Genomic DNA, 140,240 nt, shown 5'->3' with positions numbered 1-140,240 from the left:
AAAAAAAGAGCGACAAGGTCAATTTTGTTAAATGTCCTTGAGCGCTCGGGGTACCGATAATTTTTGCGCAGTTCATCTTTTTGGCTGCATGTCAGGATCTTGGCATCCATTTACATCACCTTCCAGTAATTTGTGTGATAGGTTTAGTCCACACATGTCATTAAAATATACTTAAATGCCACTAAAGCAGTGAATTACATCATGCATACAAAAGCAAGTGATGGCAGTTGAATTTACATGCAAGCAACTGATGGCCACTTCTGGGCTTCTGGCTGATTTTTGCAGTTTGGTTTCTCTTTATTACGTCACTAGTGACAGTTTTTCATTCATGTGCACGTTTTTCTAAATCATAACGCTGAAAGTACCTTAACACCAACCACCTTTAATAAGCCATCATAATATGTCTGTCATGATGCAATAAAGCTCAAACTTTTTTGAGATTCTGTCTTCGTTACTGGGCAAGTTGTTGGTTATTTTATGTTGCACTTGCATGGTATTGCAGGACTCAGATTTGACAGAACGTTTAAATTTGATACAGCAGAGGTTTAGCTATTCTAAGGTTGCTGACAAAACTTTAGAGAGACCCGAGACACACTGCCAACAGATTCCTTTGGTCTCGTTAAGCACTGAAGATGTGAAAGAGCTGGTAGTGAACGCATCAGGCTACAACTAAAAAGGCATTGTTCATATGGGAAAAGGCCTTCTGAGTAAACTTTCAGTGGCTTTTTTGATGTATGCGGTCCTCAGACAACACGGATAAACTGCTTATGGTGCTTATGTGTTGTTATTCACAGTGATGTTGTGTTTGGGCACTTTTCTTGGCTGGGATTGTCTGATGGTTTCTCCTTGTTGACCCTGCAAAGAAAAGCAGGACAGTCGATATACTGTGGGTCATAACAGATGTGGTAAAACATTGTTAAAAGCCACCAAAGTTCAGCAGTTGGCGCCATAAGCCTCCAACAGACACATAGAATAAATGAATCAGTAGGCATCAGTCAACGTATTCATGCTGTAAATGTTATCTTCCATATCACGTTCAGCATTACCATACCACAAACGATGAAAATATTGAAGTTGCTGAAAGCAATTAGCAGTGATACTGTCTGGTGTGTGTGTGTGTGTGTCCTTTGTTAGCTGGAGGCATATTTGTGTTTGCGTATCTCCATTGTGACGCGTGTAATCCGAATGCTCTCAAATCCAGAGCAGGTGGCCAGGCGTTTGGCGGCCGTGGGGGCACGCAGGGGGCACGCTCCTCCTGCTCTCTCTCACACACACAAACACACACACACACGAACGATCCACAAACGTAACACATATACAGTCGCTCTGTACTGTGTGCTTTTTATATCACCTCAGGGTAGAGGAAACCTATAGAAACACACCTGCATCGGTCACCTTATACCTAGTGCCCACAAATACATCCACACACACACACACACACACACACCCCATTGGATGTTTTTTAAGGGGTGAGAGACCTCTGTGGGAAAGCACGTGCCAGCATTTCCTGTCGAGCCCTCCCTGGCCACCTCCTGCTTGTGTAGGGAGAACAGACACGCTCATCTCCAGGAGCTCTCTTGACGCCCTGAACAGGTGAGCCGAGTCAGGGCGGGGCAGGGAGTGAGGCATCTGTCAGCAAACTGTGCATCCTTCCTCCTTTACTGTCATAGTGTGCCACTTTGTTGAGATGACTTTTACTGATATCAGCAGGACCTTTTTTTTTTTATTTGTCAAATGAAGTTTGTCTTAAACGGTTTGTTTAAATAAGTTGGTTCATTCATCACCTCATGTTTAACTGTTGTATTTTTAACTGGTAACATGAAATCTCTTTGAGGTGTATTTCAGTCACAAGTTTGCTTTAAACTAATTTATTCGAGTTAACTGATATAATCAAAATGATGTGCATTCATAAATGGAATACTGCAAAGGACTGGTAAACATATCATGGTATACCAGTATATGACAGCCTCCCCACAACCCCAAATTGGGAATGCAGTTAGGAAGATGGATGGATGGATGGATGGATGGATGGATGGATGGATGGATGGATGCCAGTTTCCATCGAACTTTTTGCGTATGCACTCACCTGGCCTCCTCTTCACTGGCATTTCCGTGTGCTCTACAGTAACTTCCTTGACGGAGCTTCATTCATTCATCTGTTTGCATCAAACGCTTTTAGCTGCAGCTCATGGATGTAAATTTGTCCATTAAATGCATATAATCTGTCATTAAAACATCTCTTTTTTCCTCTTATAAGGAGATTTATGTTTTTTTCCAGCTAATGGTCTGTGTCCATGAGCGCAGAAGTGCTTTGTTGGCTGGATGTCCACGGTGGACATAATCCATGGTGGTGTGTGCTAAAGCCACATGGATGCTTTGAAAACAAACAAACAAAAAAAAGAAAGAAAGAACGAAACATTAGCTCGGCATTACTTTAATGTATAGCACTAAATCTCTAATGGCAATTCATTCCTTTACATATGCTGGATTTTCTTTAAACCTGTAATCAGCTTTGTGTTTTATGTGTGTTTTTATGGTGCTGTGTTTCATGGAATGACATGTCGCAGCGTTATGAATGTTTCTGGCTCACATGTGTAACACTGGCCATATGGTGGAGACTCCCAGCTCAGGCCAAATGCCAACACTACATATTTTGCTAACATTTTTTTGCATTTTGTATCAGACTCAGGTCTCGAAAATCAGTTAATTCTGCATAAATTGAGTTATCATAGGGTCAGATTGATGTACAGATGTATCTGATAGATTTCTGTTTTTTATTTATTTATTTTACAGGATTCCTTTAAAATGAGTTTCTTACTCTGGATGGTTTGAAAAGATGAAAAAAATCATCAAAAAAAAAAGCCTGTTTGCATGCAGAAATACATAGATTTCAGTATGACAGTGGACAACACCGCTGCTCACAAAGCAGTGAAAATAAATGCTTGTTTGTAAAAGTAATTCAAGGAGATGGCGTCAAATTAGAAACCTGCACAGAGAGGGCCCCGATTAAAATACCAAAACAGCATCAACAGAAGGTGAAAGCAGCTATTAATATTAGAACGACACTCAGGAGGTCCGGTAGGCGTGCATTTTATCCAGCAAATTTTGTCATAAACTGGAAAAAAGCCAAATAAGCATACTGATTATGAGGGAGGGCACTTATGCGTAGGTGGGCAGCAGTGTGTTATTGGCAGCATCTGCTCATGTCCCTGTTAACTGTGAGGAACATGAATGGCATCTTCAGAAAACGTATAGAAAAATGTGTTAAGTAAACTAAAATGAGGGCAAAAACAAGGATGTTACACCAATGTGAAATCCACTGAATGTATTTAAATAAAGTTGCTTGATGTGAAGTTGCTGACGAATTCCATTTAAGGCTGCTTTGTGCTTCTACTTCAGCCTTTTTTAAGGGGGAGCTGTCAAACCGTATTATATTTATTTAACAGCTATGGTTACAAGTTACTTTTAAGATTAAGATTTTAAACTAAAAAAAATACAGTGAGTGCATTAAACACCTTTTTGGCTTTCAGCTGACAACCATTGTCAAACTTATGATACCTTTAAGAGCAGCCTTTCTCCTTTTTCTTCTTCTGTGGTTTTATAGGCAGCTTAAAGAGTTAAAAACTGTCCAGTTTTATTTTTCTCTGACCTCTAAATCGCTTCTTGGATTTATTCTAGATTAAATCTAAACTGTATATATATAGTGTGCTGTAACCTATCTCTACTTTAGCCCTCTATAGTGTTAAACAGCAGTATTAACTGTCTAATCATGGTAAATTAACAATCATAGAGGTCACATTCTGCAGAACAAGCTCACATTTTGCTCAAAACACTTATAATGTTCTTTAACGCTCTTCTGGTAAAGTCTTTTTATTGTTGTGGCAGTATGATGGCTGAAGTGCAGAGTCAAAGCACCACTGCTGAGCTTTTTTCTAGCAGGAACAACAGCGGCATTTACAGTTAAAGCAGCTCATGAGACAGTAGCAGCGAGCATTTACACCAGAATGACACGAGGTGCAAATGAAAGCAAATTTAAAACGAGGTCTGCTTTAAAGTGAGCTCCTAGTTGAGTGTTCTGCCACGCTTTAAGTCCCATTAAAGCAACACATGGCGACATTTAGCGTGTGTGCATCCGATAGAATTTAGTCTAATCTTATCAAATTGTGTAATCCATGAGATGAAATCACTCTAAACGTTACATGGATTAACGTGGATAGAAAAGGTCATGAAGTGTTAACACTCTTTTAGTACTTTTTGAACCATTTAGCATATTTCTCAACCGCCAGTCTGACGACAGCACAGAAACACTATTGTTTCATTCATTTAAATGAGATTCCATGAGTGCTGTTGTTGCGGATGAATTATGTATGTGTTGCTGTGCTGATATGTGATAGACATTGCCTCCCTGGGAATGTAGGACACATACTTATGCATAACAATAGTTTTCGGTTATGTTCTCACCGACTGGCCGTTCATCTCGAAAAATATTCTTTTCTTTTTACGAGAAAGTCTGTTCAGTTCATCGTGTGCTTACATTATTTGTCGTAGAAGGAAGCAGGTCCATATCTCAAAACAGACGGTTACTGTATTCAAATGTAGAGGAGGGTCGCCCAAATATCTTTACTGGCTACTTTATTGTTGTATGTCATACGTCTGCCAGGAACACCCTGCAGCTGCACTGGAGGTTTAAAATCAATCAGACAGGCCACTTTTGATAAACTGAACATCGTTTTTTAATATTTAGTGTTATGATATTTCTCTTTACAGTCTGCAAGGGGCATTTAGGTCTGTTACCAAGAGGGGTCAATCAAAATAGCACATCTTTTTTATGCATGTGCTAATGAACTGATACAGACTCTGTCATGACCAGATGGATACATAGATAGACCACCTTTATATCATCATCATCATCATCATCATCATCATCATCATCATCATCATCATCGGTGTCTTCTTTCTTTTTTTTACAGTGTGTGTAATTACACTGTTATAATAAAATAATATCCACTCTGCTCTTTACTTAACCTAAAGTAAACTGATATAGTACCAAATAGGCTACGTTATTGGTCAATTAAAAAAAGAAATAAAAGTCTGTAATGACGTCAGTGTCTCAGAAAGCTAATGAAATTGGAACTTTTTTCCTCCCATGTGAAATTTATGTGATATCCTGTTAAATAAGCCCGTATTCCTAAAAGTGTGTTGTGGCACTTCAGGCTACTTTTGTGTCCTTCTCTCGTTACGTTTTGTCACCATCAACAGGAGTTAATTGTTGTTTGTGTGCCCGCTCCGTCGCCGCTGTGAAGTAGGATCGAGACGCACGTCCACTCGGATCTTCTCTTCGCCGGCGGGGAAACCCGGAAATCCCTGGCCGAGAGGAAGTGGTGCCGCTTGGGGAAAGCCCTGCCTCGGGGCGAGGGTCGACAAAATGTGCGGGCTTCTCAGCCAAGAAGAGGCTCTTTTTATTATTATTATTCTTGAACATCCTCAAATGCGATGAGAGGATTAATGAAGCGCGTCTGCCTGGCCCATACGTCCTCTTTAGTGCCGTTTGTGCGTAATTAAAACCGAATGGATACTCTGCCCCCCCTCCCGGTTGCCCCCCTCGCTGCAGGAAGACCGACTTACTGCTTTTTTGCTAACATTTATTATAAAACCTGTTGGAGTTTTGACACTGTTGTGACCGATAAAAATAAAAATCCAGACTGCAATTTATTAGGAACAGGTTTTTGCACTGATTTGTATTGTTTGTTTGTTTTTATCCGAGAACTGATCAGGAGCTCAACTCTTTATAGATACGTGGATTGAATTATATTGAGACCTCAGTTTCGGGTTTTTTCTCCATCAATTATAGTCAACATTTCTCATATTATGATTTGTCCCTATTCATATAAATAATTTTATTCTTCCTCAACTCATCATTTCCCAGCTGTTCTACATTTTTAATAATATCTATTATTTATCTTACGAATGTCGTCTGCATTTAGGTTTTAGAGCCTGTGCTAATTTCAAGCCTTTTCTCTTTACAAACGATCTGATTAAAACACAGAAGCTTTAAAGTGTTACAGGTATTTAAAATAAATAGATAAGAGCGCTCAAAAGGCTGCAGTCACATTTGTTCCTCTGCGGAAGCATAATTGCGCATCAATTAGTGCTAATTGGGGGTCAACTGAATAATACAAAACCCTTCAGTGGCAGCAAAAAGCCACAGATTTCAATGAACGTTCTGACATCTCATGTCACATCCTAATTAGAGGAGTGACATCAGCCTTCCTATGATTTAATCCACGCACGGGCTCTCTCTTCCTTAAACCCCAAAGCGGCTGGCCATAGGTTTAAGACCACTATACACAAACCCATATGTCAGCAACTGCACATGATGCTGGCTGTGATAACACCGTACTGAGAGTGAATACTTCATCAGGGACCAAGGAAAGCACAAAAGCGTTTGTGGGTAAATATGATTTTCGAAATGAGTCATGTGTGCTCTCTAAATAGTCTTTAAAGAAAAGCCTCCAGAGTTTGGGCCTACAACATATTCAATTAGAGAAAACTACTTTTCCCCTTTTTCTTCATTTCTAAGGAAGGGGAGCGTTTTATTGTGTTATTTGTTTTTGCACTGGCGTTTCAGCGGATGATCACACACACACCCTCCGAACCAAACTGATGTTTAACGGAACATTTTGCGCACAACCTGTCTTTAAGCTCGTGTTTGCCCCTGGACTCTTGAGCAAGCACAGCCGTGTCACATTTCTCCGTGTGAACGGGCCAGTGGCGCGCGTGAATGAAAATGTTGGGATTACCCGCTTTCACGAGACGGGATTAACATAGCTCTGTCATAATTCAAATTCCTCCTTGGCCGGGTAGTTGTGACAGACACGGTGAACTGTGTAGGCAGCTGTGATCAGCAGTAAGAAACCACAATTCAGATAATTAACCGCAAACGATGGCATTCATGTCTGAACTGAATAAACGGAGGCGATAGAATACTGTGTTTTTCCCCCGATGAAACACGTGATAAAAGAAGAAAGAAACACAAGAAATGGATCAGATGGATGCACAAGTGCAGCCGAGGTGGATCAGTTGAAGTTGTTTTTATTGGGATTTTAGTGTGTTCGTTTGTTGCCCCCCACCCCACCCCCCGCCCTTTACAGCTCGAGTGAAATTCCTCACTGCTTGCTTCATTCATCGTGCACTCCCTATTTTAACTAATATCTCCTTATAATAATTTATCAACAACACCCGAGACATTAAAAAAACTATCAAATTCACAGCTGGCTCGTGGCACACGGGTTTTGCGCAAAGCGCAATTGCATACAGGTTGTACAAAAAAAATACAGACACAAGGGCAAAATAAACACATCAGGGATTTTATGCTCACACGCACATGGACTGATTGTCTCGTAACTTCCACATATTTTCTCATAAATTAAATAGTGCATCCAGGTTTATGTTCAGAGCTGCTCTCACTCACTCACAGCGCAAGCACACGTTCTCCTGCGCAGCGTTTTCATCAAAGGGGCTCTTCAGCGATCCAGCAAAATTAATAATAAAAACAAAACAAAAAAAAGACAAGAAGGGAGTCTTTAAGTAGCTAAGGAGAAAACATGACCATGTCCCTCAAACTCAACCAAGTTAGGATTCGGATCTTTCGATCTCTTGATCCTTTTCCTCACTTTTGGTTAACAAATTTGTTCCGTTCCCTTGATCAAAGTTAAGAAGTCAGTGTATTTTTAATAAGTTAGCCCAACACGCGAGACAGCCGCCCGCCAGTCCTCGTCTATGCTTTGCCCCGAGGTAGAAGTTAGGGCCTGTGGTCGTGGTGGTGTGTGAGGGGGGGAAAACGCCACACTTGCCTCTCCAAACCTTGGGCTTTAATTTGCCTGTACAGTCTGCAGTTAACGACAGCTGTCCATTTATTTCGTACCCCTCACAACACTTGGAATTTCCACGCTGATTGGTCTTTGTAATCCAGACAGTCCGCGTTGAAATTGAGCTTCCACGAGGAGGCTGTTTGGTCCTTGTAGTCCAGGCAGTCTGCAGAGCCACTGAACCCGAGCCCCGCTGGTCCATACGCCGAGGAGGAGAGGGACGACGCCGGGCTCAGGTGGCTAGACACCCCGTTGCTGCTCATGGGGCTCATGGCAGAGCCTGCGGCGGAGAGCTGGTGGTGCATGGGCGAAAGGTAGGAGCTGCAGTCCATCCCCGTGAAGTAGGACGAGGAGCCCGTGTAACCCTGGTTGTAGCCCGTCGCCTGGGTGTAAGTCATGGGGTACGAGCGCTGCATGCAGGAGGAGGAGGAGGTAGACAGTGGGTCTGAGAGCGGGGAGATGGAAGCAGGGCTCCAGATGGACACGGGAGCAGCACTGCTGCTCACAGCCGGGACTGATGTGCTCGAAGGCGGCGTGAACTGGCCGCTGGCTCCGCTCTCTGAGCTGGCCTCTCGGACTGGCGAGCCTTTCTTTTTCACCGGCCTGCTGACAGCCTTGTTCTGCACGCCAGTCTGGGTTTGCTGGGCCTGCTGGCGATGTTTGGCCCGTCGGTTTTTAAACCACACCTGAGAGAGAATTACTGGGATTATTATAGGTATCATTTTCTTTTAAATGCAATAATGAAAAATAATGTTAAAATAAATAAAGAATTCACACATTAAAATATTGAACACGTAACCGCAGTGGGGTAAATACAAAAATTAGCTGTTTTTCTCATCATCTCACTTCCCTGTAGGAGTAGTATGGGCCATAATTAAATAGAAATGCGAGGAAAAAAATATAGCCTATTTTAGAATTACAAGTGAGCACATTCCCAATGGGAATAAATGAGGAAGTAACAATACAGTCTCAGAGGTGTTGTTGTCAACCTCTCCTGTGAATGGGGAGCCTCTCTCACCTCTCACTGACACAATTACCAAATATCGACCTCCTTCGGCAGGCTCGCGCTATCAGTTATGCTCACGACTTACTTGCACTCTGGATTCAGGCAGGTTGATCTTTAAGGCCACCTCCTCTCTCATGAAGATGTCCGGGTACCGAGTCTTGGCGAACAGATTCTCCAGCACGTCGAGCTGGGCCCGAGTGAAGGTCGTCCTCTCCCTTCTCTGTTTGCGGGGGGTTGCTGATAAGAAATGGGGAGAAAAACAGCGATTATTGGCACATCCTGACTTTTAGCACGATTTGAATCCAGCAACTTCTCACCTAGAAATGTTGCCTGTTCCGTATCCTCACCTGAGCATTAAATACAACTATCAGCGTTTTCAGCTGAGATAACTCAGCATTCCGTTAAATGTTTTAAACCTGCTGGACACCTTAAGAGACAGTTTTTTTTTCTATCGTGAAGTGGTTGCGGGCTTACAGGGTATATTACCTTGGTATCCCACGGAAGGATGCAGCAGGTCCACTCCTGAGGTAGATAAGCTCAGTCCGTTCATCGTGTAGGGCGGTTGCTTCAAATAGGACATCATGCTGAGTGTCGGTCAAAGGAGCACCAATGGAAAGAAATAAGAAAAATATCTCAGAAGAGAGGGTTGTTTTTATTTTTTAAAAATCCGGTCGCGTCTCTGTTTACTGAGTCAAGTCGTCCAGGCGAATCTGAAGTGAGACATAACCATTTTTCGCCCTCTTTCTTTCTTTTTAAAGTGAGTTCTTGAAATCAGTCCGCTAATTTTTACGCGCTCCGTGCGCAGAGCTCCGGGTTTAAAGAAGTGGGCGTCCTCTTAAACTGGCAGTGCTCTTAAAGCCAAGTGGAGACCCCCAGCTGTCCGTACCAGACTGAAGATGCTCTGTCTGGCTGACAGGCGTTTACGCCATCAACCCCCCCCCCCCCCCCCCCCCCCCATACACAGTGCCTCCCCTCTCCTCACACACACACACACTGCTACTATAGCCCCGCCCCACACACCTCCCTCCAACTCCCCACCCCTGAAACACACTCCGCTCCTCCTCTACTAGTACCCACCGAAAACAAAACATTGTCGTTAAAATGCGCGCACACACTGGGCCCCAACCGGGCTCACAATTAGCATAGACCCACAGGTTGGGCGAAGCTAAATAGACAGCTGATTGGGGGACATTTGCAGAGACAAAGCCCAGTGTTGACCGATAAGTAATGCTGATAACAAAAGCCTTCAGGGAACAAACAAAAGAAGCCAGCGCTGCAAACTGAGCAGCTCATTCAAACACAACCGAGCACCTTTACTTCTTTATACCGGCCCTTTGTTTGTTTCCATTAAAAACCTCCCTGAGCATTCAAATGTAACGACATTAAAATACGAAGAACAGATAATTTGAAACACGGAGACATTTACCCCAAAGTGAAGGTTGAAACTCCTCCTTGAAGTATGGACACGCACACACACACACCCTCTTTCCTTAATGAATTAGATTTGGAAAGGTGAGACTATCGAAACGTGTTGATTAGAGAGGAGGACTTAATCTAAACAAACAAAGAGATAGCCTTCTCTGTTGATGGTCAATCATTTTAGAGGAGGTCAATTTTACGAGCAAAACAACAACAACAACAACCCCCCCCCCCCCCCAAAAAAAATAGCATTTTAATTTCAACCTCACGTGGAAGCTATTTTAAAAAAAATTTTAGGCATTCAAAAACAAACTCTTAAATTGCACAAATAAATACAAACATAAAAATACATTAAATTAAAAATCGAATAAAGAAAAAAAAGAAAAAACATTTTGCATGATGTGACAGTTTTACTTCGAGGGTCCTGTTAAAGACATACTTACTCTTTGATCAGATGATAAGCACACCTTAATATTTTATTAATTGCTAATATATTGGGCTAACTTCCGCAGACATCTGCAGCCGGTCCGAGGCCTCTCGTTTCCACTTACACCTACCTGTAGAATAAGTTTTACAAGTTTTACAAGGACTCGGGGCGCTCCGAGCCGGACCCCTCGTTTTTATACAGCCAACATAACGGCCACTCCTGTGCTCAATCTGTCGCTTTATTTCAACCCCGTTCAATAATAAATACCCTGCCTGGATATTTAATTATTATTGGCTGGTATATTTTTTTCCTCCCCTTTTTCTTCCTTCTGTAAGAAATTAACGAGATAATCCGGACGGCACGCGCTGGCCTGATTACAGGACGCCAGCCACGACTCCGCATTCAGGCTTCCTTAATTTTCTGCGTCACGAAAATAAAACAAAGACTGGCATTGTATTTATCAGACCAGCTGACTGCCAGACACCCCCCCCCCCCCCCCCCCCCATTACCCCCAAGCCCCATCACAACCAGCCGCACAACTCACTTTCCCAAACTGACAAACGCTCATGTGGGCCTCTGTTATTATTATTATTATTATTATTATTATTATTAAACAAAGTTTTTTAATGCACTGCTATCACATTTAAAAAAACAAATCAGGCAGGTTGTAATTAAAGCTGTATTATATTATTATTATTGTTGTTGTTGTTGTTGTTGTTATTATTATTATAAATAATCTGAGGGGCTTTCCCCCTGAATAAGATACAAAAAACGAACTGATTTCGATGTGTTTAAGCTTAATTCTATCCAAGGCTTCTACTGAAACGTCCACAAGTTGCGGACTGCTCCACAGTCCCGCTATTCCTCGGCTCACTGCGTCTTTGCTTCAGGCGTGCAGCCCGGCAGAGGCAAGACAGGGAAAAAAGTTTCCCCCTGAGCACGCCTCCTCAATTATCTCCCTGTAGGCTAGCTTCATGGCAAGCAGCTCCCAGTGGCTTTCATTGTCAATTAAAAAATAATAATAATAATAATAATTTAAAAAAAAATAGAGTCAATCTAAATTAACGGCGGAAGTTAAATGGGCCACTTACTTCAGTTGTTAGGCGCTCGGTTTTTGGTCATGGGCCTGTGAAGGATTTATGTGCCTGCGGTAAACCTTTGGATGTGGATAATACCGAGAGATGCTCGGTATTTATGCTGAAAAAACGTGTGTGAGAGGAGAGAGAGAGGAAGGAAGGAAGGAAGGAAGGAAGAGATGGAGGGGGCGAAGAATTTTAGCAGCCAATGGAAATGAGACAAAATATGATGGGCAGGGGGGTATCAAAAGATGCAGTTGGAGAAAAGTGGCCTATTGCTGGCTCCGAAGCATCGCTGATGCCCAGCAAAGGGAATTAAAAAATAATGTAATTACATATACGTTGATATATTTTGACACAGGTAAAATATGGCATGGTATTTATGGGCTAAGGTGTGTTGCCATCAGTGCTGTGACCATCAAATATTACAATAAACCAGCTGTGCTATTATGACATAATTATAGTAGATGGATTGACATGGAGGCTGAAGACAAAATATTAAAAAATAAGAAAAATAATAATAATAATAATAATAATAATAATAATAATTTCGGAGAGATCTGTTGTGGTTTGATTCTGTGTAACTCCATGAAGAACATATGAAGAAAAAATAAATGTAAATGTTGGTTGAAACTTTGCGCCCCCACTCCCTACAGTCAAATCCTGAGCAATGTGTGTGCTTAAAAAAATTCTGTGGTTGTAGGAAGGAGGTGCAGGTTGCATTTCGGGATTAGATTACCACTAAAGCTAATCCCTCTATGCTCTTTTCTTTTCGCTCATCTGTTGTGCTCGGGCTTAATCCTGGATCCCAGGTCGGTTTGGATTTAAAAAAAAATCATCAGTTTCCGACAAAACTTTGGCCTCCTCATCCCTAAATGAAGGCTTTGATTGATGCTCCCAAACAAACAGCAGGTTAGACAACTAATTAGGAGTCTATGTGCCAGATGAACAGACTGCGAGGCTGCTGGGTTGTTAGACAAGCCTGAAATCAATAAGGCCTGCACTCTGTGTGCTGCTACAGCAAATCTCAGCACCATTCGTGTCAATTCCTTGCATAAAGGCTTTAAAATCAATCAATAAATAAATAAATAAAACTGTGATTTTACCCTTATTTTTTCTTCTTTTTTTTTTTAAAAGTGCCTACTTTGGTCATTTCTGGATCTTTCCAAATCTCTATAGGCCTATAGCCTTTACAGTTTCACTGCAGGCCGTGGAGTTTTCCCATTTTCTGCCTTCATGGATGCACGCTAAAACAAACAGCCTCACCGGGCTTAAATATCTGGTCTCCTTGTTGTCCCACAGCGATGTTCTTGGCTCACGCAGAGTCCTTTCATCTTCAGCTCTGATATATAATTCATCGGAAAATATCTAACAGCCCTGGGGAGTGTTTCAGCTAAACGGAGCCGTGGTTGTTAAAAGGTGAAGTCGCTTGTTAATGTCTGTGGCAATATGCCCTCCCCCTGTCTCCCGGCGAATCGACGCAGTCACGGTTTCTCCTGCTGTTAGGGAGACGAATTGAAGGCTAAGAATCGTGGGACTGCAACGCTGCTCTCTCTCAGAGTGTACTGGATAATGCTGGCATGAGGGAAGTATGTTGAGCTGCTGCCACTTCTCTTTTCCAGCACCCATTTGTTTGTTCCTTGTACATCAGGGTGACAGACTTTAAATATTAAACATTTGTTTAAAGATATCATAATCACAATCTAATGAAAGAGTTTGTTCTCTTAATTCATGGGGTATAAATGGGGGTAAATGTAACATTTACATGATGTAAACACAATATACCAAATTGTATCGCTTCATGGATTAATATTCTTAATCTTTATTTCCTCTGACTACCTCTCACTTCAGTGGTCTAGGCCTAAATCAAGGTCAAATCAATGACTTGGCCCACTCTGTCAATCCCATCTGTTACACGCTGATGGGGGGGAAACTATATTGGACATTATCGTGATTTTTTTTTTCTTTTGCCATCTGCACCTGACAATGATAACTTTATTGATAGACATTGTGGAAGAAGCCATACATGTATTGATGATTACAAGAAGACAAACCGAGCGTCCCTCGATATTTAACTATTGTACTAACAGAAGGCTCTGGGCAGCAGCTGAACAACGGAGACAAAAACCTTCTTATCCTGTGAGGGGGAGCTGTTTTCCAGCAACTCAAATGTGAAGTCACACTGGCAAAAAAAAGTGTATAGAGCTTTTTGTGTCTTATTGGTTGGGAGAGAAAAATGTTTGCTCCCCAAATGGTTGGTAAATAGTTGCTAGAGGTTGCTGGCTGTTGCCAGGTAAAATTGGCACCAAAGATGGTGCTACATCAAAAACCTCCTTATGATTGCTTTGCTGAGGTCACTCGTAGTTTGCATGGAAGATGCTGGGTTGTCTGCAAACATTGGCCAACTGCTAGCCGAGTGGTTGTAGGACTTACAGGATGCAAACCAGAGACAAACTTTACTACTGCTCAGCTAGTAGTTAGCAAAAAATTTGCAGAGTGACTACAGCTAGGTACTAGTGACCAAAGGAATTGCAATTAGACATTTGCCCCCCCAGTAAGAGAATACACATAGCCACTGATCAGACCATAGGCCTTTGGGACTGTGTTTTAGGCAGCTGATTTCCCAGAAACTACCATCAACCTCTAACAAGCACTTGCCAGCTTGTCAGGGAGCACACATTTTTCCCTAGCAAACAGTGGTTGATAGATGGTAGAGAACCAGTCTCCAGGCCTGTGTGGCTGGGGACTTATTGCCATGCTCAGATTTACATGACAAAATCCAATTATTGCAACAACACATTAAATAAAATAGCAAATTTTAACACCTTTAAATGCTAGCGTGGTTCGGCTACATGTACTTTTCCGGTGAAATGACATTTTGGAGATTCTTCTTTGATAGTTTGGTGTCAGTGCTGTACTTCATATTGCACCTGCAGCACAGTCTTACAATTTTCCCATTATAGTCCACTGCCTCATGGCTGTCATAGCTAATATCACATCATATTCATGCCCTTCATTGAGATACATCCACCACTTGTGGTTTCCCCATGGGAGAGTTGAATGCCTAGTGCCTGCTGGTACCTCGTTAACCTCCCACGGCCTGTGGCTATAGTGTTAGCCAAACTGAGAGGCCTCATACCTGGGTATTGGTCAGCAGGGACTGGCCCCAGGAGCCCAGGACCCCCCACCAGTTGAGGGGAGGGAGGCAGGCGGGACAGAGGAGGGCCAAACAAAAACACAACCTGGCATCCCCACGGCAAACAGCCCACCTACTGACAGCCAGCATCTGGGGCACAGCACACAGCCTTCTCTATTCACATTCTGATGATGGCAAATAGTGAGCAGCAAACAGACAATGCAGCCTAACACACAAATTCAAGCCTTTAGCAGAATGAAACTGGTGCTGGTAATTGGGTTTAGCTCCTGGCTATGGTTTTGGTTTGTTTTGCTTCTATAATTGGTAAACTGTTACATCATCTTTAGCTATGACACGTGAAGTTTTCCTGTAAGATTGTCCCAGAAATATACAGGTGAAGCTCTTTATGAGGTCAACTAAATGCTTTGAAAGCATGCATTCAAAAGATTAAAGTGCATGTGGAGAGCAAAGTTCGGAAACTGCTCGATAGAAAGAGACTGGGGAGAGAGAGTGGCAGAGAGAAATGAGGAGGAGGAGTGTAAAGTTAATCCAGTCTGAATTGATGGGCCCGGCTGCGGGAGTGACACTGAAAACAGTTTTTCTTTTCTTTCTTTTCTCTGCAAATTTGCTCTCCCCTCTCCCTCTTTCTTTGCTTCCTCCCGTGCCTCTCGCTATTTTTCTGCCTTCTTATCCTTTTTAATTAGAGGGGCTATTCTGCTGCACAGAGGACCTTAATCCCCAACTGACCAACAATGTAAAAAGCCAGCCTTTGAACAGCCGACCTGCACCCCTCTCTGTCCCCAAATTCCCCACCACCACCACCACTGCCGCCGTCACCACCAATCATTGCACTACCGCTGCCACTCCACTGCTGCCACTGTTGGGAAAAAAAGCAGCCTTCCCCCCTCACCACCATCTCCAGCTTTTCCAACATCTTGGACAAAGCTCTTGAGGAGCCACTGCAAAGAGAACTTGTCTGAAAGAGCATTTCAATATCCGCCAAGGTTTTCAAAGAGCGCTGGTTGGGACAAAAACCAAGGTCAAATGGCAGGTGACTTTCTTTGAATGAGTTATCAAAATAACCAAGCACAATTTGAAGTGCGCAGAAAAGAGCTCGAGGTTCCCAAGGAAGCTGTGTTTAGCTAGTTTACGGATACAATATGACAAAGCACATACACGCACGCTTACAAAACGCATTTTCCTCGCCATGTTGAGGTTTAATTGGAGAAAATATTTTGAAAATAAGCCGTTAGATGGCACAGAAGCTGGAAGTGGGTCCTGCAAATTCCCCCACTGGGTCTCATTTCCATATGTATATGGGTCTCTAGATGGAGTCCATTAACAAACCCCTGTTGTCTTGTTAGATGATTATGTGTGGCCATTATCAGCAAACTACTTAGTGAATGAGATAATAAATCAGAGGGTCACAAGGGGGAGAACTTAATAAAGGCCTCGGGTGAATTAATCATTGGCGATAACAACACTTTACCTGAACACGATTAATCATGTGTATCAACCTGGTGCCCTCCCACTCCCAAACCCCACCTCTTTATTAACTGAATGTAGTCCAAATATTTAAACCTTATAATGTCATTGTCACAGCAAAACACCAACTTAGCCTAAAAGTAATTGAAATAACTTCTCTGTAATTTTGCTCAAGCTGATTTTCTGTCAACTTATTGCCAACATAGCAGTCTGACAAATTGCCACTGGAGCACAATAACAGTCCTCCTGCTTTCAACCCTGCTCCGCATGCGAGTGATGGGAAAAATGAATTTCCTTTCACCGCTGACTACCGCACTTTTCTATTTTTTAAATTTTTTTTGCATCGGGCATGCTGGCTCGACACTGTTTCACACAGAGACAGGCCAGCCAAACCTTCTGCCTGGCTAATCACAGGCCCAATATTTCCATAGCAGGCAATTAGCATCTTGCTTTTATGTGTGAAATGGCTGAGGCGACGAAGGAGTGAGTCGGGGAGAGAGGCACAGTAAAAAACAGAGAAAGAATAAAAGAGCAATTAAGATGTTGGGTGAGCGGAGGACAGAGACAGGCAGTCTGCTGCCGTGTGATTTGAGGCTTGCAGGCCTGGTAATTAGCCCTTCATTGTGAGATAATGGACTTGGCCAATCTTCCCGGTTCCTCGAGCTGCCCGGCTCGACTCGACCCACGGAAGGTCAAAGGGCACAATGTGCAGCTTGGCTCCTATATCTTTGTGTCTAGCCTGTACTTGTGTGTATGTTGTGCGCGTGTGCTACTGGTGCTCGCATCGTCTAAGATGATAAAGTTCAAGCAAGACGAACGAAGCACAAAAGAAAAGTGTTTGCATTCACATAAATTAATAATCTCTCCAAATCTGCAAAGCATTCTGGATAAGCAGCCTTCTGGGGAAAAGTGTGCCAGTGAAAGGCAGGGGCCAGCTTGGAGGCACTGGAGTCATCACTCTCCCAGCCTATCGCGCCTTTCTCCAGCCATCTTTAGAAAAGCGGTAATCTGTGAACCCTGAATCATAAGCTTTGGGTAAATCTATGTAATACGGGTAATTCGATGAAGCAGTATTTTTCCTGGTGAGAGGCAAAATCCTGTTGACTATTCAAGGATTGAATCATCCAACAGTAATGCCATTAGACCAGAGCAGCGGATTCCTCAGAAAATGCTGTTTAATTGCCAGTAACCAGCCATTGTTTGATGACGGGTAAACACTAGCCGGGGGTGTTGGGAGGAAAGGGGGGGCTTTGGGGTTGGTGTGGTGGCGAGGGATGAAGCGTGTGAAAAAGATGGCCCCTTCGCCTTCAGCCAATCGCCACCGAGAGACAGGTTTACTCGGGCCCGATGAAGCCCGGGCTGCAAAAGTGGCAGCGGCACTGGCTTAACTAAAGTCTTCAAGAGTCTAAACGCAGAGTAACCCTTTCCTTTTAATACCGGATTTGCTCAACAATACCATTTAAGGGGGTGTCTATTCAAGACAGACATTTTTTTTTGAGTGGCGAGGTTTTTAAGGATCAGACCTTGCTGCTCACGTTTATTAGCACAGGACTCCGCAGCTCAGGGATTGTTGGTGGTTGTAATCGTCGTTGCGGTTTATCCATGTTTGTGTTTGGCTTTTACGTATATACACCGTGACACTAAGACCCCGTTCTTGCTCGGAAAATCTTTAAGAACAATACCCCTACCTACACCCAGACATTTATCCTAAGCCCCACTTATTCCAGCTTTTTAACAATAAAAACTGATATTAACTGTCCAAGTCAGCATGAACTGATCTAAAGCTACCAGAGTGCTTTTTTTTCCTTCTTTCTTTTACTAGCTAATCCAATTCTCACCACATAGGCACTTTTTTTATGAGAATTTGAACATTTGAGGTGCATTGTTGTCCCTCCCCGCTTTCAGGCCTGTCCTGGAGGAGGCAGATTGGAAGTGAGAGGTGTGGCGGCCCAGGCTCTCCTCCATTGTGAGCTGGTGCCTGGGAGACAAGCAGCACTGCCAGACCAGACACTGATTGGGTTTGACACTGCATCCAGGAGGCAAGAAGAGGCTTTTCTTTTGCTCTTTTTCCCTATAAGTAAAAAAAAAAAGAAACCCCTTTTTGTAAGAAATGCCCCTCCTCTCCTCTTACTCCCCCTGGTTCTGTTGTGCTGCTTGCCCTCCTCCTCAGCCTTTTTCTCTTTTCATTTCTATGACTCCCTCATTTCTTTCTTTTTCTTTTCGTTTTTTTTATTCTCAGATTAAAACCCATGGACTTCTGTTTCTTTTGTCTTTCTCTTTTATGTTCCTCTCACTTGGTCGTTGACCAGTAAATTGGATACTCTGCATCACAACATCACAGAATTACTTTTGTCCTTCATCCCCAAAGCAGACGAAACAGTAATTGTAAGTGCAAACAAGGAGGGCACCGTGCCACAAACTGAGCCCAGTAGTACGTCCTTGGGTGGACTCTTTGACATCTAAGCTTTCCTAATCGCCATGCCTCAGGCTATGATCGCACTGTGCTCAACACTGGGCCTTTACACAGGATTTATCCTTTGACTTATTTAGCTCGGGATACTTTTTTTATTCGCAGAGGACCCAAATGATATATTGCACCTGGGATTTATGTCCGGCGATTTAATTTGGAATCAATAGCTTTGACATTTTGGAAGCCAGCTTAGCTCAGAAAAAAGACTGGAAATGTGTATTAATCTGACAGCATGTGTAGACATTTTGGGATTTGTTACCATTAAGTTGCTGAACATTGTACTGTTAATTTAAAGTTAAGGCATTGTTATAAGACACAGCTGATCATCACTTTATGCTGTATTTGTTCCATCTGTAGAAAAACTGAAGCATAGAAATGACCTGTTGAGGTACTAACAGCGCAGAAAATTTTTTAGACTGAAGTTTTTGTGCAGATTTAAGAAATAAGATGTAAGTACCAGTAAAAGACATTCATGACGCACTTCAATCGCTACTCTGACGTCATATGAACGACAGCATGATGTTCATTTTGTATATTACGATCTCCGTGAGTCTCCAGAAGGGCAACAATAATAAACTTTCACTGTGATCAAGAAGCGGCTAATATATGAGCATGCTGTCAGATTAGATCCATCCCATGCTGGAGATCTGGTTTCAAAAAGCGGCAATCAGGATGGGGCAAACCACGTGACCTGGCTATGCCCACTGTTTATATACACTCTGTGGATTTAATACATTACTGACTGAGCTTTATAAGTGTGTTAATATGAATGTTATGTTCATCTGGAGCCTGGCTGGCTGTTTACCTATGATTCCAGTCTGTGTCCCAAGCTAAGCATGAAAGTGAGCAAAAAAGTAATAAAAACAACAGATAGAGAATAGTCCCAGCTCTGAGGATTATGGGTAACGTAACTAAAATATTGCCACATAAATGCCAAGAGCATTAAAATAGGAAACTGTGAGAAGGTGGGCTTTTCTTAGAATTGATTAATCTTCCACGCAGATCACCAAAAGAGAGCGCACTATCTCGATCCGCTTAATAGAGCCACTAATGACGGGCTCCATTAGTTTAATATATGCTTTTATCACTGTGTCCTTAGATGACTGTAGCATTTCATTAGACATGTCTGCCTCATATCTCACTTTGCACCCAGAGGAAATTGTGAAGGGATTAATTTTATGACGGACCCCCTGCCTCTTCCTCCCTCCCTTCCTCCTTCCCTTCACTCCATCACTTCTTCCCTCCCACCCTCCTCTCCTTTCCTTAGCTCCCAGCCACAGCCAGGGGACCCAGGAGGAATAGTGTCTTTGTCGCCCTGCCGTTTTCCAGAGTTGAGGAACAAGAGGAGTTTAATCCTTATTGTCCAGGAGACTGCAGAGGGTGAAGGGGGGGTCCTCCGGCTGTAAAATGATCCAACCGGCCTCAGCTAATCCCCTCCTAACCCCCACTCCCGGGCCTGACCCCCCTCCTGGCCTTAATTCACCCCCCTATATCTACCAGGGTATCACACTATAAATGCACAGATCCATGCATATAAAACTGGGATTGATTCACTTGAAGGAAATCAAACAAACATCAAGTAAATGAGGACAGAATTAATTTTTTAAACCAGTGTTGGGATCTTCCCGACCAATGGAGGTGATGTTCACGGGGACACAGCTCCCCCCACGCAGTTTTGCACATTAATATAAGCGAATTGCAGATTTGTTTGAAATGGCAAGAAGCCCTGTTTCGTGATTAGAACTTTACAACGTGACAAATGTGAATATGCACATGCTGCCAGTGACAGAAAACAAACAAACATCCTGTCATCATTAGCGTGATGAGGAGTGATGTGAGTCGATGCGTCTCACAGTGTGATATATGTGTGCGTGTGGGACGTGTAGGCTGGCGAGAAAGAAAACACTTTTATTGTTCCTCTTATTAACTGAAGGATTATTCGAGATCAGACGGGACGGGGCTGGACATCTAGTTGACGTTAAGTCTTTCTCTAACAAGACGGGTGCTCTCCACTCCGCACAAATCTTCTCCTTTCATTTTTCCTACCTTGCGCAGACACCTCCCTCCCTCCCTCCTTCTTCTCCATCTCTCTCCTGTCCCGTCTTTATTTCTCTTCTGTTTCTCTCTCTCCCCTCCTTTCTTTCCTTTTCTGCACTCCTCCCTGAGTGACAGCTCAATACCCAGCTCTCCCAGGCTTATCTAGCCTCAGCAGATGGTTGACTTGGATCACTGTTCATACGCCACGATCTGGGCTGGTGATAAAGACTGTTACAGAGGGAATATATGCTATCTCTGTCAGGCTCGCTCTTTCTTCCTTTTACTTCTCCTCTTGATCTGCGCTGTCATTCTCCCCCTCTCCATCCAATTCTTTTTAGCTTGTTTGCTCTGCGCTCCTTCGATTTCTACCTGGACTCTTCCCACTCATCTCCTTGTCGTGTCCTCCACCTTTCTCAGCTGTCCTCTTTGTCCCGCTCCCCCTTCAATCTACCCCTCTGTGACTCCTCATCTCTCTCCCATCCCTCAATCTCTGTGCATTGAATCTGGTGCTGCGTGATTGTCTCTGCTTCCCTGCTGGGCTGGCGCCTGTCTAAAGGGCCCCAGGACCCTCACACACTGAGGGGGCTCCAGCCATGCCAGAGATCCCTCTCCTCTCGTTTCTCCTCTCCTTCCCTTTCAAAAAAGTCGAATGGTGTCTTTCTTTTACTTTTGCAATGTATGAGTTGCATACAGCATGTGTGAGTTTCAAACAGTGTGCCAAAAAGAACAGTTAGTAAACAGGTGAGATGAAAGCGCAGCAGTCTATACTCACATCCACACTGCTGTCTTTATGCGTTTAATTTATGTGATCACTTCACTCGGGCCACTGATGTACACTTCAAAGGCTGCTGCTGCCCATTTTATGTATGCTTCACTTGCTTGGTTTGGTCATTTGATGTCCTCCTCACATATTTTTCTTCTAATTCCACGCAAGCCAAAGGAGCAGGGTATAGCTGGCACTGCTGGGGGAAAAAAGGGTTGGGGGTGGGGGGCACATGGTGGTGGGCAGTGATATGAATGAGAACATACAACAGACTGGCGAGGACATCATTTGCACGTGCCATACATTGGACCAACTCTGTGATGAATGCCGGCGTGGCACACGCGTAGAAATGATGCTGAAATTCATATAAACAAGAACGGTGATGCTGCCGTGGGTACATATGGAGCCCACCGTCCCGTGTGAGGTGGAAAACCTCCCCTCCTTGCGATTTACTAGTGGCTCGCCTGCTCTCCAATACTCCAGACAATTCAAGGCCATCTTAATCTGAACGGTGGAATCTGGCAACCACTCCTGAGCACCTGCATCCGTCCAGCCTGACCCGCTTTTGTTCTGGTCCGACCCCCTAACTTTAGCCCCTAATTAACCCAACAGAAACTAATTAAATACAGCTCTAGTGGACCAGACGCCAGACAAAAAGAGAAGGGGAAAAAAATCGAAGAAGGAGGAGAAGAAGAAGAAGGAGGACACAGGGAAGTGAGCAGAGTGAGGGGAGCAAGCCAATGTGACAGGCAGGAGCATGAGAGAGGAAGAGAGGAGGGGGTCCAAAGTTTGGCCTCAAGCCCCTGAGAGCGGTTCAGACAGACAGGAAGACAGGCGGAGAGATTTGAAAGAGGAGGGAATTCGGGTTTCAGTGTCAACCCTGAGTTGTCTTTACCGTGTTCTCGCTCTACGCTGATCTCCATACTGACCTTATGCTTCTTTTACATGCTGTCATTTTTTTCTCCAGATATTTTGGGTTCTTCCTCATAGATTAGCACGTCTGCCAACTGCTGTAATCACAAGCGCACCAGTCACATGACGCAACTGACACCCTGGAGATATTTGGAATAGGGGAGAGCCACGGAAAGACAAGAGCAGCGTGCAATGAAAGCAAGGCAAGGAGGGAAGAAAGGTGGCGGTGGCTGCGGCGGTTGTGGTGGTGGTGCGGGGAGAAGGTGTGGGACAGGCTTGTGAGAAAGAAGATAGGCCTATAAAAATATGGGTTCAAACCAGCCAAATGTCTCTGGCAGAGACGCTGCTGCTCCTCGTCCCAGCCACGGCTCGCCTAAGTGATAGAGAAAGTAATTAAGAGAAGCCTGTTCAAGTAGATAGGCCTGCAAAGGAGATTTGAAGAGGGGAACTGATTGTGCATGTCTGATTCCAGCTCTTCAGAGAGTTCTCAGCCCCAAGGCTTAGCTTTAAAAGAGACGTCTCTCTCTCTCCCTCCTATCTCGGCCTCTTTCTCTGTAATGTATATTTATACGTAAAATATGACTCCCTTTCAAAACTCGCGTATGTTCATGGCAGCTGTGTAGGACGGACAACGACTGAAAGATCAATCCGTGTTAGCATGAAAGAGCAAAGTCAGGCTCTCTAGCATCTAGCGCTCCCACTTAGACCTTTTGTGTCATGGTCTGGTTGTGGCAGGCCGACTGGACTCAACTGTGTCTTTGTGAGAAAGCGATCCACTTCAGAGTACCTGGAGCTACAGCTGGAGGGCGCTACAGAGCGATACTGCTAGACGATTTTCAAATCCTTGCCTCGTTTTGGTAAAACTGTCCACAGTTTGAGCAAATATTAGTCGGGCACGTCTTTGTGAACAAAATGTGCAGTATAGTTTAAATTGTGTTCTGTGGCCACAGGTGCAAGCCAATAATTTTAATTTTGGAAAACATATTTATGGAAGTTGAGAGGAACAAGAGTAAGGATATATGGATGCAGAGGAAAGACACCTATATGTGTCTTGTGGAAACTATTTAGTCATCAACACAGAAGCTGAATTTTGATGCGTGATTTAAAGGGTTTTTGGAAAGGTACGGCAGGTCACAGTGTTTTTTGCTGCAGATTTGAATTCATTTGAAATTCCCTCCACTTAAGATGAGTATAAATGTTGCAAGAAATCTGCCAGAAAAACTGAGAAAAAGCTGGAGTATCTGTCAAGGTCTACCCTGAGGTAAGGAAGAGACGTAGAGCAAGAAGAAACATCCAAAATGTTGACCATCGATTACAGAAAAAGCAGGACTTTAACCCTGGAGAAACCATGGGGTCAAATTTGACCCCATGGTTTCCCTAGAAAACCATTTGGGTCGGCTCTGACCCCATGGGTTCTCCAGGGTTAAGGAAAAGAAAGCAAACTTTCGTGCTGGCAGGCAAGACAAATATGATGCTGAAGATGGAGCTGCCAGGCAGAAGGAAAAGAGGAAGACCACAGAGGAGGCTCATGGATGTAGTGAAGGAAGACATGCAGAGGGTTGGTGTTACAGAGGAGTGTGGTAGGGATATGGTGAGTTGGAGGAAGATGATCTGCTGTGGCGACCCCTAAAAAGTAGCAGCCAAAGGATGAAGATGTAACACATACACTGATGGTTGATTTCACCCATTTTGTCTGTTTTGAGATTAAAAGACACATCTCATTTATCTTGTTAAAGAACACCTTGTGAAAAGGATAAGCTTTATGTCTTTGACAAGAGCTAAGCATTACAGTTTTTACAGCTCTTAGAATGAACTCACCCAAAACCTTTGATTCAAATAAATAAGTCATCACCACCAAAAACAACCTTACAGATAAGGGGAGTCAACATATATAAATATTTGGTCAGAATCTGTGTGGATACTAGAAATGCATAATTTATCTTCTCGTTTCCTGAAGTTCTTGTCCTATGAATTCCTGCTGACACTGAATAATTAGAGCACTGTACTGCTATTTTAAAAATATCAAAGTTAATACTCTGTAATGTCATGCTGATTTCAGGCTTACCTAAATGTGTGTGTTTTGTGAGGGGAAAAGCACGTGGTGACACAAAGATGTGTAACACAGTTACCAGGGCATGAGGAGCATCGATACTCAGAAACAGGTACTGTGGTAATAAAACATGGCCCATTGTGTGCAACAGAATAGTACAGTAACAACATTTTTCAGAATCACTTGACTTCCTGTCGCTACATTTGAGTTTCAGTGACCTCACACTTTGTGTTCACCCTCACAGTGTAACAGGGGAAGGACCCCTGTGCAGTCTTCTGCGTTGTTGTCTTCTCCTTCCTATGCTGGCACACAATCTCTCTCCTCTCGCTCTCCACAGGCAGGCTGCTGCCTCCTGTAAAATTTTTGTTTTTGGTTGTTATTTTCTGGGGGGGTTTCTTGGCACATGATATCACAAACTCTGTTCCAATACTCAAACTCATGACTTGTGCACCTGGCAAATTTTATCTGGAGATTATTCCTCTAATGTGAGCCTAGACTATTTTGATTACAAAGACAAATGTATATAGGTTTTGTGGTTGAGCAGGTGATCCGTATGCCAAAGGCTGCTACTGAGGCTTGCCCCAGACCATTTCCTGCATGTCATTCCCTCCACTCTTTCCATGCTTCTCTGTCAGCTCTCTGTACTTTTGTGTCTAATAAAGGTTAAGGAAAAATGAAACCTTAAAAGGAAATAAACGTAATAAAAGTGAAAGAAGAATATGAATATGTTCCTTAGTAGACTAAGGGAAATGGTTAAATGTAAATATAAACAGAAAACAAATTATTTTGTATTATTATCATGTTGAGTGTAATATGAACCGCTGCAGAGTTGTGGTTTTCCTGCTTCACAGCATCCTGGGAATGATGAATTAACAGCAGCCTACAGTATGCTTCTGGAAAGGACAGTAGGCCATGATTGGATACTACTGGACATACACGCACAAACTTGCACCATCTTTGCAGGATGAAGCGACAAACTGGTCGAATGGCGACATCTTGTGGAGAAAATGCAGTGTTGCTGTTGTTGCGCTTACAAAACTATTCCATATGCTAAAGCTTCGGTTTGGCGCCCTCTGCTGGTAAGGAATGATATGTTCTTGGGTTTAACGGGGCAGCAAAAGGACTTCTTCAGTCACCTTTGACTTATCCAGTGTTGAAGAGGTCTGCATTACCACAATGTTGTGAGTACAGTGTGGCAATGCAGGGTACGACACAAACATATGTATTATTTAAAGCAGACAGAACATAAAGGCGAACAGAAGGAGGTAAATATCAATATTGACTGGTTAGATAAATTTGACAAACAATATAAAAAGTTTCACAAGGATGACCAAAAAGAGGCTCGGGGGGCAGGGGGCAATGGAAGTGGGGAAAAACCGTACAACAGCCATGCTTTACACTACTGTCGTAAAACGTGTATGAATGCCGTTGCAATGGCGTTTGCTGCGACGGCACTTTGCGGCAGCAGGGAAATCGAGGAGAAAGCAGCGACAACCATCGCCAGCGGAAACGTTATCGCCCCAGAAAACCCTGGATTTATGCAATATTCGATGAACTAGCTCGTACATTGGTTGTATATGCCTTCGCCTTGTGGATGAAATTGTGTTCAACGTTTTCCAAGTGTCAATCACCACCTTAATGCAGTGGGATGGCCACAGTGCCGCCTGGGCCTAGTAGCGCACTGCCTGCATCCCCGGCTGAAATTCCTCTTTTCCCCGCGGCTGGGAGCGCGGAACCGGCGGTGGAAGACGGCGTGCCGGCGTGCCACGGGGAGCAGTGTGTGCCTGCCGGTACAGGGACGAAGTCTCAGTCGGTAAACGAAGTCAAAAGGTCGGTCAAGAAGAAGCAGAAAAACATGCTAGCGCGAGCTAGCCCGGCGGCGCTTCACCTCAAAATGCAAGCCCGAGAGCAGCAGCAGTTGAACGGCTTGGCAAGCCCCTCAGAGGACCCTGACAGTCACCAGCACGTAGGAAACCGGCCTGACAATCCCAGATCGTCCGTAGACAACTGTGACAACAGCATTGGCAGCAACGAGGAGGCTCCTGCCGCTAGGAACAATAGTGAGCACTGCCAACACGAAGGCCACAGCCCCTGTTCCAAAAACGGCAGTCACTCTCCTCATGGTAACAATAGCGTGAACGGGATGCCGGGTTTCACTACAGCTGAGGCGGCCTGCGAAGCGGGAAAAGAGTTGGACCACACGCCGCCCTCTAGACCTTCGAGTGACGAGCAGCCGGACGCTGCTGAGCCCGGCGGTGAGGAGAGCCAGGCTGACCTGCAGCAGCCGCCGGCCGAGGAGCTCGCCCGGCTCGACTTGAGCGATTCCCCCGGGGATAACCACGGCATCCGCTATGTCCGCTACGAGTCTGAACTTCAGATGCCGTGGATCATGAGACTGATCACCAAGGACTTATCTGAGCCTTATTCAATTTACACGTACAGGTACTTCATCCACAACTGGCCGCAGCTCTGCTTTCTGGTAAGTAGTAGATTGAACGCACCGCTCACAGTTATGAAGTCTGACTGGTTACTCTGAGTTGCAGGAGCATTATAGGAGTTGGGTGTGACAGCTTTGTTTTTCACATCCAAGCCTGTCACAGCTGACCTCCACTGAAGCTAAAGCACACACATGTCAATAACATTTCAGCTCATAAGCTTTGTTTCCATTTTACTGCTGGCAGGCAGTAAACAACCTGTCTTCTGCTGCTACAGATCCAACATTGATTCAGTTTTTTAGGTTATTAATGAATCAAGAAATGTGCCAGCCCACTCATATGTACAGATTTGTAGCATAAAGAAATTATAAAATCCTAATCGTCAGTATTAGCAGAGAGTAATGTGCCTTAGGTTTCCTTCTGCATGTGCTGTGTCATGGTAGCATTTTCTGCTTTGAAAACACTGGCCTGCCTTCTTTTCATTCTGTGGCCATCAAGGTCCAAAACATCCCATTTCCAGTTTTGGCTGGATCACCACATGTGACAGAAGAGGAAGTGCTATTTTAAAAAAAAAGATAAAAAGGTCAGAGGTCAGCACGTGGAACCAGCTGAACTGGCAGGATGACAGGAACTTCAGAGGAACGGTTGCTAGGCTGTCAGTGGCCACCCCAGTGGACACTCGTAACCACTGAGCGTGTATTTTTTGCTGTGTGCATTTCTCGCAGGCCATGGTGGAGCAGGAGTGTGTCGGAGCCATTGTATGTAAGCTTGACATGCATAAGAAGATGTTTCGTCGAGGCTACATTGCCATGCTGGCCGTGGATTCGAAACACAGAAGGAAAAGCATCGGTGAGATCTCGGCGCTCCTCTTCAGAATATTCAGTCTCTCCCTTCACCGTCTTCTCTGCTGTCCCGGGCAACCAAATCTCTTTATGCAAATACACCGTTTAGATAGACTCTGCACTCAGAGTGATGAGTAACATTATACTTTAATATATTGGAGATGGAGGCCATACATGGGTTTAGCTTCTTACTTAGAGTCCACTGTTTTGTTTCAGGTACTAATCTGGTGAAAAAGGCCATCTATGCCATGGTGGAGGGCGACTGCGACGAGGTAAGCGAGCTAGACCCAGTGGCGCTGTTTATGAACCAAACTTTAACACATTTGCACACATTACATAAGAGCCGTTATTCAAGCCAGAGTGCCAGCATATTCAGTCATACTGTGAAAATATGCATCCTACATAAAATCAATAGTATAAGCACATGTTACACTGTTGGCATTCCATTCTAAGTTGTAGGTTTTCTGAAAGGAACACAAACCGAAAGAGAGAACATTTATAGCTGTTTAAAGCCGTTTTTATTTCAAGGTCCAGTTCTCCTGGGCTGTCCTTCACTTATCTAAACTAGCTGGTAACCTTGATCCTCTACCATAAACTATTTCATATGCTCTGCCTCTCCCTGAAAAGCCAAACATGCACGCTGCTTCCTTTGCAGACTTTGAATTCCTCTAGAAGATGAAACATGTGATACAGCATTACGATTTCTTCAGTCTCTTTGCTGGTTGAGACCAAAGAGCTGACACTCTGATACAACCCAGCAATATCCAGTGCTTTGAATGTGTACACAGAAACGGTACATGTTTTTATAGGATATGTTTTTACTTATTTAAAAAAAGAAAAAGAACAAGCAAATGTGTGGGTGGGTCTTTAGTGTCCTGTGCTCGTGCTTTCTATCCAAATATCTTCTCTTATAAAAGCAGTGATTTGCAATAGCAACTTAAATATTGCACCTACAGCTTGTTAGCTACCAAGATATAACACACAAGTAAGGTAGGTTTAGAGTTTGAGTATTTATTGGTCAGAGTTGCAGTTGAAGGTTTCTAAGGTGAGGAAACGCTGTCACTATATACTGTACAAGTGCATATTGATGTCTAAAGTGTTTGCTGTCCCCTGAAAATATTTCAGCTGTTAATTTCATTTCATTTGTATAACGTTAAATCACAGCAAGAGTCACCTCAGAGACCCCATGATAATGCAGAAAATACTCCAACAGCCTCTTATGAGCAAGCACTTGGTGACAGTGGGAAAGAAAAACTCCCCTTTAACAGGAAGAAACCCTAACTATATATGCTTTATTAAGAAGGAAATGTTAAACTTAAAAGTAGAGACTGTCTCCTGAATCCAAATTGGGAGCTGGTTTCACAGAAGAGGGGCTGAGAGCTGAAGGCTCTGCCTCCCATTCTACTTTTAAATATCCTAGGAACCACAAGTAAGCCTGAGAGCGAAGTGAAGTGCTCTATTGAGAGTCTTTAAGATAAGATGGGGCCTGATTTTTCAAGACCTTGTATGTGAGGAGATGGATTTGAAATTTAATTCTGGATTTGACAGGGGCCCAATAAAGAGAAGCCAATATGGGAGAAAAATGCTCTTTGCAATGTTTATAGGAGTCTTATCCTGTGGATTTGCTGGACCTCCACTGTCTTGGACTGGGCTGTTTCTCAAATTAGTAGCAGATGTACCAGCTTTTCATCTGTTCTGGTTAGAGTGGCTAATATTGAGGACCACCACAGTGGTGACTGAACAGCCCTCCTGTCTAGAAAAGGCCTGGAGCTAGCAGGTTAGGAGCAAGGGAGTGAGGTTTGTTTAACAGAAAATCAGTCTCGAATGGCTGAAAAATGGGGACAAGTAAAGGCAGTGTATGGTGAAAAAGAGAGGAAATTTATGTTGATCCCATGATGGCAAACGAGTTCATTTTCAGTATTGTTAACTTTTTTTTTTTTTATTCTTCAGGTAAAGAGTTCAAGTCCAAACAATCACGAACGACCAAATAACGAGTACAGGCTCCAAAATTCAGTCAGCTCACTCACGCACTCATTTGTGTGTTCCCAGGTTGTTTTGGAGACTGAGATCACCAACAAATCAGCCCTGAAGCTCTACGAAAACTTGGGTTTTGTCAGAGACAAGCGGCTCTTCAGATACTACCTGAACGGAGTGGACGCGCTGCGGCTCAAACTGTGGCTCCGCTAGCAGAAAACAGAAGGGATGGGAGGAGGACGGGACAGCAGGTGCTGTTCACCTCGAACACTTATCAGCTTGACGGCCTCAGCTCTGCCCTGGTCATTTCACTCTTATAGTCACACATACAGACACCTACACACACACACACTTACACATATACCTGTGTCCAAGGAGTATGCACATAAGTATGCATAAAACAAGCAGACACACCCTCCTTTTATCCTTGACCTCTGAACAAGCGTTTAGGCAGAAATGGACTGAAATCCCACCAGGTGTTACACGACGGGGGGGTCTCCCGCTGCCTTCTGTGACAAGGGCGGGGCGAGTGAGGGTGACCTCATTGAATGGGGGACATTGCAACCTTGGAAGCTCGGGGGCGCCTGTTCGACCAGGTGTGAGGCAGCTCAAGTGAGGATGTGCATCCAGACTCCACCCCCTACAAAAAAATAACAAAACAAAAAGGACAAGGCACCACACCAAAATCCTGCAGAACCTGGGACAAAGCAGACTTTTAAAAAACACAAGGAAAAAACTTTAAAAAAAAAAAATCATCACCACATGAAACAAGGAAGTGGAGCGGTAAACACAGACTGGGAAGATATTTGTGGAGTTCATTTTTGTTTTGTTTTCTCTTTTTTAACCTTATATGTTGGGCAGGGGGACGGAAAAAGCTATAGTTTGTGTGTTTGTACCGCCTGGTGTTTTTCAGAAAGCAAGTGGCTTTTGTTTTTTGTTTTTGTCATTTGCCGTTGGTTTCACTGTGAGCGAGTGAAGAACACGTTTGTATGACTGCGCGTGCTTGGTATGTTTTTGTCTCCCCATCCTGTCCAGCAGGTGCAGCACCCCCTCCCCCGTTGCTGCTGCTGCTGCCGCTGCTTCCATCACCTGCCTCAGCCCCCAGGACTGAAGCCTGTAAAGATATGCATGCTTTTTGTTTCAATGTGAGTGCGGGAATAAGAGCTTGTCGACTAACTCAGACTGAGGCCAATCCCCAACTCCCTCTCCAAGAAGCCCATCCTGTGTTTGTGTACGCATGTTGGCGCAGAGCAGCTGATTGAAACAAATCACTCCATTAGCACCTCAAGCTTTGCCCGACTCGTGGACCGTTTTAAGCTTCGGTGTCTTCATCGTCAAACCTAGACAGGACGTGGGTGAGGAGTTTTTTTTTCTGTTTGCTTGTTTTTTTGCAGATCATAACTTATTTTTTCTCCCCAAATGCACTGACAGCTACTGGAAAATCCCCCCCCTCTCAAAACAAAAAGGAGAATACAGCATGTTTAAAAGAGACTCCTCACCAATGATGGTGTGGTCCGACCTCTCCTCTCCTACTAATTTGCAATATTAGCCTGAATCTCCTCGTCGTGAGTGCCACTCAAACCTATCAGCGCCGACAGCCGCGGCCACAGCGATCTGCCCGCTGAGTGGGCAAACCTCTGCAGCCGCTTCCGGTCCACCAAAGCGCGAGATCCGAGACAAAGTGTTACGTATGCTGGATTCCTGTATGAGTGTGCTGTGTGCGTGCAATTTAAATTAAAAAAAAAAAAAAAAAAAAAAAAAAGCGAAAAATTGAGAAGTATTCTTACCAGATTATATTTTATTCTTTTGTTCACTTTAACTTTGTTTCCATTTGTCTACTTGACACCTGTATAACCTCATGCCGCTCTCAAGCGGCCGAGTCCACAATGCACTTCCCGGGCGCGTTAACCCGACGCACCGCCAACCTCGCTATAACATTCTAAGATCTCCTTTCCTGCGAACGGATGTGCCCGGGCAGTCCGACGACACACTAAAGCGGCAAAGAAAGCTCGCTTGAACAAAGGTCAGATGCACTTCTTTGGAAATTTGCTGCAGTGTGTATGCGTGAGTATGAATGTGTGTCTCCTGCTGTTTTTGACAATGGTATGGATCATGTTCTGTTAGACCTTTACATCTCTACTTTCAGAGTCCCCCACCCCACCCTGTCCCTGCCCCGTACAGGAAAATCGAGCCTCTAAAAGGTGCTGCCATTTTGTTCTGGCCTTATAAGGACAACAAGAACTCCTTGTTAGATACAGGAAGGAACAAAAAAAAGTGGACCTTTATTTTTCAGGAGTAGGGTTAGTGCTTGGTGTTGTAGCGAAGGCAGAAAGACGGATTGCAGTGGTTGTTGATGGGCGAAAAAACCTCTTTTTTTCACAGGTTGCAAATGCAAGAACAAATTATGCAATTGGGCATCTGTGTGCTTTTTCTCCACAATATTGAAAGTAGAAAGCACCACAGCGGGCTGCCATGTGGCACTATTTCAATTCTTTCTTTCTTTTAAAATCTGCTGCACCAGAACAGACACATGCTTTCAGCAAACATTCACAGGGAGTTTTAATGTATTAGGGTTTATTCCCCCTTTTTCAACCACTGAGCTGAGCTGGTACACCCCCAGGAGCCGAGGACTGGAAGGGAGAGTAGATGTTTACAGAGTCGCCACCCACATAATGGTCTGTCTATGTAAGTTTGTGTCTGTATGCATTTGGAACAATGGACAACTTTTGTTTTTTCAGATTTGTATACGAGTGTTCTTTACGTTGAATATATTGAAAGCATGTTTTTTTTGTTTTTTGGTCATCTGTTGGGTTTGGGGCGAATTGTGTTGATTTATCAGATTTGATTTTTATCTTTAATTTCTGTGCTACTTTAACCCCATCCAGAGATGATGTGAAAGTACAAAAACAATCTATAGATCCCCGAACGCCAACTATTACCTTTGCTGCTCATCAGACACTGTTTAGATTTTTATCAAACTACTTGTGGTTTACTCTGGAGGTCCCACCCATCTTCCTCATTCAAACAGAGGTGTTTTCAGTTTTGAGGGAACTGGGTCTCTTTGCCTCAGTCATGCCAAACTGTCGCGGTTCCATTAGGGTATATATGGGCATTACAGCCTGCCACAGTGGCTGTGTTCAGATCACGCTCACAGACCGAAGGGCTTCGTCATCAATAATCAGTTTGGAGCTGTGCCTTGTGGCGTTGCATCCATTACCCAGTTTTCTCTCAGAGACTCAGTTTTGCCCTGAAATGACATCAGAAACAGTTGTTTTTTTTCCCCCTCCCCTCATCCTGATCATCCACTGTGCTGTCATGACCTCGGGTGACTGAAATCCTAAATTTATAACCCTTAATTTCTCAGTTGATGTAAGTTCATTGATCAGATAATTATTATTAGCATTTGTTTTGGCAGTCGATGTGTGACACAAAACCACACAAGCGAGCAGCTGGTCCACAGGGGCTTTCTGCAGCCTTTCTACCATCTACGAAGTGTGAAAAGAGGAGAGCAAAAGTTTTGTTTTTCTTTTCTTTGCATGTCTGTTTTTCTCTGTTCCTCTTCCTGTCCCCTCTTGATTTATTTTTGATCCGGAAATGTCCAATAGCTTTTATTTAATGTGGAAAAAGAACACAGAAATAAATTATTAGATTTTTTTTCTTTTCTTTTTTTTAATGCTGTAAAACTGGGTTGTCTTGTCTGCTGTCTGAAGCGGCTGTATCTGTGTGTCAAAAAAAAGAAGTCACAATCAGACATCAAAAAGAGCTGTTTATTTGATCACATCCACATCAAGAGGGGGGAAAAGAGTCTACCATTTTACATCACACATACCCTAAAACAGTATTATATTGTATAAACAGGCATTTGTTCATTAAGCATGTCAGATGGTTCATGAAGTTACAGAAAATGTTTTTTTTTTCCCAAACAAAAGACACTTTATTAACATTGGGATAACAAATGTGCATCAAATACCTAGAACTGCTTTGTGCCTCTTTTCTGTCTGGACTGCAGCAGAGAAGTTTCTTGAATTTATCTTTCAAAAACGAGATTTTAAACTTAACCTGACTTCTGCTCATTTTATCCAAGCAAGGTAAAATTCTGGTTCGAGAGCGTCCGACAAAACCCTTCACGTCAGCAGCAGATCAGCACACACGGAAATATGAATCTGCTTTCTTGTCTCGTGTTTGTGCTCTTTCAGCCAATAGGAACACTTAATTTATGGGAAATCTCTGCAGCAAGTCGGCGTATGTATCGACTGAAGCTCAGTCATGCACTTAGGGACAAAAATGGAGTTGTAAGTGGCAGTGAGTTCATATCGCATTATGCTACATACTTTTATAGGATGGTGGTATTTTGCACGTGTTTCTCACAGTAACTAATATGAACAGATGCCTTTCAATAAAACGTTTGCATTTGCACAAATTTCACACTTTAAACCAAGCAAATGTGACAGGTTCTATCGGGAATAGTTTGACATTTTGGGAGAAAATGCTTATTTACTTCCTTAACCTCCTAAGACCCAAACTCTTCCACAGCATGCATCTTTAATTCCTCTTTGATATTTGGGCATATCGGGGCCCGATGAATGTAAAAACAAAGAAATACCAGATTTTTTTTTTGTGGGGGGGGTTACCTGATTTTTGTTTCTAAGAAAAATGAGGGCCACAAATGAGGATATTCGTTTAAAATTTCGACAGAAGAGTAGCAGTATAATGTCCTCGTAAGTGGATATCAGGCCCTTGTAGAGCAAAATTGAGTATTTGGGTCTAAATAACCAAAAATGTGATGTCCACATATGTGGATGCCAGGTCCTAGGAGGTTAAGAAGAGTTGGAAAAGAGTTTAATACTACTATGATGTCTGTCAAGTGTGTGTGAAGATAATATAGATGGTAGAGACTTCTAGTACTTTGCAAAGCTCTTGAGCTGCGCTTCATTTCTTTGTCTGGCTGCTTGGAAATAAATACAGACAGACTTTATTTTTTTAGAGGTGTAACTTCAAAAGTTCTCCAGGCTTTTCTTTGGCATGAAATTGGCTGCTTTTTCACTTAATTTCAGTCCAGTCCTTCTACCTGACCATTTTCAGAGGAATGTTCATTTTGTAATACTGACCTATGAATCATTCAAGAATAAAAAAGGCACCTAACTCAAGAGATTAACCAGTGTAATAGACAACTTGGTGAAGAACCAATTTAAATTGTACCTTTAGGCAGTTTGTTAATAGCAGCCTGTCACTTGATTTGTTTCCATTTCCAGTTTGACAGATATGAAACCGTATTTTTAGACCAACAAGGTGACTCCTAAAGAGCTATTAGCAAAAAATACTGGCATGTCTTGGCATGGTGTTCAGTGTGGCCTTAAAATATTTGAGGAAAAAAGAAGTGGCAGACGTAAAACTACAGCAGATGAACAGCATTTGAAAGTCCTGTCCTTAAGAAATTGGAAAAATCCAGCAAAGACCTGGCCCTTCAGTTGATCCATCTTCACTGAAGCCTCATCAGAAATGATCTTAGTGCTCTCTGTAGCTATCGAGAAGCTATTTTTAAGGAAGGGGGGAAATGGAGAAAAGACCGAGGTATGCAAGAGCTGGACTGAAAATCATTGGCAAGAGGTCTTACGGAGTGATGAATGAAAATCTTCAGATTTTGGTTAATTATCAATAAATACCATGGAGGTCAGAAGAAAGATGCAAAAATAAGTGTCCAACAATCACTTAACTGCGTTCTGTCATGGTTTGAGGCAGCGTTTCAGCCAGTAGTTTTGGGGATCTTGTCAAAATTGATGGAATGCCAAAGTACTGTCAGAGCCACAGCTTAATTATTATTTTTTTTTAGCAATGCAGTAAAAGCATACCTGACAGAGTAATACTATCAGTTGTGGATTGGGCTTCTCACAGCCTGGACGTCAACATTATTGAAGCAGCATTATTGAACAGAACAAAAGGCAGCCAACATCCAAAGAAGAGTGTTGAATGTCCTTCAAGAAGCCTGGAGAACTGTTCCTGAAAACTTAAATAACAAGAAAGCTGCTTAAGAGAGTTCAAGCTGTTTGCAGCTTTAAATAAAACACTACCTGTTTACCAAATTAATTGCAAAATAGTAAGAAATGCAGGGCGTATCAAGACTTTTGCACAGTCCTGTAGCTTTTTTTTTAGCTCAGTAGCTTTTAGCTTACCTTTGCCTGAAGCTTGCCTAACTCTTTCTGATGGTTAGAAAATAATTAAGAGGACACTAATACTTTAAATTTCTTCTATTGTTTTTTTTAAAGATTGATTTCGTAGTGAGTTCTGGAAATATTAGCCAACATGTTTGTTATCGTTGGACCAAGCTAGGCTAGCTGTTAGTTTCAGTTTACAGACAGATATGCTTCCAGTGATCTAATCCAGCTTCCTGTAAATTAGCAGTTTTCCCAAAATTATTGAAGTCTAGGAATACATAAGACTTTATTTACACTAACACAACTGACCCCCAGTCAGCTACATGTACTACATGTAATGTATTTACATTATTTGTGTCACGTCACTTTTCATTCAATGTATAACTTGACGGAAAACATGCTGGCTTTCACATCCCCCCTTTTAATTTGCCAGCAACACTTCCATCCTACGAATACCGCTCCCTCAATGCATTATTATTTTTATTTATTTAGTTATTTTTGTTGTCAAAAAAGGTGGAAAACACCAATCCTACCACACTCTTAGACTCAGCAGCATCTGACAACATTTAGACAAGTGCTCAGATAATTTCAGAAAGGGAGGTGGGTGCCTGGTTGACCTGTGCGCCACCTATGCAAATACTGCCCTATGCTCAGTCCCTTTCAGTGGATCAGAGGAGTCATACCCAAACAGCCCCAGGGTAAGTGGAGATGCAGTAGCGATGGGGGTGTTTGCTAAACATCCAGTTTAGGAGCAATAGCGGCTGGTCACCAACAAAAGAGGCCCAAAAGGTTCTTATCAGAATTCGTCCTCAGAGCTGTCGGCCAGCAGCATGGCTTGGTCCTGACGGCTGGTGCCGGGTTCTCGGGGTTGCTGGAGAGGGAAAAATCATTTTAAGGTTGAGCTTATGCATTTAAGATCCACAGAGACCTGCTCCATGTGACTGGTCAACAATAACGAGTGAAAACAAGAAAGTAAGTTATTGACCTCCTGCTGTCTGACCTTCCTCCTCTGGTGTTTAAAGCTGTTCCTCCTCTTGCGGTGAATCATCCTGATGCTGTAGAGGGCGCCAACAATTAGCAGGGCCCCTGTGATACCGATACCCACAGGGGCCAACATCCCGGACACGTAACCCGCCTGTAGAGGGTGATGGCATAGAGGTCAAACCCAAACCTATCCATCCATCATCTTTCACCATCTTCCACTTATCCGGGGCTGGTTCATGGGGGCAGCATTCTCAGCAGAGAAGGCCAGACCTCCCTCTCCCCAGCCGCCACCTCCCGCTTATCCACCCCCAACCCTATACAGATTAGCTAACATACTGTAGTTGATTATGAAAAATGACCTAAGCATTCTTTATTAAGTATACCTGGCACGAATCTATATTTTGATCGTCATCAAACTATTTTAACTGTGCAACCCACTGAAAACTATGAACATGTAACAAATATTTACACTATGCACCTTAAAGAAAACCCTGGCAGCTCAAAAGAAAAAGATATATCAGTGAGTCATCCGTCGCCTCAAGGCAAGGTAAAAGAAAAATTGACCTTTTTTACAGACAGCAGAGGGTAGGCTTACCTTTTCTCTGATTAGCTCCACCCAGCTACGCACTGGGAGAAAAGAGACATTCGTTTATCAGAGCAACAGATCTGAAAATTGATAAGCTGAAAATTTCTTTATTTTTGTAGGTCTTTTATAAGAGGGCAACACATGTTTGCAGAAGTGCTAATACTAAAAGTTATGTCCCACTGCTGATTAAAAATATGGGTTAGAAATTGTGTTCTCATACTCAGCCCCTGGTTGCGTTGAACCCAGACGGGAGGTGGTGGGATGAGACTGTATGGAGGCTGCGTCGAGGATGTTTTAGATGTTTCTGTTTGGTCTTCTTCACTGTCTTCTTCCACCGATTCCTCAGAGTTCTCAAAGTCATCTTCCAGGTCCTCTGTGGAGAATAATGAAAAATCATCCAGGAGCGTTGGAGGATGTACAGAGGGACACGTGTTATGACTGAACATGAACATTTTCGCAAATGGAGTGGCTTGTAGGTGGCATTTAAAAAATTGTCCTACCCTCAGAGTCCATCTCCTCTGATGTGGATTTGTGTGCTGGCTGATGGGTTGTCATGGTTACCATTGTCATTGCTTGCTGGAAAGATGAGAGGGAGGGGCCGGCCGAGGACACGTTGTCTTCCAGGTTTAGTGTCCTCGCAGAGACTACGTTTGCTAAATGAAAAACAGAATAAGAGGACAGCAGGAGCAGTGTGAGCACAGCTGTACGTGTTTGCAAGAGCGCAACTTCAAAAGCCATGCACAGTATACAATACTGCTGTCTCTGCAGCTGTTGGGTCAATTCATGCCACAATGAAGTGGTAGTGATGAAAGATTCAACCACTTTGTCAGTGTCAGACGGAGTCTGGCAAGAAGCAAACTTAGAAAAGGTAAATGTAAACGTGAAACCTACCAATAAAGGCCAAAAAACTTCACCTCCACCCACCGAGGCGACTTCACACAGAGAAAATGTTCAGTGTTGTTGAACAGTTAAAATTTCTGATCCCTATTATAGTTCTACTTTGGCACCACCATGAAATACTTTTAATTTGTAGGAAATTGACTAAATCTTGAAAAAAAACTGAATGGCAATGTTGATTTTATTTATATGGCACATTTACACATTACACACAGACTATATGTATGATTTTATATCATGATTCCATATGATCTAATATCCACATTCGGGTCGTGCCACATCATCTGTCTCACCTTTCTCCGAATGGTCGTCCGGCTCAGTTCTGACTTGCTGCTGAGAAGCAGATGGACCCGAGGAACTGAATGGCTCTAGGAGCTCGCTGCCAGATGTCTGCCAAGGTGACGTCCAGTCTGGAATAAGGACGGGTGAGGCATGTGATGGACCGTCTCTGTCACTCTCTACGGTGACCAGCTGGTCCAGACCTGCCTCTGACCGAGGAAGCCCTCTGGGCCGGCTGCTGCCTGACACGTGGGTGACCGCTGCTGCTGCCGCCGTCGCACTCTCAGATGTGATGTCTTCAAAAGGCTCAAAGATGAGAGGGAGAGCCTCCGATGACATTGTGGCCTCTGTGGATTCATCCTGGGGCATTGGGAGGGCAGTTTCCGCTGCAGGTGGTGCCAAGACAAGCTCAGAGTCACATGGAAAATCACTGTGTGTAGCATCACAATCTAATTGGAACGTTTCCGATCAGCTGGCTTTTATTTATTGACTGAACGAAGACAAATGACGATGAGACAGGCGTCTCGCTGTCTCTCTACACACATTTCAGCTGACTGCTAAAATTAAAAATGTATGTTTTCTACAGAGAAGCAGCAGCTGTATTCAGCACATACTGTAGCTTATGTAGTATTTATGACAGAAAGCAGCCCTTTGAAACAGCTTCTTTGCTCACACAGCTTTCTCATTATAAACTGCTTCAAAACAATGCAGCAAAGGCACAATGAAAAGAAGATGGTTTGGAAAAAAATGTTCTTTTGAGATAAGAGGCTAGCACACAGGAAGGGGGGCTGTCACAAGAGAAACTGTTACTACCTTTAGTCCAAAGCATTCTGAAGGAGGTGGAAAAATGCTTCTGAACGCTGCAATCCTTTTACATAAGACTATTTTGGGAGTTGAGTTTCCTTTGCCATTGGGAGAAAGTCTCATCAAACAGACAATTCTCACATGGACGCACACTGGCTCAGACAGACGTCTTTAATCCAATTCCCTGTCCTGACTCACTGAATAATAACCAGCTTGGCCCTTTCACAATAGTCTGAATGGAGAGTATGAAGGGTGAGAAGGAGTGAGAGGACATTCGGGGCTAAACATATATATACATATATATTTATATATATGTATATATATATATAGAGAGAGAGAGAGACAGAGGAGGGGGCTGACTCCTCCACGGAGCTGTATAACGTACCTTGCCACCAGCCTTTTCCAGGCTTGTGTGTGTGTGTGTTCTTTTTTTTCAGACTCGAGTCAAGAATAGAAAGTAATTAGACTGCCATGGGTCCCAGCTGGGGTTCAAAGTGGAGTCTGCAAAAGGAGGCGCCTTCTTTGCCAATCATCAAAGGCAAAATCCACTGCTGGATATGCCATTCCTATTTCTGCCATACTTTTTAATGAAGCCCTATGAAACCCTGCGAAATCTAGCAAGCTGGAATGTTGTTGGAACGAATTCTTACTGGGGTGACGATTACTGTGGAGCAATACCTCGCACACTTTGAAGGCATACTGTGACTTTTTAGTGTGCACATGTGCAACTGATGAACAATCAGGGAGTAGAGGGAGTGCCACCCCAATAAAATGAAACTGTGCATGCCTATTTTATGCTAACATTAATTGCATAACTGTCCTGCCTTACCTCCGCCGAGTCTTGCTGCTTCAGTCCACAGACTTTCCGGGCCATCCTCTCTGGGTATCAGGCTTGGTCCGATTTCAGGTAAAAATGGGTCTGGTAGTGAGGACATAGTTGTGCTGTCATGGCCCCAAATTCCCAAAGGTGAAGAGGTCTGATGGGTAAAAACATGAGGGGTGGGACTGTGGGAGGTCTGGGTCCAGAGGGAAACAGAAGGATTTGGAGGTTCTGGCAAACTTCTTTCTGTGTCTTTATCCCAGTGAGAATCAAAGCTTTTTGTCCCATATGCTCCAGCGGGGTTACTCTTTTGGCTGTACGAAGTCTGCAGGTGTGATGGTGCTGAAGTGGAGGTCAGTAATCTACTTGGAGTCCGTTTTCGGGTACTGGTGTCCATTTCCGACTGCTCTGTCCCACCTGTTGGAATTAAATGCTCACCGTGAACTGGTGCATCCTCCTTTTTGCTCTCTGAATCCACAGACTCTGACTGCTTTTCAGAGTCTCTCATCTCAGATGTGCTCCCGATCTTCTCTATCTCGGCGCTTTGGCTCCATGCCTCTCCACCAGCCTCACTCAGCCTAGATCTTCCATCAAGACTGTCCCCATTTTCTGTCTGCGTCACTGCATCAGTCCCCCTGGGTCGTTCATGTGGGCCAGTCCCTCCTCCTCCACCTACATTCACTGTCAGGTCACTCTCATGTCTGGAATCTGATGGTGTAGGTTTTAAATCTGTAGCATGTGTTGACCCGGTGGTTGTTATCGAGCTGGCACACAGTCCTTCACAGGAGCCGGCGTGCGTAGGGCTGAAGTGTGGGAGATTTAACGGGGCTCCGTAGACACAGAGACACGTCCCAGTCAGTAGGAGGTGATGGAGCATCCCAAGCATCAGCATCTCTGGCTCTTCTCAGTGCCTGCTGACAGTGAACAGAAATGACACATGCTAACAGGCTTAACAGAGGTGTAACCAATCCCTACCTACAACTTCTACGCCTTGTCTCCCAGCTGACATATACAGACATGGACAAAGCAACGGTGGCGGTGCTTGAGAATGGAGACGGACACCCAGCAGGGCCAAGTTAGAAAGTTTTTCAACTATAGATTAAAGGGTCAGAATGCAAACTGTGTTTAATTTGAGATCGTCACAGAGAAGAGGATTAACAGAGCATTTCTGCCTCCCTCTGCTTTGATGTTGCGCTTGCATTTTTTTTCTTTTCTTAATGCGGATGAAATTCCCTTTCATCTCTGACTCTTTTGTTCGTTTTTGTATAAACAGAAGGAGCTGCTCAGTGGGAGAGAGAAGCAGAGAGAGAAAGAGAGGGAACCTGACACAGCAATCCTCAGCACCCCTCCACACTTCACCTATAAATAGCACCAGGTTTTCTATCCTCTAGGATCCTCTTCAGATGGCTCCATGAAGAATTTGTACATTTCCACTCAACTGCATCCAGCTCAAAACAGAGCGTTCCTCAGAAAGGATGTGTGTGTGCTCACGGTCCAATTGCACACTGGATTTAAAGACATTTAAAGAAAATCACGTACCATGTTTGCTGCTTCATTTGATGTGATAACAAAGGCCAACTAATGATCAATCACTGCTGTCAAAATGAGAGAGATGGCTAGTGCATGCAGGGTTGACACCCTTCTTATTGCCTGAGTCAGACGAGCGTCTGAGTGAAATTCTTTCAGCAGTGATGATGCACAGAACTGCATGTTACAGGATAAACCACTATCCTGCCTTCCACGGAATCAATACAGTTGATACACTCAGCCGGTACGCTCATGCAGTCCCCCACATGACAACACGATCACCCGAGAATTTGGGTTGTAAACAAAATTCACACTGCGGTGTTGAATCATACTTCTCGAGTCTGCACAGAAAGGAGCGATGCACAGGCTCACGGGCACCGATGCATTCCCCCAAGGCGCATCACCCATCACATTCGGGTGTCGAAAGCGAGATTTTGCATTAGGCAAGAATTAAAGTCGCGCAGAGCTAAAAATAGAGTGTTACCTTGTGGAGTTCATGACGGGTTTCTTTGCTCGGAGGACGCGGAGCTTCTCTCGCAGTGCGCGAAGAAAAACGAGAGTCGGACACGCACACAAATTCAGCGCTGTGGAAGGCAAGATGTTGGAGAGGCTTGTTGTTGTGCAGCTCAGCGTCACTGACTCAAAGTCAGCCTACGTACCTCCGCCTGCTTCTGAAGTGCTGCCACCAAATGCTCCAAAGCTGCAAGATTTATCATGAACTGACAGCCAGTGCTCTGATTCAAATGTTCAGATGCCTCTGTCACTTCTTTCTTTTTTTTCTGTTTCGTCTCTAATGCAGACTTGTGCAGTTGTTCCCAAAGGGTCACTTCATGCTGGTGGTGGTGCTGAATAGACAGCTCCCCCCACTTAAAACTGCTCGGCTGCTCCTCTGTGTGAAAAGAGGAGAGTGGACAAGTTCTCGAGTTCTTAATAAAAATATTTATGAATTCACTTTAATTGTCACAGAAGCCAGATGCATTGGGCTACATTAGATTAAAAGCAGCACTTATGGGCCTGTACTTATGGGGTGGTCCATTTTTTGGCGCAGCGTGTTTAGAAAAAATGCGTCTCAGCTGTTCCGATACTCCTGACATATAAGTTGATCACTAAAGGTTTTTCTCTTAGTAGAAGAAGATATCCTTAATGTGATCATTTGAGATGTTCGATCCAAATATCTATAGTATCACCAATACCAATTCCAACACTGGAATTGGATCGATACTAGCCTCATACGATCGGTACTTCGGTGTGTTTTGTTGGGTTAACTAATTATTGTAAAGAATAAAAAATGACAGTGATTGGGTGATCATTAAGATGTGTTCAGAATTTTCAAATTGATTATGTCTCATTTCATAAATCATGACAGACTGCTCTTGCCTACAATGTGCCTTTATAGGGTAAAAGTCTCAGGTTCAGCAGTCGTGGCCCTGTATTTACTTGCTATTGGATCTATGGCACGGATCTAGTGATCATTTCAGTCACATACCTCTGGCTGTGAGTACAGAAGCACATCTCACCTGTTGCTCAAAACTTGTGTTTGCAAGGAGCAGCCAATCAGAATAATGTGGTTTAAAGGTGAAGATATAGAGAACTAAAACGGCTTATTTCAGACATGAATGAACTGAGATGTCGTACCAATTATGCCTAGTATGTGGTAAATTTTATTAAAAACAAAACAAAACAAAAAACACCCAGCATGCCCCTGCGGGCGGTTTATCCTTCAAGCTCGGGTCCTCTACCAGAGGCCTGGGAGCTTGAGGGTCCTGCGCAGTATCTTAGCTGTTCCCAGGACTGCGCTCTTCTGGACAGAGATCTCCGATGTTATTCCCGGGATCTGCTGGAGCCACTCGCCTAGCTTGGGAGTCACCGCACCTAGGGCTCCGATTACCACGGGGACCACCGTTACCTTCACCCTCCACATCCTCTCGAGCTCTTCTCTGAGCCCTTGGTATTTCTCCAGCTTCTCGTGTTCCTTCTTCCTGATATTGCTGTCATTCGGAACCGCTACATCGATCACTACGGCCGTCTTCTTCTGTTTGTCTACCACCACTATGTCCGGTTGGTTAGCCACCACCATTTTGTCCGTCTGTATCTGGAAGTCCCACAGGATCTTAGCTCGGTCATTCTCCACCACCCTTGGGGGCATCTCCCATTTTGACCTCGGGACTTCCAGGTTATACTCGGCACAGATGTTCCTGTACACTATGCCGGCCACTTGGTTATGGCGTTCCATGTATGCCTTGCCTGCTAGCATCTTGCACCCTGCTGTTAAGATTATAAATTATAGGAAGTGTGCATAAAGAAAAAGAAAAACCAGAGTGCGTGTGGTGATGTGATGTGTGTGAGAGTCCAGTCTTATAGTGATGTGTGTGGGAGAGTCCAGTCCTACACCTGGTTCAGGGCCCGAATAGCCTGGGGGAAGAAGCTCCTCCTCATTCTCTCTGTTTTGGCCTTAAGGGAGCGGAAGCGCTTCCCAGACCTCAACAGTGAGAAGAGTCCATAGTTGGGATGGGAGAGGTCCATCATAATCTTCCTAGCTTTGATCTTGCACCGCTTGGTGTAGATGGACAGCAGGTCAGGGAGCTCTGATTGAATGACGCGTTCGGCCGAGCGCACCACTCTTTGCAGATCTCGTCTGTCCTGCTTGGTGCTGTTCCCAAACCAGGTGCAGATGTTTGCCGTCAGGACGCTCTCGATGGTGCAGGAGTAAAAAGGAGTTACAACTGATTTTGACAGTTTCGGGAGTAGATTTAGTTGCAAGAAGTCTGCTTTCTCTCTGCATGTTCCTCTTACAGGCTACCTCCACCTAAACAGAGTTTATTTCAAATTATTTTTATCAAATAGTTTTTTTTATTGTATTTTATTTCATTTTATCGCTACACTTGAGTCTCACAGAATTTTAAAAAATCGTGTTTAATTTTCTTAAAATCGAATGTACATCAATTTTAACACTGGTTTCAATAAGTGCTCTGCAAGCAAAACATTATTTTGGCGTTATTCTTAAATTTTACTGAGTTAAGCGCATTTTAATCAGGCACCCTCCTCGCGTGATGTCACTACTTTCTGAAGGCCCCGCCCAGTCCAACAGGAAGACAACAGACCTGTAGTGGGATGCTAATTTGAGGCTGCTGGCGCTAATTATACGTACAGTTTTCGTCCAAAGCCGACGCAGCTTTTAAAATGCCATTATTTGATGGGCTCGGAAGCGGAGGAGAGAAGACTGCGATTGTTATTGACTTAGGAGCAGCATACACAAAGTGAGTATTAACCGTTAGCCCGCCCTGCTAATAGAGCCACTCAGCTAGCAAAATATGCTAAAATGCATCTTTGTTTTCTGAAATAACTCGCCCGCCTCTCAACTATAGGTTTATTTTAGGGAACTGAAGACTTAAAGTCTAACACATCGTTAAATTTGACCCCAAAAAACCTACTACAGTTTTGGTAGTGAATGCTGATGTGGGCTAGCTTGTTAGCCACGTAGCCAATGCTAGGCTAGGTTAAGTAACTGTCAGCATTCAGCTAGCATTTTTTTAAGTTAATGCCAAGTGCTATCAATGCTAATTTAATAATTTTAAAAGCTCTCTCATTAGACCTTAAACATTCTTCTTTCGGCTGCTTCTTTTAGAGCTCGCCAAAGCAGATCACCTGCCGTCTCTCATACCCTATTTCTAGGACTGCCTATCGCTGTCACACCAACTCTCTGCGTGTCCTCCTTCACTACATCTTCCCTGGCAGCTCCATTATCAACATCCTTTGTCCACCATCCCTCCTCTGCATATGTCTAAACAATCTAAACGTTGCCTCTGTAACTTCACAGTCACAGTCCTCACATGTGTTGTATATTAACGGGTATTTATAGTGAGCAAATGGATCTTTATTTACTGAAAGCATTTCAGTGTCATTTTTGTTATATTTTGCTGGAAGGCAAACAGACATTAAGTCATGTGAAGATCAAGAGGACTGTTATTATCTTCTCAAATACTGTCGTCTTTGTTTGCAGTTACTGCCACAGAACATCCAACACAAATATGCACTGTTGTTTTATTTACAACTAAACTGTGGTGCTTTTGCCCTTTTTATTAAATGACTGTGTCTTTTAGAAATACGTTTTTGGTTTTCATAAAGTTTGAGGGAACTAAAATTATAGTATTTAAAACAGTTAGTGGTAATGATTATTATATAAATATTTATATTTTCAGCATCTCCTATTATGCTAGCTGACAGCTTCCTTTTCTCACAGATGTGGCTTTGCAGGGGAAACGGGGCCCAGGTTCATAATTCCGAGCGAGATCCGCAAACCGGGACAGCAGCAGGTGAGTCTGCCGTGTTCTGCAGTGGAATTATGTAGAATTATTTGTGGAAATGGAATAAACAAAAATATTTGGTATTTGATTTCTCATATTCAGGCAGTCAAAGTGGTTCAGTACAACATCAATACAGAAGAGCTTTATGTCATTCTCAAAGAGTTTATCCACATACTGTACTTCAGGTGAGATTCTTCTCCAATAAATGACTAGGTTATTGAAGTTCTTTTTTTCTTGCGGCTACATCACATCAGAGTTTGTTTTCCCATTTGCCTCATTAGGCACCTTCTGGTGAACCCTCGCGACAGAAGAGTGGTCATCATCGAGTCCATCCTCTGCCCATCCCACTTCAGGGAGACACTCACAAAGGTTTTCTTCAAACAGTTTGAGGTACGAAAGCAGAGACACGTGCTGGGATCAGACCAGTTAATATAAAGTATCTGTTTGCAACTCTGTGCACAAAAAACAAAAACCCAACACGACAGAGCACCATCAACTCTAAACAACAAGTCAGGAAAGATTTCTTTTCTCAGTTTGGTGCACAGCTGTCATGGAAGCATAAGCTTTGAGGTTGTGATGTGTGTCATCAAGTTCTTGGCACACGAGTGCACAAAAGTTGATTAGCAGAGAACAGCAGGTGTCCCCGTCATTCTACCTGCCCTAGTTCCCTGAACTGCTGCGCTTCTTCTCTCCTCCTGCAGCTGAGCTAAAACCACACTTGATGATCACAGTGTAATCCACTTAAAATTAGCTCTTGTGTAAATCCCTCCTTATATTTAATTAATTTGACCTGATTTAGAAGAGGTAACTAATGCATTTATTATGATAACTACTGTTACTTGATGCAGACAAATTATTTTGCCTATGGGTGCCTCATATTTAAGTTTTGTTTGTTTGTTTGTTTGTTTTTTGTAGTTCATGCTCAAGGTTGTGTATGAAAGTCATGGCATCATTGAGTATGCTCTATGTAATGGATAATAGGAAATAATAGTCAGTGTAATTAGATGCCTGACTCATAAATGACTGTTATCAGTGGCAATTGCATTGTCAGATGGGTAATAGATAGTAGCCTAATCTACATATCATGTTCAACACTTTAACAACCTGTTATTCAAATTTTACATGATTTCCACCTAAACTTTATAATAAACTAGAACAATCTAATAACTGATAAACAAAATGATTATGTTAACAAGGAAATTTTAGTTAGTAGAGTAATTTCTAAAGTTTTACTCCATGAATGATTTCATTTTCTAGGTGCCATCTGTGCTATTTGCTCCCAGTCACCTCATGGCCATCATGACTTTAGGCATCAACTCTGCACTTGTGATGGACTGTGGTTACACAGAGACGCTGGTGCTGCCCGTATCCTTTTCCCATCATGAGCGTGGTCTCTAGAACAGTGAACAATATGGTCTGCTATATACATGCTATATGTTTTAATTGATGCATCTTACACAAATTTAATATTTGGCAGGCATTATTGTACTGTTAGCTTCAGGTCTAGGACATTTATGATGCTGATCTTAACTCTGGAAATCAGGTTTGTGAGTGTACTCCTATTTTGCCAGCCTGGGAAGCTTTGCCTCTGGGAGGAAAAGGCATCCATAAGTAAGTACTAAAGGTTCTAACAGCATCAGTGTAGTGATTTGTACACATTTAACTGAGAAAATAATCCATCTGAGTCTCTCTTTCCTGCATCATGATTGAAAATCTCTGACTGTTGAATTGAATCATTTCAATCTCTTGTTTCGTTGCATAAAATGCATGTGTTTGTTTATTGTAGGGAGTTAGACAGCTTTCTCGTGGAACAGTGCACCGTGGACACAGACACAACCACAGGGCAGAGCGTACAAGCCGCCATTGGTAAATACAGAAAGTCAGCACATACCGTCTGTCCTCTTCTTTTAAATGGGGACACTTGTGAAGGCATAACTCTGTTATGGACTGCTGATTGGTTTTTACAGTGCCAAGAATAGAAGAATTTAATGGCTGTGACCCATTATGTAGCATTTACTATTCATAGGAAGAACTTGTTTCTGTGTGACATTTGAGTGAATCGCTTTTTCAGTTTGTGAATTATGCATTATGCATACAGTCTATTTTAGAGATTCTCTCCACACTTTTTCTTGATGGAGGGAACCAGACTGAGTATATTGAGTTGAGCTGTGAGATCTACAGCTGCAGCAGAATGAGGAAGAAAAAAAAAAAAAAAAAAAAAAAAAAAAATATATATATATATATATATATATATATATATATATATATATATATATATATATATATATATATATATTTAAAAAAAAAAAAAAAAAATATATATATATATATATATATATATATATATATATATATATATATATATATATATATATATATATATATATATATATATATATATAAATAAATTTAAAAAGACAACAGGGTGTCTGTCTAGATGGGTCATAAAACATCTCTGCAGTGAGCACAAAGCCACTAAGATCTCTGTAATTAACTCTCTACCACTGACTTTGAAACTGTATTTCCCCAAAACTGTGTAATGATAGTAGTGCCAAACACCAAAAAAGTCTCTGTTTCAGCAGTGGTGGCTTTTCCTGAAGTTTTTCATAGCTGGATTCGTTTCAGACCCAGCAGTCACACTTGTCCTCTGCTGCAGTATCGGCTTCTCTAAGTGCTGATTCAGCATCATAAATCAAACGGGAAAGAGAAATAGGAAAATTGGCTGATTGATGCATAAGTAAATTCAAGGAACTGAATGTTCATTTCTTATATTCCATTTTTAATCTCTTAACCAGGGACTATCCCAGAAGAAACAGTGGAAGACATCAAGGGTAGGTTTGACTGACATTCCTTATTTATGCCATCCTTGAGCACCATGGACAGTCTATACACAAACAAATCTGTCTGTCCATCCTTCATCCCCTGGAATATTCTTGCAGCGAGGTTGACCTACATTTTCTAATCAACAGAATTCCTTGTTTTTACTCTGAGAACAGTTTGAGACCTGTCTGTGTTTCTAGGATGTGGAGGCTACAGCCTTTTTGTTGGTAGACAAAAGTGTGTCTTTAAATTTTTTTACAAGTAAAAAATTCCTTTGCCTTTTGTGTGGCTTTTTTCTGGAACAATGAACGATTAAGAATAGGCGAAACACCCATCCACTTATTTTTATAATGATGCAAAAGTATAATTTACTGAGACTGTGCTGCAAAATGGGGTTGTCAGCTATGTAATAAATGTTTCATTTAGGCTTATTTGGGTCTTTATGTCTTTTTAATTCATTGTAAGTCATGAACAAAAACCACAGTTATGGAAGGAGTGAAAGGAAAATACTTCAACTCCTTATGCTTGGTCGCAAACATTCTTGTCTACAAGTTTGGTTATGTGACCGCCAGTGCTGTTTTGTTTCCTGCAGTGAGAACTTGCTTTGTCAGTGACCTGCAAAGAGGCCTCAAAATCCAAGAAGCCAAATTTAACTTGGATGGCACAGCAGAGGTAAGTCAGCTCTTTGTATGCTGCTTACCACAACTGCCCAAACATTTGTGCTGAGTAAATGACAAATGCTGCACTTTTTAATGAAACACTTTTAAATGTGTTCATAGCGGCCCGCCCCTCCTCCAGATGTCGATTACCCGCTTGATGGAGAGAAAATCCTGCATATCAAAGGATCCATCAGGTATGCTGTCATAGTCTGCTTAAAGAAAGAGTTGGACAGAGAGAGCCTTCTATTTTCCTGTAACGTTATACAGCTTCAGGTATTTCCACGTGTTCTTATAATTAAAATGACTGTGTAATCACCCTCAGCTTGCTGTTATAATTATCATAAAGCCATTTTCTCCTTTTTTCCAGGGACTCAGTGATGGAGATTCTGTTTGAACAGGACAACGAGGAGAAGAGTGTGGCCACTCTGATACTCGATACTCTGGTTAAGGTAAAGACAAGTTTCTCATTTAGTCATAGTAATGTGTATCGTTAATATGTTATCTGTGCTGATACTTACTGAAAGTACTATTTATACCTTGGTATAAATATATGTTATATGGTTTTTGGCTACTTTTGAGACATTGGCAAGCTATTGTGGTCATGAGGACCACTAACAGCAGAGATCATACTAGCTTGGGCTAGTCGTTTTAAGAAAAGCTTTCACTCCACATGTTTTGATGCATGATCAATCATCCAGGTAAGGCAATCTTTGAAAGTTGTTTCTGGACGTAGCCTCTACTGAAAAACATCCATCCTGGACAGGGAGGAACGCTGGTTTGAGCGTGGAGTCAAGGAGGCCATTTACATGAAAAGGGAAAGACCATCTGTGAATCGAGGAGGAGGCCTAAGGGTCCATCTTTCACCATCTTAGAATGCTGTGATTGCAACCGTTGCCCATCTGTCTGGAAATGGTACTCATGAACATTGATCAATGGTCTTTGATCAGTGGTTGTTGATCAATGGTCATGACAATTTGCATATTAATGATCAAGGAACTGACCTCCCAGCCCATTGTTAGTGGTGCTGGTTTCAGTCATTTTGCAAATGTAGTGTTTATAAGTTTGGGGAAACTTGCAGTCAGGTGAGACTGAAGAAGTCATTTGGATGAGTGACGAAACGTTTCTCCCATTGAAAACGCTTCATCCAGATGAACAGAATCAACCTTTTGGGATTTTGGACATAGTGTTCTCAGTTGGATAAACTCGGGGTTGGGGGAAAATCAATACAGCACAGTGTCGTGATATTTTGTGTGGTGATATTGTATCGATACAGAGGGTCAGAATGTAGACATTTTATTTAATAAATTAAAATACTCTGGGAATACTACAAACAAGACAGCTAACTCGCATTAAATTCCCTCTACTGAACAAAACATCCAACACTGGACACATTTACCACCTAAAATTCAGAACAAGCTAATGGCTCAGTCACACACTAAAACCCCTTGCATTTAAAAATAAATAAATGAATTGGTGGTTGCTTCCAGATTTTACTACATTTTTTTTTTTTCCCCCCCACAACTTGTGGTGACTACACGGTTTTGTAAACTTGACAGTGTCGCACACTCACAACCACTTTACATCACAAATCTATTTTACAGTTCTCACTAAGTCTTTATCAGTGACCACATCTCGAGGGAACTCAACTCAACTCAGCTGGCTTTCAGCTGGTTGCATTCTTGTTATTCCTGAAGAGCACAAAGGTTACTAAGGAAAAATTTATATTTTAAAAGTGAACTGCTGTTAAATGTGATTTCTGCGTATGTAGGCAGCAACAGATGTAATTGGTGTATTATCAGAAACAGATTGCATGTAATTGCCAACTTGACCCCTTTCAATTGTAGGCGAATAGCAAACCTACTCTGTCTTATGGCAACATTTATGGCAGGTTTTACTCTGTGTTGGTGTGCTTTACAGTCGCATTATGCAGCAAGACATAACCTAAGTGAGCTAACATTATCTTATTGGATAAAACGGATACTGGGAAGTTAAACGTGGAGGAAATAATTTGCAGTTGAAAAAGATGGTGTCACTGAATTACTCAGCTTATTGCGAAATGTTAAAAATTGCGGCAATATATTATCACGGGTGAAGTATTGTGTTAATGTTGTATCGTCAGCTGTCTGGTGATTTCCATCTCTAGGGGAAGCAGTTTTTCACTCATCCAAGTGACTCCTTCAGTCTCAGCTGTCTGCAGGTTTCTCCAACTTTATAAACAGTATATTTGCATAATGAGTGAAACCAGCACCACTATCAATGAGCTCAGTTTCATGATCGTCAATATGCAAATTGTCATAACCACTGATCAGTCTCCAAGAGTGCCATTCACTCTTGGAGAGTTGGGGAGTGACTGTAATCACAGCATTGTAAGATATTGAATAATGTACCCTAGGCGCCCTCCTCGGTTCAGAGATGGTCTTTCCCTTTTCACCTAAAAGGCTTCCTTGATTCCCTGTTTAGTAACAAGAACCACTGGCCTGTAGGTGTAAACACAGCTCCAAATACTCTTTGCACACAAGTACTCACATTGTCCAGCACTGAAATCTTTTCCCCAGTGAACTTGGTGAAAGTCATAGTATTTATCCCAAATTATAGTATTTATGCCAAATTACAGTATTTCTGCTAAAAAGCAGAAATAGTACCTTTTAGCAGGAATTTCTGCCAAAAGATAGTATTTCTGCTAAATCAGAGTATTCCTGCCAAATCATAGTATTTGTACTGAAACATAGAACTTCTGCCCAATCATAGTATTTGTACTAAATGATAGTACTTGTGCCAAATCATAGTATTTGTGCCAAAGCATCGTATTTGTATGGAGTCATAGTATTTCTTCTAAATCATAGTATTTCAATCAAATCTCAGTAGTTGTTGTTAAAACGCAGTATTATTGCCAAATCATAGTATCTGTACCCAATCATAGTATTTCTGCTAAATCATAGCATTTGTGCCAAATCATGGTATATGTGCAAAAATATTGCATTTCTGCTAAATCATAGTATTTCTGTAATCTTATAGTACTTGTACTCAATTATAGTATTTGTGACAAAGTTTAGTATTTGTACCAAAACATAGTATTACTGGTAAATCATAGTATTTGTGCTAAAACATAGTATTTCTTCTAAATCACAGTATAATTGCACAATAAAGGTTCTTGAGCCACTACTCGCCTCTGTCAGTGCGCCCCAGGGCAGCTGTGGCTACAATGTAGCTTGCCATCGCCAGTGTGTGAATGTGTGTGTGAATGGGTGAATGACTGAATGTAGTGTAAAGCGCTTTGGGGTCCTATGGATTAGAAAAGCGCTATACAAATGCAGGCCATTTACCATTTACCATTTACATCAGTGTTTGTGCTAAAACATAGTATTTGTGCCAAATCTTAGTATTTCTTCTAAATCCTAGTAATTCTGCTCAATGATAGAATTTCTGCTGTGCTGTAGTACTTTTTTGCTAGATTGTAGTACTTCTGCTAAGTCAAAGTATTTCATGTAAATCATAGTATTTCTACCAACTCCCAGTGTTTCTGCTAAATCATAAATAATGTTTTAGCACAAATTGTATGATTTGGCTCAAATACTATGATTTGGCAGAATTTTCTGTGTTTCAGCACAAATGCTATGATTTGGCAGGAAAAAAATATTATTTAGTATAAATACTAAGTTTTAGCAGAAATACTATGTTTAAACTTTAAAAAATTCTGCTATTTCTGCTAATGTGTGTTATTGAAATGAATGGAACACATTATCAATGTGGTCACTGATTTTGCATGCCGGGTTGAGCTGTGTTTTAGCTCAGTGAGATGAGCTTCCGTTCTCAGACTGGGAGGCCCGGGTTCAAATCCCGCTTATGGCAACATTTCTTTCGGTTAACAGTTAAACTTTTTTTTAACTCTTTTCAGCAGAAATTCTGCTTTTTCAACTCTTTTCAGCAAAATTTTCAGCCTTTTCACCTCTTTTTAGCACAAATCTCAGCTGTTTTCAGAAAAAAAACCTCTTTTCAGCAGAAATTCTGCTGATTCACCTCTTTTCTGCAAAGTTTTAGCCTTTTCACCTCTTATCACCACAATTCTCTGCAGCTTCTGCTCATTTCAGCAGAATTATCAGTCTCTCCACCTCTTCCTTGTGTGAGAGAGTTTGGCGCAGTGAGATGAGTAGCCGCCTTGAGACCAGAAGGGCCAGGTTCGAATCCTGCTCAGGGCAACGTTTTTTGTTTGTTTTTTTTCCAACTTTTTCAGCTTTTTTCAGCAGACATCTTCAGCGTTAAGGCATCCACACAGCATTTTCGCAGGAAATGTATATTTTTCTAGTGATAATTGACTTGAAGTGGAAACGGTGGCATTTTTTGTTTTGTAAAACCCACCCGCACTGGAAACTCCCACCAAAGCAAAATACTCATACTTGCTGCACTGCTCCTGTAAAACAAAAGGGAAAAAAAGGAGTTGATAAGCTTTCCAGAGGTTGCCGGTGTCACTACTTACACAACGCTGCCTTATTACATCTAATGTTTTGGATTTGGATGCATTTGCATTAAACACATTAAAGTGAGCCAACACTTTTAAAGATCCTGCTCTATGAGCCATGACTGGAGTGCACTGACTGTAAACACGGGGCAACTTAAAATGTGTTTGCTTGCCCCTGCTAGCCTTGTTTTTATAAGAGGAAGGTTCTGTCAGCTCTCTCAGATTGAATTTTTCCTAAATACGAGGAGCATCGAAGTTTGTCCAGGCATTTACTGATTCTGAGCCTGTTTGCAAATCCCATTTAATTCCAGACCCCTGTACCATCACTGTCAGCTCTGTATCATAGCATGATGCCATTTAGAGCAGGGCGATATGGCCAAAAATATTTATCACGATATATATTTGAAAATTTGCGATAACGATATAACTGACGATATAATTGATGCAAGACAAAATACAACTCCACAACATTACTAGTGCAAAAAGACAACCTTCCTTTTATTTTCACTTAAACAAGAAGCTGGTTTTTATGTACATTAAAGCTATATAAAAATTAAACAGTGCGAATACAAATTCCTTGCTGAAAGTTTAACCAAAAGGCATTTCCAGTAGAAATGGGCTGACATATCCTGAGCATAACCATGTATAATATCCACTGAAGTTAAAAAGAGGTGCTTTGCAACATTAAACTGCAGTGTGCAGTACGTATTTTTCGGACCATAAGGTGCATGGGATTATAAGGCACATTAAGCGAAACAAGGCAGTCAGATAAATCAAACTTTATTAAACTCATTCTTCTTGCTTCCTCCACTTCTGTACCATTGATTCATTAATGTTGAATTCTCTGGCAGCTGCTCTATTCCCATGTTGTTGCAGTATATTAATGACTAACCTCGTATTGTGGATGGATTATCTCAGTTGTTATGGATTATCTCAGTTGTTCTCCTGACTGAAGTTTGGTCCGTTTACAGCATCCTGCCATGCGATTGCATTTGTCTCTAACTATCAGGCACGTTAACTTTTATAAGTGGAAAAGTGTTAGTGTTCGTCCTCCAGCTTCACTGTTTATGTCATGCTAACATAGCTGTGTCGCTAGCGATCACGTAGCACATCATTATATAGCAGCTAGCCCAACTTCAGTAACCCTACAAACGTCACTGCTGTTTAGTTTCCCGTCTTCATTTATGTTGGAAGTGATAGCAGAGCTGTACGTTTGAATTTATTCAGAAATCTCTCAGTCAGAACATGCTATATCATGCTTGGGTAACTAGCGAAACTAGCGAGCTAACTTCCGCTAGCTTCCTGCTAACTTCTAACTCCGTTAAATGTAATAAATTTTGTTTTCATGGATGCCTGGAAGTTAAACTTCATAGTTACACCTGGTAAAGCAGCAATGCTGATCGTTTTATTAAAGATGAAAGAATTTAGACAGTTTTTAAACTCTCAGTGATGCTGCAGTGTTCGTTTGACCTGAAGGTACGGAGTTCAGGACCCAGATTACTCCCAGATTTAAGAGCATCTTAGTCCGACAAATACGACAATAACGACGGCCGCTTGCATGTTCTGCAAAAAAATGTGCTTTGTCGTGTATCTGACGGACAAACGCCAAACCAGTTCCACATCACTGAAGTTGCACCATTTTTACAAACCAATTCTGGTTCATCTGTTTCACTCAACAATCGGCCATGTGCGTATGAAAACAAAGGCACTGCGCATGCGCGTTTTACTCCCATTCTATCGCGATATTTCATTTTCCTATCGTTGCCTAACATTATACCGGTATTACCGTGAACGGTATAATATGGCCCAGCCCTAATGCCATTCTCACTCTCCTTCTTACTTGGGGAATATGAGTACCTAGTTTGGCTGAGCGTTTGACCTTGACCTTCAGTGTTAGAGCAAGGTCAAACAGCATGGAGCATTTTGAAATCTCAAGTGTTTACAGCTTTTTGAATCATTTGGGTAAAAATCATAAAAAATACCATTTTAGGTTGTTACTCGAGGTTGTCAGGCAGAGGTCATACATCAGCATGTGGTTACAAAAAGCAAGCTTTTATAAAAGTTTTAAAAGTATGTTGTGATAGAGGCATTATCAGACATCAAAGTTTGGGGGAGTTGCACTCTGCGTGCTCTTGTTATTACTAGTAACTCATTTGATATAGTTTAAAATTGAGTTAAACTGAGTATTAGCACCACCCGTGACCAACATGACCAGATTTTGATAGAACATCTGTTAGATTGGGAATAGTGAAGGTGGGAGTGATCTCTGTCAGCCTAATCTAATGCATACAGTCCCACCCGTCGATTCTGCAACGTTTGTTCACACTATTTGGTGTGCTTCAGCTCAGTGTGTTATGTACTATAATGCAGGCTTCATAATTCCTTTGATTTTTGCTTCATTGATCTTTCCTAGTGGTGGATTTTAGTTTGTTCCTTGCTCTCCTTTACTGAACCTTTAGCATCTCTGGCTGGAGGAAGTTAGCAACCCCCGCAGCGTCGTTCTGCACATTATCCAGCAGTTAAACGGGCTGTGCAGTTTGACTTTGTTTGGCTGCTGTGATGCAACCATTCAATGCAACTAAAAGCATTGTTGCTCTTCACTACGGGGATCCAGTCAGTCCAGAACAGCCTATTTAAACTCATAAACCCAAACAGCCGACTTCACACAACTTCACACTTTTACTGTAATGATGTAAACGTTTAAGTCGGATGTTACACAATAGTGAACTGCTCATAATGTTCTGATGTATTGCAGCTCCCCTGAGACCACTCACAATAACGTCACAGTCCCTGTTATGTATCATGTTGTTTTAGCCCATTTTACCAGAATCCTTCTGTAATGCTGGGATGACTCCCACCTCCTGCCTCTTTTTCCCCGTAGCAGCAGTCGGATAGTGAAGAACATATGTTTTCCACCGTTGTTGTTTTTTTTTGTTTTGTTTTTTTTTTGTTTTTTTTTTCCAAAATATCTGTTTGTGTTTGTTTTAGTGCCCCATCGACACCCGTAAAGTGCTCTCTGAGAACCTGGTGGTGATCGGAGGCACCGCCATGCTGCCCGGCTTCCTGCACCGCCTGCTGGCAGAGATTCGCCTCCTGGTGGAGAAACCCAAATACAGTAACGTGCTGGCCAGCAAGAGCTTCCGTATTCATTCTCCCCCTGCAAAGCCCAACTGCACTGCGTGGCTTGGAGGTCAGATATGAAATTAAATTGAATATTCATGCTGAAGTGAAGGCTTGTGGATTAAAAAATCCATCACAATCATCACTTCTGATAAAACACACTGCCAGCATTTTTCTACTTTTAAGTAAGAAGAAAAAAAAGTTTGTGGCTCCTCTTGTAACATTTGTAAACTCCTCACCAGGTGCCATCTTTGGAGCCCTTCAGGACATCCTAGGCAGCAGGTCTGTGTCACGGGACTACTACAACCAGATGGGGCGAATCCCAGACTGGTGCTGCTTGAGCTCCCCTCCTCCCGAGTCTTTGTATGAAGCAGGAAAGACCCCTCCTCCACTGATGAAGAGAGCCTTCTCTACAGAGAAGTAGAATATATTAATTCCAACATTTCAGTAATCTGTAACATAACATCACAACACTTGAAGTTCACTCTTAACGACACAAACAGCTCAACGTGTTTTTAATGTCAGGTCATCAACCTTACAGTTATTGTATGTGTTTTTATTTTGACTGTTTGATCAGGCAAGCAGAGTTTTGGAAAGAATATCAAAAGAAAAGAGCAGATGTTTGGATTTTTCAGCATTTGGAATATTTTTGCACATGAATTCTCGCTCTATTAAATCTGGAATATTGTCTGAGCTCCACGAAGCTGCGTCTTCTGTTAAAGCCTCATTTAGCGAGATGCTAAATCTGTATGTACTTCTCTCACTCTGATCCACACCTCCTGTTTTATTTTTTTTTTTGGTTGGTTTTTTTGTTTTGTTTTTTATTTTCCTGTACTGTTTTTGCACTTAAAGTGAGTCGCACAATCCACTGAAAAGTTTCTAGTCACTACCAAGGTAAACTTAGTCATTGATTTGTCAGCAGACTTACAGAAAATGCTGCTGTGTAAGTCATTTATTTTGGTCACAAGCTACGCTTCCTGCTTCTATTTAGTGGATCAGCGTGATGCAAAGTGTTTGCCCACACGTACGCAATATTGATGAAGTGTAATCAGGCTGAGTAACTGAGAAGATTTGTGTGTGTGTGTGTGTGTGTGTGTGTGTGTGTGTGTGTGTGGTGTTTTATCGTGTTGTTCTGTAGTCCTCAAACCCTGTGGAAATACACAGTCAAACATGCTTTCAGTGATTTTTCTCCCATGAAAAGTGGTAACTGTAATGTTTTATAAATAAATATCCAGACTGACAGGAGGATGTTTGTGTAGTTCTGGGATTAAAAAAGAAAAATGAAGAAATTGAGTTATATCCACTGCCTCTGCGCTCGTGCTGCACTGTGTTTAGATGACGGTGTAGGTTATGTTCTTATTCAGCCCTGCCCCGACACACTGTTAATGCCTGCATGTCCTGGAACCGAGTCACATCTGTTTGGCCTTTTGGGTCACATTAATCACTCAGTGCTGCTTTGTCTGACGGCTTGGGAACCAGTAGCATTTACCCACAATGCACCTGTATATCAAGACTGGCAAACAAAATTGTGGGAAATCAAATGTTTGGATTTCAGTGACAGGAATAAACACTGAGTGATGCAGATGAAACGAAGGTGTGCATTTGTTTCTTTTTCATTTTCTTTAGTGACGGCAGTAAGCCGTCATTTCAATTTGGAGTGTAAAGTGAAAGCTTTGGTGAATGCTCAGGCACAGGCAGAAGTTTGATCGTACATGAATGATCCTTTACTGAACATCAACTAAAAACAGACTTGCCCACATCTGCACATACAGAGCAGCGCTGTCCCACCTGCTCCCTCTGCTGCAGCTGAGGGAAACCCCACGTTCCCCTGAATAGAAGTGGGACTGGAGTATCAGCGTGGTTCCCAGAGACAGGAAACAGCAGCTGTCCGTCTCTCTGTCTGACCTCTTGTCTATCTGATTTGGAAGCCTAGGTGGGAACTTGGAAAGGGGACTCCCCAGATATTGGTTCAGCCCTTCCTTTTAGATTGCAATAAGCGGTCATTACACAAAATCTTTATTTGATCAAAAAGGATCGGTTATGACTTTTTATAATTTTAACCATATGAATTCACCATATGTGCAAGTAATGTGAGCCAAAAGCTCAGGCTTCACTTTTTTCTATACTCAAAATCTTTGACGTTAATGAGATCAGACAGCCCTTATGCAGTCATTTTAGCCATAGAGCTGTGGCTGTCAGCATGGAAGCCATTCACACCTTCTGTTTGTAAGAGGCAGCCAGTCAAAAGAAAGTTGGTTTAAAAGGTAAGGAAGGGAAACTACACTAAAACAGCCTATTTCATACAGTGGATGAATTGAAGGGCTTCAAAAGGACTTGGTATAAGAGACAAATAAGAAGTCGTGCAAAGCTGCCTTGAAGAATCCACAAATATATGAAGTTGGAACTTGCATTGTAGGCCTGTGCTAGGCTTGGTGAGTACACTATATTTGCTTTCTTTTTAAAATAACAAGATTATCATTGTTCATTTAAGATTTAAGATTTGAATGTAATTTTTCTCTGAAGAGCACCAAACAAGACCAACATCAGTTTTGTGGTGAGAGGGAACACATCCTCCGTCTTTGGTATCGCCTCCACAGAGGCTATTTTTCAGAACGCACCAGACTAAGTATCCCATAAATCACAGTGGCTGTGAAAGCACATCTGAGCCCGCCTTATAAATGTAAGGCCATGCCCTGCAGAATCCGAGAACAAGAAGTGTGATTTGGCTAGCTCGCAGCACTTGCGGACATGCGTGTAATCAGGAAATCAACGTCAACTGTAAGTAGGAGGATCAGCAAACTGCAAGAGAGCAGGTGTTGTGTAAAGTAAAACGAGACATTTATATATCAGCTAAAGTAGACGTCCTGATAACAGCCACACATGAGTGCACATACACGTGGCGAAAGGGTAGCTCTGAGACATTCTGCTCATTCCTGTCACATCAGTTCTGATAACCTGAGGTCTGCTGCATGTGTGCCGAGACTAAACACGCAACACTCGAAGGCCCCGAGTGCAAAAACAATGTTTGGGAGCCATAAACTTCTCAAACTAACAACCAGATCCAGAAGTGGAGCCACATCAGTAGAGATGCACCTTGTGCTCCCTGTGCTGTGCCAGTTAGTATTTCAGTATTGTAATCGAGCCTGAATAAAGCATTAGATCTCTTTATTTTAGCTCTTTAACATCAAATCACAGGAATGTCATGCTTGGAAATCCATCCAGTTTGTATTTCAATGTTCCAGAAATCTGGAACATTGAAATAAAAACTATTGTAAAACTAATATAACTGTTGTACTTTGGCGCTATATAAATGAAACTGACATGAATTTATTTTCATTGAGCATTTAATCCACTACACAAGGCAGCATCAAGTCTGAGTTCTTGGTTTAAAATATATGTAATGTGAAAAATCTATTAACAGATTTGTTCTCTGCAGACGTCATTGTAGTTGTCACTCAAAGTAAATTGCATAACTGCATTATTCGGTTGTTGCCATCAAAATGTTGCAGCAGAAACGGATCACGCAATCAATGCCCAGGCTTTTTTGGCCTAATTTTGTTGAGCCTTTCCTGTTCTTAGCTTGTATTGGTCTTCTGCTGCTGTAGCTCGTCTGCTTCAAAGCTCAACGTGCTGTGCATTCAGATATGCTCTTCTCCTTGTATGCAGATGGCAAGAAGTGGTTATTTGAGTTACTGTTAGCTTTCTAACAGCTCAAACACTGTTAATTCCCCTCAGACCTCGACAAGACCTTTCACTCAGAAAACAAATGCTGTATTTTTTTTTATTTTCGCCTCATTCTCTGTAAACCCTAGATTTGGTTGTGTGGGAAAATCAAAAAAATATCATCAGTTTTTCAAATACTCACCAGAACCAGTCTGGCATCAGCAACTGACTCATTCACTTTCCTTCCTCATTCTGAAGCAAGGTTTGAACTTCTGTAGATTTTCATTGAAATCTGTAAATTTCATTGAACCGCTGACATGACTGAGTGTATTCCTCTGTTGTTATTGATGGCTGCCTAGTAACATAAAAAAAATCTGTTGACACAGCACATGCTGTGATCGGGGACCATTCTTAATTTCGTTGTTCTCGTGACAATGACAATAAAGTTTCTGATTCTGACATGTATTTTTATTTTATTTTATTAAACACAGCATATAAAGCGCTGCTTATATGATGCTATGAACTCTGGGTGATTAACTTCAATATTTGTTGTGGTCAGCAGCTGAAACAGCTTTGGGATATCTGAAGAATTTATCATAATTTACAGATGACACTTCACTGACTTTTATTTGCTTTCATAATTAAATAAAATATGCTTGTGTGTTCTGATGTAGGCTGATAAATTGCATAAGATGATTATTATTTTTGTATGTACAATACTATGCAAAAGTTGAGTCACCCCTCATTTGTTTAGATGTTGCTCCTCAAAAAGGTAATGGATGCAGTGATTTTATTAAAACATGTGCAAACATACAATGAAAAATATAAAACAGAAACGGAGTTTATGCAATTTAGGTGCACCCCGCCTCTAGCCCTGCGACAGCCTACATCAAAATACACAAGCATATTTTATTTAATTATGAAAGCAAAGGATAAGCGAAAGAGAATTAATGGATTTCTAAAAGAAACTAGAAATATTTATACAATAAATACGAAAGAGCCTAAGGATACAATTTAAAGCTGGTTCTTTATCAAGTTGTTTTTTTTTTATTTTTTATGGTTTAATGATTCACAGGTCAGCGTTAAGTGGTTTAACAAACAACCAAAACTTTCCACTGAAAATGGTCAGGTGCAAGAACTGGACTGAAAACGAGTGAAAAAGCAGCCAGAATGGAGAAAAAAGTTTGGAACAAAATATAAAGAAATGAGAGAAGGTTGGAAACTTGTATAAATGTATTCGACTGACTTCTGAAACGTTAAGCTCAGGTTTAGACAGTCACGAGGCTTCATTAGGATCATTTCCCCAGGGACTGGTGTTGGTGTACGTGAGCGACAGGACGGACTGATTTTACATCACCACTTCCCTTGAATTCTTTTCTGCAACAGTCACCGGTTAATGGTAAGCGTATATAGTATACATTCAGCCATGCTGGCGCGCGCTTTTCATCGCAGCCTTCCTCGCCCAGCGGGACTGTGCTCGTTATAAAAGCTCCAGCCGCTTCTCCGCTCTCCCTTCAACATTTTCATTTCTTTCTGGCCGACTAGGGGATAGCAGGAACTCATTCCCGGCAGCAGCAGCATGCAAACTTTCCTCGGAATCCTGCTGCTTCTGCTGGTCCTTCAGCGGGTACCTGCGCAGGTAACTCCACCACCAATTGGATTTTCTCTTTTTTTTTTTTTCATTTTCCTTTTAAGGTAAGGGTTTAAGACCCATCACTGCATTACTTATCAAAGTTAAAGCGGGCTAAACTTAAGACTGAATCTCTCTGGCTGGAGTTTAGTGAAGTTAAAGAGAATTAACCTTGTCCTTTTCCCCGACTTTTCACTTGATTCCACGCGTGACAGCATAAAACAGCTGTACCCCCACAGTGAATGCGCTATCTGCATTCATAGTGGGTTACCAATAATCTGTGTAGACGTAACTATAGCGTCAGATGTGTGTTGCTCATGCACACAGAGATTTAACGGGCCCCAGAGCTCAGCTAGAGGCTGTAATGTGGCTGAAACCGCGCTCACAAGCTGTAATTTTGCATGCGATTTGCATGTTTCCTGGCTGTTATGAGGGAGATCGTGACATTTTCTGCGTGATTTTCCCTTGGGCGCTTCTTCTTGGTGTGCAGCTTCATACCCGAGGCCACACAGGCACATTTAGTATCACCCAGCAGGGCGCTAAGCGTACAACGAGTATCGGTTACAGTGATAAGGTGTAGGGTTTGTTGGTTTTTTTAACACACTGCAGAATAGTTTTAGTATCCATTCCCAAAAGCTTCTGGGATATGTGAGTTGAAGAAGACTTTAGAGTCACCTTCAAAAATATTGCATTAGACTAACGAAGATCTCCTTTGTGCTATGCAGACTGCGTGAGACAGAACCACTGGTTAGTACCATTATTATGAATTTCCACTATGGGTCACAGATTTAGTCTGACCGGAGGCCATTTATGAATCTGCCCCCCTTCCTTTCCTCATAAATTACAAACCTAATCAATGCACTGTGTTGTTCACAGCACGTCATGGCTGAATACAGCTGTTGTATGCAGCTGGTCCAACTGGTGGATGCTGCGGCACATTTAACAACTCTTGGCAGAAGCCAACTCGTTAAATTATGCTCTTTTATACTGCCTGAGCTATAGAAGCAGTGTCTGTGTGTGAGATTAGGAAGCCTCCGTTCCCATCCGTGTTCGCAGGGTTATGAGGCCAAGAGAGAATTTTAAAAAAGAGAAAGAGATCTCTTACATTCAAAAGGCAGAAGAGAGCCAAGATCAACTGTGCACGCCCCAATTTGTGGTTCAAAAAAATCGGGAACTTTGCCAGTCCTGAGTCTGCAGGCCGGGCTGTGAGAACTTCAGAAAATTCATGCTGTGTCACATTTTACTTTTCACTTTTTCAGCATCGCTTTTACTTTGGCTGTGGTTAGTGTGTAACAGTCCCATGAGAGAATGCTCAGCTATTCTCAGCAGCTATTCTTCACTGTTATTCTTTGCATGTTTTCAAGGCTTTTTGACCGCGTGATAATAAACCAATTGAGAAATCAGAAGCACTGCTGTTGTTTGCTGGCTCATTTTACAGCTTTTTTTCCCCTGCCGCTTTTCAGCCGCACAGCAGTGCGCTCCTCACACCATATTGCGTCATCCTTTTTTTATTATCTCATCAATGTGCCTGCACTAGTTTTATTTTTACACCAGAGGGTGCTCCGTAGCTGCAATGAACACCATTTCCACCATGCCTGGTTCCCCCCCCCCAAGATGTTTTAATTTAACACAATTCAGTGGGCTACATACTGACATTCATAGATAGATAGATAGATGGTATAGGTATTATTATAGGTGTTATCAGTGTCTGTATTGATCTACCAACTTCTAGGCTCCTGGCTATTTGCTGGTCCTGTATTATCTCCAACAATTTTTGGCTCTTTTTAAAAAAACAAAACAAACAAATTGAATTATTTTTATTATTTGCAGATATCAGATGAAGGGGGTCCCAATACAGGTAAGAGTGATGCCCTTTATCATGGCCCACTGAAAAGGCTCTCCTACCTGCTGCAAATGACTTAAAGATTAAGATCCAACCTCTTATGTAGTAATTCAGTTGTCTGAGGTGATGGCAAAGTGCTCGTGTCAGGTCATGGACCAGCTGGTGTATGTGTACGATGAGTACCCCCAGTCGGTGGAGAACAACTACATACCTCATTGTGTGGTGGTTCGCCGATGCTCTGGTTACTGTTCGGGTGAGGAATTCAAGTGCCTTCCTACCCTCGAACGCAACGCCACTCTGCAGGTGAATCAAGTTCTGTTCACATCAATTGTATTTACGTAACACTACAACAACAGTCGCCTCAAAGCACTTTATTGTTAGAAAAAGACCCGACAATATTAGCAAGAAAACCCCAACATTCAGACGACCCCCTGTGAGCAAACAATTGGTGACAGTGGGAGGGAAAAAATCCCTTTTAACAGAAAGAAACCTCTGCCAAACCAGGCTCAGGGAGGGTTAGCCATCTGCTGTGATCGGTTGTGTGACCATGTAGCAGAGAGTCAGAGATTAAAAACAAGTAATGATGATATGCAGAGCAGTGTATAATAGTCAAAAAAGGTGAGTGACAAAGAAAAACTGAATCATGGGAAGCCCCAGCTGATTAGACCTATTGCAACATAACTAAGGGAGGGTTAAGGATCACCTGATCCAGCCCAAACTATAAGGTTTATCAAAAAGGAAAGTTTTAAGCTTAATATTAAAAATAGAGAGGGTGTTTGTCTCCTGCCTCCAAACTGGTTCTACAGAGTGGCCTGAAAGCTGAAGGCTCTGCGTCCCATTCTACTTTAAATACCCTAGAAACCTTAAGTAAGCCAGCAGTGTGAGAGTGAAGTGTTCTGTTGGGGTTGATATGGTATGATGAGGTCTTCAAGATATGATAGCGATATTATTCAAGACCTTGAGAAAGAGTTTAAATTTGATTCCAGATTTAATGGGAATCCAATGAAGTGAAGCCAGTATTGGAGAAATATTTTCTGTTTAGATTCAGTGTTTACCTTCATGTAGAGTTTCAGCTTCTTCTTTTTTATTTTCTCAGCTGAAGATTTCTTCCCAAGAACAGCCCGTGGAGCTCACATTTCTAGAACATCAGCAGTGTCAATGCAGGTCCTTTACTGAAAACCTCATCTTTCTATTAAACACTAGATCCAAGATTATTAGTTATGCCACAGCTGACTTCTAAATGTGTCTGTGGTTTGTTTCTTCTCTTAGAGACCCTGAGAATCTTCCATACTATGAAAGATCAGTAATTAAGTCAGTAAGTAACACAGTGAGTAATGAGTGTTTTGTCTATCAGAGTTGAAAACATCAATATTTCTGATGTCTTTCTCCTGCAGCAGCAGCAGCAGCAAGTCCACTGAGAGCAGACCTCGGAGGAGGAAACATACCAAGAAATGGCTGTAGAAAGTAAGAGACTGATTGCTCCCCTGTGGCACTCACACACACTTTTCTTTTTAAATGATGTTTGGGCATTTACAGCTACATTCATCAGTGTTTCCTCCCCTTTGCCAGACCACCAAGGGCAGCAAAGCTAAGCAATATCATAATAGTCTGGGTGCTGCTGTGTTGCTCTTCCCTTTGATGACCCTGGATAAATTCAACAAGTACTTCTGATGAGTCTGTGCTTCTGTAAGGTCGCGAAGTATTTGCAATAGTCCAGGGTTACTGATAGTCTGAAGGTTAAGTTTAAAAATCTTTTATCGGAGAGAAAAAAATATCATGCATGAGGAAGCGCCGAGGCTTCTATATCTACATTCTTAGTTACAGCAGGCAGCCGAGCCTCTGAGCGCACAACTCTTCACTATGTTTGCACTAACTCATAGGTTTATTTTTTTTTCTGGCATTTGGGGATAACGGTTCCACTCTGACTTTGAAATCGCATCTGACAACATGTTCAAATCTAACCTCTACGCAGGGGAAGATACATTTTATTTATCAGGATTTCAATAAATCCAAGCAGTTCAGTCCCAGAGCAACAGCAGAGCCATCATTTTACAGACAGATCAGAGACACTACCAGCTCTCTCTCTCTCTAATGTGCTTTTTTTCTTTTATTATTGATTTTTTTTACAAGGGGAATTATTATGTAATGAGCAGTAAATTAATGCACAATTACAACTTTGCCTCAAAGAGTGAAATGGGTACATTGTAACCAACAGCATCAGGTGGCACCTTATGAAGTTGCTCTGCATAATGGCCTCCTCATACATTCAGATTTTTCAAAAATGTGCCTCCGAACATGAGCTTGATGCTTCAAATTTATAACAGAAAACCTTGGTTGCTAATGGCTGGTGTGAGATTTGGAAAGAAGTCTGTGTCTGTACTGCAGGTAAACAAAAGAAACGATGCCACTAAGTAGCTCTCTGCAACTGTTGCACGCAGAAATCGCTCCCATAATAGGCTCGTCTTTTCATCACCTCCTGAAAGGAACTCTTATTATCAAATAAATTCATGCAGTGAAAGATGAAATCCACAGTCTTTTTTTTTTCTTTTTAGGGCAAAATTGCATTGGGTGAAACTAACATAAGAGGTGAGGTGTGCAAATGTAGTCTGAGCAGTCTCCGCTGGGTGAATCACTTGGATGTCTTCCAAAGTCACAGCCTCCTTAGTAAAGGAGAAATTCATTTTGTCACTGTCTGAACTGTGGTAACACAAGAAGGGAATTTCAATTTAGAAGCCTCAAGAGGATATGAGTTTTTAAACTTGATACTAGCTTCAGCTGAGCACGGTGATCATATCATCAGAGCCAGTAGGATCTGCAGTGACTGAGTTGGGTCTTTTAAGTACTGGCTTGAAAATAACTTAGGTTGTTTCGGGGTTTTTTAAGTTTGAAGTTGTGGTTTCCTGGTCTTACCATTACCAAAATTCCCCTACTAAACCACCCTTTGGACTTCAGTTTGTCTGCTTGGTGGTGGTCTGCAGGTTTTTCAAACAAAAGCAGCCGAGGAACACGTGTGGTCTCGGTGTTCTGCCTGTTCTGGTCATGATTTGTACGCCGTAACTCAGGCCTGGAGAGCTGCTGTCTCGCAACCCACTGTTTAGTGGTCCGGGGACCACACAGTTGCAGCACAGCTTTAATTTTTTCCATCAGATTCAGAAGGCTGAACTATATTTGCAACTTGAGGGACATAAATATTCTCTTTGATGTCGTCATGTGAACGTTTAGCGAACGTTTGAGTGTTGACTTTGTTTGTCCAGGAGGATGATTTACCTTTAATTTCTAAGAAACTTCACTTTAGACCGTGGCGCTGTCTGACCTCGCAGGCGCTGTCGGCTTGTTTTGTAATCAATCGTAAAATATCAGAACTGCCAACTTAGTGGTGATGTGCAGGGCTGAGATTGAATTTAGCACATCAGTGGGTATCATAGCATTCAAATCCCATTTGAAATTTGAGGATTAGTTTGGGATGTGACATTAAAAAAAACACTCAACCTCATAGACATCTAACTATATAGGAGGGAATGGCTCTACATATGCTCAAGTTATCTTGAAAGGGGCAAGCATTGGATGCAGTGTTTGGGTGGTTTCTGCTTTTTAATGTTAACTAAACACCTGTAAAACTTCAGGACTATTTTTCTTCACAAGTGGACACAAAACAAGGTGCAAACCTTCCATTTTGTCATCTGAGGAAGCTTTTTATACTCTCCAGTCTCATATTGACTTTAACGTCCAGAGTTTTATAGATAGAGCGGGATTGGACACAAGCAATTCGGAACATCTTTATTTAAAATAATAATTTAACCCCTTCATTCGTATGTTTCTGTCTTTTTAGGTGCCAGTTCCAGACAAGAAGATCACTCTTCGCTGATTTGCACCTGGTGAATATGGAGTGGTGAACATCACATATCTCCATCCATTCCCATATATTTTATAACTTATATACTGTTTTGTTTTGGGGTTTTTTGCTGAGTAATCACCAAAGCAACCCTAACCCTGGATGTGTACAGTTCCTTTGGCCATGGCCTCCATTTTTCCGTTTTCATCTATTTATCTTTTCACTTTAAGCTTGCTGCTGTGTTACGTTTTCAAAACAGACACAGTATACAGAACACATACAGAATAGGATCAGAGATAATGGCTGGAATGCTTTGAGCTTTTCAACCAGGTTTAAAGCCTAAATCCATCCCTTAAGTGTTTATTAACTTGTCAGATTAATGGCATGTGGTGTCTTTGTGATTTTTATTCTGCTGTCTGCATTTTTGTGCCATTTGTATATAAAAGAATATTTATATATGTATCTATTTTGTTCACAATGACTAAAAATAAAAATAAATATATAAAAAGTGAGAACCCCCCCCAGCCAAGTCATTATTATTATTATTATTTTAATCCTATATCATGTTTTTATCATGGAAAATGATCTTTTTCTGATCGGAGTCTATCCCAGCGGTGATAGGAGGAAAGGTGGGGAACACTCTGGATAGGTCGCATGTTTATCCCTCTGTGGCGTGGTGTTAACCTCAAACAACAAACCAGAATTTTTTGGGTTATTGCAGTGTCCATTTAATTTAATGACTGAAGGCAACCTATTGTTCAGTAAAATGAGGAGGAGATGAGGGACTGACCTTTGACCTGGTGGCGAAGCACTCTTGTCAGGAACAAAATCCACATTGGATGTGGTGCCAGCTACTGCCAAGACTAATATTATTTTTACAAGTTTAAATTAAAACCTATGAGCATGTACACAAATATATAAAGAAGTATATTTGGTTGTTTGTAAATAGATTTTGATATAATTAGTTTCCTAAAACAGCATTTTTTTAGGGGTTTCTTACCTCAGGGAAACATTATGCAGTTAGATCACTTTTCTTGGGGCAAAAACTAAAGCAGAGGTTCTGTTGTTATGGAAACTGATTGCTTTAGGCGCCACCCTGCTACCATTGATCCGATGATTGTCTTGCTAACAAGCTGTTACAGCATATAATACCCAGGTGATCTTTTGAATCAGGCGTGTTGGAACAGGAACTGGAGTCCTCATGAGAACCTCTGTGTTAATGTTTCGAGAGCACTGGGTGGTGGTGTGTATACATAGTCAAACCAACCACTAATATGAACTTATACTAACTTCGGATCAATTCAGTTTTACTTATATAACACCAAATCACAACAGCAGCCACTTCAACATGCTTTATATTGTGAGGTAAAGACCCTACAAAAAATAGAGAAAATCCCAAACATCAGACGAATCTTTATGAGCAAGCGCTTGGAGACAGTGGGAAGGAAAAACTCCATTTTAAAAGGAGAACCAGACTCAGGTAGGGGTGACCTGCTGGAGGGGAGGGGAGGGGACGAAAGACACATTCTGGAAGACAGACAGATTTGAATAAATAAGGATTAAATGCAGAGTGGTGTATAAACTGCTCTGCACAGAGAGTGAAAAGAGGGGAGTTCCTGTCAGTGCTGTCACTGGGCACAAGAACTGTGATTGGACAGTTAGGGTTATTCTCTCAGTGAGGACAGTGAACTTACCCAGAGTGAGAGCGAGTAAAATTCCCCAGCATCAGGTTTTAGGAACAGTTTTGAGGAACAGATTCTGAAAGTTCCACATAGTATATATAATGTCAGACACAAACAAACACACTGGCCAACAGACTAACCCATGCTGAATGAACGCACACAAACACACAGTTTGGCTGTTGGATGAAGTGTTTGTATGAAAATTAACTTGTTGTTTGCTCAGAATAAAAAATTGAATAAATCGCTTGTTTAAAAACCATTCTGTATCGTGAATTGTTTTGTAAATTTAACAATAACTGACAGTAACATCATCAGGCTAAGATTTCAGGGAATATAAAATAAAACATATTTGCTGGGATGAAAAAGACATAATTCATGTGTTGGAGAAGCTAGGCAAACCAAAAAATCAAAAATGATGCTTGTTTTCTTTTCGTATAGTGTATTGCATGTTTAAAAAAGAAATATTGCACACGTCTGTGTGTGCATGCTGCACCTCTAGGCAATTTAGGAAGTTGTATTAGGCTGTCAAAGACGAAATTACTGCTGTGCCTGACTGACTGGTAAATGCTCACTGCAACATGCCGGTGAGTTTCATCACTTAAAGAATAGGATAGAAGTCTTTTCCGGTCCCCAGTTTTCAGGCACAAAATTGTAATGTGTAGGTCCGACTGATGCTTCCCAGGGATCCACGAATCTCTGGGTTGCACGGTGGGACTTCAGTGACACAGGCTTGATCAGTCCACCTGGTAGGTATTCCACAAGATTGGATCTAAAGAGTTTAAACATGGGGGAAATTCTTCGTATCTTTTATAATATTTTTTGTGTGCATTTCTTGAACCAATCCCATGAAAATTATGTTTTTGGAGTGAAACTGCGAGGCATGTGATTGCCATGTACCTAAGTGGTTCCTGGAAAAGTCCAATACTCAAAGTTTCCACTAAAATAAGACAATCAGTATTAGCTACTTTTCATGTCTTCTTCACCTGGTGGTTTTAATGTTGTTTCCGGTTAGTGTAGAATGTATTAGTACATTAGCACGTAGTCATTTTTTTAAAGTACTGATTTTCTAGTTATTCTCTGACCAAAATCAACCATGCAGGGACAGAAAATGCACAAAATGGCTAAGAATCACAAGAAAACTATTGCATAATTTAACAAAGAGTCAGCAAACTTAGGATAATTCTTTACATGCAGTATTTTTGTTTTTTTGTCATGAACACCGAATACACGAATGGTGGTTTACTGTGAAACATAGTAAGGTCATGAAATAAAACCCACTCCAATTCTTAAAAAAAAAACCTAAACCCCCTCTCTGTTATCTAGATTTGCAGACGATTAGGGTCTGTAATGTGAGGACACTATAAGACCTTTATCTGCAGAAAACAGTGTGCAAAGAACAGGCGAGTACTGTCCATCCATTCGCTTATCCTTCTCAGGGTCGCGGGGGGCACTGGAGCCTATCCCAGCTGTCCTAGGGCAAGAGGCAGGGTACACCCTGCACAGGTTGCCAGTCTGTCGCAGAGCTAACACACACAGAAAGACAACCATTCACACCTATGGGCAATTTGCATTAATCAATTAACCTATCCCTACTAAGTGCATGTCTTTGGACGGTGGGAGGAAGCTAGAGTACCCAGAGGGAACCCACGCAAACACGGGGAGAACATGCAAACTCCACACAGAAAGACCCCGGCCTGATGGCGGAATTGAACTCAGGACCTCCTTGCTGTGCAGCAACAGTGCTAACCACCATGCCACCGTACTGTTATTCACTTATTTGTATTGCATACAGGGCCTTTCAGGTTCATGTGAGATAAGAGTGTGGTTGAAAGCAACGCTTCCTTATATAGTATTTCACAAATGTGGATTATCAAGCTCACTAGACAAGGAGCAAGCATTTAATGAATTGAATCAGTCATCACTGAATTCTGAATTCATAGATGAGAAATAAGTACCATGTATTACTCTCTTTATGCCCCCCCCCCCCAAAAAAAACAAACAACAACAACAATAAAAACAAAAACAAAAAAACAAACAAAAATTGAGCAGTTAGAGGTTTCAAAAATGTTTCTGAATTATGTTTAAATGCATTTTAAGCAAATATTGAAACAGAATGTGTAGTGTCACATTCAGTGTCACAAGTCCCCAAACGAAAAGTTATTAAAACATGTTAACATAGGAAAGGACGTCACCTGGAGTGAGCACTCAACCCTTTTCTGGATCTAATTCTCCTCCCAGCTGCTTCACATTTGGCTGCAACCTGCCTCCGTGTGAGCTGAAGGTTTCTGCACATTTAAGCCAACAGAATCACATCATCTGCAAAAAGCAGATATGACATTCTGACAACACCTTCCATGCCTTGGCCGTACATTGAAATTCTGTCCATAAACAGAAATGGTGTCAAATGGCAGCCAGTGTTGTGCAGTCCCACATCCACAGAGAAAAACTCTGACTCATGACTGGTAATGTGACCCAAGCTCTCACCAGAGTTATACATGGAACAGATAACCAGAATATATAAAATCATTCCTGGTACCCCATACTCTTTACAGAACATGCAGGGGGATGCAGCTGAATCCCTTCCCCAAGTCTACCACATGTAGACTGAGCAAACTCCCACGCACCTTTGAATATCCTTCAGAGGACAAAGAGCTGGTCCAGTATTCCACGACAAGAACAAAAACCACATCTTTCCTCCTTCCTCCTTCCAAGCAAAGCTAAGAAGGGTGATCCCCAAAGGTTGGAACACATGTACCAGCCCCCTTTCGTAATGAGAAGAACGTCTGCAAGAACCACCACCCCAATCTGCTAGTTCAGTGTGACGGCTCCTGACGTCCACCTAATGTCAACAACTCCACAATATTTACAGCCTTGAGAAACTCAGGGTGAATCTCATCCACCCTGGAAACCCTGCCATTAAGGAGTTGTTTAACTATGTCAGTGACCTCAGCCACAGGGACGTGGGAAGTTGTCCTCTTTGTCCTCAGTCTCAGCTTCCACTGCAGGTGTGTCAGTTGAATTGAGGAGATCTTCGAAGTACTCCACGACCTGGCTATTGAGGTATTGAAGACATGTGACCGTGGCAATATCTTATCCGCCACTTTGTGACAACCATGGTGACGATATGGGACCAAGTGAATAAGTCCCCAGCTACACAGGCCTAAAGACTGGTGGTTGTCAAATATGATGGACAACACTTGAGCAATGTCTGGATGATGCCATGTGTAGTCAGCAGCACAGTATACAATGTACACGGGAAGCCTCTTTGTCCTCTGAATGAAAGTCCAGCTCCATGGTCTCACTGAACTCCTTCCACACCCGGGTTTTTCTTCAGCCACTCCCATGAATGTACTCTGCTTGGCTTGCTGGTACTTGTCAGCTCCCTCCCAAGTCTCCGCTGCCTCCTAAGCTATACCAAGTTTCATAGGATTCATTCTTCAGCTTGACTGCCCCCTTTTCTTTCTGGGGTCACGTGCAATGCAAACAAGCACCTTATAGCCATTACTCTACACAAATTGTATTCAAATTAAGATTATAAAAGTAGTTTTAACTTTTCATGTTATCCTTTTGGTCACAATTGTACGCAAGAATAAACCACGTTTTGTTTTTGGCTGTTGTTTTACATGTTTTTCTATTAAATTATTTTAAACGAAATAGGTACTGATTATTTTAAATGTTTACACATGAGCATTTTCCTTCTCTTATGAGATTGTGTGGCTTTGTCTACTCATATACAGCACACTTGAGGCCTCTAGTTCGTTCCGAGGTTCTCGTCTTTTGTTTATTTCTTCAGACATGCTGCAGAGGAGACTTGAGCTCCTTGGGTTAGCTGCAGGCCAGCCACGATATTATGTAATATAGCCTAACAGATCACTCTCACGTCACTGGATTCCCCAACGGTGCATTTGAGATGCCTACGCTGTACAGTACACCTCTAACTGCACAGCGAACACAATGTCCTTTAACTTGCCACACATTTGGCAGCGGTCACGTTTTTCAGCTGCTGGCGCCACTGTCCAATCAGAGGCAGGAGAAGTCTAGGTGGGCGGGCACTGTAGCTAAGAGAACGTGACGTGCCTGACACTCCAGACAAGGGCACGCCTTTAACTACCAAATATGGCACAGTGGCTCTAACGAATATACCGTCCTTTGCATTTCGACGTATTTGAACAATGGCTGCTATATGAGGTGACCAGAAACTCATCCACCATCGGTTACCAGCTTTTGACTTTGAACCTCAAAGGGGATAATTAAACCTATCTGCTATAGGCGGCTGCCACCGTGCTCCACATGTGACCGAGCAGACAGGGCAGGGAGGGGCGGTCTGTCTCGTGTACGGTACCGTGGACCAGCGAGTTCTAGTCAACGTATCTGGGAAGCAGCACCAGCGACCCCACCGAAGAGAAGTTGTTGAGTTGCAGCTATAGCCTCTACCCGGATATACGGTCGTATACGTCGGCTTTAAGGACTACGACGTTTAAGCAGCACCAAGGACGAAGTAGGTGTATTCGAAGTTTTAAACGTTTTGCGGTTTTTTGTGTGTGTATACTGTCACTACTAATAGTGACAGTATAGTACTAGTGCGAGTTGACGCTCTGACGTTAGCTTGGCTATCAACCTTTGGTTAGCGTAAACAATGGTTAGCTAGTTGGTTAGCTTAACGTAGCTAATCCTGACTGTAATAATGAGGTCGTCTATTTTGCGTTTCACAAGTGTTCTTTGTCTTATTGTAAGTTACTTTAAACGGTAGTTATTTATCCCAAAGAACTACCCTTCATCGCATGCACTGTAATAGCTTTATTTAGTGACTGTATTTATCTATGTAGATTGGGTACAGCTGAATAATTTGACATTTATATTTTATGCAGGCGAAGTTTTCTTGTATTTCCATTTAGTTACGTTAATCACACACGTTTTGGGTGAAATATAAATAAAAGATGACCCAATGGCTAATATTGTGGGTTTGTGTTCTTATAAATTCAGCTGGAATTGTTTAATGAGGTCAAATGAATCTAAAGCACCCACACCAAGAAGAGGGAGTTGTTTATTACAGTCTTAAAAAACTTTATGTCTATGTAACTGGTCGCGTCAGCTAAAAAGATGACCAACAGTGTCTATTTCTGACTTTACAACTTTATGTCCTGCCATTGCTATGTAAAGAGGGCCTACTTAGTGTTGTCTCAGCTTTCGCCTTTGATGTTCTGATGTAGTTTTGTGAAAGCTTCCGGAGAGCTGGACCTTGTCAGTGCTGCGGGAAGAGCGATGACCACAAAGAGGAAGGCAGAGAATCACACCAGGGCAGGAAACCTTCCTGTCATCATGAAGCCTGGACGCTCCCAAGCTGATTCAGAGAGAGACTCTGGCTTTTCAGGTTTAGTTACACTCCTTCATATCAAAATATTGAAGTGTTTCTGAAGATGACATTTAATTTGAATTGAACCCCAATTAACCCCTTTCATCTGATCTATAGATGCGAGCTCAGAGCACATGAGCACGATGGACACCACAGATTCTGAGGATTCACCACACCCTGTTGTACAGCAGGGACCACGGACCACTGGCTCAGGGACCCACCCTTCTGGACTTGCAGTGGTGGGTGGGCTCTCTCCCATGATCATCATGAACAATGTCCTGCTCAAGCAGGTAATTTGGGGAAAGACTTCATTATAAAACCACAATATTCCAACGAGAAAAAAAAACCCAAACAAAAAACCCCCAAAATAAATAATCTCTTGAATTCCATTCACAGTATCAAACCAAGAACTACGTTGTCTTAATTATGCCTTTTTTTTCTTATGGCATCTGAAGAATTTCATTAGGAATAGTGGTGTTGCTCTTAATTGTGTTTCGGTGATACCAACATGGTGTTTTGATAAAGTACAGCTTTCAAGGATTTGTCTTCATAAAATGTAACTGTGTGCATCTCAAGCTTATTTTTTTTGCCTTGTTTTTCCAGTTTATTTTAGCAGAAATAATAAATTCGGGTGCACTGATTGGGTCACACTTGTTTTTCTCCTAAGGAATGAGCCACATGTCAGGGCCTGACATTAAAGTCAGAAATTGGTGGGCCAGGCCATCTATATTGACAAGGAAGTTGATTTAGCGATATTTGTGTGCAAAAGATTTATTTCAGTGCCCCCAGAGATGGCAAGTAACTGGATGTGTGAAAATGTGTGACAGAGAATATGGGGGAGCTACTGAGAAAAGCGAAACGAAAACCTTATTTGCTAACTGTAATTCTGTGGTTTCTAAAACCATTTTCACACATGTTCTGTAGCTTTGAGCTTTTCTAGACATTAGCAGACGGGGACACATGTGAGAACACAAAGTCAGAAGTGGTCAGGTCAAACATTAAATGATTGGTAACCTAGTAGAGCACTGTGTGATGCTTGATTGTGCACAGGTATTTGCATGGTGTAACCTCAGCGAGTGGGTGTCATGTGTATTAGCTCCGGCGCCTACACCTATAACACTGTATCATTGTATTTCCTGTAATGAGAGCACATCTGAAATGGACTTGGGTCTGTATGTGTTGTATGAGAAAGGGTAACTTAGGATGATGTTTTGACCTGATTCTTCCAACATTGTCCCAAGGTTGTGTGTGAAAACTGCTTAAACCCACTGAAGACTGGAGATTCTGCTAGTGATGGCAAGTGGAGAATGACAGCTGTCTCATAAATATGTCCTTTTTGGGTTAAAGTGTGGTATGTAGACTTGTACTGTGTGGGTACTCTTCAGAAAGAAATGAGATGATCACACAACAACTGGTTGCTATGTGAGCACCCAGGAGCTCCTTAAGGAACTGTATGAGCTGTGATGCTGACCTGATTTTCAGAGCTTTCAATATCCCTCTTGTTGTTTGCAGCCTGGAGAGAATCCTCCTGCTCTGAAGCCCTGGGGGTTTAGTCCAACTGTGGAGGTGGTTCAGCAGCCTCAGGTGGTCTTTATCCAGCCTGTGGTTTCTCGTCAAGCTTCCTCAGGCACCAAAGAGGCCAACTCTAAACACAGACGCCCTAAGAAGTATTTTCCAATCCTAAAATCCTACCCAAAGATTGCCCCACATCCCGGGGACAGCTCTAGCTCCTCAGGAAGAGGAACTGCCCCCTCAACTTACTCCTCCTCTTCTTCTTCAGGGTCAGAGAAATGTAGTACTTTGACCTCCATCACTCGGGAACACTGTCAGCGAGAGAAGCCACAGAGAAGTTTATGTAATAGTGCTGGTAACTCTGGCCCAACCACTCCTGGTCTTCCTGCAACCCCCACCACAATGTCTCCTTTGCTCCAGAGCAGATCATGTCTCTTAACAGGAGAAACCAACACCACTCCTGTGAGGGAGAGGCCTTCATCGGCTGTCAGCCAGGCAGACTGTACGACTTTGCTGTCTTTCAGTCATGCTACTGGATCCAAAAACTTTACACTCCCTGTTTCCCCAGCGGTCGTCTCACTGAGTGAAGGTAACGACAGTGACGGTGATGCTGACACAAGAAGGAAGCGCTTCTGCAACACTTACAACATCCTGAGCAATTCTGGCCTGCTAGACATCACACTCCGTACCAAGGAGCTCCTCAAGCAGAACCAGCGCACGCAGAACGACATAGACCGGCTGAAAAAACAAACAGACCTCTTTCTTCAGGCTCTGCGGAGCGGAGACACCAGCATCTGTGTTAAACTGCAGGCCACTCTTTTGGAAGAAGACAGAGAATGAGAAAGAGCGATCTGTTCAGTCCAGTTTAAAAGCAGATTAGACCTGAACTAGGCCTTCATAGTAATCCTATAGACTTGAGATGGGAAGGAAGACAAGGATTGGTGGTTGGTTGCATACAGAGACAGATGGACCGAAAGTAATGCGTGCCCCACAATACACACCCACCCCCCGGACTCTCAGATAGGCAGCATGCTGTGGCCTACATTTAGGCTGCCGGCTGCCTTAGGGCCCTGACACACCAAGCTAACCTAAAAAAAAAAGTTGGTGTTGACTTTTTATTGTCTCTCATTTAAGAGTCGCACTCATTGTAACATTATAGGAGGCGGCCAGCTGGCCACCAACGTGCACATGTGTTGTGCACCTGTATGAGGGGAAATATTTATTGAAAGAAGCAGTCGGTGTGCTAAGATTATAAATTGAAAATACAAAAACACCCTTATAAATTTTTCGGTGGACATTGTACACTTTGCTGTCAGCCTGTAGTTTCTGGGGTTTTTTTTTTAGAAATCTTTAAAAAAAAAGGTGAACAACGCAATGTATGGGTCAACAGCCTGTCTGCGAAGGACACGCTGCAAAAATGACAGCTTTGGACAGCCACATACTTCAAGTGCTGACTGCTGGACTACTATTGGCTTGTTGTGTTGGGGACCAAATGAGGCAGACGCAGCTCAATGTTCTTCCTCACTGAGCCGGACTAGATCTCTTCCACTGAAGCTGTGTCCGTGCTGGTGACAATTTTAGCAATCAAAACTCAGAAGCTCTAAGAATTTCTTCTCTCAGTGTAGTTGTAGTACAACAAAGCTTAATTTAAATCCTGACACTGGTCATTTAAATCTGGATACAACATGAGAAGGTGTTTGAAAAGAGAATCTATGTATAAATCAGTCTGATCATATGTCTTGTTGCAAAAATTACTTGCATCATTCATGGTAGTTGTCTTTTGCGTTGCTTGACAGACACGAAGTTGACAGTGAAATTCAAGTCCAATTGAGTTCATGCAGCAGTTACAGTTGCAACAAAAACTCTGACGGTTTCTTGTGTCACACTGAATGTGTTCAGGGCTTCTTCGCCTGTCAGCGTAGTCAGACTTACATGTGCCTACACAGTGTCTTTTGTTGAAGCTCAATTTGGAAAATGTGAGTTGAAAGTTATGGTGTGGCCAGTTGACAGTTAAACTTTGTCTTTCCCATCATGTTGATGGCAGATGTTCCTGTGTGAACTGTCTTCATGGCCATTTAAATGCTTCCCTGACATCCCTTTGTAAATGTTTTTGTTTTTGGCTTTTTCCACTTGTAGTTAAGGCCTGTTTGAGTGTAAACAACACATGGCCGTAATATTAATATTTCAATATTGACTGCCTTCAAGAGCAGAGTTTTTCCTGTATGTTTACATGTGTTTATAGAGCTACTTTTTTCCAACTTTTTATTGTAATTTTTTTTTAGTCCACTAATAAAAACCCCATCTTTTAGAACTCTTGATGAAGACCAGTCGTTGTGCATAAATGGCCTTTCAAAATCCAGATATTTTTAATGTACAGTTAAGTTTAAGTTTCTCTTTTGTAATCATGGCCTTAAAATCCAAACCCAGTGTATGTCAGATAACTTTGCATTTGCACTAAGAAATGTAAAAGTAGCTCTGAAGCAATTTCTGGACAGAAATTAATGGCAGCTATGATACTGTAGCTTTTTTTGTTTTGTTTTGTTTTTTACATGAAGTGTATTACAACACATAAGCACACTACTAATCTATACATATGACTTATGTAGTATAACAATAAATAACATTTTCATCTTTTCTATTACTGATAGTTTCTGCAGTGTTAAGTGTTTTTGTACATTGTGCATGTGATTGTGTAATATTTGATGTGACGGTTCTGTTCCTACAGTGCTTACGTTGACTTAAAATGGTCTCTTAGTGCAGAGGGATACTTTTATATACCTTCTGTTTAAACTTGCCATCTAAGCATGAATACGGTTTATTTAAAATGTTACCATAAAACGTGGAGGTGTCTGTCACACAAACAAAAACTCAGAGGTTTGGTTTCTTTCTTGAATGAATTGTTGGTACTCTGCAAAACAAAAAAACATGACGTCTGTATTGTTGCGCATTTGTCATGTATTTGCTTATTTGGAGTGCTCTCAGCCTACATCTTGTGTTTTATCAGTAGGCAAACATGTAAACACTTCTGTCCTCAACTCTCAACATCGCAAATATTTTGACTCTGGGGGAAGTGCCAGCTGCAGATTACAAGTTTCTAAAGTGAACACAGTAAATTCTTTGATTTGCTTCCTTCTTAAGCTACTCCCAAACCAAATTTATAATGTGAGTTTAGGGAGGTTGCGCTATCTGACATCCAGCCTTTTAGGTTGCACTCAAGACTTTGAGGTCATCCAACTTACTCCACCCACTTTCTTACTGCAGTGCACCAATTTCACTGTCAGCAACACAGATACAGATGCATCTGCATCAACAATCTTGGAAGGATTTAGTGGCTTAGCGTCTCTCCTACTGAGAGTGCTGTGGTTATTGTGGCTGGATAAATGACTGCTTGACCCTCAGAAATCATATTTTCCATATAATCTGCAACAAAGTTCAGATGAGTTTTGAAACTCTTCAGCTCATGGCCTTGTAAAACAATTTGTAAAAGTCGACTTTGTAATACATAACACAGCTTCCCACCCCACTCCCTCTGATCCTTCTGCGATTGTTTGTGACCTTATCGTCCAGCATGCAACAGTTTGGAGTATTTTCCTGACCTTTGAGTCTGCTCTTTCAGATCCTTTGTACTCGAGACAGCTGTATTGAGAATAAGTTGTTTCGAAGTCGCTTTGGCTCTAAATGAAATTCCTGACTTGTAATCAGTTATTTACTCCCACTTTATCTCAAATAAGTTCCATGTGTCGCCTTGTTTGATGCATTTGGCTCATATAAGTTTCCACTGACTTTCTGCAATAACCACAGACGAGATGTCGAGGCAGTGTCACAGTGACATTCTAAACTTTTCTACAATAACAAGCTAAATATGATGACTGGATTATATGGTCTAAAATCAGTAGATGTTAACAGACCCACCATTCAGTTATGAATTCATTTTTTTAATAAATGGAAGAAAACTAAATTCTTCCACGCCGTAGCCTATATATCTAACTTTTCATATGGCTTTGTAATGCTAGATGAGTAATTTGTCTACCCTATGTTCTTGGTGAAAGCCTTATTGAGATACTCGAGCAGCAGGATGGCCGCTACGATTTTGCTCTTTGTTTTTTTAACTCCCCTCAGCCAACAGCAAATACTATCATTTTACAACTGTCTCACTTTCTTCTGTACTTTCAGGTGCTGTCTTTGCAGAATTCCCTTTATTTTTCCTTGGACCAGGTTTCCACCTCGCACTTTTACCCGAGTTTATGAAATTGTTTAAAACACTCTTGACCGATTTGTCCTCGGCTGTAAATGATTCTAGGATAAATTTTGAGTTTGTTTTCTTAACGGTTCACTGCACAGTTCAAAAACAAGAAAGAAAAAAATCTTAAAAATGTCGGGACGGCCTTCTTCTGAAGTTCTAGCTGTTTTGAGGCTGGTTCACTGCCAGTGGAATAAATCACGTATGAAAAGGTCACTGAACTTTCGACTGAAAATAGCACAAAAACGCTCTGTGCTTTCTTTACATGTACTTGTTGCTACCTGCTCGTGCGTAATCGTTGCCATTATCATGTCGCTGTCCAGGTTTCTTTGTGTGGATGAAGTTCCTTTTTGTGCAGATGTGCTTATGTAATGGACTATTTATGTTTCTGATGATACTAGTGTGTATGCCACATGCTGTGTTCCTGATCATGTTGTGTGACTGCAGTTTTTTTTCTTTGTTAAACGGTCAGCTTGTAGAGCAGTACAGTTTGGTAACACTGGATTTTGAGTTGAGTACTGGCAGCTTTGGTTCCTCAGTGCATTTCAGTCTGCCTTGTCACTTTAAAGATGCTGGTTTCAGTTTCAGTAGTACACCAGCAACAACGATGGACAAAAATATATTTAAATATCAGCTCAAATATATATTTTTAGGATCATGCAGACTGAATGTAATGTGCCTAGCTCGCTGTCTTTTTTTTTCCTTTATAAAATGTAAATAGAGGAAGTTGTTGAAGTCCTCATGATACTTTCCAAAGTGGGAAATTTTTGAGTTTTACGTCTTAAAACCTCTGAGGACATGAGACTTGTTATAAGTAACTTGTTATAAAACACTTCAGCTATATCATTCAAAGATCTTATAAACTAAGACTGAAAAGGTTTGATGTTACATGCTTTAGGGCTCTTTTTTTGTACATTTTAAGTTAGAGACTCATTGTTTGTGTAATAAATGTCTTTCCAAAGAAGCTGCTGTGGTTTCTTTCTTTTTTTCCTTTCTACAATTAAACATGTCCATTTGAATGGTAGTGCTGCTTGGTTGACATTTAAAACAGCACTCAGAGGTCACATAGTGAGGAAAACATTGAATTGTATAATCTCAGCTGGAAACAAGATTAGAAACAATGAAACGTGTTGCGTTTCTTTCAGCACACCTCTCTCATCACAAGAGCTGAGTGTGGAAAAAGGAAGTGGTTAAAAATAAATCTCTGCTTTCATGACATAAAAATAAGACACGAACAGAGGGTAGCTGTAGTTTCTTTAATTTTAGTTGGAACTCAGGCTTTACACCTACTTCTTTTAAAGGTGGCCTTTTTACTTGATATGTAATGAACATGAACACTGTTTTTAAATGTTAATAATCCAGTGCCAAACAAATGTGATCAGTATATCCCAGTAAAACAGTCACTTTTTTTCAAGCTTTAGATCCTGTAGACCCTGTTGCCATTAATACTTGCTCCACGGTAGTCTAAAACTAACTGTATGCTAATATCTTATTTATTTTTATGTAAAATGTACTGCATGTCACCACCAGGGAATCTTCGTCATTCAGCTCCAGTCTTCACGGGTCAACATTCTCCATCTCACCCTATCCCTATAGCATCCTGCTCTATCACACCATACCTCTCCATGTCTTCCTTCACTACTTGATCTTCCTCTTTTCCTCTTGCCTGGCAGCTCTATCTTCAACATCCTTTGTCCAGCATACCCAGTATTCTTCCTCTGCACATATCCACGGCCCTCTAACTTTTACTCCAAACCGTTCAACTTAAGCTTTTTACCTCTGATATATTTATTTGTAAAAGGGAACAAGGAAGCCAATAAGCTATTGAACTGACTGAGAGGTCAGTTTTTACATTCAATTACACATCTCTACCGCTAGATGGCGTCGATGACACAGAATGGTTCTTACTGAAAACGCGGAAGTGCCTTAAAATTGATGTATCTGAGCCTCCGTAGCCCAAACCTGCTCTTTGGAGATAAATATACATTAAGTTACTCTTACGCTGTGTCCTGCATACACATCTATTGCAAGGTAAACTGTTTAATATCACCGGAGAATTAACGGAATTGTATAGCTGTCTAGTGTGTCGTCAGCGGGGATCCATCATTTGGGAAAATAGCTCCGGTGGCTAGGTGCTAGCTATGCTAGCTAGGTAAACAGGCAGTGTGCCATATGCCTGTTTTTATCCAGAACAGTTTAGATGGATTTTATTGAGGTTTGGCTACACTTAGCTGCAGTTGCCGAGCATACAGTGGCTCTCTGTGTTTACCAAAAACCTCCGGAGGTTTACCTGACAGCTTTGTCTTGTTGTTGACCGCAGAGCTCGTACCATGGATTTGACTGGAAGATGACCTGCAGCCCGAGCTTATGACTGACAGATTCTGCCGTTCACCAGGTCACATTTGAGGTGTGTATTATTGTCATTGTGCTCGAGCCACTTATACTGACGAGTATTTTCGTTTATTAGCTCAGTGGTGTTATTTCGCCCTGCAGGTTCCACACAGGGTGACCCATGCTTTCTGATGAGCTTGACTCCAAACCAGAGGTAAGCTTGCCATCATTTTCGCCCTCCGAAGGGAGACCACTTTGTGGTGCAGGGATCTGTTAAATAACACACGAGGTTCATCTTTTTTTCCATGCTGTGCCTCTTCTCCTTCCCCATCACTCAGCTGCTGGTGCAGTTTGTGCAGAACGCGTCCATCCCATTGGTGCAGGGTCTGGAGGACTCGGAGTCCAAACACTGCTGCCTGCCTCTGCTGGCCCCTGCTGAGAGCTCCCTGTGCACCCCGCTGGAGCTCACAGGTGAGCACATGCTCACTTCTGTTGTCTTGTCCACTATTGGGCAGAGTAGTGATATTCGTGCCACATCTTTCATTACTACATCCAATCGTTTTGGGGTTTTTTTCATTGTCTAGTAATATTACTACCAGAGCCGTACCTTGTTATGGAGATAGGCGTTTACTCTAGGAAAGCTGGACAGGCGTAGAAGGTCCCTAACCCATCAGCAGGATTGGTATCTGCTCCTTTGTGGAAGGAACAGGATGAGTACTGCCAGAGCTACAAATTGACCTCCAGCAGGCCACTGGTGTGAATGTCTCTGACCAGACAATCAGAAACAGACTTCATGAGGGTGGCCTGAGGGCCTGATGTGCTCTAGTAGGCCCTGTGCTCACTGCCTGGCACCATTGATATATCATTAACATGTCTCTGGAAGGACACACAGACCTCTAGAGCTTAGCCAATGACACCCTGACTGCCATTAGGTATTGGGATGAAATCATTGGATTTTCAGACCCTATGCTAGTGCAGTGGGTCCTGAGATCCTCCTGGTGCACAACAATGCCTGGCTTTATGTGGTGAAGATATGCAGGCAGTCTCATTCCTTTAACTGGACCAAAATCCAATAGAATACCTCTGGTTTCACCTCAGACTGTCCTAAAGCTCAGTGATGCCCTGGTCCTAAACTGGGAGGAGGTCTCCCCCAAGACACATCCTGTCATCTCATTGGGAGCATACCCCAACGTTGTCAGGCATACATACAAGCACATAATAATAACAATAATGATAATGATGATAATAATAATAATAATGTATACTTTATTGATCCCTGTGGGGAAATTACTCTCTCTGCATTTAACCATTCACTCAGTGAAGCAGTGGTGAGCCACTGATCAGGCGCCCGGGGAGCAGTGTGTGGGGACGGTACCTCAGGGTAGCTGTTCAGTGGATTCAAATTCCCGACCTTCCGATCATGGGGTGACCCTGCTACCTACTGAGCTATCCCTGCACTAAAAAAAAAATAGCTGACCATTGTCGACAGGATTCGAACCTGTGCGGGGAGATCCCAATGGATTTTTAGTCCATCGCCTTGACCGCTTGACACATTACCCAGTCAACACCAGTATAGATATCCAGCATTTTTTTCCCTCCACTGATGTGTTTTCCAAGTGTTATTTTGTTTTTATATTATGTTTTTTTAGCAGTGTATATTCACACCAACATTGATACATGTACCTGCACAATTTCTGTTAAACTGATACACCAATCACAGCTTTAATCATAGATTCTTGTTCTTTAATAGAAGATGATGATGATGATGATGATAATGATGAAGAAGAATAGAAGACAAAAGATACCTAACCAACAATCTCTGCCATTTCCTGTCTGTGTCATTTAGAAAGAAAATGTAGGTGTAATTGTCTGTAGTGAGTGATGGTTGCGGCGCTGAGCACTGACTGAATCATATACGAGTGTATATGAGTGGCACTAGCTACAGCCGGCCTTTGTGTGTGGAATAGTCACATAAATACGTGTGCCACATTGTTAAATTCAAATGCACTAGTTTGTGAGAAAACATGAAATTTGTTGTCTGTGAAGGTTCTCAGTCATCCAGGTCATCGTAGTCAAAGGAGCTTGCAAAGAAAAGCGTCTGGACTTCTTTAAGTTGCTTGAAGACGTTTCACCTCTCATCCGAGAAGCTTCTTCAGTTCTAAGGTCAAATGGTGGAGAGTCCCAGATATAAACCTAGTGGGAGTGACCCCCCACAGAGGGACAAAAGGACCCCCTGATGATCCTCTAATTGCCTGAGCCAAGGTGGGAAACTGGGCGTGGGTCCCAATCAGCCAGAGTTTCGGGTGTGTTCATTGTGAAACCTGGCCCCACCTTATCATGCGAATTCCTGAGGTCAGATGGCCCAGGATGTGAGTGGGCGTTAAGGCGTCTGGGAAGGGATCTCAAAACTGGACTATAGATGGCAGAGAGTTGGTGTCATAAACCCCTGCCTCTGTTCAAAGATGGTCGCTCACAGTGGACATAGATGGCTTCTTTCACTCCTCTTTCAAACCATCTGTCCTCTCTGTCCAAAATGTGAACATTGGCATCCTCGAAAGAGTGTCCTTTATCCTTAAGATGCAGATGGACTGCTGAGTCTTGTCCTGTGGAGGTGGCTCTTCTGTGTTGTGCCATGCGCTTGTGAAGTGGCTGTTTGTGTCTCTCCAATGTAGAGGTCTGAGCATTCCTCGCTGCACTGTACAGCATACACCACATTGTTAAGTTTGTGTTTTGGCGTTTTGTCTTTCGGGTGAACCAGTTTCTGTCTGAGCGTGTTGCTGGGTCTGAAATACATGAAATACATGAAATTTGTTGCTAATTAAAATTTTTGTCACATGAAAATAAGCATTTAGAAGACCCTTGGCAATAAGAACAGTTCTTCACAGCATTCTGATTGTTTTCATAATATCTCTATCCCTTCAGATTTGCACTGGTGCATTTAACCGTCTATATTTGAAACCTGGAAAGCCTTCCACGGCTGTTGAAAAAGACGGTAAATCATCTCTACGAAAAGAAAGAAAAGCGCTTGCTAGAGATGCTTCAATTTGGAAGGACAGATATTCTTTGTGACACAATGTGTCTACGATTTATTTCTATTTTTTATTAATCTACTTTGAATAAGAGGGGCAGATCTAAAAGAGCAGACAGCACTGATTGTAAATGAAGGCTATATTTGCATTCAGTGTTGCTTATCAAGTTCTATTTTGTGCCTTCTTGAAGTCTCATACACACACTGAATACATTTAGTTATTTTAAATCAGTATTTGAGATGTGCCTTTTTTATAGTATGTTCATGTCTGCTAGTTTATATTCGTGCTATTAAATCAGTACAGTGCACTTGTCATATCTGCGTAAACAGCTCACTGATTATTTACTGTTTGATATTACTTTACAGTAAATGTGTTTTCAATTTGACACAATAACTGATTTCCTCCCCCAGATGGAGGCCTAAGCCACGAGCCTGAGAGTTCCCCCTCCCTGACAGAGTTTGGAGGCGTGTCAGAGCAAAGCTCATTAGTAGTCCAGACGCACTCTCACCCACGGGCTTCAAGCCCCCCGCCCATCCTCCATGACTTACAGCAGTCAGACAACACTTCCTATGTCCTGCTGAACCTTGCAAAAGGTAAACGAACATTAAAGGGACGTCGTTTGTCTCTGCCAAAGTCTGAATTATGTTTTTGCCACACTTGGCATCCATGTTCTTTAGTTCAAATGCTTGAATTTATTTTTGTGACTCACGATTTCTTCCTTTGCAGGCCAGCAAAGTAACGTTAATCCTTTGGTTCTACACTCACTGGCCACTTTGTTAGGAACACCTGTTCTACTGCTTGTTAACACAAATATTTAATCATCCAATCACATGGCAGTACCTCAGTGCATTTGGGCATGTGGACATGATCAAGACGACCTGCTGATGTTCAAACAGAGCAACAGAATGGAGAAGAAAGGATAAGCGACTTTGAATGTGGCATGGTTGTTAGTGCCAGCCAGGCTGATCTCAGTATTTCAGAACCTGCTGATTTGCTGGGATTTTTCCCACAAAACCTTCTCTAGTGTGTATTGAGATCGACAGACTACGTGACTTTCGCGCGTTGCATTGTAGGTACGAGTGGCAGCAAAATCAAAACACTGCATCAAACACTAGCATTTCCAGCACCGGTAACCATTAATTCTGCATTAATCCATACTTGCATTTTATTTGCCCCAAAAACAGTTATGTACAAAACGAGAACACGGCAGGTCCGTACAAAGACAGACTTGACGAAAAGGCAAAAAAAAAAAGCACAAGCAAAAAATCAAAGGAGTGAAAGCGTCAGACCCATACGAGCATACAGAGTAGAGATGGCACGATACCACTTTTTTATGTCCGATACCGATACCGATATCATAAATTTGGATATCTGCCGATACCGATATGAATCCGATATAGTGTTTTTTAATCAACAAAACTGTTTTTTAAATATCTTGCTGCATTTTGTATAAGTTCATACTCAAGTTTAAAACAACAACTACACTAAAGCTATTCTGTTATACCTGTATGCAAAAAAAAATATTTCATAGTTCAGCAATACTGATCAATCTAATAAACTTAAACCTACACCATCCTCCCTATTCTGGTATTTTAAAGAGTACTTAGCATAAATATTAAGCAACCTAACTAATAGGGTTCAAACTCCCAGCAACAACAAAAATAAATAAATAAAAAATAGGGAACCACCCCTCACGCTCCACCTCATGATGCTTAATCGACGTAATCAACCTTAATTTGATGCAGTGTGAAAAAAAATGCACAGAAATCAATTATTTTTCAAGAAATATTAAATAGATTCAACATCTTTCTTCAACAAAATTGCAGACTGCACAGATGGTACCTTCCCAAAGGAAAAAGTACTATAGCTTACTAGGGTATATATATTAGACTTAATAGTCACTATATACAGTAATTGACTTCTATTCATTTTACATCAAATTAAAACTTTGGGTGTCAGATAATTATTTATTAAAAGCTAGACATTTTAAATGAGAATAAGAAAGAAAAGTATGTCTTTGTGCCCCCTTTTCCCTGTTAATGCCCTATCAGCCCCCCTGGCTAAACTTTGCTAGATCCGCCCCTGCACAGTTACCAGCGTCAGCTACGTAGAAAAAGATCCTTGAGTAGAAAGTAATATTAAATAAATTCTAACAACAGCTGATCAAGCTTAAACGTGCTGCTGTTGTTCAGCCGCTGGTTTCCTCTTTCTGGTGCAAAGTGGGCCAAAAGCAAACTAGAGACACGGACTAGCGACAGAAAAGCCGATCAGCTGATCGTTAAGCAGTTTCATGATTGAAGTAGCAGCAAGAAGAGGCAGTCGCTCCATATATCGTTTGTTAAGCGTAACGCAGGAATGCTTTACAAACATTCAGAGATGGACTTACACACTTGCTTTACTTCTCTCGGGGATAACTTTGTCGGAGATGAAATGCCGGGTTGCTAGCGAAGCTCCAAATGCTATCCAGACCACCGACAGGTCCCGCATGCCACAGCCGCTCTATCACGTGATGCATACTGCTCCGACGTGCTAACGTTCTGAGGCGAGTTACGGCGTGTTGCAAGTTTTGTGAGGTGCTTTCGTGATATTTAATGGATCGGATTACATTTTTTATTTTTCTCCGATATCCGATCCAGTAATTTAGGTCAGTATCGGACCGATACCGATACGTAATATCGGATCGGTCCATCTCTAATACAGAGTGGACTAAAGACGTTAGCGTGCTGCCCAACTTTCATCATGCACATATTTATAATTATATGGTCCTAAGTGTGAGTGCAACACTCACAAAATGTTTAGTAACTTCAGATCCCTGCAACAAGCCCAGGTCCAGTTTACTTTTACTGTTGTAATTTTGTTTTTTCTTTATCTCCTGTACAGGCCAACGCAATCTATTTGTCATTTCACAACATTTTCAGATCCAATAGATACAAAACAAGTGTTTCTTAATTCATTCAATTGATTGTCTTTATTTATAACTGGCATTATTGTTTCATTCTATTATAGAGTCTTATAAGAAAGAGGCAAAATTGTATTCCATCGTGCTTTATTAGCTGCTTCAGTGAAAAACAAATCAACAATGCAAAAAAAAATAATAAAAAATAACCAGATCAAAACAACATACTGGAAAACAGTTATTCATCACTTGATTCCTTCAATACAACACTTGGACACATATATGCAGACTTTTCGTGGCTGTTTTGATCTCGCTCTCTCTCTCTTAACCGATCAAATCTCGCTGTGGTAGCAGCTTTACACTCGGTCTGACCCAGGTTGATAGAGGGGGCCCAGTCTGGATCACATTCCAGCATTTTGTAGGCTGGTTTTCCTACAAAGCACAACAAACATTAGCCCGCAAAGCCACAGTGAACAAAGCAGCATAGCACAACAAATTAAATTCAAATCAATATAGACTTATTTGTAACCTACATCAACAATTATGTTACGATAAATTACGTAATAACTGCAACAGAAGACTTGCCTTTGTGGAAATGCTTGGAGCAGACTAACATGTGAGCTGCAGTGTTCTGAAACGTCATATTTGGTCTTCGAATGGCTGCAATCCAGGCCATCCGTTGGCTCTTTGTTACTTCGGAAACATGGCTTGAACAATTTTTCTTCCACTACAGAATCCGATAACAACCGATCTCTTTACCCGCCGGCTTCCCGTGGCTGTCATGTGACCGGCTATTGCAGTTAATAATACAACAGCTTCTTGCCATTCTTTGTTTCTTTTTATTGCTGTGTGACTGTTTTCTTGTGAAAGCCTGCGTGCGCTAGTACCGCTTGCCACTCGTACCTACAATCCTTTGCGGTTTTGACGTAACATTTTCGATCTCTATAGAGAATGGTCTGAAAATATCCAGCAAGCAGGAATTCTCTGGGTGAAAATGCCTTGTTGATGTCAAAGGTCAGAGAAGAATGTCCAGACTGCTTCAAGCAGATAGGAAGGTATCAATAGCTTAAATAACCACTCGCTGCAGCCAAGAGCAGAAGAGCATCTCTGAAAGCAAAACCTGTTGAACCTTGAATCAGATGGGCTACAGCAGCAGAAGACCGCACTAGGTATCACGCTTGTCAGCTAAGAACAGGAAAACAAGTTTGCAGTTCACACAGCCTTACCAAAATTAGACAATAGAAGATTAGAAAAGTGTTGCTTGGTCATATGAGTCTTGATTTCTGCAGCGACATTCAAATGGTAGGGTGAGAATTTGGAGAAAATAACATGAAAGCATGTGTCCATCCTGCCTTGTAACAGTGGTTCAGGCTAGTAGTGCTGGTGTAATGGAGTGGGGGATATTTTCTTGGCGCACTTTTAGCCCCTTAGTACTATTTAAGTATCATTTAAGCTCCACAGCCCGCCTGAGTATTGTTGCTAATCATGTCCATCCCTTTATGACCACAGTGTAGCCATCATCTGATTCCAGGAGGATAACGCACCGTGTCACAAAGCTCAGATCATCTCAAACAGCTTTCTTGAACCTGACGATGAGTTCACTGTACTCGAATGACCTCCACAGTCACCATCTCTCAAACCAGCAGAGCATCGCTGGGATGTGGTCGAACAGGAGAATTGTAATCTGCAGAAGCTGTGCGATGCTGTCATGTCAATATGGACCAAAATCTCTGAGGAACATTTCCAACGATTTAATGAATCTGTGCCATGAAGAATTAAGACAGATCTGAATCAAAAAGTTGGTCCAACAAGGTGTACCTAATAAAGTGTCCAATCAGTGTGTATCTTCTAACATTTGCTTTCTATATAAAAAAAAAAAGTAATATTACTGTTAACTGACAAGGAAAGTTTCATATAAAAAGTCTAAATCCCGTCTTGTGTCTGCACTTTCTGTCTTCCAAATTCCACACACAGCGCCAAAAAGAAATGGGGTGACACATTTCCATTCAAAAAAGAAAAAATATTTTGGCTTGAAGAAATGAGCCTTGGCAAGCACATTCTCTTGGTTCATCAGGCCTTGGCAAGAGAGTCAAAAAATTAATTTTGGTCTCCTCACATACACCTTTTGTGCAGCGCGCTGTGTTCTGTCTGTGATTCAGTGAGACGTGATGGAGAGACGTTTCACTGGACAGAATTACTTGTTTATTAAATGTACTCAGTCCCTGAAGAAAGGATTGTCATGTTTTCTTATATTTCTATTTGGGTGTCTGTTGAAAACTTCCTCCCGCTTGCTTAGAATAGAGCAGCATTGGAAGAACAATAATAAATAAATAGAAGTGACCTAGAGCGCCTCAGAGATATACTGCAGCTGTCTTCTATTTCAGTTACTCTCATCCTGACCTTTTTCTTTTTTCCCCCCCGTCAGGCATTACAGCCTCCTCAGAGTCCCTGATCTTCGCCGCAGATGGCGCCGGGGATGATGAAGATGAGGGGGTCCCATCGGGGGACTACGGAATAGATGGCAGCGCTCCCTGGTATCTGCGGGTACAAGAGCTGGCACATGACAGCTTGATCGCCGCCACACGGGCTCAGCTAGCGAAGGATGCCAAGGCCAGCCAGGACGCCAGAGCTGCAAGTGTCACGAACGGTAAAGAATTCTTCCAGGGATCTTATACACCTTAAAGTTATGTCAAATATGCTCTTTTTGAAACAATATTAAAACAACACTCATTGGATGTGAGCGCTGCTAGTGGTGTGTGCTCTGTAGGCAGCTATTTGGGATTTAATATCAAGTTTGAGAATAAAACTGGGGGGAAAAAACCAAGAAGTAACGGCTGTGTAGAGGAAGCGGCGTATATTTTGGTAGCAGGCATCAAAGACAGAAGAGAAATGAGGTCAGTGAAGAGATGAAAACGTGGTGTAATCAGCTCTGACTAAAACTGGGTCCCAAAATTCTCGTCTCGAGTCTCCCAATCAAAAGGAATTTGTAGCTTTGTCTTTGACTGATGTACAAGTGCGACGGCAGATATTTAGTAGAGCTGTAAATGTCACAATATAACGAAGCAGTGATCAGAATCCAGCTCCCGTGGTTATTTTATGTCGCTGATGATTTAGTAAAAATGTGGGGTGGCAGGAGGTCAGGCCTGGGGACACACATGCGATCAAGCCATTAGGAAGATGTTATATTGCAGAAAATAAAATTAGCTGATGGTTCTGAAATATTGTGTTTGCTTTATTGCCAAGAGTTATATAAGTAAATCAATATCACTCATGTCTGCACAGTAAATATAAGCGAAGAACAGGAGCCACTTAGATGTGCACAAAGAGAAGAAGTGGGAGGGACAGAGGCTCGATGCTTCACAGATTATATCTTATTTGTTGAACCTTGTTCAGAAACCAAAGTGTAAATCTGCCAGCAAGTGCGGTTATAGCCAGGAAATTGTTTAATAGCTGTTAACCAAAACCTGTTACTGTATATTCATCAACTCCTTTTCAATACAGCATTCATTAAGCTGTAATAAAAAAAGGCTGTGGTGGCCTTTGAGTCTCAGCGGTCACAGAATCCAGTGTGACAACAGCTGCTGGCTGTAGCCTCATGTTTCCCCTCTTCTTTTCAACTTTCTACCATCTATTTGAAAGTAATGCCGACGCTACACTTAGAAAAATCTCTAAATGGCTATTAAACGCTCGCCCGGGTCTCGCAAACTCAAACTCCTTTGATCGTCGACTTGTTTACCGTCCTCTCCCGCATTGCGTCTCGACCTGTTGCTTATTTAGCGGCGTCTGTCCACACGTTTATCTTATCTTACTGTAAAGCCTCTGCTCTGATCTGAAACAGACGCTCCACAGTGCTGCTGACCCGCACCAGGAGTCAGGACTACATCGCAAACCATTTTAAGTTGCCTCCACAGGCTGCCTGTTAGATAAAGCATTTACCCATGACATTTAAGGCTCCATGACTCCTAGCTACATCTCTGATCTTTGAACCCCCCACTTCTGAGTCGAATTGCAGCTGGAGGTCCATGTTGAAAAGTGATATGGGAGTGTAAGAAGTTTACTTCATATCTCTGCCCAGCCCTGGGTTTGTTTCCTCCCATCTTGACCTGACTGGGATTTATTTGACATGTTTGTGATGATGTGCACAAACAAATCAAGTGGTAACTAGAAGGCATTATTGTTTGTGCTGTTTTTTTTGTGTGTGTTGAAAATAGATTTTCAGGTAAAATGGAAAAGCTGTCAAGTGTCTTAAAATCTGCAATTTGTCTCTTAAAAGTGGTTATGTTACTCTGTGCATTCTTCTTTACTTACAGGTTTTCACATAGTCCAGTTTAGGTTCAGATACACTCTTTTAATACAGCTGATATTTTTCAGCACAGTTATCTTTGACTTTGTTGTATTTGTATCAAGAGCAGCTAGAGCAGCTAGTAATTCAGCCGTGTGAAACAAGCCCTTCAAGGCCACCCTCCCCTTCTTTGGATTGACAGATCCTCAGCAAGATTAATTGCTTTGGCACCTTCATCACCTAATGCCAGGGTCTTTAAGCTGCTAATTGATCAGCACAGGAAGCAGGCAGCGTGTTGCACAGCACTGGTTTCTTCTTCTGCTTCAGATTCTGGCTGTAAATGTGACTCAGGATCAGGGACAGCTGGCTAGCGCATGTCCTCGGATCTTTGAGGCTGATAGCAACAGGAGTTTCTCCAGCTGTCTCCTGGGCAGAAGTCAAAGTCAAGCGGGGGGTTTATCAGACATATGGGGGTAGTTTGATCCACAGTACTCACTTGGGAGGGGAGAAGTGCAAAATCACTGAGTGTAGTGGAGGTTTGTGATGCAGGAAGGCAGCACAGGGGCTCTGAACCTACTGCATCTAAATCTAACTTCCATCAGATTAGATTAGTTTCTTTCAGCAGCAGGATATCAGTTACAGGTGCTTTACAGCAGACACCAGCACAAACTAAACTGTAGCAGATAAGCGTGGAGTGTGGTCGGGTTAAATGGGACTGATTTCATTCATCTCTGAGTTTTGTTTTGGTTGCAAGTCTCAGTCAGTAACCAGTGATTAGCTTTTATAGAGGTATGCTCCAGAGGCCGGGGACACTCTCGCTGCTGGATTGTTTACTGCATCACCTCGCTCACTTTCCTCTTCCGGTTGCCTAGGTGACCACACACACAGTCTGATAGCAGACGGAGACAAACGAGACCTTTCTGCCAGAACGAGCCGCCCCCTCTCCAAGCAGATGCGCTGCTCGTTTGAGGGCTGCTGCAAGACGTTCACCTGGCCCGCTCATTTCAAATATCACCTCAAAACACACAGGTAACGCATCGCACAGACAGCACGGGGGGATTGTGCCTTGTCCAGCAGTGGTTCAAGCATAGGGGATGTTGCTCAAGTGTGCAAATTCTGATAATGTGGACGCATTTTTCAAATTAGAAAATAATACAGCGTTGTTGATGTACACATTTCATTACACACAGGAACGCGTGCACCAACTGTGAAATGTGTTAATAGAAAATTACATGCCTGTAATGTCTGTAAAGTATAGATACAAGCAGCTAATGTAGACACCACAAAGTCATACTCTGTAAGCTAGAGCCCAATATGCAACAAAAGTGCAGAAAAGAACAAATTTGTGTGTATCATGGTATCTTGGTTATTTGTTGAGCTGTGTAATGCCAGAAATTAGTGTCATTTTTAAGTTGTAATGGTGAGCAATCAAGTCCTCCTGAATGTCTTTGGTTCCTGCAACTTTAATCTTCATGTTCTAGTATAAGATTTGGTGTAAGATGTGTAACAGGCTGCTCTCCAGACACGTTCTGCCCTCCTGAAGTACCCTCAAGGGCAGGGTGAGCTCGATCTTCAAGCTATTCTGTGTGATGTTTTTCAAGTACAAAAGGGACTAGGTTTGTTCAGCAGTTGTAAAATGTAAGCTGGAGGTGTTGGCTTTAAACTGCACAGGTGTTTTACAGCCACAATGAAAGGAGTAATGGCAGCTCAGGAAAAGGTTCCTGCTTTATTTGTTGGGGAGGCAGAAAGACTGTGCAGGGAGCAGAAAGCACTGCTGTGCAACAGGAGTTTCTCCAGCTGTATGGCAGGAGCTCTGTTAATACCAGCGTAGCAGATCTGTTTGAGGCTACCCCGTCTGACCTCGTGGCGGGCTTTAACCAACGAAGCATGTGCACGAGAGACGTCGAGGTTTGTTTGTCATCTTATCTCGGCTTGCAGGAATGACCGGATGTTCAGGTGCAGCGCAGAAGGCTGCGGGAAGAGTTTCTACGTGCTGCAGAGGCTGCAGGTTCACATGAGGACTCACAACGGCGAGAAGCCCTTCATTTGCAAGGAGACGAACTGTGGCAAGAGGTTCACCACTGCTGGAAACTTGAAGAACCACAGACGCACACACACAGGTGGGGAAAGCAGGACGGACCCCTGCATTTAAAAGCCCAAATGTCCTGGAAGCAATAACTAACTAAGGCCATTTGACTCTGCTCATTTAATGCTTCCTTGGCAGAGTTAATGCTGGAGATTTGAAGAGTCAGCAGCACTGGCCCCTCCATTTTACTGCTGCAATCAGTAACACTACTCTGTCATATTTTATTTAGGGTGGCATTAAGGTTTCTGATGGCGTGCTCCACAGTCAGTTAGGTGACCTGTGCTTAGTTTCCGCCTGTATATCTGGAAGAATGAGCCGTAGCTGACTTATCTGGGTTATTTTGGTCATCGCGGCTTTCAGAAACGACAACAACAAAGCTGCAGTTTATTGTAATTTCCAGTGCGTCGGGGCCATTCAACGCATCCCTTTGAACGCATCCGCATCTGATACTTTCTGCAAAAATAAGAGTTTAATTGGGGCTTTGTAATGCGGAGGTAAACAATATGTATATTTGTGGTGGGTGGCTGCTTTCAGGAGAGAAGCCTTTTCTGTGTGAAGCAGATGGCTGTGGGCGATCCTTTGCAGAGTATTCCAGTCTACGAAAACACATGCTCGTGCATTCTGGTGAGTGGGACAAGTTCACAGCTGCGCAGCAGTGCGCTCCTTTGTAATTAGTAAGCTACAGATAAAGTGTAAAGTAGTGCGCCTTGTAGACGGCGTCCTGCAGCAGTTCAGAAGAAGAATAAAGTTTTGCTTGGTGTCTGTGTGCGTACTTCCCAGGTGAGAAGCCTCATGTGTGTGGGATCTGTGGGAAGACTTTTTCTCAGTCGGGCAGCAGAAACGTCCACATGAGGAAGAGACACGGAGAGGAAGGACTCAGTAGTGAAAGCAGAGAAACAGGTCTTTCTCCCTTTGTCTGTCTTACTCACTCACACACACACACACACACCCACACACACACACACCCACCCAGTGTGGTGGGTGGATATGCTAATCCTTGGATTATGTAGCTTCAAGCTGCCCATACATTTTAAAGTCTGCATAGAGATGGTGTTGCTTTAATTTACATTTAGGAACATTTCTTGAATTGTTAATGACTTCTAGCACTTAAAAATGTATCATTCACATTTTTATTCTTCAGGCCCAGTAGCTGAATTGTTTTAGAATGCACATAGCTTCAAAAAAGAAAAAGCAGAGACAGCAAAACGCTGCTGCAGGGGAAAAAAAAATGAAGCCTGTTGGGCTTTTTGTGATGGGGTCAGATCCTCTAAGAAGTCTTTAATCACCAAGTTAAAATAACATCATCTTGCTTTATTGAAATGCATTCACCTGCTGAGATAATTGAGTGAATATATACGGTTAATCTTCCAATACAGCTGAGGCAAATTTACACAGTCACTCCTGTCTCTATTCTCGGTATCATTTTCAGTACCTTTCAGATTAAAAGGATCGTTCATTGAGCTTTTCACATTCCAGCATCTGGAACAATTGAACAAAATAAGCTTAAATTCATTTTTAGCATGAAACAATGACAGCAGACAGCACATTTGCCTCCTTGTCACATCTCTGTAGCAGCAGGGAAGCACAGCAGCTGAATCACCGCAGAGGAAACGCTGCCAAAGCTCTAATTATAAACAGCAGATTTATTCGGGTCAGCCTCCCCAAAGAGGCCAGTCTTTTGTAAAAGCAGTGCAAAGGAAGATGCAGTTGCACAACAGCCTGGTAGTTTCTGTTATTTATACATGACAAGAGGTACTGGATTAATTATTAAATTGATTGTGAATAACTAGAATAAGCAAACAAAAATCAACATTTATACAGAACGCATTCTAGAAATCTAGATTCCAGTTTTTATCAATTATTTTTTAACTTCAGAGCATCATTTTCTAACCAGCACTGGCCTGTGGTGATCACACCGAGGCTGCAGGTTGAGTCCTGGTTTCTATAAAGATGACGGATTACTCTAAATGTGCTCTCTCTTGTGTTGAGGTTTGGGAAAAACAAAAAGTTTGATGTCTGTGTGCAACTGACAGGAGAGGCTCTGACACAAAGCAGCCTGCTGGAGGCAGATGGTGAGAATGGAGACAATATGGTCACCATGACAACAACTGTGGAACCCATGAATCTCCACCATGCCATGCTGAGATCACCAGGTAGGCGTTTGAACAAGTATGACAGGAAAAAAAGGCAGTTCATAAAGAGTGGATTTAAAAAACACCTAACACATCTGACAATGCTGTAGCCCTGCAGTAAACTCTCATTTGGTGAAGCTCATAATGTTCTGTTAATGTCAGGGATGCTGAGTCAACTTGTGGTGTCACTAATGTCCCATTAAGTGTTTTTCAGGGAATGAGTCTTTTGATAACGGCGGCTACACTCAGGCTGTGTAGACTTGTGTTTGCTCGAGTTTTCATGTCTCTGAAATTTCACATTTAGGCTGTTTCCAGCAGTTCAGCTGGCACTCTTTGCATTGTACCTGTTAAATAAATAAGATTAAAAACAAATTTGTAAATAACATTGATAACCTCATGCTGGTAATAATAAATTCACTAGTGTAGCACTGCTGCTTGCATATTATTTTTGTTTTGAGTGTTCGCCCACCTCTCAAGGTTTTGTTTTTTTAACCAATCAGCCATAAAATGCTGATGCGGTATTGTCATCACCCCGCAGCACAGGTGGGCGATGTGGACACGATTACTCAAGAACAAGGCGACATGGGATTCTAAAATTCATACCATGGGTGCATCTACCACAACTCTTGGACGAGTATGAAGTTTAATGACCTTGACCTCAAGATCAAGGTCAGAGGTTAAGCTTTCAGAAAATCATCTGAGCGCGATAACTCAAGCAGTTATTGCACTGGTGGCTGCCAGTATTTTTTTTTACTTGGTAAACAAGAAAAGACTGCGATTCAAGCGCCTGTGTAAATGGTTATGGGACTGTGTTGATGACATAGTTCACATAAGCAATGACCAAAGTGTCAGTGCCAACCATAACTTTCAACTGTTTATCCAAAATATAAGAGCTTGTTCCATCCTTCTGTGGAAGGAGCTTGAATTTATGAGACAGACAGACTCTCTGCTTTAAAGATCAAACTTAACACTATTTTTGATAAACCTTATAGTTACGTCTGGATCAGGTGACCTTTGCAATAGGTCGAGGCTCCTGGGGGCTTCACATAATGCACTGTTTCTTTTTCACTCTATGTTTATACACATCCTACATTTAATCATTAGTTCTTATTCATCTCTGGATCTCTTTATTTGTCCGGTCTCTCTCCCCTGATCCCCAGCCAGTCACAACAGATGACTCCCCCCTCCCTGAGTCTGGTTCTACTTGTGGGGTTGTTTGTTTTTTTTACTCTCTTTACTAAAAGGGAGTTTTCCATTCTCACGGTCTGATTTTTGGGTTTTTCTATTACTGAAGGCTCTTTATCTTACTATATAACGTGCCTTGAGGTGACTGTTGTTGTGATTTGGTGCGATATAAATAAAATTAAAATTATTTGAACACTGAAGAGCCAGGTGATGTAGTTCAGACGTGTGGCTGGGAAGCCTGGAAACATCCCAGCTGCATACAACTTGTATGTATTGCAGAAATTCAAGAACGGCTTCATCAGCACAAAGGCTGAAAGTGCTTGGTTTGATTTTACAATGTCTGCACCTTCATGTTATTTTAAATACATACAGGGTGAATAACATCCTCTTTGAACTTTCCTTTGTGTTTGTGTAGGCTCTGCAGACTCTGTGGTAGTTCTCTCTCAACCGCATGAACTGGTGACCATGACAACGGAGGGCCATGCATATGGAGAAGATGTAGTTGCTCTGCTGTAGTCCACCTTCACAACAAACATCGCACACTGCGTGTTGCAGCAGCACTGGGCTGACTGCCACAGTGGACTACATATAGATATGTATCTGTAAAAAGATGACTTTCAGACCTGTAGACCCTTGTAGATATTTGTAATTAGCAACCAGTGATGATTTTATTTTAATAAGCGTGAAATGGCAAAGTTTGTACAAACATTTTTTTTTCCTCGTGTTTTTGAGAACAAAGACTCCCAAAGAAATACTGAGACGGGTTTTGCTAGTTTATGAAACTATAATGACCAGGAATGCTTATGTGCTTCATCATTGTAGACACTGAAATGCAGTGATGGTTGTTAATGAAAAACAAGTACCCCAAAACCTCAACGGCTGATAAGTTAAATTTAAATGTACCAGACACCCATTATAGCCATTATTCTTTTGACTAATAACGAAACACTTAACATTAAAAACCACTCAAGCAGTTAATCAAATGCTGCATGTAAATGCTGGTATTACATGACTTAACAAGCCAGGCCTCTCTGTTTATCAGACTTAGTAAAATAGAAAACATCTATCTCGAATAAATTCTATATCCACTAATCCCCAGAGGTGCATTAACAGAGTGTGTTATTGGTAAAATGTTTCATTCAGCCTCTTGTGCTTCACTTGTTCTCCGAGTGGGGCAATGCATTGCTCATATATAGCTCAATATATTAACACTTGAGAATAATTGCTTTTTAAAAGAAATTAAGAATTACTCATGAGGTTAGTTCTGCCCTTATAAAACCAACACCAGCTGTCTGCTGCTCTTAGATAAGGTAGTGCACATTACTTGAGTGTGGTTAGTGAGCGCCACCTAAAATCAGCTTCTCGTTGTCAGTGTACGCTCCTCACTTCTCAGTGAATCTTCAGGTAGTGGAAGTGATCCAATGTAGCACCCAGTGCCCAGCTAGCCTCCACGTTATTCACTTTCTTGGTTAGCTAAGGATGGAAAAAAAAAAAAAAAACAACCACCAAATCACTCAAAGGATTTTTGTATTTACTGAAATAAAAAAGGTAATGGAATTTTTTGTGTAAAAGTGCCTCTTTTCCTTTGTTTTATTAAAAGAGAATTGACACAGACAAGTTTCTACTCAAAGTACTCCCAACTTTTTATAATTTTTTTTTTTTTCCAAGGAGTCCACAGATCCCTTCAAATCATCGGTTGCTTGTGTTTCCTCTGCAGTCTAAAGGCCCTCAGAGACTGGGAAGGTTATCCCGCTGACAGATATAAAAGCAACCACTGTTTTTACAACCTGCAGGTTACACTGGCTTCCTCTGTGCGTCAGAGCTGAAGGTCTTTTATCTCATTTCCACTGATGCAATACTAGTGCAGAGACACTTTTCTTTTGGTGTTACATCTGATAGCATTATATAGTGAAAGTTGGGTAAATAAGAAAATGATCAAAGCAGACAGAATCTCATTGGTCAGTTTCTTACAGCAGCCCAATCATTTTTGATGCCATTTCTGGACCCAGTAGTTTTCTTGAAAAGGTCTGGCCTATAGCTGGTGCCCCAAGCAAGATTAAGCCTGCAGTTTTTACCTCTCAGCCGAAAAAGGCAGATTGAATATTGTTATCACTCTGCTGACGGGTACCACTGGCTGCAACCAGTGTTTCTTATATCCGCACTAAATCTGTCTGTGCTTCATTTTTCCTGCATGGCTGTGTGGAGGTGTTGGGTGTTAATATATGCTTTAGAATGTAAGTGCCATGAAACTATCAGAAAATAACATTTTTGGCCCAGTTCCCTACTGTGGAAATGCACAGAGCCCCTCCAAAGGTTCCCAGTCCCTGGGGAGGGTTTCTGAAATGCAACTCACCCTGCAATTTCTGGTAGCACACTTATCTGCTGTTTTCAGTGTACATAGTGAATTTTCAAACATAAAAAGGTAGGATGAGATATTACCATCTCTTCTTTGACTAATGTGTCAGGGCCTCTTTGAAGAAGGCCTGTGAAAATGCTATGAAGTGTGAGGAGCTATTTTAAACCTTTTCATTTGAAACATTGCTTGTGTCTTTTGATAGGTTTCCATCTTATGATTCATCTGCAAGTTTGAACTAAACAGCTCGAAACATAAATAGCTGAATTCATAAAGCCGCGCAGCCTTGTGAAAAATTGTTGCGTTGGGTGTACTGCTTCGTTTGCATTCTTATAACCAAGGCCAGAACCCTGTTAATTTTATTACACAATGCTGCCTCACCTGCAAAACTGTGTTCTCTTTAAAGCCAAACCCATCCTTCAGTAGACAAGTGATGTAAGTCATGTCCATACACAGGAAAGGGTGGATGGGAGGGTACTTGGTCATCTTATTGCACACTAAGCAGAGAAAAGGATAAATAAGGGCTGTTAGGTGTTAGGAATAATCAGTCATCTGTATTCTGCTGTGGATGAGGGCAAGATTTCAGATAGAAATGAGCTCCATTGAGATGCACACTGTGTCTCAAGTACAGGGAGCTGCAGATCTGTCATAGTAATGATGCATTCCTTCGCCCATCTCACCCTCCTTGGCTCTCTTCTTGAAGTCTCTGACCTCCAGCATCCCTCCGTGGACCTCATCTGCAACGGAGGTGACTGAGGTCATCTTACTCACATTTAAAAATGCTACACCATTCATTACAAGAACAGATCTACATGTACATTTCCATAATACTAGTAATAGAGCTTGTGGCCTTTCAGCTTGGACTGGCAAAGAATAGCAATTTCTTTAATACCTACACACCTATAGCTCATCAAATCCCCTGAGACAGGTGCAAGTGACTCACATTTCCCTGCCTATGTCTAGTGCTGGAATGGGTAATGACACCCTACTGGGTCTGTATAATTATATAAGGTGTGTACAAGGGGGTGTGTGTGTGTGTTCACTAACCGATAAGGCCCGCATCCACAGCTCTGTCAAAGTAATAGGAGAATGCATAAAAAACATTGGAGTCTTCAAGCTCGTACGGCTGATGAATAATCCCCTTCACCACCTTAAGTACTTCCTGATAACAAAGCTTGTATCCTGTGTAACCTGGAGGGGAAAGAAAAACAGAGACGGCAGAATAAAGTCAGCATCTTATGTTCATTCAAGTAATCCAAGTATGCCCTCATATTTTTGCTCATATTGCTGCTAATATTTAAATTTCGTATCATGCATTTTGCTCGCATCTGGTAACAGATAAGATCTTTTGTAAAACCCAAGAAAAAAAAAAAAAAATCAATGGACATTTTTTGAGTTCTTCCTTGCAAACCTTAGCTTTGGGTTTCATCTGCTTACAGCTTGTTATAAGTAAATGGGATCATACCATCTGGGTCCCCGCTCACTTGATAGGTTAGACCTCCAAAGCTCCATTCATCCCTGAACTTCTTTGGCAGACAGGAACTTTTAAAAACCTGCCACTCCAACCCTGTGACAGCGCAGACACCACTTGTTTAAACTCGTGACTGGTTCAACAGCTTCACACAAAGGTTACCGTGGTCATAGAATGACTCAAAAAAAAAAAAAAAAAAAAAAACTCAGGCAGTCACTAACACAATTTTCTCTGAAGCACTTCAGTGATTCATCTCAGTGTATCTCAGGGCCAGAATCATTTATAACAGAAAACTACATCTCACAAAAATATCTTTCTTTACTTTTCCTTCTCGAGATTTGGAAAATCTAAAAAAGAAACCATTTGAACTGACCCACCTTCTTCTCAGTATCCATCAGTGACGTGCAATGATGACACTGACATGAATAATGGCAAAGAAACACATTTAGTTCATGTACAGCACAGTACCTTCTGCACCCAGAGCTCCCAGTGTGGCCAACCGTGCCGCCATCAGTCCATTTCCAAGATAGCTGCATGAAGTTGAAGAATTGTTACACACTTAGAAAACCAAGCAGAAACAGACTGTGCATGTGACAAATAAGTCATCCTCAAAAGAAGGCAAACAAGTGGTGTTTGCCTATAATACACATCCTCAGTGCAGCATTTGATACAGTTGACCACAACATATTACTCAAACGACTGGAGAACTGGACAGGTCTTTCAGGAACTGTACTAAACTGGTTCAAAACATACGTAGAAAACAGGAAATACTTTGTATCAATAGGTAACTTCACATCTGAGCAGACAAGTATCACATGTGGAGTTCCCCAAGGTTCCATCTTGGGACCCCTTCTGTTTAACATCTACATGCTCCCACTGGCACAGATTATAAACAACAACAAAATAAACTATCACAGCTATGCAGATGACACACAAATATATATCACAATGTCACCAGGAGACCGAGGCCCTGTACAGGCTCTTGGTAAATGTATTGAGGAAATCAATGACTGGTTGTGCCACAATTTTCTCCAGCTAAACAAAAACAAAACTGAGGTAATAGTCTTTGGCGCCAAAGAAAAACGATTACAGGTCACCAGAGAACTTCAATCTATACATCTAAAAACCACAAACCAGGCGAGAAATTTGGGTGTAGTGATGGATGCAGACCTAAACTTAGAAAAACACATTAAGACAATAACAAAGTCAGCTTACTATCACCTCAAGAATATATCAAGGATAAAAGATCTGATGTCTCAACAGGACCTGGAAAAACTAGTCCATGCATTCATCTTTAGTAGGCTTGATTACTGTAACAGCATCTTTACAGGTCTACCTAAAAAATCAGTCAGACAACTACAGCTCATTCAGAACTCTGCTGCTCGAGTCCTCACTAAGACCAAAAAAGTGGACCACATCAGTCCAGCTCTGAGGTCCTTACACTGGCTGCCTGTCCGTCAGAGGATAGACTTTAAAGTTCTGATGCTGGCCTATAAAGCTCTGAATGGTTTAGGACCAAAATACATCAATGACCTCCTGACCCAGTATGAACCATCCAGATCCCTCAGGTCATCTGGATCCGGTCTTTTATCAGTTCCCAGAGTCAGAACCAGACACGGAGAAGCTGCATTCAGCTTTTATGCTCCTTATATCTGGAACAAACTCCCAGAAAGCCTCAGATCAGCTGAAACACTCAGTTTATTTAAATCCAGGTTGAAGACTCACCTGTTCTCAGCTGCATTTGAATAAAGCACCAAATCCACACTTTAAGCTTAAATTTCAAAACTTACATTTAACTACTGATTTTATCTACTGTTCTGATTTTATCTGTTTTGATTTTATATACTGTTGTTTGTTTGTTTGTTTGTTAATTAGTTAGTTAGTTTATTTGCTTGTTTTATTCAATTTTAAATCATGCTTTTTATTTGTTCCTGTTTCTAATGTCTCTGTAAAGCACTTTGAATCACCTTGTTGTTGAATTGTGCTATACAAATAAACTTGCCTTGCCTTGCCTAAACAGATACTAGACGTTTTCCTAATTAAACACAGATCCGAGTGAAGTCACAGAGTCAGTGTCAGAACTTGAGGCTAATTTTAAATGTGAAAAAGGAAAATATGGAAATGATCTTGATGTGAAATCAAGAAGCAATTTCTTATTCATTCACACTGAATTAAAATGGACTGTATTATGTCTCATGAAGCATACAGTCGTTTCTGAAACAGTTACCTATGAGTGTACAATTCAAATGTTGAGTTTAAGACATCAAACTTAGCAGTGTAGTCAGCAGCAGGAGCACTTTCAGTGGTTTTCTACAGTGGAATACAGAGAGCACAGAGGGTTACTATCACCAAAGGTTAGAGATCAGACAGATTTCTCTCAAGTGTTCAAACAACTGACCCTCAGTTTGGGCAGGAAAGTGATTTGCGTTGATCCTCCTCCCAGATCCAATATTCCCACTGTCTTCTTGCTTCGCGCTTTCAGGTGACCTAAAAAAAAAGTCACACTTTAATCCAGAAACCACAACACAAAGGACCGAATCAGTTACACCTGCGATGTTATCTTCAAAAGGCCTATTTGGCAAACATGTACAAGCCAAAGTATAAAATCGCTGGATCCTATCTGATAAAGATCAGAGCACTCCTGTAGGCAGGAAATTCATAGTCGGACACATTTAGCCTCTATTTGTGAACATGAGGTGTGATAACGCGACGGCACCTTTAGATACAAAGTTAAACCTGGATATAAAGTACGAAAAAGAGGTACAAATATTTTACTGTTTAATGCAGTGTACTTGCCTGTTAGAAAGTTCAGCGATATCCAAGCCAGGAGTCCTACATTTACAAAATTAGCACAAAAGAAAAGTAAGAAAACAGAAACCTGTCATTTCAGGTGAAAACAAAGACCATTTAAGAAACTAATTTTGCATATATAAAAAGGCATGTAGTCCTATAAACGAGGCTGAAACGCTGACTAATCAATTACACAACGGCACAACAGACAATAGTATTTTTGCACCGCATAATTACTGACTCATCTTTGTGGTAATATGCCATTTCGTTTTCTTAAGTGTCATCACAAAACACTGCTGTAATCTTCAGCAATTTAGGTTCATGCCTGCAGTAAACAACGATTCTTTACAGAAACTGCACAGCACGCTAAAAGCGGGCAGACAGATCACTGATGCCACCTGCAAAACACCTCAGAGAGGACAACAGCTGCCGTGATATCTGACGGATGTGTTGCTTGTCGGGGCAGAGGGTGGGCAGACGTTACCTTCGTTTTTGCCGTTCATTATGCTGACGCCGTCGTCTGACACCAAAAAAGGAGATTCGTCAAACACGTGTTGAACCTGAGGAAAAGAGGGAGAGACGGGCGAGAGAAAGGGAGATTTAAGTGCAACTAGGCCTTAATGTTATCTAGTGTAATGGTAGCTCATCCAGAGGTGCCCTCCGCTTGAAGGGATTAATTATTTCCCTTGGGGGGGATTAATAAAGTATCATTTATCATTCAAGGTGCCCCAGGGCTATCCATTACTATCTTATCCCCTCCACAAGAGCCTTCCACACTAATCTCCTGCTCTCTGATAACAATACTTCCCCTCCTGTCTCTGTAATACCTGCCACAGCACTTTCCTTTTCTCCCTGCTGCTTTGTTGGATAATAGGTTGTGGGGTTGTTGTTTTTTTCACGATGGTGTCAGACATTGTAGCGCCAAACAACTCCCATATGATAAAGAACTGCACTCTACACAATGCTTGTATTGTGTAATTGCCGTCTCAGGCCTCTCAATAAGGTCTCAGTACGAGACAGTGCACTCTTACCTGGTCCAGAAGAGCCTGAGCTTTCTGTGTGGGCAGCAGCCGAAGTCCAGCCGTGGCTCTGAGGACCAAAGGAGTTCTCTTCCACTCCACACGAGGCACCGTCCTCTTGGCTACCTTTAACAGCATCCTCACTGTTTGTCCAGCCTTTTAAACAGAAACAACAATCACCGCAGAGCAGCCGAAAAGTCTACTGAGTGACTGCTGAGAGCTGAGATGACACTTAGTGTTATGTCAGCTGGGCCTGACTTGTTTGTCATTTTGCATTTCTCACTTTCATTTCTGGCAGCAGGAATGTCTGAATGAGTGCACCCTCCAACTCAATGCAACTGATCAGAGGAAACGCTGAACTCACCGTTTCAGGGACGTCGACATATGCCGACAAGCCAGGCTTTATGGAATGAAACATCTCATTGTCCAACATGGGGAGCTGCTCTGAAAGACACAAGAGCCACCCACGTCACATATAGAACCTCTTAAATTAATTTAGGGAGGTATAAATCTGCTTAGTGTACATATAGCCATGTTTAAGATGAGACACTCCGACTTAAATCTGACCAAAAAGGATTATTAATGGAATTACCTACGCACCTTGAAGTGAGCATTTATGGATTTAAAAGAACTGCAAGTATAGATATTCACTTCAGTTCACCTGAAGCGTGCTACTTAAGCTGCACAGCACTTCAGTTTTTTTTGTACAGCACCAGAGGTCTCCCTGCTACTCTTTACATTGTGAGAAAAACCCTTAGAATATTTATGCTAGGCTTTCTGCAGGCAGCCTGCATTCATTACATGTCACTGTTTCTGTATTGAGCACATAACGCCGCTAACCTAAGGAAATAAGTAAATATAGGGAAGAGAACAGGCTTAAAGAGACACCTCTGGCCTGTATTACCTGAGTCGCTCTGGATGAAGGTGTAGACATGAATGCGTGTCCCCGTGCTCCCTGCATCAAACATCACCGCGTAGAAGATGCGGCTGTGGTTCGCCGGCCGACTGAGACTGGGAAGGATCCAGGAGAAATCCAGGAAAGAGTTCCCGAGTTGGGCTTGGCTCAGCCCTGTGACAGCGAGCAGGGCCAGGAGGAGAAGTGGCACGGCAGGCTTCATCTTCATTCTGGAGGATGAAAAACAAACAGAGCTTAAATTGTTTTGAAGTGCTCCAGAACTGCTCCTGGCTAGTACTGGGAGATGTTAAATTACAGCGTGACAAGCTACAGAGTGGTAGGAAGCAATTAAGTGATTTACACCTACTGTGTTTGACCACACCCCATCATACCTTTCAACCAACCCCAGAGATAATATATCTCAACTTCCTTACCTGCTTAGTCAACTCCAGCAGAACATTTAAGAAACATAAAAATTTCACCCTGTTGAACTTAAATTGGTTGACTTTGATCTTGATGTTCAATCGATACATGCCTGGCAACTGGAGCAAGTCTCAACATCTTTTTACAGAAGTGCACAATTATGAAACCTTAAAAACTCAAGTCAAGTGCTCCTATTAGAAACACTGCTGAGACAATGTCGCAATGATTGCAAAGAAATTTAACAGATATTTAACATCAGAAATGTTCTTCTAAATGCAAATTTCACTTTTTAATTTCAGCGATTGTACATGTGCTATGATTTGGAGCAAGTTACCAAAATGAACACAGTAAAAAGAAATGCTCGTCTGTGAGTCTTTCAAAAAAACAGGGTGAGGCAATTTTTATTTGTAGTCTCAATATCTGCTCTGAACATGGGGGAAAAAAAAATCAGACCAATCTGCATAGATTAAACATCACAACCAGTGTGCTTGCAAATTTGGTGTAATCATTTGCAATCACAACTTGGTTTTTGATGTTACACTTCAATGGGAATAAAGGCTAAAAAATAATCCAAAACTCATTTTTGTTTTAAAGTTGCCCTGAAATTGTGATAAAAAATAAAACAGGAAAGACAAATGTATAGAATGTTATATGCAATTTCAGATTGTAAGAGGAGCATACAAATGAATGTGTGTGTGTCTGTCTGTCTGTCTACTGGTATTTTCCCATATGATCATATTTAAGAGTTACAGAGAATGATCCGAATAAGAGGAAATATCCAATGAATGGCAGTTCTCCGGACAAAAATGTCAGAGAATTGCCAAACTGCTTGGAGCTGATAGGAAGGCAACAGTCAACTCAAATGCCCACTCGTTACAACTCATCAAACCTTCAAGCAGACGGGCAACAGCAGGAGAAGACCACACCAGATGCCACTTCTGTCAGTCAAGAGTGGAAAACTGAAGCAACATCTCACACAGACTCACCAAGAATCAGACATGAAACAACCAAAGAATGGTGTGGGGGCACCTTTGCACCAAACCAGCATCATTTAAACACCACAGCCTACCTTAGTATTGTCACTGACTAAACCCACTCCTTTGTGACCACAGTGTACTCATCTGGTTTCTTGAACATGCCAAGACAGTGAGTTCCCTGTACTCAAACGGCTTTCACACTCACCAGACTTCAATTTAATAAAGCACATTTAGGATGTGGTGGAACAGGAACCGCAACAGTGGGATGATGTCATGTCAATATGGACAAACATCTATTAGGAATGTTTCCAGCACCTTGATGAATCCACGCCATGAAGAATTAAGGCAGATCTAAAGACAAAAGGGAGTCCAATCCGGTACTAGTAAGTGAAGTGGCCGGTAAGTGTATATAGTCCATATTAATATTTACTGGCTTGCTACACACAGCACATCAGTGTTTCAAGAAATCAAATTCAATTTGGAAGGGTATCAATTAGGCTGGTTAAGCTAGCAAACAAAAGTAATAACGTGCATGTGTGATGGCCGCTAATGTTTTAAATAGCCTGCATTAACATTTACTGTCTTTCGTTTGAACATGTAGCGATAACGTTATCCCAACTTTCCAGTTTTCTTATCTTACTTGTTAACACTACCCTGCGTACGACTGATAACTGAAGTTAGGCTGAAAGTTAACAGCGCTGACTCTTATTTAACATCCCTGTTGTATTAGTTTTCGCCAGCTATCGGATAACTCGCATGACTGAAGTGTTGCAGAAAGCTAGCCAGTGAAGTTTGAGAACAAGCTAATGCCAAGCAGACGGCACTGCGGAATCATAAAATAATATTAAAACTTGAACAGGGAATTCTTAAAAAAACACATGACAGCTAATTACACCACAGAGAATTAGCAGCTGCCCTAATTATGCCTTACTAAACGCGAAAACACCACAGAGGCTCACCATGATGTCCGGCTAGCAGCACGCTGCTCACAGCTGACTCCCAGTGACGTCAGCGGCAGTGTTTTTGGTCTCGTGCTGAGCTCGCATAACACACTGGTGTCAAGAACAATAAACAGCTTGTTTGCTCAGTCCTGTGAATGGGAGGACGCCCGGTGCTTAATTTTGTGCTTGTGGAAGCATCCTCTCTAATGCTAACCTTTGACAGGGATTCAAAACAACAGGATCGCATTGAGTGGCAAAATTACCGCAAGTTCAAAGTTGCAACCTGCTTTTCATCTTCGGAGCTCATTATTAGTATTATTATTATCATTATATGAATACATGAACAAAAACTGAATTATTTCAACAGAAATCACACCACAACTGAGTCCTGTTATAGTGGCTTTATTCAGTCAAGTAGCCACACTAACTGCAGCACAGTTTCATACTATAAATGCCATCGTAATGGTTAATAAAGAATATATTTGACATGAAATATATTTAACCCATGACCAATACTATGACAGTACAGTATAAAACTGTGAACTTTAATTTGACACGCACACTAATCTCCACATTGGACAGTATACAGCAGGGTACACTGATCATGTAAAAAAGCAAGTGCTGCAACCATTATGTCAGTTTCACTGAAGTGAGGAAATGTCTGTGTCCATGTTCTCATGTAGGCTTTTGCCTATTCACATATTGAACCGATGAAGCTAATGAAACACACAGGGGATAACAGTGGAAGACATTTGCTGTAACTACTCGGCGTCAGAATCGCTGATCTTTGTGCTTTCACGGCACTCAACGGATCATGAAAAAGGACTAGCCACTATGAAGTCATGATCCCACTGCTCTGTACAGGAAGTGAGGAGAAAAATGGGTTCAAAAAAATACGCAATAAACCAATGTACAGATTCACAGCATCACTGATTAAGTCCATTTTTTATCTTCACTTCTAAAGATGTAAATTGTGACCGGTATTTGTTTTAACTTTGTAAATCCTGACATTCGTTTTCTTTGCTGCCCAGTCACTAAGTAATCATCCTCAGTATGAACATTTGACCAATCAAAAGATATCGTAACCACTTCCAATCCCTCGTTGGGCTTCTTAAGGCATGTAAGAAGTCTCTGAAGGTTAGATGCACTGTCAGTTTAGCTTAGCGTCCCATGGTTGGCATTGTGACAGCCGGGCTTGTCAGAGTGGCATCCTCAGCCTTCCACTGCGACGTAATAGTCTTGATCTGAGTGTAGAATTGGATGCCCTAGTGGTAAAGTGATAACAGATATGTCAGTGAGCTATCTAGCACATGACAAAGTGTCTGCATTGTGCTCTTTCAATACTTCAGTGGAGGGAACAGCAATGATCTGAGGGGATAATAAACTACTTCTGCTATTTACCTGCTTGCCATAGAAGTTGGTATCTCCCCTGAATGAACCTCTGGAACCAGTGAAGGAGAACATGGGGAGTGGGACGGGGATGGGCACATTCACACCAATCTATAAAAACGCATGTGTGGATTATGAAAACACAAATCTATTGCAGGCTAGAAATACAACAATGATCAAAGCATAATTTGTTTAATTTGGCCAGCTTACAAAGGGAGTAAGGCCTGGTGTTTAAAATCCAAGATCAACATACAGTTTCAATAAAAACAGACCCGTGAATATACATTTAAGGAGCCTATCAGCACCACTGGACCAGCATTCAATTATCAGCCAGTCCAAAGATGAACTACAACTTGGCTCCTGCTGCACTAATCCACACATTTGGGATTCGTCCATGTTTTAATGCATTGGCAGGTAATATATGACATAGTTTCAGCTGGCAGTGTAAAACCAGCTTCACTCCAATAAAAACATTCCCACTTCACATGTCTGCTTTACTTTTTCAGAAATAAAGCGCCTCCCACGCAAACCCGCTTACTCATCCAAGGCTCAAACAGGTGACTCACCGTGGCCTGAAATACCACAAAGGTGGCCGGTTAACACGCTTGTTTGAAACTATATCTTCAGCAAATAAAGAGCTTCATGTTTTAAAGTCTCTCACCTGGCCGACGTCCACCTCATGTGTGTATTTGCGAGCTGTGGCTCCATTGGTGGTAAAGATGGCCGTGCCGTTACCGTAAGGGTTTCGGTTGATTAAAGAAATGGCTTCGTCCAGGCTGTCGGCCTCCAGGACAACAAGGACCGGTCCAAAGATCTCTTCTTTGTAACATTTCATGTTGGGCTGAAAAGAACAGCAGAGGGAAAACGATCAGGACTTCAAACTCTACAAAGGAATTCTTAACAGAACAAAGCACGAGCAGGTTTGTGTCGGGGAAGAAAGGTGAAAAACTGCTTTAAATGCATTTCACAGCACTTACAGCTACTTTCTATTTTAAGGTCAGCTTTGTGTGACACTCAACACTTATAACCAGAAACCAGAACGGATCGGGGGGGGACTCTCATGCTGAGAGGGCTGCTTGTTGAAGATTCAAACGTTCAGGCTTACGAATAAAAGCATTTTTAAATCTACTTTTAAAGCCAAAAATCTGAATTTTCACAGAGGTCTGTTCTAAAGATGTGCTCAGCAGGAGGGGAAAATCAAAATCTGTGGTCACATTCAAGGAGATGAGGACTGATTTTGTTTCATTTCCAACAACCCTAATCAAAGACACTGAACTGATTGAAGCGATCATTTATTTTTGCCTCAGATAATTACAGCACCTACCAAAAACAAAAAAAGTTATTACATTAAAACATTCTAGACAGTTTAGTTTAACATTACTTTAATAGCATCTGACCCAAATTAAAAGTTCTCAGCTCACCATAACACCAGCTAAGATGGTAGGTCCTACAAAGTTTCCATTTTCATATCCTTTGACTTTAACATTTCTCCCGTCCAGCAGCAGCTTGGCACCTTCATCAACCCCACTCTGGATCAGAGACTCTACCCTGGCTTTGGCTTCTGGGGTGATCAAGGGACCCACATCTGCCCCAGGCTGATCACCTAAAACACACATTTTGACGTGTAAGAAAAACGGCAGTATGCATGCCAACTGACGTAATTTATTTATTTATTTTTCATGGCGATACGGTTACACAACAAGTTACCTGAGTTTACGCGGAGCGATTTAGAGCGCTGCACCAGCTCTGGGAGCCATTCACGAGACTCCCCAACAAAAATAGCAGTGGAGAGAGCCATGCAGCGCTGGCCAGCTGCTCCAAAAGCAGCGCCCACTAGCTGGTTGATGGTGTTCTCTTTGTTGGCATCAGGCATCACCACACCATGGTTCTTGGCACCCTAAATGCAATATGTAGGATACAAAATCTGTATGATTTCACTCCAAAAGAGTGCAGAACATCAAACAGAGACATAAGAGCGCTAATCACATATGCTACAAATCCCAGTGACTGACAGCAGAGGATTTAATCACTGTCTTGGTAACAGCAACAGGAAATAGACCACTACCCATTTTCATTCATATTAGTAATAACAATTTTTAAAAAATAGTCTAAAAAATAAATGAATAAATAAAACTAAGTTCCATCAGGATTTCCCAGACACGGACTTACTATAGATGAGATCTGGCAGGTATGTTTCCCAGCTCAAGACCAACATACCTGCAATCCACCCGACTATTTCTTTATTTTTGCAAATAATTGTTAATTTTTCTTCCCAGATAGCACAACAGACTTACTATTAGGTGCGCTTTTTGCTCTTATTTTGCTGCTCTTGTGTCAGTCAAGGACTTGATTCACAGGCGTCGCTCTACATACTCAAGCGCCACTCTAACCAGCACAAGAAGCTGGTTTGTATCTTGTTACACCAAAGTCACCCAGCTTCAGAGCAGGACAAGGACTACAGCTGCCAGCTGCTGTCCAAAGCAATTAAGAGTTGGACTTCAACCAAGGACAAAGACCTGACTGGAGAGGCAGCTGATTCTTGCCCCATTATTTACTGTCACCATGTGCCATCTAAACACTGCCAGTGTAAGAAGAGCATATTCGGTCTGTGAATACCATGTTGGACTGCACTCTCTTGCCATTCTTTGAGCCCCGCTCGTAGATGTACTCTCCAGCCTGGTTGGAGCCCACAAAACTGATGGCTTTGATGGCCGGGTGGTCACAGATGAAGTTTACCGCTGCACAAACAAGGAAAAAAGTCAATATTTTCTGTTCTTCTGTGTCACACCCTCAGGGCACAATATACGAGCACTGATACGGAGATTCAAATTCTCCTGCTTCAACAATGCCTGTAGATTACTTACAGATATAGGCTGCACAGTTTATGGAAATATCTTATCTACATATTGCCAGAAGGGTATATGATTAATGTTTGACTCATCCTTGGACCTTTCTCTATTGTTTATGACACACACAGACTGTGAGCTCCTCAATGAGCAGGGAATTACGCACTCACCTGCATGCTGTCCGTGGATTATGTTGAGTGTACCATCTGGTGCTCCGGCATCCTGGAGCATTTTGGCCAAAAGCATGGTGCAGCCTGGGACTCGCTCAGAGGGCTTCATCAGGTAGGTGTTTCCGCACACCATCCCGACAGGGAACATCCACAGAGGAATCATGGCGGGGAAGTTGAAAGGGGCGATGCCGGCACACACTCCGATGGGCAGGCGGTAGGTGTAGGTGTCCATGTCCTTGGTGATGGAGGGTAAGGTTTCCCCCAGCATGAGGGATGTAATGCTGCAGGCGTGTTCAACCACCTCTGAGGAATGAGCAAGAAAAGGATTTAGGAAGTCAGCCAATAACAAAGTGCCTAGATAAGCAATCTGAAATAACACATACACAGTTAACTGATGAGTCCATTATTGAAATTTACACATTTGCCTCTTAAGATTAAAAAAAGAAAAGCCTGCCAGCTCCATTTCCCATGAAAAAACTGTAATAAAACTTGTAAGTATTTCAAGCACCATTAGCCCCGGTACTTGCAGCGCACCTGCACATGTAGCCTGTCTTTCAGCTGATAATAGAAAAGTTAGCCTGCAAGAATAATTTAGGCATCCTGAAACTGGGATCAACACCAAGAACAAAAAAAGGAAACAAAAAAAAATTACTTGGCAGCTGCGTGTTGTAATAAACAAAAATTAATTCCTTCGTCTGCAACCGCACACAGCCCTTAATTTCCAAACATGATTCCCGTTGATGCAAGGCTGCCAGAATGAACGAGTGCACCTCAGCAAAGGAAGCTGCGTAATTATCTTTAAATAGAGTGCAGCTAAAAGCATAGTGTGAAAAGTGTTTTACAGAAGACAGGAACACACTTTAACATCAGGAGTTATTATTGTACTGCTGCAAAAGCATTGCAGCCTTTTTCTTCTTGGAACTAAAGCCTTATTAAAAGCGGTTAAAGCCTCTAATATGGCCCAACTATTACTACTGTCCACTTTTAAATTAAAGCTCAATGTCCCTTTTTGCATAGAGTGTTGACTGTTGTATAAACTGCTTCACTTGAGGAATTTGATCTTATCTATATCTACAGCAGGACTAATCTAATCAGGACGCCAAAGACTAAAAGGAAGACTAAAAGTCGAGTCAATGCGTTACTTACGCAGTCCTCTAAATACGTCTCCCTCTGCATCAGCCAGAGTTTTGCCCTGTTCCAAAGTGATGATCTTAGCCAGCTCTTTCTGAAATGTTAGAAGAAGAATTTAGAGAGAATTATTTCAACAAAATCAATAAATTATTTTGACATATATGTGACCCATCTCCCTACAATGTTGTCCTTGATGAGCTGTTGGTAGCGCAGGAAGATCTGCTGCCGGCTGAGGATGGAGGTCTCGGACCAGGAGCGAAAGGCTCTGGAGCAGGAGTCCACAGCTGCCAGCATCTCCTCCTGTGTAGCTTTAGGAACACGTCCCACCACTTCATTAGTGGCCTGCAGAACAGGACACGGTCCATAAAGACAATCAGACAAGCAAACTGAGAGCAGGGGAAGTCATTATTTGCATGTGCATCATTTCATTAATATTAATAACAAAAAACATTTATTTTTATCCTTATGCGGTGGAAGTAGATGAATATCTTTTCATGCTACAATCGCTCATCACTGTTTTGCAAGAGGCTAGTATCTGACAAGCTATGCACTAGTCTCGTCTCTTGGAGGATATAAAGCATGACGGGTTGTGTAGACTGGGCTCAGATTTCTGTCGTTTTACATATTAGGCAATTAAAATTTGACAAATCAGGACTTATTTATTCCATCCAATATTCACAAGTTACTACAACAAATTTTATACTGTATACTTGCAGCCAGATCGCATTACTCCAGCCTCTGTGCAGGCTGGGCACAGTTCATCTATGAATACTTACAGGGTTGTGGATGTCAAGCCACTCAGACGTGTTGGACTCGACAAACTTGCCATCGATGAACAGCTTGGTGGTGGGCTAGAAGATCAAAGAAGCATATGATTCAATCTGGATGCATCAGTCGCCATCGCATCCATTCATCACCACAACATATGCAGTTATTTTCCAAGGCATTTTGCTCTACTTCACTTTGCATGCACTCAGCTGTGTTACAGGTTCATTTTGAATTGTTTAATTTAAGTTTGCCTCAGACATTTCCAAGCAAAGCTGTACATCTTCCATGCTACATTACCCGTGTTCCAATCCCATTCCTCCTCCTAACTCAAGATAGATTTTTAGTATACAGTGCGTATGCACTGGAAAAGTCAAGGTCTATATCCATTAGCACTGCAGCAGTCGACTGACAGAAAAATAGACAGCTTCAGTTTGAGAAAAAAAAAAGAAAAAATAACACCGGGAATCTATTAAACTTTAACATATATAAAATGTGCAAGAGTCCTGAGCCACTTTTCTTTATATTTTGCTACCGAAGAGACATATTTATTTATTTATTCATTTTATTGGATTTTTTTAGAATAGTCTTGAGAAATAGTTCTCCAGGCTTTTTGAAACTCTTACAAAGTTTTTCTTTATACACTGGCTACAGTCCAGTCCTTCCAGAAGAATGTTACTCGTAGCAAAAACACATCATTTGTTCCTACTTCTGTAGTTGAGTCAATGAAAAAATGCTAAAAACTGGCATCAAATAGTAGTTTTGCACCTACAAGGTGATTCTTAAAGAGCCATTAGCCCAAAACGTCTCATATCTTGGCATGTTGTGCACTGTTCCCTTGAAAAAATTAGAGGAAACTCAACAACTGAAAGACAAAAGAATAAGTGGCAGGCCTAAACATTATCTACAGCAGTAGATGAACAGTATCTGAAAGTCATGTCCTTAAGAAACAGGAAAAGTACCATCAGGGTTTAAGATAAGATAAGATAAGATAACTCTTTATTGTCATTGCACAGTCATACATAGTACAGTAGTACAATGAAATTGGAAAAACTGTCCTACGTCGGCACTACATATAACACAACACGACACGATATGACACATCACAACGTAACAAACAACACAACACAGTATATTAACTTAGTATAAAAAAGAAGAATAAGTGTATGTGTATTGCACACTGTTATTATTGCACATTAATTATTATTGCACCTTGTTATAAATATAAATATTATTGTTATCGTTTTAAACATTGTTACCTCCCCCTAAAAAGTCCAGGGAGGTATCCAGTCAGGTCAGCTATTTGCATCGATCAGGGCTGTTGCCCTGTTGTAAAAGCTGTCCTTGAGTCTATTTGTTCGGGACCTCAGCAGCCTGAACCTCCTGCCAGACGGCAGCAGCTTAAACACCCGGTGTCCTGGGTGTGTGCAGTCCCGTAGGATGCTGCGTGCCCTCTTGAGACAGCGAGTGCTGTATAGGTCCTTCAGGGAGGGAAGAGGATGTCCAATGATTTTTTGGGCCATGTTGATGACCCTCTGGAGTGCCTTTCTGTGTGCTGTGGTGCAGCTGGAGAACCACACACCGATGCAATATGTCAGCACACTTTCAATGGAGCAGCGGTAGAAGACGGTCAGCAGCTCCTTCTTCAGGTCCATTTTTCTGAGGATTCTCAGAAAGTGGAGACGCTGTTGGGCCTTCTTTAAGACCGCAGAGGTGTTAGAGCTCCATTGGAGGTCTGTGTCTATGTGCACACCCAGAAACTTGAAACTGGAGACCCTTTCCACGCACTCCCCGTTGATGCTGACAGGCTGCAGCTCGGACTTCCTCCTTCTGAAGTCAACTACCAATTCTTTTGTTTTGGTGGTATTGAGGTCCAGGTTGTTGTCTGCACACCAATCTGACAGCCTCTGAACTTCAGCTCTGTATGCAGTCTCATCTCCCCCTGAGATGAGCCCCACCACAGTGGTATCATCTGCAAACTTGATGACTGTGTTGTCTGGGTGGGAACTAACACAGTCATGTGTGTACAGAGTGTACAGTAGGGGACTCAGTACACAGCCTTGTGGAGAGCCGGTGTTGAGGCTGAGGGCTGAGGAAAGATGAGGCCCCACTCTAACTCTCTGTACACGGTCTGAGAGGAAGTCTCTGATCCAGCGGCAGGTGGTGGAAGGAAGTCCAATTTCCAGCAGTTTATCTATTAGTTTGTTCCACTATTCAACACTGGAAAGCTTTGGATTGGCAAAAGCTTAATTTTTCAGCATGACAATGATCCCATATACACTGCCAATATAGTAAAAGTTAGAAAGGTTAGGAAGAAAAAGCCCGCAAACACACACCTACACACAATGGAACACCATCAGTCATGGACTGGCTTCCCCAGAGCCCGGCCTCAGCATTATTGAAGCAGTGTGGGATTGTCTTGACAGAGAACAGAATAAAAGGTAGCCAACATTCAAAGAAGAGCTTTGATGTCGTTCAAGAAGCCTAGAGAACTATTCATGAAGACTACTTAAAGAAATTACAAGAAAGCTGCCTAAGAGAGTTCAGGCTGTGTTAAAGAATAAAGGTGATCAAATATTGACCTCCATGTACACCGAGCCAACCACTCTCCTGAAGTGATATATTGTTAATGATGACTTGCAACACAATGCTCCTTGCTGCAAAATACATTTAAAAGTAATTATAACTTCCCTCTCTGCAGTTTTCCCACTTTGCATTTTCATCTATGGGACTGCATCCTTTAACGGGCCATTTGACATTGATGTCTTAAAAGCTAATATTCAAAGCTGCAGTGCAAACAACTGTAAAAATTGATGTCTCTGACTGGATGTGATGGATATACTTTTGACTGAGATTTCAAACACTAGCCAAAAAAATATTGAAAACATGCACAATAAACATAATCAAAGAAATTAATGTTGTAATGAGCAAAGAAATTGCCTCTTTTGAGGTTTTGGTGGAAGGCTTCGGAATTTAGTCTGACATCCTGTGCTTTCTTAGCCAAGACTCACTTCGAAGTGATAAATAAAATCATTTAGAAATTATGCTAATTCAAAAACTTAACCAAAATACACACACACATATATGTTTTTCCAATAACGCAAATATTACTCTGTTATAAACAAATGTCATGCTGTAACACAATCTGACAAAAGTAAACAAGCATACTCTTCTGACAATCAGAAGAGACGGCCCTTAGCGCATAACACGGCACCACTACTAAGCTATAAAAGGTCCTGAGTGATGGCTCTTACCACTGAGGAGGATGAGTAGCACATACGACCCAGCTGGAGGGGGGCCTGTGAGAAATGACATATCAGACCATTATTTAGAGCTTTTAAATCACTGTCTGTGCAAGGTCTCAAGAGGCACGTCTGAATGATCCACTGACGTATCATATCTGTCCACGTGATGTAAATAAAGCCTGTTGTTAGCTGACCAATCACTTAATATATTGTCATGTACTTGCAAAAAGGAGGAGTGGACTGTGTACAACGTGTGACTTTGCTAGCTAACAGCGCAGGTTGTTAGCCGAGTTTGGTGCATAAACACTGAACCAAACAAACAGTTGTATATTGCACGTTCATTATCTTACTCTACCTTCTTATTTAAAAGGGATCGGAGAATTGCCGCCATTGTGGAGAGTGCAGTGCTTTTTTTCCTGCTCCGAAGCCCTTCAACCGACCCAGGAGACGTTGGAGTGCAAAGAGAACTTGAGCTTGAGAAAGGTTCCAGAGGGCAGAGCGGTGAATACGAAGCTGCGCTTTTCGCCGATCTACAACCTGTCCCTGGTGTGGATGTGAACGAGGAGAACCAATGCGGATAATGTGTGGATCAACGAAAACTGCGCACGCAACCATTCGTTGATTCCTTTCAGTGTGGGCGGGATATACTTAACTTAAAAGCCAATCGTTCTGCGCGGTATACCAGCCACCCTAAATGACGAGACACTGATTGGCTGTGGCGAGGAAAACAAAGCCATAGCAGTTGAGTCGTCGGTGACACTTGATTGATCCTGGAAAAAAAAAGGATAAGGAAAAAACTGTTTTCAAACTTCTGTGTTAAAGATGTCCCTTGCCGTAAATACAAGGCCCGGTACTTTCTTAGGACAAAATAAAAATAAAAGTGATTTTATAAAAACGTTTCGAAGTAAACGCTTATTAACGCCTAATGCCAGGTAACAGTTTCCATGGCAACATGCTTAAAGGCAACATGGAGTTCCTACAGTGGGATTGTCATGATGTTGCGAGATGGATTGAGTCTTTAGGATTTCCACAATATAAAGTAAGTTAAACCTGACCTGACCTTAGGTGACAACATTGACAAAGTGAAAAAAGAAGCTAGTTAGCCTCCATTGAATCAGTCACTCCTTAAACTTCTCACTTTATTACGTCTTTCTGTCGCAGGCATGTTTCATGGACAACCTCATAAGTGGAAGAAAGCTTATTTACGTGAATTGCATCTACTTGCCAAGACTGGGAGTCACAGATTTTAAACACATGCAGGTATTAAAAAGAGGCATTAGTTCTAGTTGTTGGCTAGAACTTGCCAAGTAAGTAATATGAGATGCTAAATAAGCAACACCATTTTTATCACCTTGCCCTATTTATATATAAAAAATTTGATGTATGGCTTAATAGAGTCAGGTTATGCATTTAAAAACACAAAGGGTTGGTGACACATCACTTAAAGGGGATCTGTCATGCTAAGTTAACGCTCCATAATTTTATTGTTAGATACTTCGAAAGCATTCGCGGATTACGCAAATTCGTATTTATCTTATACTGCGTATTAGTACAGTCTTTAAGGTCACCCTCTCTCTGAAACAGCCATCTTTCTTCTGAATGGCTGGCACTTGTAAACAAATGGTATGAGCAGCAGGTGGGTAGGGCTGCCTAGCTCGGAAGCCAGATCTGTTTGCCTAAGACTTAAATTTCAGTTTTCTGTTGTCCTATTCTGGTAATCCCATGGGAATTGTAGCCTCAGTTTACTGGTCCTAGCTGACAGGAGTGGCACCTGGTGCGGTCTTCTGCTGCTGTAACCAGTCTACTTCAAGGTTCAACATGGTGTGCATTTAGAGATGCTCTTCTGCAGCCTATTGTAATGAGTTTGGTATTACTGTTACCTTCATAGCTTCATAGTAGCCTGGCCCTTCTCCTCTGACCTCTTATATCAGCAAAACATTTTCGTCCATATTTTCTCTTTTTTGAACCATTCTCTGGTTGTCCAGGAAAAAACCCATTAGATCAGCAGTTTCTGAAAAAGTTAGACCAACCTCTTCTGGCACCAACAACTTCTGCAGGTCATCTTTACCATGTCTATATGCCTAAAATGCATTAAATTGCTGCCACTTAATTGGCTGATTGATTGAGTGTAGATAGTATCAAAGATTGAGACAGCTTCTGAGTCTAAAAAGTGAACTATTTAATGCAATTAATCTTATATATTTTAATGACCAGCTAATGACCAGTAAAAGGGGGCAGCTTCAAAAAAGGTTTTAGTTGTATAGAAGTCTATGGGAAAATAGAATGTAGCAGTTCTTTCCTGATGAGTTTTAGGACTCAGTCCCTTGTTTCAGATCATTTTGAATAAACCATGACATCCAGTTTGTAAAAAAGATTCTGTGTAAAAGTAAGAAAGGAGGATTTTCGAGGAAGTTGCCTGACAAATTGTCAGTGATAAATTGGTTTCTCAGTCAAACAAATCCCTCTCCAGTCACAGCTGGCTTCAAAACACCAACATGATGAGGCTGAAAATGTTCTAGTTGACATCACAGTGACTGCATCCATCTTTCCTATCATCTAAGGCCTCGGATGGCCATACTGAGAACATCCTGTCCCACTGTCATTGTACAGAGCCAAGAGCAGAAAAAGTCTAGAGCACTCTAAAGGTTCATAGGGATTACTCATACATATATTATCCCCTTTATAAAGGTCAAAACATGGGTAAAGGTGTAATTGATCCCCCTTAAGATGTGGTGGGAGGTTATAAAGGCGTTATATCTTTCTTTGACGATATAACACATAAAAAGCCAGAAAACAGTGTTAAAAATAACTGTTATAACCACCTTCAGTTGTGTTAGAAGTCTCTGCAGTATGCACTACTACAAGTTGACTGGAAGCACCACAAAATAACAGCACATGTTTGGCTTTCTTTCTTTTTTTTTCTCAGAGCAGCGCGACATCCAATTAAAGCGTGTGTTGTAAACATCACTGCCAGAAAACACACTCAGATCAGCTCTATCCAATATAGGCTGTTTACAGTTACAGTGACTGTTTTTTCTAATCTGTATTTCTGGGGTCATAACTAAATTGGCTAAATGTGCCATTCAACTCTGCTAAACTCCCAGGAAGCATAAACTGTGGTATGAGTGGTATGGAGAAAAACAGTCTCAGCAAAGAAGCGTGTACACGCTGTTAAGTCATAATTATTTTTTGGTTTAACCTGTAAGTCATTTGATACATCAGTTTTTATGAGTGTAACCCTGTAACCTTTCTCCCTGTTATACAAGATTCTCCTCTCCCTCTCAGTGGGACGACTTTATTAAATAAGGTTAGATAATGTAAACATTAAGCGTGCTTTCTTAAATCCCGCTGTGTACCCCGCAGGTCATCTCTGCATGCGTGCGTGAGCTGCTGGGGATCACAGAGACCCTGTGGAGTCGCAGCATCACTGACCCTCCACGGGACACCGTGAGCCTGTTTTTGGAGAAAAAGAGCCGGAGCGGCGAGCGAGCAGACAGCCTCACATACCAGCGGTTCCTGAGGGACATGCACCGGTGAAAGAAAGAAAGAAAAGCAAAGCAGGAAAGTCTGAATCACAACAGTAAAGGAACGCATCACAAAAAGCCTAAGACATGTCAGTGTCATTTCATATCACCAACTGTGAGCTCATGATGCAAGCTTGACATTAACACTTCCCACCAGCAAAATGCTAACATGTTCTTGATGTGGCTGGTTTAAAAAAAAAATCATGCTCACAAGGATGCATTGATTCTGCAAATCTTTTGAGACAATAAAGTCATAGTGTGACATGTTTTCATACATGTACAGTTCGTGCACAAAAAGCTCATGCCCTTCCAGTTCTGGATAACAGTGAATGCTTAAACCACTTAGGCTATTCATATTGATCTCAAGTGGGTGTGTTGTAACTGGATGGAGTTATTGATCTAGAGTAGAGATCCTCAGGGTAATTCTTTTGGATGACAACAAACACCTATTTCAAAGTGCTGTAAGGCCCTGGGGTGGTATAGGTCATTGTTGTTACAGGAGCAAAAAAAACAACAAAAAAACCCAGCAAGTCCAAGAAAACTACAGTGCTGCTGCACTTGAATACACTTGTGCACATATAGGCTACTTTGCCAACTTGCACAAAAGGCCATAGGATCATTGCATCAGATAGGGATGGGTCCAGCGCCAAGCAGACCCACGGGGGAGCCAGGCCTTTCTCTTTCAGCCAACTCAACACTTTCTTGCCAATAATCTATGTAATACATGCAGCATTGTTCAGCTATAGCCTATTTTTGGCGTTCACCCACTAGAAGCACCTGCAGCAGCAGAGGTTTGATCCAAGAGAATGGATGGATTTTTCAATACCAGTCTTGCTTAAGCCTACGGGCTGCTTGTTGTTGCCTGGCTTTCTTAGCCTTCATGTCCTGCATGTCTGAATCTGCATCAGCATCTCAGCCCCATATTTTTTTTCTTCTTCATTTAATCAAATTGAATTCTTAGAGAATATCATAAGCTCAATCTACTCAACGTTCGTGCAGCAGAGTTCAGTCTCCATGAATAAATGATGATGCCTGCCTGTGAGATAGGCTGGGAGGCACTGCATCTGTCTGTGCACACAAATGGTCTCTGTGCAGCTCAGAGCGCACCGATTACCATTCCGAGCACAACACCTCTGGTCAGAAATGGAGCCGGGTCGGTGGTTGACAGTAGTCCGGGGGCAGTAAGGAGGGGAAGGGGAAGGGGAGGGGATATATTACGGCAGCAACCCTTCAGTCAATCTGGATTAACTCACACTGAACCCTGCGTCGCCAGCGAAAGCCCGTGAAAGCGATACGAACATCTGGCCGGATTGAGCACAGTAGCGGCAGCAGCAGCGGAAGCAGCAGTCGCTCACAGCGCTGCTGTAGATGTTAAAGCTGCCCGTCGCTACAAAGCTACAGAGGCGTTTTCTCTTCTGGAGCTGCATCCAGGCGGATGCGCAGTAGAGACGATCCCTATACAGCTGCAGCTTCAGAGCCACGCCGGGACCCTTCAGCTTGTGTGTGGTTTTTTTTCCTGTTTGTTTGGGGGGTTGCCTGTTGTCTAGTCCTTTTTTTCGATAGGGGGAATTAGAGTAACATTTTACCGCTCACACAGGATCGCAAAGGAGCCGTCCTTTATCTGCTGGTTATGGATTTCTTGAAGGGCATCGCTGGTTTCGCAGGCCGTCACATGCTGTAGGAACCAAGACGCGTGTTTCGGGACACCTGAATTATCTCCAGGCAGCACATTTCTTTTTTAAGGCAAGCCACTCTCGGTATGCCGCCAGCCCCCTTGGGAGGAAATAAGCTCAAACCCACCCTCCTGTGACTTGGCTCCATGTTTCAGCTACAAGGTAAAATAATAAAAAATCAGTATTTTACAGGCTGCCTTTGGTGTGAATTGGAGCGTGTGAACTCTTTTGCGGAGTCTGTCTTTCAAGAAGCGAAATATTGACTTGAAGTAGTTCTCTTAGGACCCGTCTGAATGCGCTCAGATTTTCCCTTGTGACATGGGTTGTGGCTGTAACCCCACCAGCCCAGGACCTGTACCGCAAGGTCAAAAAAAATCTCACACGCCAAGGAACATTTTTTTAAAATTTATTTTTAGTGTCCATTTGTATGTGTTTGGTGCTGCTTTTTTCCTCCCCCCTGATATAGGTGAAACTGAGAATAATGGCCGTGGTGGCTGTGATTCATGTGCAGGAAAAGGCTGATTTATTGCATGTGTTTTGTGTTTTCTTGTGTGTTTTAGAGAGATTTGTCTCTGGTGTGTTCTGGTCAAACCCATAACTGATATGCAAATTCCTCATCAGTAATTAAGCTGTGATGAAGTCTAAATGAGCCTAAACTGATAACAGGATTGTAAGTCTGTGGGATGAGGAGGAGGTGGTATGGGGGAAATGGTCCTAGTGATTTTTTTTAATTTTTATAAAGGATGAGGTATAATGGTCCTGTCTGAGGAGTGTTAGTTATAACGTATCTTATTATTCATGAGTGCCCGAGGCATGATTGTAACTGCTACACCAGTGAAACAAGGCCCACGCCTCATTTTGCTGCTTCTATTTGCTCTCTGTGCTCTGTGAATGCACTCAAATGTTGGTGCTTATGTGCTGCTTCCTTTCACTGACGGAGGAGGAGTGATGTGTGGCTCCTCAGCACCCGGGCTTTTCTGCAGACCAGCTCCACACTCGCTGACCCAAATTTGTCTCCCCACAAATTAGGTTTTGTGTAGCTTTTTTCCCCCACTGGAGAAGTGCTTGCATCCAGATCTGAAACTGAGATATGGCTCACACAAACTTGCACACCTGCTTCACACGTGTAGTATGTGAGAGATGCCTTATGGTTACACAACTTAATAAGGTAAAGGAGATTTATGCATTATTAAGCTTTTTTTTTAAAAAAAGACAATTTGGCTAGTGCTGCTACATGAGGTAGAAATCCAGTATCCTGGGGGTCTTTGAAAGAAGGAAAATGAGTCAGAAGGTGCGGAGATCTCATTATGGCTGATGGCTGCCCCCCTTCCCCTCACACACATGTAAATGATAACATGAGGGAGTCGTGCTGTCACCAATAGAAGTGTTTTTGCACTTCCTTTACCCGAAATTCACTTTGGAACTGACAGATGTGAGTATCTGCACACCTGCTGGTATGTATCATGCAGAATATTCAACTTGAGGAGGCCACATTGATATTCAGACTTAGTGTTTGAGGATTCTGTGTTCCCTTTCTACCAGAAGACAATCCCAGGTCATAAGCCCATCACTTCAGGGCACGTCGCAACGGTGCAAGAATTAAGATCACAAATCGGTGATCAGAATTTAAAATCTGTCACCTGCTTCAGTGAAATGCTCAAAGAAGAATATGCAAAGTGCTTATACGCCCCCGGTCACGAGGTGTCTAGTGTATCAAGGTGAATTTCTTGTGATGAAGGGGGAAAAATTACAAGAAGGCGATGTAAATGCTGATGAACTGCACTTCTGTTGATGCAGCTGGGTCTGCTTAGTATGCCGTCCGTCTGGCACGCATGTGGATGGGTAGACATGCACTCACGGGCTGAGAAATCATTTAATCTGCATCAGATTTCCCCATCAAGTCATTTTGGCTTTTATTACGTGCAAGACTGGGAAAAAAAATCCAATTCAATCCAGAATTAGCTGAGTGCACAATCTCCTCATCAGAAATGCTACAGTGGGTCTGCTCTGGCCTTCGAGCAAAAGAGTTGTCAAGGTCCTTTTCCTTCGGAGAGGACTCTTTGTTCTAAATAATATTAGGTTATCTGAAGAAGAAAAAAAATCAGCCACTGATTACATCTCACCCTAAAACTGACGTTTGCGGTGTTGCCATGGCATCAAGGCTGTCACCCAAAGAGCTATCACGTTCTAACATTTGCAGACTTTGTAAGAAGAAAAAAGAAAAACGAAAGGAAGCCAGGGTGTCACAGCACATGGCCACATTCACATGTGTTAGTGAGTTGGATGGTGCTTCACAGCATCGATGTTTGGTCTGCTGCTCTTATCTACACAAGCGTTTACCCGACAACATAGAATTTCTACCAGCTCAGTCAAAATATGATCCACTTCAGCAGATGCTGCGGCTCCATTTGCTCTCATAAAAGCAGGCAGGATGAGGAGCTGTTTCACTGTTTTGTCGATACCGTTTTACCGTCACGTTGCAGCATCAGTTTACCTCCTTGACACAACACAGCTTATACATATATATATATATATATATATATATATATATATATATATATATATATATATATATATATATATGGCAGTGTAGCAAATGTCCGGCCTCTCCACCCTCCACCACCTCCCACCGGCCAACTCAGGTGAGACGCAAACCGAGATGCCACCGCTGCAGTTGTGCCGACCTGCGTGGAGACGCTGGCAGACTTCATCTCATTATCTTCCCCTCCTCGCAGGGATGCTTTCCCTGATTTCCTGCCCAGACGCGGATTGCAGAGGCTTTCTCACATGAGCTCCAGCATAAGTTAGACCATCTGAAAACATATCCCCCATGACCTCACCGGCCGGATTGGCATGCAGCATGCTGCATAAGGTTTTTCTTGGCCAATGCCACCCCAGGGAGGCTATAGATACCCTCTCCTACTGTTAACTGCTACTGCTGCTGCTGCTGCTGCACATGAATGTGTCTCTGTAGCTGGGGATGAGGAAGGGGGGTTGTTGTGTAGTGATCTGGCTCTATTACGCACAAATCCCCACCCACTGGTGTGTGTGCTTATGTGTGGGAGTGTGCTGTCAGTCTGTTCTTTTCTCCGAGGGTGAAAAGACCTGCTCGGAGGTAGTAAACGAACACTTGATTGACTAAGAAGGAGAGTATGGTTAATGCATCACTAGATTATCTGTTTTCTTGTTTATTTGTGGCCCTCCCAAGTCGCTCCACTATAATGAACAGGCCGACCTAGTGGATAATGATTTTCTGTGAGGTTTTGGGGGGGAGGTTGACATTTGAAGATGAAGTGTGTGATTGATGAATACATTGATTGATCATCTACTTATTTGTTCATGTACCTGATGAGTGCAACCTGTTATGCAAATCTCTGTGGAAGACCAGTAATTAAATGCAAATTGAGGGACAGTAAGAGATATTTCCTGGCCCATCTAAGCAGCGAGCGGCTGTCCTTTTGTCCTCACAGAACAAATTTTGTAGAGATTACTGTTGCAACCATTCTCTTCACGTTTGGCTGAGTTTTCAGCCATGAAAAAAAAAATAGAAAGAAGAAGCCTCATCTCCACAGAGTGAATCAATATCGTGTCTTCAGCGCCATTCGAGTCTGGAAGTAGCAGGTCCTCTCTGCCTCATTGCACAACCAGAGGCCGTACCATTCAGAGTCAGAGCAGAAGGTGGTTGGCACACCAACGTGAACACACTTAGGCAGGCTGTCCTCTCACGCTTTGTGCGCGCACATAAAAAGTCGATAGTTTGCACGCATACTTGGAAAGCACTACACACGGCTTTGCAGCACTGCTTCACGGTGAAGTCATCTGCTCTCTTTAAAGAGAGTCATGACAACATTAAATAATGATCCCACGGTCCATTTCTCGCCAGCTCAGATCGGTGCACCGCGGCTCCCCGCACACATCTTGTGGGATTTGGTAACGTTGTCCCGTGTAAAAATGGGTCAGAAAAAGACATTTATTCTCCGCTGCTTCATCAGCAGCGTTCATGAAAATGTCATACCCAGCGTGCTCTCTCTCTCTCTCTGTCTCCAACAATATCATTCCTCCCCTTCCTATTATGGCCCATTTTAAAAGGAATGGTTCCTGCCTCCTCGTTAGGGCTGTAATACGTTTTACCCAGCTGTCAGCGAATGGCACCGCATGCCCTCGCATGGCAGGGTATCACACCTGTCCTGTCTGCTGTTTTCTTTACTCTATGATATTTTCTTCATTCTCACTCTATCAAGGTTATTACACCGGGAGTTGTGTGTCACCGCTCCAGTGCAACAGAATCTTTTGAAACATGAAGGCACTCAGTTGACAGGCCTCTCTGCTAAGGCTGGATTTTTTTTAACTGTTTTTTTTTCTTCTGCACACTCTTAGAGTCCCAACACGGACAATAGAGGCATTACCGGCAAACCACAGGAAGCTGTAATCATAAATCAGCCGTTCTCGTCTGTATTTAAAGGTCGGCCTTTGGATTTTCACCCAGGTTGTGGGATTGGATCTCCTGTTCTCTGTGTTTGATTTGATTGGTGTCCTTTTCTGTGTGCTGTAATTGGACACCCAGAGGGCTGAATATTGCATGTTCAACCAAAAAAAGGAGAAAGAAAAAGAGTAAATATAATCTCGACTTCTGTCACTCTTGCTCTGGTACATCTGATCTCCAAAGTCTTACTTTTATGACATGCTATATCCCTGACAATGTCTCAGGATGCATCAAATGGATCCCTCCTTATTCCCCCCACATCTCAGCTGTGTCATAAGTAAGAGCAGCATCAGGGAGAGAAGAGAGAAAATCAATAACAAGGCATAGCACATCTTCGCTGAGGCACAGGGCCCAATCATCCCTTCCTATTGGCGATATGATCCTGGGAGATATCAGGATAATTCTGATGAGACCCTGGACTGCCAGTCTAGACTTTCATCCTTCTGTACACAAACATAAAAGGACTGGCATGATCATATATTTTAAAAAGTATGATCAGAGGAGTAGGGGCTTAGAAGGAGAGCTGTCACAAAAACCTTACAAGACTACCAGGGATGTTTCACTCTCAAGTCGGCAGGTGACTAATTAGTTTCATGTCTAATGGTGCAGCATTTATTGTTTGTTCAGGCATCGATTTGCTTAGCTTCTTGCTCAGACTTTGCGCTATAAAAACGAGAGCTGTGAGCTGACAGTAATAGTGTTTGCAGCCTAGTGGAAAATCTTTAACTTTGCAGAGCAGAATTGCCCATTTTTCTTTCCTTTTTTAAATGTGACTTTGCCCAGCTTGAATTATAGATCTCAGGGTTTGCACTTGTTGCCATTTTCACAAACAGCTTGATCATCTCTGTCTCTCATTCGTTTATTTTTTAGGCGCATCAACCTGATGACAAGCCAAATGGAGTCTCTCCTGGTGTATCTGATCATCCTCGGTGTGGCTGTGAAGGCCCACAAAGTTCAAATCTGTCCCAAACGCTGCGTCTGCCAGGTGCTTAACCCTAATTTGGCCACACTGTGTGACAAAAAGGGGCTTCTGTTTGTGCCCCCTAACATTGACAGGCACACGGTGGAGATGCGTCTTGGGGATAACTTTGTAACCAGCATCAAACGCAAAGACTTTGCAAACATGACCAAGCTGGTGGATCTGACTCTGTCTCGGAACACTATTGGCTCCATCGCGCCTCACGCGTTCAGAGATCTGGAGAACCTACGAGCTCTTCACCTCGACAGCAACCGGCTTACCCGCATCAACAACGACACCTTCAGCGGCATGTCCAAGCTGCACCACCTCATCCTCAACAACAACCAGCTCACCCACATCCAAAGCGGGGCCTTTAATGACCTGACAGCACTGGAGGAGCTGGACCTGTCTTACAACAACTTGGAAAGCGCCCCCTGGGTGGCCATTCAGAGGATGTCCAATCTCCATACGCTCAATTTGGATCACAACATGCTCAGCTACATCCCAGAGGGCACCTTCTCTGGGTTGCAGAAGCTTAAGCGATTGGATGTGACCTCCAACAAGCTCCAGAAGCTTCCTCCTGATCCTATTTTCCAGAGAGCTGGGGTCCTGGCAACATCTGGGAAAATGGGGCCTACATCGTTCGCACTGAGCTTTGGGGGCAACCCACTGAGGTGTAACTGTGAGCTTCTTTGGCTGCGGAGGTTGCAGAGGGAGGATGATCTGGAGACCTGTGCTTCACCGCAACACCTCGCCGGACGCTATTTCTGGACTGTTTCGGAAGAGGAGTTCCTGTGCGAGCCTCCTCTCATCACCAGGTACTCTCAGGTACGTCTTCGAGTTAAGCTGTGGACCGTTAAGACGCAATATTCTGTACTGCTTCACTCTGAGCCACACATCGGATTTTGCCTTAGTTAATCCAAGGTTGCACTATTTGCTGCCTTTGACTGTCACACCAAATATTAGCTTTGTGATTCAGAGAACTCTTACAAGAGTTGTGGGACTCATCTGGGCCACTCAGCTCGCAAATCATAAAAAATAAAGTGCTTGAAAAATGAAATCAAACTGCAGCACCTGATGGTGTTTTTAGAGGAGTTCTTTGGTCAGATTTTCAGTTTTAATAAAGCTATTTGCAGTTTAGCGATGGAACCGCAGTGCAGCTCTCAATACACAGTGGAAGCTCGGACTGATTCTATCCTTGCATCCAAACAAAATTATCTGATCAAATCCTTGCCAAAGAACTACAGATATATCATCTCATTTACATTCAGCAGACCTATTTTGCATAATTGCAGAGAAAATGAACTTATATTTGGACTCAAGCGTATGAACTGCGATGTACTGTCTCATTGATGATCTTCCCGTTATAATAATGCTAATTCAGTAACGTGACAATGATCAATTGCTGATTACATTCACAGGGAATGAGATTGTGAAACGCAACATCATCAGTAACGGCATTAATAATAATATCTAAGCCACACCGTGCAGCACAAAAGTACTTCTGTGTGTAATTTGTGTTTTTCAGTTTTGATCAGGGTCTTTATCTAATTGGTGTTAAAAGAAGCTCTCGCTCTGATTGCCTGTTCCTCCCTTTGCCTCAGGAGCTGCGAGCTTTGGAGGGTCAGAGTGTGACTCTGCGCTGCAAGGCTAGGGGCGACCCTGACCCCATTATCCACTGGATTGCACCTGATGGACGCCTTATGTCCAACTCCTCCAGGGCTGTAGTCCACACCGACGGCACGCTGGACATCCTAATCAGCACTGTCAAGGACTCCGGTCTGTTTACACTGCACTGACTGGGCTTTTATGTTGTTGACGGAGCGGAATTAGTTGTTTGCTTGCACATAAGCATGGAAGGCTGTAGTATTTACCTACACCGGGTGATAAAGTTTTGAGTGTGGAGACGTGCCTGTGTGCTTATTCGTGGCAAAGTTCCTGTCATATGCATCTGTTTGCAAAGAAATGTGTTTTGACACTTTTACTTGTTAACAATTAACATTTTAGATACCTGAAATTTTCCAGAAACAGTGTCTAACATCTTGAAACACATTCGTATTCACTATCGCCAGCAGCCGAAGCTAAAGGTCCTTTTTAAGCTCCTTGTGCCGGTGTAAGTACTGTTTCTGCTTTAGCTTTGAAGGAAGTTGGAGTGACGGGGCGTGCTGTGTGAATAGTCTAGATGTAAGTGTTGACTGATCAAACACACAAGCAAAACTATCAAAAGCTACTGCCATTATAAGCTCCAGCTGGTGAAACATTTGACAGGAAACACAGACCTCCCCATGCTAGCCTTTAAAATGGCACGAAAGCTCAGAGAGGTGAACTGATAGTGGACTCCAGGCTGTATTGAGCTTATGTGCAACACAAGCTACATGATGTGATTTGGACTCATCAAAGCGAAATGTTAAAAAATCTTCACTAGCAATGTTCATCAGTTTGATACGAGGTGTCGACCACAGTGAAGCTATGTGGACAGAACGTGCAGAGACCGAAACAGGATTAGAAAGAAAAATAAAAGACCACAGCAAGAGGTGATGCTGTATTACCATCCGCTGGCTGACTATTACATCATTTTAGAGTTTCTGTTAGTGCTGCTTAGGTAAAAAACTTGGAATTTGATATCTAGTTGCTCAGGACTTCCACAGTGGGTACTTATCCCGAGGTAGTCCTTAGAACTGTCCTGATTCAAAGCAGAAGCTTTTCAAGTACAACACTAGAAAGATTAGATATTTTGTATTAATTAGTCCATAAGTGCTGGAAGGCTGAGCTTGTTTTCCTTTGGAGAGAGCTAGGTGATGTTTTTCCAATGTTTCCAGTCTGAAGCCAGAAGTGACCATAAATAAGAGGGGAGGGGGGTGCTAAGTAAAAGCTACTGTTGAAAGAACAGACTGGATGGGTGGTTTGCACAGATCGCATATCTGGTAATTAGTGCTAAGTAACATAAAAATGAAATACCAGAATTTGACTCGCAGAGCACAGACTTCTTGGACGATCTGTTAGTCCAATTAGGCACACAGAAAGCACTTTTATTTGTCAGATATTTGCATTAAGAGTGCAGTGAAAAGCACCAACACCATAAACATCAAGTCTGGTCCAGTTCACTCATTTAAATTGTTTACGGTGAAGCCTCGTAGAGAGCTACTGGCTATATCCGCCTGTCTTGGCAACCATCTGTCTGCACAGAATGACCCCTAAAAATGCACAATTTGAAAACTGCACAGTTGTCATGAATGGGGAAATCAGCTAGAAGGACTGAAACTGTTTTTGTAACCTTTGGGGTTTTTTTTAAATTCAATTTATTTGATGTGTTTTTGCTGGAAATAGTCGCATTTCAGCATGGGAGTTTATCACTGACTAGCCTTTTGGAGTCAGCCTCAGGGGACCATTTGAAAAACTGCAGTTTTTGCCTTGTATCCAAAGAAATTTTCACACAAAGTCAGTAAAAACAAATGTAGTCAAGCATAAATTTGTACAGGATGGAAAGAACGGACAAAAAAGCAGGTGAAAAATATCCCACTACCTCCATTTCAGTTCATTTCAGTTTATTCTGGTGTTATAATTCACATCAGCAGAGCCGGAGGATCCTCTAAGGTCAGAGTAATGTATAATTCAGAAACACAGAGAGTATGCACGGCTCTGTGCTTTGTTTGTAACCACTCTGATTTGTCTGCACAACCGTTACACCAAGCAGACGAGGAAGTTGTACAATGATCACAGTGCACAAGAGAATATACAGTACTGTGCAAATGTCTTGAGCCACTCCTCATTTCTTTATATTTGGTTAGGAAAATTGGAAACAGGTGCAGTGACTTAGTGAAGCAAGTGTAATTATATATGGAAATACAGACTATGAGGAACAAATAGAGTTTTTACAATTGTAACAAAGTTGAAAGCCAATGTTTGATATGGTCACCTTTATTCTTCAACACAGCCTGAACTCTCTTAGGCGACTTCTTGTCATTTCTTCAAGTAGTCTTCATGAATAGTTCTCTGGGCTTCTTGAAGGACATTCAAAGCTCTTCTTTGGATGTTTTTCCCTTTTATTCTGTTCTCTGTCAAGATTATCTCACACTGCTTCAGTAATGTTGAGGTCCTTGCTCCAGAGAGGTCAATCCATGACTGATAGTGTTCTATTGTGTGTATTTCTCTGTTTAGCTATGCTTTTACTGCACCGGCTCATGTATTGCATGATGGATCAAAATGTTAGGGTACCTTTCTGCATTTATATATCCACACATGTTTAGAAGATCCACAAAAGTGGCTAAATGCAGAGCCTCCACCATGTTTTAGAGATGTTTTATAGATGGCTGTAGACGGTTACTGTTGTACTTCTCTCCTGACCTCCTCTATATTGTCAAAAATTTGAGCCAAATTTTTCAAATTTGGATTTGGCACTCCATAAGACCTGTTGCCACTGACTTTCAGTCCGGTTCTTGTGTAATTTGGCATACCTCAGACTTTTCTCCCTGTTTCCCTTCCTTAAGAAGGGCTTATTGACAGTCACATTTCCACTGAAGTGTATCAGAAATGGCTTGGACAGTAAATGGATTAGCTGAACATCCAGATGCATCTAACAGGTCTTTGCTGATTTTTTTTCCTGTTATTTCTTAAGGTTATGACTTTCAGAAACTGTTCATCTTCTGTAGATGTTGTTGTTGCACAAATAAGTATCATCTTTGGCATTTTCTGATAGATTCAGCGGAAGAAATTGGAACTAATAATATATATAATTGGTTCTTTGCCAAGCTCTCTATTACACATTTCTGACCCACAGGGCTTATTTGTACATTGTGATGAATTTAAGGCAGGAGAAAGTTAATCTGTTTGGTTTTTGTTTCAGGTTCCTTTACCTGTGTGGCTTCCAACCCAGCCGGAGAGGCCCACAGTGCAGTAAAGCTGGTCATTACCAAACTCCCTCACATCACCAATAACACAGTCGAGGAGCAGGAGCGTGACCCCGGCTCATCAGATATCGCCACAGTGACCAAGACGGGGGCAGAGGCAGGAGGGGTGCCTCTGGGGAATGCAAAGACGAGCCAGGAGAAGAAAGTAGTAATTGCTGAGGCCACCTCGACCTCAGCTCTGGTCAAGTTCAACTTCCACAGGAGTATTCCTGGAATCCGCATGTTTCAGATCCAATATAATGGGACGTACGATGATTCATTGGTATACAGGTGAGCAGATGTGAAGAAGAAAAAGCTCCTTTTCTTACTGCCCAACAAACTTTAAAGCTGAATCTAAGCATATGTATGCGTTCCACGGCCCTTGTTTTACCTTCACGGTGTTCTTTGAATCTCTAAATCACTTTGGATGTTTAGTCATTAAGAAATGGACCTGGCTGTCAACACGATTATTTGTGGCGTCTATTAATCCTATCAGGAAGACAGACTAATGCACTGTATCTGACTTCTCATTCTTCGACTCGTAATCTCCCCTTGCTGGAGTGTGTCATTTACGACGTGCAGAAGCTTGATAATGCTTAATCAACAAAATCAAAACAGAATGTCAGCACTAAGCTGAGGACTCATAGGAAGATGAAAGACTAGTCTTCCACAGTTTTTACAAAAAAAGCATCAGAGGCTTCACACATGCCCATCTGAGGAACTGGCGTACACAGGATACTTTCATCTCTGCACCCTTTCACCGCATATTTTGTGCTAATCACTGTGATATGATAGGATCATTTCGCAAGATACCCCACTGCCCCCCACCACCACCCTTTTTTTTCTCCCTAAATGAACTTCAAAGTCAGTAACACATATGGTGTTTCAGCCGCGGCCACAGAATTAAAGAGACATTAAAGAGTTGTGTCCCGTCCTGTAATCTTGATGTTGTGAACAAACGGGGGATCCGCGTGTCCCCAGCTACCGAAGCAACCTTTTATCTGTAATGATGTTTGAGAGAATAAATCAAATGTCACAAAAGATTACGCCTAGACAGATCGTAAATAGCCCCCTGAGAGATAAATGATTGTCATGTCATTTTTATCCCTACAAAACAATAAGGCTGATAATCTGATTTGCTCTGTCTCCTTTCATTCAGCCTTCTCTAATCTAAAGTATGTCGGAACAGTCACAAAGCCTTTTCTTCTTTTTCTTCTTCTTCTTCTTCTTCTTGTTTTTTTTACAGGATGATACCCCCGACCAGTAAGAGCATCTTAGTAAACAACCTGGCGGCTGGTACGCACTACGACTTGTGCGTGTTGGCCATCTATGACGACCAGGTGACCTCGCTGACCGCCACCAGGGTGATTGGTTGCATCCACTTTACCACTGAGCCGCAGTACCTGAGATGCCATTTCATGCAGTCCCAGTTTCTCGGTGGTACCATTGTGGTTATCATCGGAGGGATTATCGTGGCGTCTGTGCTCGCTTTTATCATCTTCCTCATTGTGCGTTATCGGGTGTGTAACCAAGGGGATACAGATAAGGTCAGTGGGCGACGATTCCTTGCATTTTGTTCTTTTAATCCTTATTAGTTCTTTCTGTATTGAAATGTGTGTCTCATAGATTTTCTTTCATTCCTCTCGCTCTTGCCTTCTCCCTGCCTCCTGTCAGGCGCTAGAGATGGGGGATATTAGGTCACTGAGCAGTGATGGACAGCTACAGGGCTGTGGGATTCCCAAGTCCCTCTCTAAGCAGGTTCTGCGGCCAGAGAAGAATGACAAGGACTGCCTCCGTGTCGCCCTGCCTGCCCCGGAGCCAGCCAAGCAGCGACCGCCTGTCGTGGTGGCATCCACGAAACCGTCTGTCCCTGACTGCACGGTCTCTACCTCAGCTGGAAGTCACAGCTGGCACCCAGCCTCCCCGGGCACTCCGAGACCCAAGCATTCGACCGCTCCGACAAAACCCTCTGAGGCTCGCCGAGCCGAAGCAGATGTCGAGCTCGACAACATGAACCGGAATAACTCGTCGGATGTGAAAACGGCCCAAGCCATCACTCTCGCTGTACCGGGCCAGCCCACCAAGTTGACTGCCATCCCCAGGGCTCCGCGGCCCCATCAAGTTGCTCGACAATACATGACTGTTCCCGCAGGAGGGGCGAGGGTGAACCGCAGGCACTCGTTCAACGCAGAGTCGTACGCGGAGCGCTGCTACGTGGCCTACCCAAAAACCGGGGCCAGCCTGCGCTCCAAACGCAGCCTGTCAATGAGCGGAGAGCTGCCGCAGCTCGAGAGCACAACAAACATTCGCCGGGCCAGGGACAAGCTCTCGAGGTCTGAGTGGCTTCTGGAGAGCACTTTATGATTTTGAAGTTTTGCTACCTGCGCTCTCTTGGATTGCTGGATTGGATTTGTGGCCCGTGGTGAGCAGACAGGATTTTATGCCATGGGGTTTTTTTTGTTTTGTTTTTTGTGTTGTTGTTTTGGAGCTTTTGTGCTCTTTGTTGAAGGACCTGTAGGCTTCTCTCGTATATCTGGGAGAAGGCAGGCGACACAGGGTTTACAGGAAAAGTTTCACATTTGTTTTCTACCTTATAACCTATCAAAGTCTTCTTTATAACAGAGTTTGATCAAACTTTGATGAAAGGCACAACAATGTATAAATCAAACTTCATGTACAAAACAAAACATGTTTTAGTTGTGTGAGATACTATATATCTCAGTACAACCGTAAGTGTTCATGTGGTATCGAATGCAGTAACCTGGACAATACTGTATTATAACAGAAGCATCGCACAGGGGATGGGGTTATTATACTTAACAATCTCATTGCCTGTTACTTAAAGTGATACAATCTCTGTAGACTACACGATTCTTGTCTCCAGCTCTGCAGACAGTGACATGTCTTAATTACTTTGGATGTGGTTTTGGAGAGATTACGAATGTGCTTTACATCCCAGAGGTGTAGGAAAAGAATGTAGTAGACTGACAGCCCTCTATCTTTTCATCCCCACCCAGCCCACCCCCAGACACAGCACAATGCAGCATTTCTTTGTGTGTGTGTGTGTGTGTGTGTGTGTGTGTGTGTGTGTGTGTGTGTGTGTGTGTGTGTGTGTGTGTGTGTGTGTGTGTGTGTGTGTGTGGCACAAGTCGACTCAGCCTAATACTGCCCTCCGGTTTGAATCGATACATTTTTATCACGTAATTACACGAAGACTCAACTCTGATAGGATTCCTGTCATGACTGATTTGAGCGACGATTGAGCCAACACCCACAGCGTGACAAGGTGCGGGAAGTAATCTGATGTTACGCGTGGATCCAGGGGAATGATTCATTTTCATGTTTTTGCTTTGTTTGTGTTTTTCCCCCCCTAACTTACTGAAGTGATCGTGTCATGCCGATGACAACCATTGTAAATCAAATGAAATGTAAGAGAAACGGTGACTGGGAGGACGTCTGCTCTTGGTTTTTTGCTGTTGTTTCTGTTTGATGTTTACCAGTATAAATAAACCAGTGATTTAAAAACCAAAAACACCACAAAAATAAAAGGAGGGGCTAGATTCATCTCATTTTCAGCTTCTCTGGTTCATCTTCCCCTGCAATTAGAGCCCTGTTTCCGGACAAAATAATAGCTGAATCCCTTAGTTCTCTTCGAGCTCTGCAACTCAAAGTAGTAGTTGGCTCTGAGCCTTTGTATTTGTTCAAAGAGAGGAGGGAAGCGGATGATGAAAAGAGGCCACGTTTGTCACCCGGGACGCCCCTCGCCTGCGTATCTCCTCAGTCATCTGACAGCAGCGCCGTGCCTGTGCCCTCCGACAGCAGCCTCTGCAAAAAAAAAAGAAAAAAATCCTGCGGCAGGAGAGGTTAAACACAACCTCCGCAGTGGGAACTTGCGCATGACTAATTTCTACAGTTACAGTAACGACTCCGTGATATCAGGACTGACATGAAGTGCATTATCCCCCTTGCAATACGAGCTCTGATTCACGGTGTATTTTGGTGGTTTCATGCTGCCTGATTGATTTTTTTTCTTCATACTTGCTATACATGAATGTGCTGGTGTGCCTCTAATAATAAAGCCTTGCGTAGGGAAAACCTGTTAAGAAAGAGCCGCACGGAGACTGTGTAAGACATAAGTGAACCGCTATCACCCAAACACGCTGCATTCAGGCACTGATTTATATATTTTTAAATTATTTCTCGCTCATTACGGGTGATTAAAAATGCTGAGAAGCTTGGCCTGAACCTCGGTTCAGTCTTTGGCGAGAGCCAGAGGTGTGTGTTAATAATAGATGCTTTTCTGGAAAGAGAAAGAGACGGAGAGAAAGGAGGGGAGGCGGTGCAGTGAGGAGAAGATGGAAGGTTTTGTGAAACAAATACGGCGAGGAGGGTTTGGAGGCTGAGAGTCACGGGGGTGACGGTGAAGAAACGGAGAGGAGAGCGAGAGGTGCAGAGAAGAAAGCGAAGCAGCTCGTAGACTGAGAGGGAGACGAGAAAAGAGGAGGAGGAGGAGGGCACGGGGAGCCTGGCGTAAAGGGAGAATGTAGAGCAGAACAGGACGCGGAGTGCGGGAGACAGGGAAGAGAGCATCCTTTGTAAGCCAGCCATGCAGCTTCTGGCTCTTCGATATTCAGCGCACCTCCACAAAGATGGCAAGGGAGGGGACTGTGTGAGGGGGTGGGTGGCGGGGGCTGGATGAAGAAGGGGCAGCAAGGAGGTGAGCCTGGGTGATAGACCTTTGGGTGGTGGAGGTCTGGCAGATATAGGAGCAGTTCGAGCCCTGCGGCCAGAGCACAAACACTTCCTCATTCACAAGACTGCACGCTGCACAGCTCTGACCCGCTTTGCAAACGCTTATTATGAGTTTCCATGCTCGCGTCTAGTCTGCCTCCTACCCTCAACATCCTCTGACCCCCCCAGTCTTAGATCATGCTGACTCACTCCTCTCGAATCTCAAATGCGGGAGTCCTGTCATACTCCCGAACAGCCATCCAAACCCCCTACCATCACCACCAGCCACCAGCATCCTTCACAACTGGAACTGCCAGCCTGCCAAAAATGATTTCCGCTGTTTCCCCAATAATAAATAAAAAGAAGTGTCTGTATTTGTAACGGTTGTAAATGACTTGTTGGCAAATAATCTGTGAAACATACGTCAGAAACTTCTTTCGTGAATGATATAAAGCTAGAAAGAAAGATTCCTGTCATGAGGTAGAAGCTGCAATCAGATTCTGTCAAAGAGGCTTTTATATATTGTTTAATTATGAATGTAAAACTCTCACTGGCGTTAAAAAAAA

At 42.3% G+C, this 140,240-nt stretch overlaps 10 protein-coding genes across 18 annotated transcripts; 6 read left to right on the top strand and 4 right to left on the bottom strand.

Moving 5' to 3' along the window:
- Nucleotides 1–7,091: 7,091 nt before the first annotated feature.
- LOC101479009 (homeobox protein OTX2) lies at nt 7,092–11,883 on the bottom strand. Of its 2 annotated transcripts, none has more exons than XM_004542103.2 (4): nt 11,812–11,883; nt 9,361–9,458; nt 8,960–9,111; nt 7,092–8,554 (listed from the first exon to the last, which is right to left on the bottom strand). In XM_004542103.2, the coding sequence occupies exons 2-4, from the start codon at nt 9,455–9,457 to the stop codon at nt 7,928–7,930; spliced, it is 876 nt and encodes a 291-aa protein (XP_004542160.1). In that variant the 5' UTR covers nt 9,458; nt 11,812–11,883; the 3' UTR covers nt 7,092–7,927. The 2 variants fall into 2 exon arrangements, with proteins under 2 accessions (XP_004542160.1, XP_076729848.1); XM_076873733.1 differs by lacking the exon at nt 11,812–11,883 and adding an exon at nt 10,737–10,918.
- Nucleotides 11,884–25,901: 14,018 nt separating this feature from the next.
- On the top strand, nt 25,902–31,670 carry naa30 (N-alpha-acetyltransferase 30, NatC catalytic subunit). Its single transcript, XM_004542104.6, has 4 exons — nt 25,902–27,128; nt 27,810–27,933; nt 28,143–28,198; nt 29,976–31,670. The coding sequence occupies exons 1-4, from the start codon at nt 26,298–26,300 to the stop codon at nt 30,111–30,113; spliced, it is 1,149 nt and encodes a 382-aa protein (XP_004542161.2). The 5' UTR covers nt 25,902–26,297; the 3' UTR covers nt 30,114–31,670.
- A 1,983-nt stretch (nt 31,671–33,653) lies between these two features.
- On the bottom strand, nt 33,654–42,794 carry armh4 (armadillo like helical domain containing 4). 3 transcript variants are annotated; one of them, XM_004542107.4, is made up of 8 exons: nt 42,434–42,794; nt 40,432–41,336; nt 38,813–39,184; nt 38,123–38,275; nt 37,843–37,995; nt 37,632–37,663; nt 37,053–37,187; nt 33,654–36,923 (listed from the first exon to the last, which is right to left on the bottom strand). In XM_004542107.4, the coding sequence occupies exons 2-8, from the start codon at nt 41,312–41,314 to the stop codon at nt 36,849–36,851; spliced, it is 1,803 nt and encodes a 600-aa protein (XP_004542164.2). In that variant the 5' UTR covers nt 41,315–41,336; nt 42,434–42,794; the 3' UTR covers nt 33,654–36,848. The 3 variants fall into 3 exon arrangements, with proteins under 3 accessions (XP_004542164.2, XP_023010919.2, XP_014268936.2); XM_023155151.3 differs by having other exon boundaries at nt 37,038–37,187; nt 40,432–41,333; nt 42,434–42,788; XM_014413450.3 differs by having other exon boundaries at nt 37,038–37,187; nt 42,434–42,787.
- A 2,208-nt stretch (nt 42,795–45,002) lies between these two features.
- Nucleotides 45,003–58,550, top strand: actr10 (actin related protein 10). The gene is made up of 13 exons (XM_004542108.5): nt 45,003–45,206; nt 46,190–46,262; nt 46,356–46,438; nt 46,535–46,643; nt 47,511–47,618; nt 47,797–47,864; nt 48,040–48,119; nt 49,049–49,084; nt 49,666–49,745; nt 49,853–49,926; nt 50,100–50,181; nt 57,177–57,378; nt 57,551–58,550. Exons 1-13 carry the CDS (start codon nt 45,130–45,132, stop codon nt 57,730–57,732), a joined length of 1,254 nt encoding a protein of 417 aa, XP_004542165.1. The 5' UTR covers nt 45,003–45,129; the 3' UTR covers nt 57,733–58,550.
- A 3,565-nt stretch (nt 58,551–62,115) lies between these two features.
- LOC101480538 (vascular endothelial growth factor A-A) lies at nt 62,116–68,781 on the top strand. 2 transcript variants are annotated; one of them, XM_076873730.1, is made up of 8 exons: nt 62,116–62,370; nt 62,517–62,610; nt 64,432–64,459; nt 64,551–64,747; nt 65,541–65,608; nt 65,714–65,759; nt 65,839–65,908; nt 68,274–68,781. In XM_076873730.1, the coding sequence occupies exons 2-7, from the start codon at nt 62,551–62,553 to the stop codon at nt 65,860–65,862; spliced, it is 423 nt and encodes a 140-aa protein (XP_076729845.1). In that variant the 5' UTR covers nt 62,116–62,370; nt 62,517–62,550; the 3' UTR covers nt 65,863–65,908; nt 68,274–68,781. The 2 variants fall into 2 exon arrangements, with proteins under 2 accessions (XP_076729845.1, XP_076729846.1); XM_076873731.1 differs by lacking the exon at nt 62,116–62,370 and having other exon boundaries at nt 62,426–62,610.
- Nucleotides 68,782–74,056: 5,275 nt separating this feature from the next.
- cipcb (CLOCK-interacting pacemaker b) lies at nt 74,057–82,027 on the top strand. Its single transcript, XM_004542111.6, has 4 exons — nt 74,057–74,456; nt 75,169–75,329; nt 75,429–75,601; nt 76,824–82,027. The coding sequence occupies exons 2-4, from the start codon at nt 75,221–75,223 to the stop codon at nt 77,661–77,663; spliced, it is 1,122 nt and encodes a 373-aa protein (XP_004542168.2). The 5' UTR covers nt 74,057–74,456; nt 75,169–75,220; the 3' UTR covers nt 77,664–82,027.
- A 927-nt stretch (nt 82,028–82,954) lies between these two features.
- Nucleotides 82,955–100,561, top strand: znf410 (zinc finger protein 410). Its single transcript, XM_004542115.6, has 12 exons — nt 82,955–83,094; nt 83,384–83,470; nt 83,557–83,608; nt 83,733–83,865; nt 86,834–87,016; nt 91,745–91,966; nt 94,474–94,630; nt 95,540–95,721; nt 96,222–96,311; nt 96,468–96,587; nt 97,721–97,840; nt 99,420–100,561. The coding sequence occupies exons 3-12, from the start codon at nt 83,576–83,578 to the stop codon at nt 99,518–99,520; spliced, it is 1,341 nt and encodes a 446-aa protein (XP_004542172.1). The 5' UTR covers nt 82,955–83,094; nt 83,384–83,470; nt 83,557–83,575; the 3' UTR covers nt 99,521–100,561.
- Nucleotides 99,638–110,030, bottom strand: entpd5b (ectonucleoside triphosphate diphosphohydrolase 5b). Of its 3 annotated transcripts, none has more exons than XM_004542112.5 (14): nt 109,892–110,030; nt 107,542–107,762; nt 107,002–107,081; nt 106,650–106,793; nt 106,103–106,178; nt 105,625–105,660; nt 105,227–105,315; nt 105,056–105,138; nt 103,297–103,358; nt 102,823–102,924; nt 102,405–102,548; nt 102,038–102,094; nt 101,739–101,854; nt 99,638–100,477 (listed from the first exon to the last, which is right to left on the bottom strand). In XM_004542112.5, the coding sequence occupies exons 2-14, from the start codon at nt 107,759–107,761 to the stop codon at nt 100,394–100,396; spliced, it is 1,293 nt and encodes a 430-aa protein (XP_004542169.1). In that variant the 5' UTR covers nt 107,762; nt 109,892–110,030; the 3' UTR covers nt 99,638–100,393. The 3 variants fall into 3 exon arrangements, with proteins under 3 accessions (XP_004542169.1, XP_004542171.1, XP_076729844.1); XM_004542114.4 differs by lacking the exon at nt 109,892–110,030 and adding an exon at nt 109,138–109,291; XM_076873729.1 differs by lacking the exon at nt 109,892–110,030 and having other exon boundaries at nt 107,542–107,865.
- Nucleotides 110,031–110,259: 229 nt separating this feature from the next.
- LOC101483143 (methylmalonate-semialdehyde/malonate-semialdehyde dehydrogenase [acylating], mitochondrial) lies at nt 110,260–119,907 on the bottom strand. The gene is made up of 12 exons (XM_004542121.5): nt 119,775–119,907; nt 119,429–119,473; nt 116,186–116,260; nt 115,590–115,751; nt 115,425–115,503; nt 114,279–114,581; nt 113,879–114,000; nt 112,970–113,159; nt 112,684–112,865; nt 111,924–112,103; nt 111,275–111,373; nt 110,260–111,138 (listed from the first exon to the last, which is right to left on the bottom strand). Exons 1-12 carry the CDS (start codon nt 119,808–119,810, stop codon nt 111,034–111,036), a joined length of 1,578 nt encoding a protein of 525 aa, XP_004542178.1. The 5' UTR covers nt 119,811–119,907; the 3' UTR covers nt 110,260–111,033.
- A 414-nt stretch (nt 119,908–120,321) lies between these two features.
- lrfn5b (leucine rich repeat and fibronectin type III domain containing 5b) lies at nt 120,322–139,107 on the top strand. Of its 3 annotated transcripts, XM_004542116.5 has the most exons (8): nt 120,338–120,458; nt 120,581–120,679; nt 122,783–123,032; nt 129,970–130,885; nt 131,662–131,836; nt 134,901–135,234; nt 136,190–136,490; nt 136,618–139,107. In XM_004542116.5, coding segments are annotated over exons 3-8 (2,418 nt in total). In that variant the 5' UTR covers nt 120,338–120,458; nt 120,581–120,679; nt 122,783–123,030; the 3' UTR covers nt 137,308–139,107. The 3 variants fall into 3 exon arrangements, with proteins under 3 accessions (XP_004542174.1, XP_004542173.1, XP_004542175.1); XM_004542117.5 differs by lacking the exon at nt 120,581–120,679 and having other exon boundaries at nt 120,322–120,458; XM_004542118.5 differs by lacking the exons at nt 120,338–120,458; nt 120,581–120,679; nt 122,783–123,032 and adding an exon at nt 123,512–124,778 and having other exon boundaries at nt 136,618–139,106.
- The last annotated feature ends 1,133 nt before the right edge of the window (nt 139,108–140,240 follow it).

Source organism: Maylandia zebra, linkage group LG15 (genome assembly GCF_041146795.1).
Source record: "Maylandia zebra isolate NMK-2024a linkage group LG15, Mzebra_GT3a, whole genome shotgun sequence".
Taxonomy (NCBI): Eukaryota; Metazoa; Chordata; class Actinopteri; order Cichliformes; family Cichlidae; genus Maylandia; species Maylandia zebra.
The sequence above is the reverse complement of the archived record's forward strand: the minus strand, read 5'-3'. Positions and strand labels throughout refer to the sequence as shown.

Bases quoted from the DNA above. Each gene is read 5' to 3' on its own strand.
- armh4 (XM_023155151.3), bottom strand. From the start codon at position 41,314: ATGCTGATGCTTGGGATGCTCCATCACCTCCTACTGACTGGGACGTGT. The intron at 39,185-40,431 runs GTAAGGCAGGAC...CACCACCTGCAG, and splicing joins AGCAGCAAGACTCGGCGGAG to CGGAAACTGCCCTCCCAATG. The intron at 37,664-37,842 runs GTATGAGAACAC...CTTTTCTCCCAG, and splicing joins TCAACGCAACCAGGGGCTGA to TGCGTAGCTGGGTGGAGCTA.
- lrfn5b (XM_004542117.5), top strand. The intron at 130,886-131,661 runs GTACGTCTTCGA...CCTTTGCCTCAG, and splicing joins TCATCACCAGGTACTCTCAG to GAGCTGCGAGCTTTGGAGGG. The intron at 131,837-134,900 runs GTCTGTTTACAC...TTTTTGTTTCAG, and splicing joins CAGCACTGTCAAGGACTCCG to GTTCCTTTACCTGTGTGGCT.
- LOC101483143 (XM_004542121.5), bottom strand. From the start codon at position 119,810: ATGGCGGCAATTCTCCGATCCCTTTTAAATAAGAAG. The intron at 119,474-119,774 runs GTAGAGTAAGAT...CATTTCTCACAG, and splicing joins GATCCCTTTTAAATAAGAAG to GCCCCCCTCCAGCTGGGTCG. The intron at 112,866-112,969 runs GTAACTTGTTGT...TGTGTGTTTTAG, and splicing joins ATCGCTCCGCGTAAACTCAG to GTGATCAGCCTGGGGCAGAT.
- LOC101479009 (XM_004542103.2), bottom strand. From the start codon at position 9,457: ATGATGTCCTATTTGAAGCAACCGCCCTACACGATGAACGGACTGAGC. The intron at 9,112-9,360 runs GTAATATACCCT...ATTTCTTATCAG, and splicing joins TCCTTCCGTGGGATACCAAG to CAACCCCCCGCAAACAGAGA. The intron at 8,555-8,959 runs GTAAGTCGTGAG...ATTCTCTCTCAG, and splicing joins TGCCTGAATCCAGAGTGCAA to GTGTGGTTTAAAAACCGACG.
- cipcb (XM_004542111.6), top strand. From the start codon at position 75,221: ATGACCACAAAGAGGAAGGCAGAGAATCACACCAGGGCAGGAAACCTT. The intron at 75,330-75,428 runs GTTTAGTTACAC...TCTGATCTATAG, and splicing joins GAGAGACTCTGGCTTTTCAG to ATGCGAGCTCAGAGCACATG. The intron at 75,602-76,823 runs GTAATTTGGGGA...TGTTGTTTGCAG, and splicing joins ACAATGTCCTGCTCAAGCAG to CCTGGAGAGAATCCTCCTGC.
- LOC101480538 (XM_076873730.1), top strand. From the start codon at position 62,551: ATGCAAACTTTCCTCGGAATCCTGCTGCTTCTGCTGGTCCTTCAGCGG. The intron at 62,611-64,431 runs GTAACTCCACCA...TATTATTTGCAG, and splicing joins TTCAGCGGGTACCTGCGCAG to ATATCAGATGAAGGGGGTCC. The intron at 65,760-65,838 runs GTAAGTAACACA...TTTCTCCTGCAG, and splicing joins AAAGATCAGTAATTAAGTCA to CAGCAGCAGCAGCAAGTCCA.
- entpd5b (XM_004542112.5), bottom strand. From the start codon at position 107,761: ATGAAGATGAAGCCTGCCGTGCCACTTCTCCTCCTGGCCCTGCTCGCT. The intron at 107,082-107,541 runs GTAATACAGGCC...TGTGTCTTTCAG, and splicing joins CTTCATCCAGAGCGACTCAG to AGCAGCTCCCCATGTTGGAC. The intron at 105,661-106,102 runs GTAACGTCTGCC...TTGTAAATGTAG, and splicing joins AATGAACGGCAAAAACGAAG to GACTCCTGGCTTGGATATCG.
- naa30 (XM_004542104.6), top strand. From the start codon at position 26,298: ATGGCCACAGTGCCGCCTGGGCCTAGTAGCGCACTGCCTGCATCCCCG. The intron at 27,129-27,809 runs GTAAGTAGTAGA...CATTTCTCGCAG, and splicing joins GGCCGCAGCTCTGCTTTCTG to GCCATGGTGGAGCAGGAGTG. The intron at 28,199-29,975 runs GTAAGCGAGCTA...GTGTGTTCCCAG, and splicing joins TGGAGGGCGACTGCGACGAG to GTTGTTTTGGAGACTGAGAT.
- actr10 (XM_004542108.5), top strand. From the start codon at position 45,130: ATGCCATTATTTGATGGGCTCGGAAGCGGAGGAGAGAAGACTGCGATT. The intron at 46,439-46,534 runs GTGAGATTCTTC...TTGCCTCATTAG, and splicing joins ATCCACATACTGTACTTCAG to GCACCTTCTGGTGAACCCTC. The intron at 57,379-57,550 runs GTCAGATATGAA...ACTCCTCACCAG, and splicing joins CTGCACTGCGTGGCTTGGAG to GTGCCATCTTTGGAGCCCTT.
- znf410 (XM_004542115.6), top strand. From the start codon at position 83,576: ATGCTTTCTGATGAGCTTGACTCCAAACCAGAG. The intron at 83,866-86,833 runs GTGAGCACATGC...TTCCTCCCCCAG, and splicing joins CACCCCGCTGGAGCTCACAG to ATGGAGGCCTAAGCCACGAG. The intron at 96,588-97,720 runs GTCTTTCTCCCT...TGCAACTGACAG, and splicing joins TAGTGAAAGCAGAGAAACAG to GAGAGGCTCTGACACAAAGC.